Source organism: Squalius cephalus (assembly GCF_949319135.1).
Source record: "Squalius cephalus genome assembly, chromosome: 1".
Classification (NCBI taxonomy): Eukaryota; Metazoa; Chordata; class Actinopteri; order Cypriniformes; family Leuciscidae; genus Squalius; species Squalius cephalus.
In genome coordinates, this window is record NC_137122.1 from 7,546,103 (window position 1) to 7,690,281 (window position 144,179).

Genomic DNA, 144,179 nt, shown 5'->3' on the forward strand with positions numbered 1-144,179 from the left:
TATACTCATAAAACTCACAATAGTGTGTAAAATGTTTCAACACACTTCTGTGTAAGAGGAATAACACATTAGTTGAGTTGCAGGAAACACAAAATGTGTAGTCGATATATAAACACAGAGATGTGTTAAGAAACGACACAGGATGTGTGTTAAATTCTACACAACATGTGTTGTCCCTGAGCACACACACTACATGTGTTAAAACTGACACAACGTGTTTTTTTGTGTGTTTTTTAACACATCTCTTTTTACAGAGTAGACAGAAAGAAAGGACAGCCCTTGAGAAAGTCCAGTGATTAAATGATCAACAAAATAGACATTGGGTGAGATGAAAGAAGCTGCAAACATGCGAGAATTTACATTTAGGATAAGTCCAAACAGATTTGTTGAAATTATTACATCATTAAAGGAAATGATGGACAGGCCTCTTATATCTAATGGAGCATCTACAGATTCAGTCCCATGGACAGCGGCTGGAGCTTTAGCCAGTGACAGACTAATCTGGTGTTGAATACAGAGATGAATGAAGCAGATTTAGCTGAAAATGATCTGTGGTGTTCGTATCAGTGGCTAAAGTCTGCCATCATAGCCAGATAAAGCTCTAGTTCTTCCCTGTGCTCTGGGAAAACTTGACTGAGGATAGCTCTGTAAATACCCAAAACAATTCAATAAGAGAGAAAGTTTTCAGGAAGACCACAGCCATGTCTCCACAGTTATCAGATGTGTTATTATGTGTGGAGACACAGTAACAGCAGCAGCTGGAATGAAACATTTCCTGGAAACCAGCGCTGGAACTGGAGAGGTGATGATGAAACGCTGAAGGAGGAAAAGATGCGGCAGTGCAAATCCATTCACTCAATTATATTAACTTGACTGCTTCATATCCACTGTAAGAGAGTCATTAAAATCATTTGTGTTGCAGTTACATCAGAATCAGCTCTTCCTCATCCTCTGGTCAGCTGGAGAACCCAAAGCTAGAGCTGATGTGCTCTAACAAGTTTCTATAACTCGTTCATTTGGACAATCAGTGTGAAATTAATCTGATGAACTCTTGTGACACTGAACAGAGAATTATACAAACATGAACTGTGATTGCCCACTGGTCTTGTTAACAGTTTTGTATTTTCAACTTTTATAAACCTAGTGCTGCCTGATGAAGGTCGTGAGGCCGAAACGTTGCTAATACAGTACAATTTTTATACTCATTTGCAAGTACTTATAGTGTGCCTTGTTTTTTATAAACCTTGTTCTAACACAGTCCAGTAGAATTGCACTGCATTTCTGTTTTAAAGCATGTGTTCTTGTATAGCCTTCGTTAATCATCAACACAAATCTTTCTGCAAGTAATCGCACAGATTTTCTCATGTGTCAAAGTCACACTGTGTGTTTGTGTCCCGTTGACTTTAGTTCTGTTGTTCAGACACACACTGGGCAGAAGTGGAAGTTCAAAGGTCATCAGTGAGAGTTTAAGGGCAGCATTAGAGATTATTTTCATGAGATATATTTTAGTAATGTCTAAGTAATGAATTTGAGTAAAGACTGAAATACTGTCAGCAAATGAAAATCTGCTATGGATCATTTCAGTTTTATCATTTCAATTCATTTCAAGTCAAAACTATATTTTTCATAATACGAGGTCTGTATTAAACAAGTGTAAAAGGACACTGGACAAGGTCAGTAAATTCATGATGTGTCCTCAGTGATGTGGACATTATTGAGTGAAGTAGTAATTTTGATATAAATCAGATCGACGGCTCTGGGATGTTTAATTTGCCGTTTATTTCTCACACTTTCCTCCAACCGTTTGATCATCAGCACTGAGCTTTAGCAAACACATTCATATATGCCCTTCAATCATAAATCAACAATCTATCATTAATATTCGTATCACAGATCTTTTTCAGTTCATGATGGAGATGAAGCTGTTTTGATTAGTAATAAACTCTAATATTCATCAAGCATTTTGAGCTTTTATCATTTAGGCATATGTTCAGAAATATGTTGTGTTGTACACTGTAAAATATTTCCAGACTTTCACAATATTTAACTGTGTTTTTTTACAGTAAAATACTGTTTTAATTGATTTACTGTAAACAATTGTAATTTCACAGTAATGTGGATTCGCTCACTGACTTTTTACTATCTGCTGTGATATGACAGCAAATTACTGTAAAAAAAATAGGCTGTTCAGCTGAGAACGAAGACCCCACCCAGATAGCAAGCACAGTTGGGCCAACGGCTTTTTCTGTATGGGCCAGCCTGAGCCTCGGCTGAAATCAGTTGTAATGGTGTCAGGTCCATACTCGGTGTAGCTGTGTGTACCTTCGACCCGAGTTCGTTTTGTCACAAGCGGGCCACGAAAAAACTGAAAAAAAAAAAGATTTTGGCGGTTAAATCCTGAGGATGATCCAACAGACGCGTCGCAGACCATTTCGTTTCCGAGAGGAATCATTCAGCTGAAAAAAACGGGTAAGTAATTTAATTCATTTATTGTTCTATTGTTTGATGTTTTAATTGAGATGGTTTGCGATGGTAATTAGGCCTTCGTAACATCAGAATACCCATTCGGTCGCGGAGATACGGAGTGTTGATGAAAAGGCCTAACGTTACGGTTTCATTTTAGGATGATTGTGTATTTGTTTTATTAGAAAAACTGCTGAGCTGGATCCAGTGCACTGTAATGTTGGCTAATGAAATTATATTTAGTAGTTATATTCCATTTTGTTTGCTAAAATTTAGTCAGTTATTTCGTCTTTTTCAACGAGTGATTATCGAATCATAGGAGTCGGACTATGCTTTCGGTGCATAGATTTGATTCACTAACATTTCAAAAGAGTCATTTACTTGTGAATCGAACTACTACACTGACCACCACGCTGCTGCATAACACCCGCGGAGACAACTCATTATATGTACAATCTGAAATTAAAAAAGACTTATTTTGTTGTAGCTAACACTTCTGTGGGGAGCTCCGAAACGGGAAAGCGTTATAGATAAGTGCAGCTTATTAATTCTTTGTCTTTTGCTCGACTTTTGTTATTGAATGTTACGTTAACGTCAACGTAATTTGCTTTAGAGCAGGTGCACTTTAGAGTGAAAGAAAAAATGAAAGAGTAGGCTATATATCACTGTATAATGCGATTAAAATGGTTTAACATTTTACTGCAGTGGGGATATATGATGATTATGAGCGAACATACTAACTTAATTCATGTTTATCTGATCGCACTGTTTGGAATCTGACACCAACAGTTTTTGCAGTCTTGGTTACACTTTATAATAAGGTTTTATTTGTTAATATTAGTTTTCAACATTAGTTAACAGAGTAACCATGCGTAATACTTCAAAATGTATTAATCTTAGTTCATTTTCATTTTGACATTTAAAATAAAACAGTATTTGTTAACATTAGCACTGTGAACTACAAGAACAAACATTGAACAGTTGTATTTGTATTAACTAATGTTAACAAATACTGTAACAAATGTATTGGTAATATTAGTTAACACATTAATGTTAACAAATGAGACCTTATTGTAAACTGTTACCGATATTTTGCATATACTGCTGCGTGAACTCTGACAACAACATTTATCAAACCTATGCACATAAAAAACGAATGCTTAAGATTTAATAATGACTTCACAATATGTATTCCTTTATTTAAAAGATGCAGTTCAGAGAAACCCTGACAGCTAATGCTGCTGAAATGGAGGTCGAGGGATCATGGACTGGTGGATCCAGCCGTCTAACTGGCAGTAGATCGAGGAGCAGACACAAGGTAAGTCTTCCTAGTGTTGATCAGGAGGCAGACACACTCTGGCAGTTTAAATCTATATTAAAAACACACCTCTCTAACCTAGCATAAACATAATACATTTATATCATTAAAATCCCTATAATCCTATATAATTCAAAAAGGATTGTTAGGCCGCATAAATTAGCTCAACCAGAACCGGAAACACTTCTCATAACAATGAACAATGGCATTTTTGCTAATGTTAGTCTCTCTGTCTCATTCTTATCCCGAGGTTACTGTTGTCAGCCGGATCTAGTCCGTATCCAGATCAGATGCTGGACCTGCACCCTAAGATGAACACAGTGAGCCCTGAATGTCAGAAGAGACCATGACAACTAGACGAGACCTAGAAACAAACGCCTGTCAAGACCTTGTTGACACAACAGTCATCGGCACAGTCATCGGATCAGATCCACGAGAACCAGACCAGTCCTCCACACAGACCCAACGGCCAACTCCTCTCCCACCAATTGCCAGCGTGATCTTATGAAGGTAAAAGAGTAGCAAAACTCGAGATTAGATGTGAATTTGAGAACTTGTACAATTAATATTTGTACTTGTACACTAAAATTTACACTCACATCTCCAATGTGAAAACTTGTTGAATGTTGAGATCAGCACTTGCAGAAAATAGTCACAAACATGCATTCTGAATTTTAAGCTGCAGATAGTTACAAATGTAAAAGTCATTCACAGAAATACAATGACAGACACAAACTTGTATTCTTTCATTCACATTCGCAGCACAACCTCAATTAAGCACTTCTCAAATCTGCCATTGCAATATCAAATCTTCACACATTGACTTTTGCAACTTTTTTTGCGATATACTGTATTAGATGCGTAACTAACTTTTGCATTTTCAAACTCAGTGGCAGTAAGAGAGATAGGCGCGGCAATTTGAAATGGCAGATTTGAGAAGCTGGAAGTGCCTAATTGAGTGTATACTGGGAATGTGAATGAAAGAGTACAAGTTTGTGTCTGTCATTTTATTTCTGTGAATGACATTTTAACATTTGTGACTATTTATCTGCAGTTTAAAATTCAGCTGGTCCAAAATGCATATTTAGGCTGCATCAAAATAATCCACACGATTCCAGTCGACAAATAAAAGTCTTCTGATCTGAAACGATTGATAATTTTTATAAACAAAACGATAATTATGTAGTTTTTAACTGCAAACGCTCACCTTTTCCATCGCTCTGTGATGTGCACTTGGTCACGTGTCTTGTAATCGCATTACGTTACGCTTTTGCAAGCGTGCATTGCATTTCTTTAATTAAACTATCACTTTTTGAAGTTTAATAATCCTATTTCACTCTATATCATGACTCTTGTTTTTCTGTCCATAACATTAAGACTATTTTTAAAACGCCTTATGTTAAAGGGTGCTCATTCCTGTTCCTGGATATCTGTCGCAGCAACAGGACCAGCACCTCTTACCTAAGGTATTTTGCATGTGCTGTTGTGATCAGCAAATGTGGAAAAACTTAATGGATTATTGAAAAATAATCACTGTAAAATATATTGTGAAGTTAGACTGCTTTTTCAAATTTATAAAAATAAATAGGGAATCTATCAGACTCTGAAATGTAACTTTTTTACTTGTCGTCTTAGGTGCTTCCTGGGCATCAACCTTGATACAGGATCTAAATCCAAAAAGAAGCAGGGTGGCATCGATCAGCAAGTTTGTTCTCTATTACGAAAACTTGTGGATTTTGAATGGATGGCAAAGCAGATTTTGTGCTTTTTTTCCATTTGCTCCAGTCATTGTTGCCTCTCTTCATTTTCACCTGCCATATTGCCACTGAATATTTTGGACTGCCCTTATGGTTGAGACCTTCTACCTGGCTATTGTTTTGGATTTTCCCTGTGTTTATTGGACTGATAATCTCGTTGCCTACTCCTGCCTGCTCTCACACTTAATCTGCCTCATCCTTCTGGGGTCGCTGCCAGTATAAATGAATAAACAGTTTTGTTTTTTGGGTCCTTACCCATTACCTGACCTGTGCACATTCATAAGGTAAAACACACATTCACAAGCCAACATGCATTCAACATACATACACATTCACCTTTACCAGTTCTTGTGTCATTGCATTTGGAAGAATTAGAATTAGAATCTGTGTTCTGAGAATAGTGTCAGTCAAGTTAGAGTTTGGGATGTAGTCCTAACAGCTTAATGCAACATGTTTGTTGTGATATTATTGTATCAATTGTAAAAAATAAAACAATTGAGGAAAGCATTGTTTAATCTTGTTTTTTTTTATTACTACTTTTCTGTGATCACATTGCATTGCTGTATTTAATTGTAACTTTACAGTTAATTACTGGCTACTAATTGCATTACTTTTACAGCCGAAACACAATAAATCACTGTGAAATTACAGTAATAATGTGATATAATTAACTGTGAAATCACTGTACACAAGTGTAATTTTACTATAATTTACATTAAATTTCTTACTGTAAATTACTGTGAAAGTAATGCAATTAGTAGCCAGTAATTTACTGTAAAATCACAGCAGAATTTTTTACAGTGTAGTTAAAATCATGTATGAGGAACTGGATCTTGTCTTTAACTCTTTTCTGGTATATTTTATGATGATATCTGTGATCTGAATCTGAGAGGAGACACAAGAGTCTCATTCTTTATCTGCTTCATTATATGTATTTATCTAAACTCTCAATAGCTTCATGTTTTGAGTATTTTCTCCATTCATGTGGAATCTCACCACTCCCCTCAAATGTTTTACTGTAGTGTTTTTCCAGATCTTTCTGGAATCTGCACACAAACCACTTCCAGTAGTTCAGTTCAGAGAGATCAGGGCTGATGCTCCACTCTGCATAATCTCCTCCTGCTCTTCTGTAGTCTCTATATTTAAACCTTCCATGTGGTGTATTAAATTCCTGATGACTTGCTACTAAACTTGTGCAAATATTAGGACAGAGATTCTGTGTTGAGCTGTAATATGTTCCATTAATTCCCCTCACTCTGTGGAAAGGAGCACTGTGATCTCCATCATGATTTTCTATGGTGTTGGTGCAGACGGCTTTACAGAACGGACACTGAACCCAACAACACTGACAGAAGTGATCAATCAGAAGCTCATCTGGCCTGAGTTTACTGTCCAGCTTTACTGGAAATGTCTCTGTGTTGAATCTACAGCTGATGTTAGTCATTATAGCAGGAAGTTTGTGTCTTATCACATCTTCTAGGAGGCTGAAATCATCAACATCATCATGTTTGACTCCACTGAGGTCTTTTTCAGAGAAGATCAGCTCATCTGAGAGCTTCTGTGTGAAACTCTTCAACCACAAACCAACATCTCCTCTGTTCTCTTCAACATGTTCAGTAGATTCATGTGCTGCTTTCATGATCTTCTGCTGCAGGAGTTTAATGTTCTCCTTCATCTTGGGTAAAACACTGACACTGAACATATCAGTGATGTACTGACTGACTTCATCTCTGATGAATCTCTTGAAGTGATCTCTGGGTTTATGAATGTAGTTCATGTATTTGTTAAAATCCTCCTCTTCTGCCAGTGTCTTCAGGATGTGTTTCTCCAGATTTGATCTGTTTGCATTCAGTGACGGACAGTTTGATCTCATTTCAACAGCCAGATATCTGGCAGTCTTCTTGTAGACGCTCTGCTCAAAGGGCTCTTTCAGTTTCTGACAGATGATCTCACCAAAAATGGCAGCTGATGTTGCTCCATGACAGTATTTCTGGAAAATACTATAGTAATCTTCTCTCAGCAGGATTTGCACCTGCCCACACTGCCAAAAGAACCAAAACCTGGTTCAATGACCATGGTATCACTGTGTAATTACTGTGTGATTTCATGTAATATTCTAATTTTCTGGGATTTTGATTTCGTGGGTTTCATAAGCTGTAAGCCATAATCATCAAAATTATAACAAATAAAGGCTTGAAATATCTCACTTTGCATGTAATGAGATTATATAATATATTAGTTTCACCTGTTAAGTTGAATTCTTGAAATAAATCAACTTTTTGATGATATTCTAATTTTATGACCAGCACCTGTATATTAGGTATCGGGTAATGATTAAAAAAATGTTTGTAAACCTTTAAGAAACCTTTTTAAAACATCTATAACCATTACATAGATAGACGGACCAGATATTCCTAACACTTTGTTAAGAGTTACTAGCTGGTTTATAATACCTTGTTAAATAGTGAATAAACAGTACCAGTAAAACATGTGGGTTATCCTGATACTGTACTTCAAAAAGTAACAGTGTAAAAATTGCCACACAGAATAAAGTAACTGTTCAAGATCCACTACCGTATATCCCGACACTTGCACATTAAGATAAGCTATGAAAAAATCATGTTCCTCTGCCTCTTTCTGGTTAAATAATGTTTATAGATGGGTTACAAAGTATTTATTAAGTAAAAAGACTGACAGTTAAATGACAATTAACTAAAGATTAAATAACTAACAATTTTCCATCTATTAATGATGGTTATTATAAAGTGTTAGCGAAAAGATATGTTAGCATTTCCATATTTTGATATTAGAAGAGAAGGGATGCAGCTGCTTTCACAACTACCAATGCTTAAAAACATCCCAAGCTAATGTTTGATGCACAGAATTTATTGTGTGGTTTTCCTAACCCCCATTTGGTAAATAGATTATCACGGTGGAATAGTAAGTATAGCATGCTATGCCACTTTCATCAAAACCTATTACAAAGCTATAGAAATGTTATACAGATGTATGAACGTCTTCCAGATGTAAGTTTCACTTCAAATAGTCGTGTGCTATCTGATGTGAAACTTACATCTGGAAGACGTATTTTAAAGAGTGTTTGCTCATCTGCAATACGTCTATAGGACGTTTCCTGTCAGATGTCAAATAGACGTTTAGAAGATGTCAGTTTAACATACATTCTAAATCATTACATCTTAAAGACATCTTCTAAACGTCTATTTGACATCTGACAGAAAACGTCCTATAGACGTATTGCAGATGAGCAAACACTCTTTAAAATACGTCTTCCAGATGTAAGTTTCACATCAAATAGTCGTGTGCTATCTGATTCTGGAACAGATCTGCGTCTTCCTTATCCCGTTAAAAATACATATTACAGTATGTAACCATATTCCGTCCGTCCGTTCGAAAAAAAAAAGTTGCACCAACTGTTCGTTACAAGCAGCATTTGCCGTCAGGCAGGTAGCTAACATAAAAATATTTTTGTGCAAGACAAGTAGAGCTATTTTATCCAGTGTAATTGATCACTTACCGCTATCTTGTTTTTTCACATCCTCCTCTTCCTTTCTCTTCTTTCTTTTCTGGCTTCCTGAAGCATAATTCCGCTTCATGACTGCAGAGGAGGTTTTGTATTTTGCCGGCAGCAGAGATCAGTGGTTGGCTGGCTGCTGTCAGCGACTACTGAGAGGGGCATGAGACTCAGGATTCTGAGAAAAAAAAAAAAGAGACTTGAGATCCTGAGATCATGTCGGAGCTGCACATCTGCTGAGATTCACAGGTTTCATTCCCGATGAACACACACACTGATCAAACATCACTTTAAATAAAAGCACCTGCTGATTTACTGATGGAAATAAGCTGCTCTCTATGACTTGGTACAATAAAAACGTCCAAAATATAAAATCAGTTGAACAACATGATATAGATCTTTAATCTCTACACTTACAGTTTATGCAGTGATTTGACATTGTTGGTGCTCCAAAATCTCATTGTACATGTTACATTTGTACCTAAAGAACTTTGCTTCTGATATAATAAACTGAAACCCACATTACAGCACCTCATCAAGTTATTAATCACATTCATCAGTTTTGTTACATCTCACATTTACATTTCATATAACAAACACAAAGAGGCTTTTTATAAGGAAACGTGATACCTCTGTGTCAAAGTTTCATTGAGTTTAGACGTTTCTTTCTTGCCAACATGAAAGTAGGAAGAGGTATTGGCTGGAGTCAGTCACACTACAGAAGTAAAAACCTGTTTCAATCTAGTCTGACAGCAAGTGCAGGTTAAAGTTCAAGATACAGTTTCTATGAGAATAGGCTCTGTCGTGTCTGCTGGAAAGATAACAACACAAGCTTCTGCTGTGTAATCACATCATTCTCTTTACTGAACTTTGAGCTGAGCTCGATCCTCAATACACTGTATGTAGATCACCACTAGAGGGCATAGTTACTCCAAACTAGAGGTTTTCTACATCTCTCAGTGTGAGCTTGTGTGAGGTTCAGGCAGAGGTGTAAAGTCCAGGGGCCAGAAAGTAAAAGTCTGCCATGAATCCACATCTCTGAGTTTACAAGAAGAGATTCAAAACTTCAAAACTGTTTAAATCATGTTTTTTATCACTGCTGAGCACCATTCGTTAGATGTACACTTTTATTACTGAAATGCTGGAAAGTATTTACAAGAGCAATATTTCATCGCAGCTCCACCTCAGCGAACAAAAAATGGGAAAGAGAAGAAAGCGCGTAAAAAATGTAAATGGTTATTATTATTGTGAAAGCAATATATGGTACAAATTTTAAAATATGTGCTAGGCTATTATAGTTTGGATTATTTTTATAATATCCCATGAGTCCTAATAAATGCAATTTTTTACTATTTCTGAATTGCAATTCAGCAGCATCGCCACGGACAGCACCTGGTAACTTCGCCCGTAAGAAAGTATATAGGGGTCATGACATGAGAAACCAAATTTGCCTTGATCTTTTGGAATATAAGAGGTCTTTGTACCATTAAAACGTCCTGCAAGTTTCATTGCTTAAGACATCCTCCCCATTATAAATGAATCATTTATTTAATCAAGCTCTAAATACAGCTCGTTCTGGATCCATGGTATGAAGTGACGTCACGGTACGAAGTGACGTACCAGTCGTTTGCATATGACCGCATCCAGCGTAGACAACTACGCTTCAAGCGCAAGATAACTATGCCTCATTTCATCATCGCATCTGTCACGCGCTTCACATGTGTTCAGTCGACGTGCAGCGAGTGGGTCTGTTTACAAGAAGAATGCGATGTCATGCAGATGTGCTGTTCCTGGCTGTGGACAAACAACATGTTTGAATAATATACGCTGCTGAAAGATCCAGACGTCAGGGGAAGATGGATGCAGTTTATTTTTTGCGGACGTCCCAGTCACGGCAGTGTTAATTTAAGCGTGTGTTCTCCACATTTCAAGGATGAGTGACAGTTGAGAACAATCGCAGTATGATGCTGGCTTTGCCAGAAAACCTTTGTACAAGATAAGGCCGTGTGGACTATTCAGGGCTCAACAACGACGCAAACTGTAAGTAATGTAGGCTATTTAAAACTTTTAAACGTTTTAAAACGTTAATTGCAGTTTAATTCATTATGAATAATCACCGTGTTTTTACTTTAGCCTACTTATTGTTTTCATGACCGTCATGCCCCGTACCCAGATAGCACACGTCTATTTGATGTGATGTTTACATCTGGAAGACGTATTTTCAAGAGTGTTTGCTCATCTGCAATACGTCTATAGGACGTTTCCTGTCAGATGTCAAATAGACGTTTAGAAGATGTCAGTTTAACATACATTCTAAATAATTACATCTTAAAGACATCTTCTAAACGTCTATTTGTTAGGATAGTGTAGATTAAATTTGTTTACATTTCACTGTCCTGTTTTTTTTAGAAAAATCTATTTGTTTAGTCATTCCAAACAAAGTCTGTTTACAAAATAGCTCTCTACTTTTGATTATCGCCCTAAAATCGCCCATTTTGTGTTTAGTTTCGGTTTCGTTTCATTTCGCTGCATTCCGCTGCATTCATTTCGCCTGATAAATTACTACGAAATAAAGTTGCAAACTAAACATTAACGGGACCCCAAAACACATCACAATATTACACTAGTCTGACCTTGTTGCAGTCCAGATCGAAGCTCCTGTCCGTGTTTTGCGTAATGATGATGAAGCCGGAGGAGCTCGACTGAACTCGCTTCACGCGTCGAATCAAAGCACAATAACCCTCCCCTTCTTTCTTCTCCTCCGCCCTCAAACTTGTGCACTGCAAACCACTCACAATATATGGGCAAAATAAGACTTAAAATAACAAAGCAAGACAAAAAAATAATAATAATTAATGAAAATGTTTTTTTATAAGCGATGGAAAATGACTTCATGGTAAATATGGGTTTTATACATACAAGTGTATTTAACCATATTACTGCTTAATTGACTAAAAGAGAAACACTTTGCATTATAAAGTAAAAGAGAACAGAATTGAACTGTTTTTTTTTTTTTTGTGGTTGAATAAGTTAACATATGTTTCAGTTTTAACACATCTTGTGTGTGTGCTCAGGGACAACTCATGTTGTGTCAAATTTTACACAATAGATGTGTAAGTATAAATTATTAAATTATTCAAGCACAACCCCTAATAGATAATTCTGCTTTCCTTTCAGTCGGTCACGATCGACGTCAGGTCGACCATTCAAGCAGATGTAATAATAACGTTAAAATCTTAATGGTTATAGACAGGCCATATAATATATGACCGAAAACTAATAAGTAATATATAATTTATATATACACCTTATTCCTTAATGCGTTTTGAATTATGGGAGGCACTTCCGGTTTGGGGAACTTCCATTCAAAAAGACTGAAACAATTCATTTCAAATCATAAGGTCGCGCTGCACATAAAGCTGATATTCAGTCTGACTCAATGAGCTCTCCGTTTTCTATCATGTTTTATTTAAGAATAACATGAGAATAACGTAACACTTGGTATTTTAACGTCACATGATATAACAAGAATATTGTAATGAAGTGACATTGGATAAATGCATTGTTATGACTGTTGTGTGTGGGGGGGAGGGATTTGAGGGAAGAGTGGGTTGAGATAATGGATTGTTTGCACCTGACGACTGATGAGCGTGAGTTTCAATGGGAAGCAGGGAGATAAAAAGAAGGGCATAGCGAAGGGTGTGGGGCTCTGGGAAGCGGTGTGTTGTTGCTAACGCCGAGCTGCACTCAAGGTTGAGGGGTGGGTGCCGTTCGCATGCTATTTAGGGCTGCCGGCGGCGAAGATAGCTTAGCGGGCTAACCTGTAGATAAGGCCGGGTGTAGGAGTGTGTGGGCGGCACGGCTTCTCAGCAAGGGGTGCTCCGTTTCCGTTATAGTTCGGAGGCCTCCCGAGCGCTGGACTGGTGTTGATCTTCTCCCTCTGCCAACCAGCGCCAAAAGCCTAGACCCCGGGGGAGGGTCTCGAATCCCGGGAAAGTTAAGTGTTAAACTCTCTCTGTGTGTGTGTGTGTGTGTGTGTGTGAGAGAGAGAGTGATTTTAAATCTGGCAGTATAGCCATTTCATGGTTGGGTGGGAGGGTTATGATGAACTGAATGCTCATGTAGTAGCCTGATGGCGTCTTGGGTGTGAAGTTTATGTGCATTGTTAACGTGTGCAGTGTTCTTGTGTGTACTCTAGCTTTTTGCCTATTTATTGCGTGTGCGCTAGCTTTTGTATGGCCTATTTATTGCGGTGTTCTCTGTGTAGCATGCTCCATCAAGGTGTGGTTCGCCCAGGCTGATTAACATTAGTATTTGTGACTTCAAGAGCCCGACCCAGTCTGCCATGTTTGGTAACTGCATGAATTATATTTAATAAAGATTATTGTTTCTACCCCTGTGATATTATTTGCTTTGTAGAGTAGATTTCTCTAGCCTCAACAATTGGTTCAATCCTTCTAGGTTTATTACACTGGTGGCAGCGGTGGGGATTTGCTTAATTTTTGTGAACCCTATAAAAACCTAGATATTGTTGCAAAAATGTCACAGGAGGAGGATAATGTTAGGCTTGACGATGTGGACCGCGCTAGGGATGTGGGACCATTAAGAGCTACTGCGCGGCCAGTGTTTATGCCTGAGACTTTTACTGGTGTAGGTCGAGAGTGGTCTGATTGGTCAGAACAATTTGATCTGGCTGCTGACGTAAATAATTGGGATGAACCCTTAAAGCTTAAATTCATGTCTCTTCTACTCTCTGGGCGTGCAAGAGATATTTATAGTGGTTTGTCCGGTGAGGCTAAAGGAAATTACGCGCTGCTAAAAGCTGCTATGGCCAGATGTTTCGAGCCCTGTGACAGTAGTGATTGGAGTAGGGCAATATTTACAGCTCGCCGTCGTATGCATAATGAGACCGCGAGGGAATTCGGAAATGCCCTACGGCGTCTCGCCATTAAAGCTTACCCTACAGCTGATAATTGCACTCGTGATATGTTGGCAAGAGATCAGTTTCTTACACATTTTGCAACTGGTGACTTCCGTATCAGCCTGCGTAGAGCAAAACCTAATACCCTAGAAGATGCAATTGATCTTGCTGCTGAATTAGAGTTTCTTAGGAATATGGAGCAAACCCATTTGATGTCTGATGCAAAAGTAAGGGGAGTGGTGGAGAATAAATCCAAAAGTGATGAACAAATGCAAGTGATGTTAGGAATGGTGGAGGAATTGAGGCAGGAAGTAAAATCTCTTCGTACAACAGTGAGTAACATTCAACAGTCTATGGCAAACCCCACTCCCACTCAATTTTCGAGGGAACCTGCCCGAGAGCCCAAGAACAGCTTTTCACAAGGGTCCGTAGATCGAGCCAGAGGGGCGGGGGGTGGTTGTTGGGAGTGTGGGTGTACTAGACACCTAAAACGAGACTGCCCATATTCGCAGGGAAACTACCGGGGGCAGGCATTGTAGGCCCACTGCCTGCCCCCCGGCGAGTTGGTACATATGCGGCCTCTGCAAGCAATCAGGGTGGCTCTGGATACATTGGAGCCAAAATAGGTGCGTCAGACTCCCTTCTCTTGGTAGATAGTGGGGCAACATTATCAGTCATACCAAAACAACTTTGGCTTGAAATCACTAAGGGGGGAACAGAACTGTCCGGACATCATGGTGATGTGTCTGCAGCTAATGGAGGGTTGATGGGGATTTTGGGAAAATGGCAAACAGTCTGTCAGTTTGATTCATTGGCATTAATTGCAGAGTTTTTGGTAGCTGATGTGCCGTCCCAGGATATTCTTTTGGGTTTTGACTTTTTGAGTAAATATGGTGTTGTTGTGGATTTTGGTAAAAAGGAGTGCAGAATACTGGGTAAAATGTTTCCTCTGATTGTTCCGGCAGATATTGATAAACCTTGGACTGTGATCGTCTTGGAAGACACTGTAATTCCCCCAAATGTTGTCAAATAATATAATTCAGCCTTCTCATAGTCCATGGGCAGCTCCAGTAGTTTTGGTACGCAAGCGTGACGGCGGTCTCCGTTTTTGTGTGGATTATCACAAGTTAAACGATGTAACCCGGAAGGACGCGTATCCATTGCCACGGATCGATGATGCCCTTGACAGTTTGAATAAAGCTTGCTGGTTCTCCACTCTTGATTTAGCCAGTGGTTACTGGCAGGTGGAGTTGGATCCTAGAGATAAATATAAGACTGCTTTTATCACTCGGCAAGGCCTGTTTGAATTTAATGTCCTCAGTTTTGGTCTTTGTAATAGTCCAAGTACATTTCAGCAACTGATGGATCTGGTGCTGGCAGATCTTCAGTGGACTACCTGTCTGGTGTACTTGGACGATATTATCATATTTGGACGGACATTTCAGGAACATTTAGGCCGTCTGGACGAAGTTTTGATAAAACTACGCCAGGCTAACCTTAAAGTCAAGCCCACTAAGTGTAACTTGTTTGCCACTCAAGTGCAGTATTTGGGACACATTATTTCATCAAAGGGGGTGAAAGCAGATCCCACAAAAGTAGAGGCTGTGCGTCAGTGGCCGGTGCCCAAAAATCAGACAGAGGTCAGGAGCTTTGTGGGTTTAGCCTCGTACTATCGGAGGTTTGTGAAGGGGTTTGCTGAGATTGCTCGTCCCCTGCACCAACTTACATGGCATGCCAAACAGCCTTTGAACAGCTCAAATTGAGTTTAATGTCAGCACCTGTTCTTATATACCCTGATCCCTCCAAAACATTTATTTTAGATACGGATGTTAGCAATGCCGGTATTGGGGCGGTGTTGTCACAAGAAGAGGGGGGGTGTGAACAGGTTATAGCATATGCCAGCAGAGCCCTTACTAAGGAGGAAAGAAAATATGCCACAACCAAGAAGGAGCTGTTAAGTATGATCACGTTCATTAGACATTTTAAACATTACCTGTTGGGTAAGGAATTTGTCCTGCGAACGGATCATAATTCCTTGAGGTGGCTGCATAATTTCCAGGGGTTGGAGGGACAGTTAGCCAGATGGGTGGAGCAGCTGACAAGCTTTCAGTATAAAATTGTTCATCGCCCTGGACGAGGGCATGCTAATGCTGACGCCCTTTCTAGGCTGCCTGCTTACCTGTCCTCTCCAGTGCCCCTGGAGCCAGCCCCACAGCCGCGAGGGGTGCCTGTAATAGCTGCAATACAAAATGTGCCTCCCAATGTAACCCCAGGGTGGGAAGGGGATGAGTTGGCTTGGGCGCAGCGGGAAGATGCCGAGTTACAAAAGATCATTGCTTGAAAAAAAGAGGGAGGGACTTGTTTGCAACCACCGGACGATTTACAAAAGTATGCACCGGTATGGTCCCAGTTACAAATGCAGGGCTCCCGTTTGGTGAGGTTTCCCCCATCGAACTCGGATGCCGCAAACCAGGTACAGGTGGTTATTCCCACTGTTATGGTGTCAGAAGTCTTAAGACAGTTGCATAGTGATGTTACGGGTGGGCACTTGGGAATACAGAAACTACAAGCAAAAGTGAAAGACCGTTTCTATTGGCTGGGCTGGTTTGGGGATGTGCAGCGTTGGTGTCGCGAATGTGTGGATTGTGGGTCTAGAAAAGCTGTGGGGAAACATTGGCGGGCTCCACTCCAATCGGTGGTAGCATCACGGCCATATGAGCGGGTGGCGTTGGACATTTTGGGACCTCTCCCTGAAACCCCCAAGAAAAACAAATATATTGTAGTTATTGGGGATTACTTTTCCAAATGGACGGAGGCGTTCCCTCTTCCGAATCAGGAAGCTGAGACGGTGGCTAAGTTGTTAGTTGAACAGTGGGTGTGCCGCTTCGGAGCCCCCAGGATAATCCATACTGATCAGGGCCGAAATTTTGAATCTAGGTTATTTAAAGAAGTGTGCCAGTTACTGAACATTCATAAGACCAGGACATCACCTTATCATCCTCAATCTGATGGAATGATTGAAAGGTTTAACAGAACACTGGCCTCCATGTTGTCTCTGTTTGTAGATGATAATCAAGCTAACTGGGACATCTTGTTGCCTTATGTAATGATGGCCTATAGAAGCAGCGTTCATTCCAGTACTGGGTTTACACCCTACAAAGTGGTTTTTGGGAAAGAGATAGTCCTTCCTGTGGATGTTATGCTTAACCTGGGTGATGGGGAAAGATTCTCTTCCGCTTCAGAGTATGTGGCTAGATTGTTGGAGACATTGTCTCTTTACAAAAAAATATATTTGTCAGCGACAACTGTTAGCAAAAAAAAAAATATTTTCCAATGTCCCAAAAACAACACACAAAACAACCTTCAAGAGCAAAAAAAGAATAATAAAAACACACAAAAAAAAAAAAGAAAAAATCCCTGTAGCAATCGCCGGGTCACCTGTGTCACGTTTCCAATAGGCAGATTCGCGTCCAGGACCATTCATAAATTGTACAAAAAAGAAAAAAAAAACATAGAATAAACATTCTGTTAATTAGTTAAAAGTTACTAACATCAACAAACTTAAAAGGTACAATAATCAATAAACAATCACAGTAATATAAGCATATCAAAAGTGCGTGCGTGAATGTTTTGCGAGTGCGTGCGTGAATGAATGAGTGGGTGTAATGGCGGCGCACAGGTACTGACCAAGTTTGTTGTTTATGAAGGGATCTAGGGGGTGTTGTTGTCAGGCACCGTTTCGGCGGATTAAGCAGCCCATACTTGTCTTCAGCTTTATTAAAACCAGATGATCAGGATGTGCAACGCAGTGAAGTTGAGTGAACTCCGCGACGCACCAGACATCACTCGCAGGAAACCTCAGCTCACAAGCGGCCGTCTCTCCCCTTCATACGGTAATACTAATCCAAACAATCACTCCCTCAGCTTCAAACCTTCGGATGACGCGCCCTCTCTCAGGTACGAACCCACATTTATATCCTCCTTGCCTCCGCCGTTAATTGAAAAGCGCCTCCCCATACACGCAAAGTGAAAGTAAAAAATAAAAGTAAACAAAACGAAGATGTGGCGTAAAGCTCCTTTTTTTTTTCTTAATCGCCACACCGCTCAATTGTGTTCTTTCTTGCAAGAAAATGATATCTATGAAAAGTTTCAGTCTGGTTTCCGGCCGCACCACAGCACTGAAACTGCGCTCGTTAAAATCACAAATGATTTACTTTTAGCTTCTGACCAAGGCTGTATCTCAATACTAGTTTTACTTGATCTTAGTGCTGCGTTCGATACTATAGATCACACAATACTCTTAGATCGACTACACAATTATACTGGTGTTCAAGGACAAGCATTAAGCTGGTTCAGATCATACTTATCTGACCGCTACCATTTTGTCTATTTAAATGGAGAAAAATCGATCATAACTCCAGTAAACTATGGAGTGCCGCAGGGATCTGTGTTAGGCCCTCTGTTATTCTCAGTATATATGATGCCACTTGGAAATATTATAAGGAAACATGGAATTAGTTTCCATTGTTATGCTGATGACACTCAAATATATATTTCATCACGGCCAGATGAAAACGCTAAATTATCCAAATTGACAGTGTGTTAAAGATATAAAAGATTGGATGACGCGTAATTTTCTTTTATTAAATCCAGACAAAACAGAGGTACTAATCATCGTTTCAAAAAACCGCCCACAAAACCTCTCGCAATACAACTTTAATATAGTAGGATGTCCTGTTACTTTATCCTCTACAGTAAAAGACCTGGGTGTTATACTAGACTGCAACCTGTCTTTCGAAAATCATATTTCATATGTTACAAAAACTGCCTTTTTCCACCTTAGAAACATTGCTAAGCTACGTAATATGCTATCAGTTTCTGATGCAGAAAAGTTAGTTCATGCATTCATGACCTCGAGACTAGATTACTGTAATGCTTTATTAGCCGGTTGTCCTGCATCCTCAATAAACAAGCTACAGTTAGTCCAAAATGCCGCCGCTAGAGTTCTTACTAGATCAAGAAAATTTGATCATATAACACCGATTTTATCATCACTGCATTGGTTGCCTATAAAGTTCCGTATTAATTACAAGGTATTGCTACTGACTTATAAAGCCCTAAACGGCTTAGCTCCAGTCTATTTAACGGATCTTCTATCGCCCTATAATCCATCGCGCACTTTAAGATCACTTAATTCAAGGCTTTTGGTCATACCTATGGCCCCGTTCACACCGCAAGTCTTAATGCTCAATTCAGATTTTTTGCTCAGATCCGATTTTTTGATTGGCTGTTCACATTACCTTTTAAAATGTGACCTATATCTGATTGCAGTGTGAACTGTTTGAGGTTTCAAACTAACCCGCATGCGCAAAAGAACAATAACAATGACATCAGACGCAGCACGAGGTTGCACTAAAGTTCGGAAGGTTATGGAGGAAGTAAGCATATTCGCATTTATTTCAAAATGTTTGTGTAATGGAAGCCGTAACATTAATGAGCAGGTGCTGAGGAGGACAAGAACGAAGAGAGAGAGAGCAACATTTTTGGCTATTTTTGCCTTTTGTGGCTGCAAATTCACTACAGAGGTCGGTGTGGATGCGTAGACGAAGTCAGGAGTGGTGGGAATGTGATGTGAATAGTTTCACTGAGACGCTGTTTTTTGAAAACTTTAGGATGTCAAGGGCAACTTTTGATTATATCTGTCAGCGAAGTATCTCCCCATAATTAGGTCTAACACCTCACTCTCCCTCCATTGACTCGCTCCATCGCTGTTCTCAATATCTAGTCAAGTTTTTAATGTTAGGCTACTGTCTGTGTCTGTTGTGTCTAGGGCTTCGCCGGCGCATAATTGTGACAAATGTCGACGTAGATTGACGTAAAAGTCGCATCAAATCCGCCTTGGTTGTTCACACTGCGGCCGCATTGAAAAAAATCAGATCTGGGTCTGATTCAGGACCACATATGTATGTGGTCTAAATCTGATTTGAAAAAATCAGATCTGGGCTAGATTTGAGTGTTCACACTACCTCTGAAGAAGTCTGACCTGGTCACTTGACCCCAAAAAAATCAGATTTGGGCCACTTTTGCCTGCAGTGTGAACGAGGCCTAGGATATCCAGATCAACCAAAGGAGGGAGAGCATTTTCACATTTAGCTCCAAAACTCTGGAATAGCCTTCCTGATAGTGTTCGTTGCTCAGACTCGCTCTCCCAGTTTAAAACTAGATTAAAGTCGCATCTCTTCAGCCAGGCATTCATATAATATTTTTAATCTTACAGTTCAAATTACAATCCGGCCTCTAATTAATAAACGCCAGAGGAGAACTGGCCCCCGACTGAGCCTGGGTTCTCCCAAGGTTTTTTTTTTCTCCATTGGGTCACCTGATGGAGTTTTAGGACACCATTAGGTCACTTGATGGAGTTTTTCGGTTCCTTGCCACTGTTGCCTTTGGCTTGCTCAGTTGGGGATATTATGGGGATATTTAATTTGATTTTATCAATCAATAAATTCCACTAGAAACAAACCTTGTTGTATTATTTTAATTTAATACTGTGAAGCTGCTTTGATACAATCTGTATTGTGAAAAGCGCTATACAAATATACTTGACTTGACTTGACTTGACTCATGATTATTTTCTTTTGTCCTCTGTGGTCTGTTCTGCCCATTTAATTTACGATCTATGCCATTACAAATTCACTGGAATGCACAAAGAATCTCTCTTTTTTTCTCCACAAATCCTCACGTCTCTTTCCAGGTTTGTTTTCACAGGTAAATACAGTTTACTATCTGTCAAAATCACTTTGAAATGCTGAAGTAAAACATTTTTTTAAGGCAACTTATGTTACATAATACAGATTACCACAGTGATATTTAACCGTCTGATGTTGATGCTTTTACACTTTAAATGTCCTTTTAATGTTCAATGGTTGAAGGATGAGTAGTATAATGTAATTGTATATAGTTCAAAATACATATATTATTGCGTCCATAGAGCTAGTCTTTCACTGATTGTTTACAGCTTAACGGAAGTTACACCCATAATTTATGGGTCATGAATAATGTGGATAGGCTTCTTGATATTTGTCGGGGGCCCCTAATTCCCGGGGGCCCTAATCGGCTGCTTACCTCTCTTATTGGTTAAGTCCACCCCTGCCTGAGAGCCCAATCAATCACCTTTGAGTGTAAACTAACCCATAGAGATTTGTCGCGGTGTTGGGTATAAATACAGAAGCAGACGTACATTTACCTTTGGCTTCAGAGCCGAGCGGTTCGTTTGTTCCTGCTTTCCAGTCTCCAAAGAGTGTCTAAAGAAAACGTGTGTTCTTCAGGAAGAAGAAGTGGTGGCGAGATGAAGCCCCATGAAACATTGAAGCTTTCCAGCCAAGTGGTTCACACTACAACAGTCACAAGCATAGGGCACGTTCTCTTCCTCACCACTAGAGGGCACTAGAGGGCAACATGTTTGTGTATAAATCATGTTATATGGTAGAAGGAGTGAATAGCTGGATCCCAATATGCATACTATCCACCCTAAATAGTATTGACAATTACTAATGTCACATACTATTTAGGATGGATAGTATGCACATTGGGATCCAGCCAATGTGTCATGCAAAAGCTGAAGCATTGCCTTGCCTTGTGCTTGTTGAGAAACATACTGGACATTATGGGACTTTGATGAGGAATTCAGGTAATACTTTATTCTCTCTATTATACTTATATGCATCATCCATCCATGGACATTGATTTGTCTTGAACTCTATCTACATTTTTGTTTGTTGTGATTTGGGGTGAATCATTTGGATGGAAGGTTGAACTGAATTGAATTTTATATGTTTTATTTTTTTACTAAATATAAACTACTGAGATTTTGCATTCAATAAAAGTCTTTGGTTTGTGTTTATGCTTTGTTCAATGGACTATGTTACTGTTTCCTTTTTATAAAAAAAGTTGTAATAATGCTTTTGGGTTTAGTTAAAGTAACACTAAGTAACTTTTCAACCTTAATAATATATTTCCAAAACCCTTGTGATAGTACATCGACTTAAAATAGGTTGAATGACACATCTACCATAGCCTGACGGGGTTTGTATAGTTTTTAATCGTACTTTTAAACTTCGGGGTTCGGGTAGTAACCCGCGAGAACAAAAAGAACTACAAAATTCGACTGCTTTACGGCATAGGCTACCTCACTTCCCCCAACACGTCCTCACACATGCTGTTGGACTTGTAAGTATATTGCTTATATTGTATATCACTCGGACAAGCTTTCATTCGTTGGTGTGAGCTAAAAAGCACCTGGCGTTCTTGTTGATGGATTAGTAGACATCTTCAGAGGCTAGCTGTGCTTGTTCGATGTCCGACGATTTGTAACGCGTTGTGTTTATTCCCCAATCGAACTCGTGTAACTGTCTGTCACACGTTCTACCGTCCACAGCATTACTTGATAGACAAAAATAGGACAAGAATGAGCATCAAACAGAAACAACCCGCTTACGGGTTTTTGTTCGAGGCACACATACAATACAGACTGCCGACAGTTAAACAGGGCGCGCGCAGCTCTTAAAGGGGCCACACCTTATTTCCACTCGTTACAGCTTCTATCCGACTGAACGGGGACCGGTATACAGGGGGGAGGGGATCAGGCCGTGAGTGAAGAGACTGCTCTGCGTGAGTGGTATTTACGACAGCGACTCTAGGGGTCGTTGTTTGACCAAAACGGAAATCCTACATAATGGGGCTTTAAAGTCTGCGTGAACCGGAAGTTGCAAACGACTTTTCTCCAGTGCTGTGACGTATTTCCCAGTGAAAAGGAATATTGAACAGAGGGCAGGGTTTTACTCTAGTGCTCCTCCTCTCCATCTCTCGCTCATTACAGACTAACGATTTGAGGGGAGAGTGGTTAAGCGTTTCCCAACCCAAGCCGTCAAGCATATGTCATCAGGGAAGGTCCTCCAATGCAGAGAGGAGGGGCATTTTCAGATTTTGATTAAAGATTACGAAGCCAAAACATTTTTTTCCGTGTTTTAACTTGCACGGATTAATTGTTCACCACAAGACTAGTAATATGCGCTAACAAAGTAAATAGGGTCCATTTTGATTTCAGTTGGACTTTAAATGTAAAACGGTTATTACACATATCTCAACGTTCATTTCTCGATCTTCATTTGCTCACAATACCACCTGGTGGTCAAAGAGTGTAAAACAACAGATACATTACAGATGACCTGATGTGATCTGTGATACACCGTATTTTGCACCAGTTAAGGTTTAGAAATAACGGTGAAGAAAACATTTATTTCCACATAGACTAATCTATTTATGAGTATAATGTGTAGTTTCTGGTGGTATATAATGGTTGTATAACTGTCAAAATATGTTGCGCCAAGATTTCTGAACCAGTCAGGCCGAAGCAAGGCTTCAAACGTCATCGTCAATCTAAACACAAATGCTGCTAAATAGCACTAAAAGTGGTTCATTGGCTTGTAATCATTGGGGAACCACTTTAAGTGCTGTAGATGAGCTGAACATCGTCACCATTGTTGAGATTCATACGCGGATTATTGATGTTTGTGTGAGTCTGAAAGACCCAGCTTGAAACACTTTATATAATGAATAAAAAAATAAATAAAAAATTCTGACTGTCATTACTTCATAACATAAGGCTGCTATAAATAACTGTTAATATACTCTTAGATCAGACTCTGGATGAGATTAGTGAATAAGGCCACTTGATGATGATTGTATCACCATCAATAATTAACCAACTTTTGCAACTTTTGCCATAACAAACACACAGTTACAGCAGCCAGAGAAAAACTGATATTCATTTTGGCAAGAGCCCAACTAAAGCAAACACTGATCACCATAATGGATAAACTTAATTATTGTCAATAAATTCTCAATAAGAAGGTTCGTATGAAAGAAATAAAGTCAAACTTTTGTTTGGTAGCCGTTGCTGCCAATCATACGTTGCTGCCTTAAAACAGACGAGTTTAGAGATCATTTTACAGAGTTTTGACTACAATTTGAAATAAAAGAAAACAACCTGGGAAAAAAAATCAGTTATTTTCTGTAAATTCCGTTTGTTTGTTTTTTTACAGAGTACAGTGTATTACAGTGAAGATAACGTGGTTCTCAACTTTTTGCCTCCTATAAGAAAATATTCCAGGGCCCCCACAATAGACTCATAGCTAGGGCTGGGCGATAAAACGATAACGATATGTATCGCGATAGACACGTAATCAATATCAATAAAAAAATGCGTTTTTTTCTTCATTGGAAGAAACCAGAGGTTGCAAAGTAAGTTTAGTTGCATGAGCAAAGGCACTCACTCTCTGGTAACCTAGCAACGTAGAGGGTGACCTGCTGACACGCTAACAGCCGGTCATGTGACAGTATGGTTGCGCCATATCGTTGTCTCGAGTTGGATTCTTCAGTAACAGAACCGGCGTGGAGGAGAAGAGATACTGACAAAAAGAGATCTAATCAATTGGTTACTGCATTAATCATTAATTAAATCAAGTTTATCTAAAAACAAATGTTTGGAGACTTTACAGTGTTACCCCCTAGAGCCCTGATTTCTGAATAGAGATAAAGTTTTGGCAGAAATAGAATTCATGACAATACAATATTCTTTAACAGAAATATGACACTTAAATTTCAGACACAGTTCAGTAATACTCAAAAACTGACCATCAGAATTCAACAACTGACTAACTAATAGTACATTGTTTGTAATATACTTATTATTCCAAATACAAAAGGAGTGAGGAGAGAAGTTATGTTTAAAAGCCAAACACCATGTCAAAAAGACCTGCTTGTGAAAATTAGATAAACAAAGAGTTATTTTGTTGATATCAAAACTGAAAAATTCATACCACCAAGTTGATTAATTAAATGGTTCGGGAAAATATTCCACATAGAGCAATTCTTTTTGATGAAACATTTTAGCCAATTTATTTTAAAAGTTCAAACCACCATGATCATACCCACTGCGCATATGTGGCGATAGAGCGGTATGACAGGTAGAAAGATTTACGACTACGCCACCCGGGGAGTTTCGCCCCGGGAAATATGGACAACACTCAGATTATCATCATTAGGTCACTCAGGTTCACTTTCTCTAGTAAAGGTAGGCAGAGACATGGGTATCAAAAATACAAAAGATTTATTACAATTTAATTTATAGCAAAAAAACAAATCACATTAAAAGACAACCATTTCATAAAATAACATCTGGAACTAAGAAAAATATACTGACACAAGGTCAACAAACGACATATACACAAAACATTAATACAGTTGACAAAAAAAAAACACAAATTGACAGGGCTAAGGGTACACCACGGGAGACGCAGTCACTAAGTTTAATTTACCAAAGCACACTCACACACCATAGTGCACTCAGGTCACACCATCAAGCACTTCAACAGTGTCACACGGCAAACACTCGAAGAAACACCACCACCAAAAGAGACCCTCTACCCGTGGGACCCCAGCTCCTGAAAAGAAATAAGAAAATGAATACACAAACTTCAAAATAATAATAATTACAACAAACCACAATTAGAAATGGTCCCAGTATAAGCAAACAAATGATGGTAATAATTTAACAACCACTCACAATTGGTACACAAAGATCTAAACAAACAACAACACACTCAATTTCCATCACGGGTTCACATAGAGCCACTGACGGTTTTGTGCACTGGTTACAGATCCTAATGAGTGTTAGTTCCACATGTAGCAAATGGTAATATTACACCCTCAATAAATAAAATAAAACCAGACAGCAGCAAGAGTAAACGCCACAGGTGTGACCGGAAAGCGGCAAGCCCTTCTCTTTGCAGAAATATATGATGTTCTTGTAATATGGCAGCAAGGAATCAACAAGATTATAATGGCTATTTATAGCATCAGTAGAGAAAATGATCACCCGGACGAGAGGGAAAATCCTGGTCCAAAGACAAAGAAAACACCACTAAAATGTTATGCCTCAACGCTAAATGTTAAACTCAACTCAGTTACATGCGCAATAAACTTACCAAAAGAAGATGATCTAACCACCCATGGGGTTTATCCTTTCGTCGCACAGACGCTCTAAATTTGTGCACTCGGCTGGAGCACAGAGACACTGCACACAGCCCAAAACATCAGTCGATCCCAAACAAAACAGACAATTCGCCCTCCACACCCAATTTGCACATACCTGATTGTAAAGCAAGCACACGAATGCACCCACTAAGACGATGCCACGGACAAGGCAGAGAGAAAAGACAGGCTAAACACAACACAAATAGTCAGTGCCATTGTTACGATCTCTTCTGAGTCGCAACAAAAATAAGGGAGTCACCACACGCCACAGCTAATTGATCAGTGAATTTATTCATTCGTGTAAGACAACACAACATTAAGGATCAGTATAAATGACAATCAGTGTGTCAGTAGTTGTGTGCAAATGTATATCACTCATGAAAAGTAACAGTCCAACCATCCCACGGGAGATGGAGCAAAAGGCGGCGGTGATATCCCATATCCCTCACATCTCTTCAGTTCTTCAAACCGACAAAAGTTCCAATACAGCACAAACGAAACCTGCACGAAATCAGGCCAAGCTCAGCCCGCCGCACGCTCTCATCTCTGTCCCAATCTTTAATAGAGCATCATAATTACGTTCAGGTGTACAACCATACACTTCAGCCAATCATCTGCAATTCAGAGATAACAGGTTAAATCACTGAAACCGTCACAGCCATACACAGAGAAGATAACCATTGCTATATGCTAACCCACCTACCTACAGCCACTGTCAACAACGAATCAGGGGGCGGAGTCGGACGTGACGCATGCCAGGCTACAGCCAACCAGCTCTTAAATAGGGTGGATTACCTGCTGATAGGTGCTCACTAATGTCAATCATCTCATTCATTCGGTTACACATAGACACGTCGAAACGACGTATTTTCTACGTCGTTTTTGCACGTCCAATTTTGCTCCCCTTGAAGGTGCAGACTGTGACGCCAGATGACGTCTTTTTACGACGTCTTCCGCACCTCTAATGTTGATGTCCATCCACAAAAGTTTGTTTATGGGAAGAAGGAAGGAGACGGGGTCGGCTTGCTGTGGATCGTGTGTTTTATTAGATATTGTGCGTCTTTTCCAAAGAATAATCGCACTCAATCAAAACAGCGGCTTCTTTAAGCTTCTCCTCATGAGATGGCACACTCACTTCTTTAGGCTTCTCCTCATGAGACGGCACACACACTTCTTTAGGCTTCTCCTCATGAGACGGCACACACACTTCTTTAGGCTTCTCCTCATGAGACGGCACACACACTTCTTTAGGCTTCTCCTCATGAGACGGCACACACACTTCTTTAGGCTTCTCCTCATGAGACGGCACACACACTTCTTTAGGCTTCTCCTCATGAGACGGCACACACACTTCTTTAGGCTTCTCCTCATGAGACGGCACACACAGTTCTTTAGGCTTCTCCTCATGAGACGGCACACACACTTTTTTAGGCTTCTCCTCATGAGACGGCACACACAGGCTTCTCCTCATGAGATGGCACACACACTTCTTTAGGCTTCTCCTCATGAGACGGCACACACACACGCACGCACACACCTTATTATTCTTGCTTTCCCTGGGAATCGAACTCGTGATCTTAGCGTTACAAGCATAGATATCATATATAAACGCTAGATGTCTTATGTCACTTCCGGCATCATCGTTCGGCCATCTTGTCACAGTGCTCTGTGCATTAAGGTGAGTGAGCAGCACGCACACAAATCCTCTTATCTCGCTGAAATCTTGACGGATTTACAAACGGTTTGGTTTCTTACAAACGTTATTAACGTGGCTATAATTCCGAATGCTTGAACATGTATGTTATAATTTTTCATATGTATGCAGTGTATGTATGCAGTGTCATAACTACATCTCTGACGTTTATAACAAACCAAACCGTTTGAAAATCGGTAGAAAAATGAGCAAGTTATGGTTATTTAAAAGTACATGCACCATTGAAGTAGTGAGCGAGTACACTGTGGCAAGATGGCCGCCACGTGCGGACGTCGACCTCCATTGGCCAGCAGTGCGCACGAGACATCTAGCCTTTATATATGATATCTATGGTTACAAGCGCCAACGCTCCACGGTTTGAGCTACAGTATCACACCTTTGTACGCGTCGACAGTTATCACCTGATGCTGAGACGATCAAATGGAGTTTTTGGAAAATGATCTTAAATAATTATAAATAATCTGTAGGCCTATTCGAATATGTATTAATCATGTTGATAATGCGCGAATGAGGCGTTTAGCGCGGCGCGGACGAGCGAATGAGGCGAATTGAGCGTCTGGCGCGATACGCGCGAGTGATTTGAGGGTGAGAGAGAGTGAGATAATTCTGTTTAGTCCAGAGGATATATCGCGTTTAGGCTAAAAATAGGTTCGCCGCTTATCGCGGTTGGGAAAGAAACTCTTGCAGTACATTTTAAACAAGGAAATAACGATTTGGCATGAAACATGGATGGAACGAATAGGTTCAGTACACAGCAAAATGACATGACAAACTCTTTTTTTTTAAAATGGCGTTTATTGCGTTAAAAAAAAAGTAATAATCATGTAAATTTCCTGCACCTGTCATAGATGTCCAAATGACGTCCAAAAAAATTACCCAGTTCAAAGGTCTAATGTTGAACGTCAATATGACGTCCAAGTTGGGTCATGCTTGGACGTCCAAATAGTGGACCTAGTTTGGACGTCGAATAGATGTCCAGAATTGGTCATGGACCGACGGACCCAAATAGACATGATCTGCACGTCTATCCGACGTCCAATGTTTAGTGGGTATGGATTGCATAATATATTTTTCTTTAAATGATTTTTTTTTTTTTTTTTTAAACAAAATCAAACTTGTCAAACTCTTTGGTAAATGTCCTGGGTACAAATAGAGCTTGGGATATATACGCAGATCTTGATAAACCTTCAGATTTAGACAATGAGACACGACCATAAATGGATAAATCTCTCTGCAACTTTTTGGGGAGCACTTAGTCAGTATTGTGTATCAAATAAAACCAAAGAAGTGTCTTTTAAAATTGCTCACAGAATATATCCTGTGAAAGACACATTAGAGCGTTTTCATCTGGATATTGATTACAATTGTTGTTTTTGTAATTGTGAAAGAGAGTCTATTGTGCACTTATTTTTTGACTTGTCCCTGTTCTTCAATCTTTTGGTATGAGATGTCTCAATTTCTAGGTGTTAAAATGAACTGCAACCTAGTATTAAATTTGTCATCTGTCTTACTTCATACAAATGAATTTGACTTTTCTAAAAGAAAAATGTATGTTATCGATTTGTTTCTATTATTAGGAAAATTTCATATTCATCAAACTAAATGGAGTAACTCAAAACCCAACTTTGCTCATTTTAAAGCAGCCTTTAAAATTTATTTTGAGTCTGTAAAGTTTTTAAAAAATCAAAGCCCAAAGATCTGTATCGCTGCTAAATGAATGTAATATATGTGCGTGATGCACATATTTTTTCTTTTCTTTTCTTTTTTCCAAATTATTGTTGTTTCAAGTTATACTTACCAAATGTGAAAATGTGTAAAAGAAAAGTGTCAAGAACTTGATATCAAATTCTGTCATTTTGAAAATTCAATAATTTAAAAAAAAAAAAGAACCGGCGTGGAGTGGAAAATGAGTGCCGCAGCGATTGTTGATAAAACAGGAAAAGTCAGCTTGTCAGTATATGGCAGTTTTTTGGATTTTATAAATGTCGTCTGCAAATTATGCAAGACCGTCGATGGTTTCTCTATGTTTATATTTAACATTTTGCACTATTTTATTACACTCTATTATGCATTTCTTACATATTCTTTAATTTTGCACCTTAATGTTAAGACATAATTGTTAAGTGTTCATTGTGATTTTAGACTTTGTTTACATTTTAATTATTTCAGTGTTTTCCATGGTTGTGTTGACATTTCTGCCTTTATAACTGAGGAGATTATAATCAGAGGAAGGTTAAGTTTAATTTTTTTTAAACTTAAGGTTATTTTTTTTAATGTAATATAAAAAATATAGGCCTATATACATAAATCTCCTGGTCCTTATTTTAAATAGGTCATAAAAAATATCAATAATTATCGATATCGACCGATATGAAACACTTATATCGTTATACAGTTTGCAGCCATATCGCAGGCTCAGCCAGTGTTAGAGTTTGTGTACTTCCCAGTCCTCCAGTCCTCCTGTCACTGCGTGTTTATCTTTCGCGCAGCGCACCATTACGGACTAGTCCATTTCATTGTGAAAGTAGGGGGTGTATGTGTAGGGACAGATAACCATGAACTGGACATTTTAACTACTTCAACGTTTCAACGTATTTCTTAAGAATATTAATACAATTCACCATGCTTTTGAAGCGTTCGGATGATAAGGGGCTTTTTTTTTTTTTTCGAGTTTGGTTGGGGTACCCCCTACTTTGACCGCTGTTCGGGGGCCCCAAGCAGCCGCCTACCTATGCCTCTGGTCCCAGCGCTGCCTGCAGTCCAACAAGCCTGATAAAAGCAGAGAGCTTTCACTACTGTTTAGACGTCTGGATTTGGACAGAAGACACACACAGAAATCAACACTCAGGTTTGTCTTTATTTCCTTAATATTATCAATTTGATCACTTTCATTTCAACTGTTATGTATTAGGCTACATGTTTTACGGATGTCCTGAAAATAAATAAATAAATAAATACATCTGAAAATAAAAATCTAACATTATGAGAATAAATTAGAATTATTTCGAGATTAAAATCGAAATATTTCGAGAATAAAGTTGAAATATTTAGACTTTATTCTCGAAATGATACGACTTTATTCTCGTAATTGTAGAAAAAAAAAACGGATTTTTTTTTCCGCTGTGGTTCAGGGCTTCCATAGCCTACAATCCGATACTAATTGTAATTATTTTAAATGTATTTATTTTTTTATTATTTGATTATATTAATTCGTTATTTAATGTTTAAAGAGGCGGGAGAGTCGGAAGAAGAACGTGCTTGTCCAGAGTAGATCAGAATTTAAATCTTCACATATCTAATCAGGGACGTGCACAGACATTTTGAGGGGCAGGGGCTCAAGTGAAATAAAGGGCACTTCTCATAATTACGTTTTTTTTTTTTTTTTTTTTTTTAACAAAAACGTATATATATTAACACAACTCTGACTTCCTTTTTAAAAATTAATTAAAAAAAGTTAATTAATTTTAGGCTATCTTCCTCAAACTCACGCAATTGTTTCATTTTTAAAAGATGTCTACAAAATAATCAGTTCACACAGAAACCATGGTCTCCTTAGTATTCACTAGGTTTATAGAGCAGCAAAGGAAACCATTCCACAATGTGCATGTTTTGAACACATTTTCTTTGCTACTAGTTTCAAGTATATATGAAGAGTTCAGATGCAAAAGCCTCTAAGTGCCATCTGAAATTTTCTTCTAAAATGAGCATTTTTTTTCAAGCTCGTATATTTAAGTTCAGTAATTTAACTTAAATGACAATTAATAGGTAATTTTCATTGCCAGTAATGTGAAATAAGTGAACATAAAAGCTTGATAAAAATGATCATTATAGAAGGAATTGCATTTTCATCTGAACTCTTCATATTTAGAATAACCTAAATAACTGCATCAAGCAGAGGAGCGTGTTTTACTAATAATTTGTTTATTTTTTGCACAAGGCACTACATCGTTTTAATTATTTTGGTGTTATCAGAATACATAACACTTTAAAATTAAACTTACCAAAATAATTGAGTAACAATAAAAGCCAATGTCATGTATGTATTTGTGGTTGTATATGGAATACTATTTTATAAAGGTTTAGACTGAGGAAATAAAAAAGTTAAATTACTCATAAATAAAAAGTTAATTTATAAATATTGTTATTTTTAATGTTTAATGTTAACTTATTTCTACTCAGTTTTATTTATTAATGTACCAGATGCAGTTACTCAGATTTACTAAATTGTTTAGAGTGTATCTAATATAGTAGCCTACAGCAAACTGTTGATTTGAGTTGTGCATTCTGGCTGGTGTGATGCTACTGAAAAACAAATTGCGTTCAAATCACGCAGAGACAGAACTTGCATTTATGTGGAGAAATAGCCAAATCAATGTAGGCCCTTGTATTTTTAAAGGTGCTCTAAGTGATGTTGGGTGATGTCACTTCTTGTTGACTTTTAAAGTATTGTCAAACAAAACGGTGGCTAGCTAGACCCTCCCTCCTCCTCATCTGCGCACTAACCCCCCAAACTCCACCCCTAAATCATTCCTGTCGGTTATTGGCTGGAGCAGTTTGTTATGTTTTGTGGTGCAGGTGAGCCCATTTTGTTTCTCTTGCTGTTTGTGGAGCCTGTGTTGTCTACAGAGACCGCGTTTTTTTTACATTGTGTTCAGGGGACAGGCAGCTAGCGGATGGTAAGGAGATGTTTGCTGTATGTGACAAAAAATGTTTTGGCCTAAAAAACGCGCGACATCACTTAGAGCACCTTTAAGTTTATACATTTAAATGTTTTTTTTTTCCTTTTTTATTTTTAATTGGTTTAAATTTTTGTTTAGCTGAGCAACAAACGTAAACGTTGCTCGTATAGTGTCACTAAATTATATGCTGATCTTAACTAATGAATGAACGAAAAAGTACACGGACCCTGTATAGCCTACACTATATATAGCCTATTTGCACGGAATAGCATCAGAAAATAGAACCCGCCGGTTCTTTCTTTCATTTTTTTTTTATTTATTTTTTTATTGAATTTTCAAAATTACAGAATTTGATATCAAGTTCTTGACACTTTTCTTCTACACATTTTCACATTCGGTAAGTATAACTTGAAACATCAATAATATAATATAAACAATATAAAAACCCCAAAAGATAAAGGGCATCACACACACACATATTACATTCATTTAGCAGAGATACAGATCTTTGGGCTTTTTGATTTTTTAAAAACTTTACAGACTCAAAATACATTTTAAAGGCTGCTTTAAAATGAGCAAAGTTATTCAATTCAATTCAATTCAAATTTATTTGTATAGCGCTTTTCACAATACATAGGCCTATTGTTTCAAAGCAGCTTTACAGAAAGTGCATTAAAAAAATGTACATAGAGAAATACAGTTAATTTGATTTAGGGCATAAACATATAGCCAGCGCTAAGTCGTCTCTTCACAGGCGTCGAGTCGTCTCTTCACGGGTGTTGGGGCATCTGTAGTTTCCATGAGAGGCTGGATACAAACTGGAGCTGACGATCTGTATTTACCTCGGGACTAGCGTCCCGAGATAACAACAGAAAATCATATGGGAAATATTTAGCATAGCTGCTGTTCATAATATTAATGCATTCGATCTGATTCAACTGTAGCCTATAAAAGGTAATCATTATGTGAATGCTTGGCTAAAGAGATGCATCTTTAATCTAGTTTTAAACTGGGACAGCGAGTCTGAGCCTCGAACAATACCAGGAAGGCCATTCCAGAGTTTAGGAGCTAAATGTGAAAACGCCCTTCCTCCTTTAGTGGACTTAGATATCCTAGGAATGACCAGCAGCCTCGAATTTAGTGATCTTAAAGAGCGCGATGGATTGTAGGGCGATAGAAGATCCGTTAAATACACTGGAGCTAAACTATTTAGGGCTTTATAAGTCAGTAGTAATACTTTGTAATTGATACAGAACTTTATAGGTAACCAATGTAGAGATGATAGAATTGGTGTTATATCATATTTTCTTGATCTAGTAAGAACTCTAGCGGCGGCATTCTGGACTAACTGTAGCTTGTTTACTAACTGTAACAATGGTAATTAAGTGCTTTTCCTAAAAATAAGAAAGAAATACAGGGTATTAAAACAGTATGAACTACAAATAAAGTCAGTATGTGAGGCTAAATAGTGTTTTAGTCTGAATTAGGTAATATATGTGCTTCCATTTCAGTTCAGCAATCCCTTCACTCGATTGGGATGTTTTCTTTTGTTCTGGGTGGCAAGTGCAGTAACTGTAACATCGGGCATATTTTGTATTAAACACATACTTCATCAGGCTCCGAAAATTCTTCACAAAGAACACAAAGAATGGCCTTCTCAGCTGCAATAGTTGCAACTCTTGCGTCATCAGAACAGTGTGTTCAACGCATCACCGTTTCTGTTTAAAAAACGTTGTGCAACGTTTTGTCGGGGCTGAAAGCAGCCCGGGGCTGAAAGCAGCCCCGCCTCCTATGTTGCTAGGTTACCAGAGAGTGAGTGCCATGTTCATGCAACTAAACTTACTTCGCAACCTCTGGTTTCTTCCAATGAAGAAAAAAAAATGTATAGAACGTTTTATCGAACGCATTTTTTTATTGATATTGATTACGTGTCTATCGCGACACATATCGTTATCGTTTTATCGCCCAGCCCGGCAGTCCTGTATGAGTGGATACTACACAGGCTATTTAACTTGTAAGCAGTTCAAGCAATAGAAGTAAAAAATAACTTGTTCTCATCCGAGGTTTTCAAGTTAAGATAATACAGCAGAGCAGTTTGAGCAAACAGAATCTCATTTAATAAACTGAACTGGAAGAGAACTAATTTCTCCCCAGGGATGAAATAAAAAATGCAACAACTAACAGTCAAAAGGCAGTCATATTGAACTGGGTTACATTGTTCCTATGGAATTTCTTGTTTTTTTCCCCAGAGGAACTAAATCATGTGACCTCAACCTTCTATTGCCTCAGTTAAGGAGGCTTCTGGTGTCGACATTGTTCCCCATATATGGGCATTCTTCTGTCCTTTCCATCTTCTGCGCTTCGGGCCTCTGTGCAAGTGTGTGCGTGTGTATGTGTCTGGAAGTGTATTTGTAGGTTCATAATATCTTTCAAAATTCAAATAATTGCCTGCACTTTCTCAGTTTGTGTAAATCTACTTAGGGTTCAGAGTATTTCTTTTTTTCCCCACATTCATTTCGCATGTCTAGTAGCCTACAGTTATGTGGTTTCGTTTCATTAATACAGTGTAGGCCTATAGCCTACTTTTTTCTTGATTTACCCTGAAAGAATGAAAGTGAAATGTGACAACATGTCCCATTGGTGGAGCACGTTATAAAACGACCATATGACATATTTAAATGTTATCTGTTATCTAATAAAAACAAAAACAAACAAAAAAACTTGTTTTTTCTCATTTTCTCATGGTTTACTTTTGCTATGGTTAAATATATATCCAGTGATATCTTCCAAAGTGTAAAATATTGTGGTGCATCATAAATGTGGAGACATGGAGATAAATGACTTTGAATCTTTATTAACAGGTGCAGAGCGGACAGCGCATCTCGACCTCGTCTCAGCAGACAGACTGACCCCGAACAACACTACTCTGCTCCAGTGCATCAAGAGAAAAGGTAACATATGCAAACCATGCCGCCCTCTACTGGACAACATTGTCTATAGCATCCCATTTACTACACAAAGATGTTTAAATTTTGTCACATTTTTTTTTCTATAAATAGTGTTGATATGGCAACTAGTAAATACACTAAGTGTCATCATTGCTAGCATGTGTGGAAAGTTTTAAACCATGTGTGTTACAACGAGCCCCGTGTTTGTATATGTCCCGCTCACCCCTAATGAAGCTAATTCATATTCACAAAGCACGATTTGCAAATGCATATCCAAATTTGCGTTAAAAATCTGATTCACATATGCAAAACACAATTTACAAATACACAAACACTATTTCTGAATGTTTCTACATCCAGTGTTCATCCAGTGAACTCTTTAATCAAATCACATTTGAGCTTAACAGTCAATCATATTGAGTGTCTCTGCAGTGGCATTATTTATTTTTATTTTATTTGCCTTTTATTTAACCAGATAAAACTTTCTGAGATTAAAAATCTCTATTACAGAAGTGACCTGGGCTGCGTTTCCCAAAAGCATCGTAAGCCTAAGTAGATCGTAAAAACGATCGTATGACTGATCTTAATATTACGGTCTGTTTCCCAAAAGCATCGTATTAATTAGCACTTAAAAATCATCGTAGATCTACGAGTGCTCTGGAGTAATCGTAAATCCCTAAGTGCATCGTAAGAAGTAAAGTCGCTCGCAGAAAATCCTCGTAAGTGCTAAGATCCATCGTTATCTGGAAACGCAGCTGTTTTCAGATAACAATGGATCTTAGCACTTTAGGGAATTTTCTACGAGCGACTTTACGAACATTTGTGTTCATTTCACGTGCGTTTCACAAAAACGGACTTCGCACGATCGCACGCAGCTGTGCTTTAAGTGCTACTTAAGAGTCGCTGTCCGTTTGTCAAGTGCTGAGATGTCACCTTGTAGAATGGTTCGTAATTGTAGCGCACGCTTGTATTTTGAAATCTATAAAAAGCAAAAACCTTCGGGTGGAGACACCAGCAAAATGGCTGAACCAAAAAAACAAAGAAAATACATTTTTCTAAAAGAGGAGATTAATGTCATTTTAGATAAGGTGGAGCTATTCACCTTATTTTCGAACGCGGAAGTAAACATGGGTCCAGTATCCGGTTTTTGTGCGGCACTTCCGTTTCCTCGCTTCCCTGGGCTAACTAACGATATCAATTGCAAAGGATTATGCAGAATTGACAGAAAAATGTTACACATAACGTAACAGATGAATACAACAAAGATCTAAAGCCCCGCCTCACCCAGTTCGGGTACCGGACCTGGTTGAAAACACTCATGCATCTAGCTGGCAGAGTGCCAACTTCGCCGGCGCCTTCAGCACCGCCCTAAACACGGCCGAGCCAGCGCTGGACTAATATATCTATGGAGGTATTTTTGTCATGTCAAATGTATTAATAATGCCATCAGAATGCAACCAAAGCACAGGACAGCAATAAGTAGATGGCTATAAATAATTGTAAATCATACAAAATAAACGCCATGATGACTAGATTTTATACATGGGTTACAATGATTTTGTTTCTCCTTAGAGTTTTTTATTGAGACTTAATAGCCCAGCCACTTTTCTGGTATTGGGTGGTCTTCTGTAGGTCTTGTGTTCACGAAATGAAAAGAACAAACATACGGTCGTTTCGGTGGTTTCTTCAAATGTAAAGCTTTTAACCACAGGCGAAGGGTGCGGTAAAGTAGGTTTTATGTTGGACATTCGTTAGACATTCGCCAAGCAAATTAAGGGACTGTCTCAAAACTGCACACACACACACACACACACACACACACACACACACACACACACACACAAATAAGCATTCCAAGGTGCGAAACCACGCAAAGCATACTAATAAAATGTAAAGATGTGAATTAAGTGGACAACCTATTTTGCGTCAATACTGCCGACGTTGTCTTTGCTGCTATATATTTATGTTTAACATAGGCCTTCCACAACTCTCTCCCCATATGTCGAATATATCACCAATGAGGCTTATCATATGTCACCAAGCAGCAGCAGCGCCGCGTCAGACACGTTTCTGGTGTGCAGAGATATAGAAAACGCCATGCAACAGAAACGCCAAGTAAATCTTTCTTTTGTACCAGTTATGACAACCTCTAACTGCACAAACAATCCCGGTCTTCCTTGAAGCCATAACGATGAGTTAGTTGTTATGAATACTTGTTTGATTAACCGCTACGGTGAGCTCGCCAGTGACCGGAAGTGCCTGACCGGAAGTCTCGCACAAAATACCGTCAACTGGCTGCGTCCGTATTTCCGTTAAAAAATAAGGTGAATACAAACATATTATTTTCAGCAGGTTTAAGGGCACTCAAATAAACAAAAACAAAAAATCTAGGAGGATATTGCTAGGAAACTGACTGCAACTAGGGGCATTAAAAGATCAGGGAAGGAGGTCAGGAAGAAATGGCAAGCTTTGCTAAAAGGAAAATGGCACTGCAGAGGACAACATTAAATAAATGGGCAGTCTGCCCAATGAGTTCCCCCTTCTCACAGCAGAGGAAGAAATGGCCTTGTCAATACTTGGCACAAGTGCTTCGGATGGCATTTGTGGTGGTATATGCATCCATGGAGGAGTAGGGGTAACTCAACCTGAGCCTGAGTCAGGTCCTTCATGCTCAGAGGAACTATCAGTTTGATCTGCCATCTCCTAGTGCTCCTAGTCCTTCGTGCGCTTGCGCGTGCCTCAAAGAAGGACTTACAACAGCTACAAGTGTGTGCACTATTATACTTTATCGACACGAGTGCCTCAAAAAAGGACTTACAATGACTTACAAAGATACATAACAGCTACAAGTGTATATGCACTATTATACTTTATTACATGGCTTGGTTGAATTCCAATGTAGAATGCAGTCTGTTATTTCTTGATAACAGACCGCTGCGAAGTATAACACACCGTTGCCATGAAAAACAGAGCGTTGCTATGGACACGTAACGGACTATTTTCTTTAGCAGAAGCAATACAATCGTTTTTAAATCAATAAACTCCTTTGTAAATCAATATTTTGTGTCAAATTATTTATTATCATGAAAACACATCACAGAGAACGATCAACTCGGTAACCATATTAACCCCTAGTTCATTTTGCTCCGGAATTACTCGTCAAGCTATAGAATAATACCATAATTCCTCCGTTCAATTACGCCTAAGACATCCAGAGTCACACGCAGACCCATAACAAACCACCAGCCGCATAATTGGGAATAACAAGCCTTACCTTAACACAAAATTGACCACAGAGGCCTGAAGTCAGCTTCCTTTGCTGTTCGTCCAGAAATCCAAGAAGTGGATGGGCGATGACCTGCCTTAATCCAAGATATGATAAAGGGCTTTGGGTCGAAACTCTGCAATGGGGGTCCATTAATGTCCAGAAAAAGAAGCGATGAGAGGCTGTTTTCACGCAACCTATTGCGGGTCTTGCTGTCAGTATCATTGACGGCAGAAAAACCCCTCTCACACTCAGCTGAAGTAGCAAGGTATGTTCTACTCACTGTGCAAATCTTTTCCAGCTTTCTGCCTGGTGCTGTGTCCTGTAATTTCCAGTCGCGAAACTCCTCGACCACCTCTCTGGCTGGTTCACCAAGCATTTTAGCAAGTGCACGTACTTCGTTTTCTCCATACAGGATCAAAGCATTCCGATCCTGTGGCCAAAAACGCTTGTCCAGGGGTTTTAGCATTTGTAGGAGGTCTGATTCTGGCATTCGCCTTGTGAGATTGTCGATCACAGATTGATAAAGCTGATTTCGATTAATCTTGCCTGTGCCCTCAACTAGTTGAACATCTTTAAACAGCCCCAGAGACGTGCGCTGTTCGGCCTTCCGTGTGGATTTCCCTCCACTCGCTTTCATTGCTTTCAGTATATCAATACACTGCAGAATGTGGCAACTGGCATCAACTAGAGTGATATCTCTTTGCTGACATTTCAGTGACAGGCCCTGCAGCTCACGGAGAATGTCTTTCATGCAAGCCAAATCAAGTAAAAACCCTGAGTTTGTGAGGTGTTTGTATAGCGCCAGGAATTCCTTCCTCTCTGTGTCGTTGCGAGATGCATCCTCACTTGCAATTTTGAAGTGGCGCGCTAAAGCAGGGTAGTTATTCCAGACCGCCTTTACAGTATTGAAACTACTCGCAACCCATCTGATGTTGAATATCTGTCCAATTCTCAAAATCTGCATATTTAGATCGGCAGCAGCTTCCTCAAGCAATCTCACTTTCTTTGCAGACTGGTGGTACAGAGAATACAGCTTGGCAATGAAAAACTCTAAATGATTACATCCAGAAACCACTTTCAAAGAATCATGGACAGCCAATTCAAGGCGATGGGCCAAGCAATGTATGGACTGGATGTTTGGAAAATCACGCTTAAGCCTTGCAATGACTCCAGTGGATTTGCCAGTGAGAACTGAACGCCATCGTCTGTGGCGATGCTGATGAGGTTTTCCCCTAAAAACTCATCATATAATCCCGCTGTATGAAGGCACTGTTTTAAGCTGTTGTAAATGGACTCCGCATTTGTGCCCTTGTCTAAAAAAACATTTTCTATATCTCCTTTGCCACTCACATCACATCTCACGTATACGATGAGATAGGCACGCCCATGTACTGTGCTTTCGTCAATGGTGATGCTAATTTTTGAATTGAGCTCTCGAATATTTGAAACAAACTTCTTCCGCATTTGCTGTGCAATATGACCTACAATCTCAGCACAGGAGTGATCTGATTTATGCGCAGTTCCCACCTTTGCACCATTAAGCTCCTGAAGCTTCATTAAAGGGGTAAGCTTTCTGTAAGACAGCCTTTCCTTAGCCACCATATAGGCGGACCTGAATGACGTTGCGGTCTCCTCCATTAATTTGGAATTCACCTCAATTACTTTATTTGGCAGAATCGCCTTTTGCTTAGTCAATGCTACTTCAATGGCCCTCTTGTGTGCAATGCTGTCCCTGTGTTTATATATCTTTTTTCGCAACTTGTTCTGAGCAGCGCTGTTTATTTCCCCATTAATCCACTCCTCAGACAAGTGCGTGCCAGGTACCTTTTCAGACAGAAGAAGGTTTTTTGCGTCCCTACAAGCGATGCACCCCAAGCTTCCATCCTTATCAAACAGCCATGTATATCGGCTCTTCCAGTCTCTCCACTGCTGGCTGTTCCAGTTTAACGGGAGAGAGGACTCGGAGCAAGAGGGGTTAGGATCGTGACCGGCCTCTGACGAGCTGTTACCATCTTCAGCCAGAGAGGACTTTATTTCTTCAGCTTCTTGCGTTGTCACCGCGGGCGCGGCGGGATGTCTAACAGTGCTTGCAGCAGGTGAATCGGTCGTGCTGCTATTAACGTCATCACTACACAATTTCTTAATAAAACCAAAATTAATTAAACTGCCTTGTTTTCTTTTTGCCATGGCTATGATGGTATAACTGCAGAATGAATTAAGGACTTCTCGCGCAGATAAATTGCCTCCAACGTTTATTTTTTTCTACAAATCTATGACGTACTAACATATGTGGAATTTGCACCGCAGCGCCCACACACATTGATGCTCATGACAAGAATAGCATGTATAGTAATCTTTATTGAAGTAAATTAGGTTTTAATCGCCGTCATGCATGAATGAATAATATTTTTGCTATTTTACACATAATAATCCATCATGATCACATTACACAACTGAAATTGCATGTCAAAATATATACTTTTTTTCAATCGTCCCTCCTGAGTGGGGCGATTGAAACACAGGGGTGGAACGGATGAAACATAACAGTTTATACGACAACTATTCATCTAATGCTTGTTTTTATGAACAATACCTGACAAGTAACTTATGTACATATTGTTACAAACATATTTTGTAATTTATTTTCATTTAACCTGTTAGCCAGCAATCCCACTTTTGAAAAATCTCCAGAAATGGCATACCCAAACTAAAACAGATACAGTTCATGAACCTTTTGCACTAAAAGCACAAGTATGATCTCATTTGAAAGCTGACACTTGGTTTATTGTAAATTTAGAATTAATTATTGTAATAATGATTTTTTTATATATAAATAGCTTCAAAGTTTTGTAATGTTATTAGAAAATTATTTTTTATAAAATATCTTCATGATATAATATTGAAAAATAATAATATTGGAGTGTGAAGAATCTATGAGAATCTATCAATATTTCTCTAAATGTGCAATGTTTTGTTAAAAGCCCTAAGGGACTTTGTTTGGTCAAGCACTTTCATGACCACCGCACAGGAGTTTTTTTCTGAATGGGAGCGGATGACACTCATAATTCATATTAAAGGTATCGACTCATTTTTTTCATTTCATAACTCCTGTCACAAATTAAGACATAACTGTCACTATAAGTTTCTCAGAATAAAATAGTCAAATACTGAAACTTGAGTCTTATATCTTTATAATGATGCATAGTTGTTTGTCAATGTATAACATTAAATCTATCTGATAGTAACTTTGAACTATTTAAACAAAGATTGATTCAGTGAGTCGGCGTCCTCGTGAAGGATAACAGTAATATTAACCATTTTTGTTCTTTCGCCCAATAAACAATAGGTGATAAGCCTATGCGCATTTTGCGTAATCATTCTAATAGGCTCGACGAAGACAGACAAATCCGTTTACAATTAATTTTCTTACATTTCTTCCTTGAGTCATATTGAGTGTTTGCTAGTTGAGTTATTATGAAGAAAATGAGGTCAACCAGAAGACGATAAATTAAATTTATTGAAGATTGAAGATTGGACAATTGATGATTATTAAAGAGATGTGTTGTGTAATTGAAAATGAATTTGCATTAAAAGAAACAAGTCTAGGAACAGTATATGAATCTATGAACAGTATAGGCTAAATAACTATGTAGTTTTTTTTTTTTTTTTCTTATTCTTATTCTTGGCATTTTCTGTAGGTTCATATGGTTAAATAACTATTAAACATCGAAAACACATCTTATGCATTACAAATGTTTTCATTATTTATTGCAAAACACTTTTTTATTCAATGTTTAAACACATAGTGTGACCACATTAACAGCGGTTTTCCTATGACCAGGTTTAACTGGCAGGAGGCGCTGTTGGGTGAAATACAACCGTCCCGACAGCCCCTCCTGCCAGTTAAACCTGTTAAACCTTAAAAACTCTGATATTACACACTTAAGGGTGTGTTGTAGTACTAATACACCTGCCGTATTATCATTACAATGGCACATAAAACAATAACTTGTCAGTCAAAAAAAAGTACTGCATGAAATAATTTGTGGTTCATCCATCCCGCGTTTCAATCATCCCGGCTCTCCCCTACTTAAAGTTTCTATTTCACTTACAAGACTTTGTGGTTATTTTAGTATGTTAAGAAGCTTACCGATATTGAAATAAGGGTTTATTGAAATAAAGTTAATAATATTCAGAGGCTGCTTAGAGAGATCTAACAATAAACTAACCCAGGGCCCCTCCCGCTTAAATCTATGAGAGAGGGTGCTAAATAAACATATGCATACTGTCACAGGATCAGCTACACATACAGCCACACCATAAACACTAGATCACAATCACCGATTACTGACTTACAGCACCTGCCTCCAATCATCACTTACACCATATCTGCAGTCACCATCCTCAATCCCATCGTCTGGACTCATCTGAACTATAGACACTACCCAGCAAACACAGAACATTGGCACAACGTACCCAACCTTCTAACAACATGGCCAAAAGGTTGCTATAACTAAGTTGTGTGGTGAAGGTTGTTACAGCGTTGACACAATATTGACTTTAAACCACTGTTTATTTTTTCCTTTGATTTGTCTGCTATTTAAGTCTCATCCGTTTCTTTGCTAGATTTTCTCATGTCTGCTTATGCTGGTTAATGTAAGTCACTCCAGGTATAGTCCTGACATATCATAGTAACACTATGCCTTTATTTATTTTACAGAAAAGAGCCATTCGCATTATTTTCAAAGCAGGATATAGAGACCACACAAATCCACTCTTTATTAGGTCAGGATTATTAAAACTTAAAGACAAACTCTATTAGTGATGTTCAAAGCTAGAAGCAAAGCTCTTCCACATGACTTACAAAAGTTATTTGTTTTTACTTCTGAAGATGGAAATCACAGACGGCCGTATGACTTTAAACATCTAATACAGGGTTCCTCAATTGTTTTTTACCAAGGGCCAAATTCTGCCGACAATACAAAGCCAAGGGCCACCGATCAAAATGTTATGACCTTAATGTTTGCTCTTCTGCTATTATTGTTGTTGTTGTTTTGTTAAAAGAGTCACAAATCACAATATAATTATTCTGATTTTATTTATTTTTATTTATTATTTTATTTTTCTCATTAGTCTGTTTTATTCATTTTATTGCATGGTGGATATTAAAAACAAATGAACAAATAACAACTCTGGATCTCCATGTCCGGAAATGTCATCATCCGTGAACAGCTTGTTGGCCTTGTTTGCCAGGTTCCAAGCCACACGTAAGGATGCTGCGGTGGCATTCTCCTGTATGGATGTGGTTTTTTATGAATAACAGCAACTGATTGCTTGTAAGCTGCTACCAATTGTGTTACCTTCTGTTTGCAACTCTCAAAATGTTCAGGAAAATTGCTGTTAAAAATGCAGTGCAATGAGTTGAAATGGCGTTTGATATTATCAGCCTTATGCCTGGTTCAGATTACACGATTGTTTTGTCTGTTACGATAGTCACTGTGTCAGATTACACGATTTTGACTCCTAAAAATCTTGTCATGTTGTGGACAAGAAACATGTCAGACTACACATTGTTTTCCGACCAGTCATCGAGCCGTCTCACTCTCACACCCATTCACTCGCACATATAGGCTACACACGCTCACTCACATACTCACACACGCACTCACACACACTCACGCTCACTCACTCGCACTCACACACGCACATAAGTTACACGCACTCTCTCTCTCTCTCTCTCTCTCTCTCTCTCTCTCTCTCTCACACACACACACACACTCGCGAACACACACTCTCACTCACTCTCCCTCACTCACTCACTCGCGAACACACACTCTCACTCACTCTCCCTCACTCGCGAACACACACTCTCCCTCACTCTCCCACTCACTCGCGAACACACACTCTCACTCACTCTCCCTCAATCACTCACTCGCGCGCCGTAGTCGTGGAGGACCGTTAAAAAATTAAACATGCTAGTCTTGTCCATTCAGATTTGAATCGTCTATTTTCTGTGTCCACTTTTCTTTTCTTAACACTTGCAATATTTTCGATGTGCGCGAATGCTGTCAGATACAGCGTTTGAATTTTAACGCCAGTGACGTGCTTACGCTGATGTTACCATGACAACCTTGAAATAAGCGCGGGCCAAACATTTTTCCCTCACGGGCCGGATGTGGCCCGCGGGCCGCCTATTGAGGAACCCTGATTAATAGCACGAACAAACCTGAAACAAATGTGTTTGTCTGTTGCTGGAGTAACCCATACAGAAATGTAATATATGTCAATATATGTAAATTACATATATAATGTTAGTGCCCATGTATGTCTGCTGCATATATGAGAATATATGCAAAATTCATATATGTAAAACACATATACATATATGAAACATATATTTCAAAATATATCAAAAATGGCCGTTTTCATGTAAGTGCCATATATTTTCCCGTATATGCACATAAATGTGAAATATATGTAAGACGCATATATGTATACACGCATATATGGCGCATATATGTATACACGCATATATGGCGCATATATGTATACACGCATATATGACGCATATATGTATACACGCATATATGACGCATATATGTATACACGCATATATGGCGCATATATGTATACACGCATATATGACGCATATATGTATACACGCATATATGACGCATATATGTATACACGCATATATGTATACATGCATATATGTACTTATTTCTATAGTACATACTTTCACATGTATTAGGGATACAAACCTTATATCTGAATGCCTTGAAATTAAATGCCTATAGTTGGAGATTGTCTATTGTGTGAATACCAAATATAGTATTTTAATACAATAATGCAGTGTTTTCTTTGTCATTTTTGACAAATACATCCACAAAGTACCATAACCATATGCCACAGCTTTAAAAATGCATCAGTATCACATGCATGTACACTGTAAAACTTTTCACTGTAAATTTACAGTTAAATACTGGCAGCTGGGTTGCTATTCACATACTGTATTTTTACAACACTACTACAGTAAACAGCATTTACAGTACTCCACTGTAATTACCAAATACAGCATATACCACATTTTACATTAAACTTGTCGACAGCAATAAATTGTATTTTTACAGGGAATACTGCTTTTATTATTACATAATTAAAATATTATACTTTAAGGTTTCATAAGAGTAGTCACACTAGGAAAAAGAAAACATTTTCTGGGTTTTAAAACATTTATTTAGTTAAATTGCCTTCTGTGAACATGTTGGCTGAATTACTTTTTAAACATAAAATGCAATTTTAACACTTAAACAGGTAACAGTTAGCACTTAATTAAAGGAATAGTTCACCCAAAAATTTAAATTAGCACATGATTTACTCACCCTCAAGTCATCCTAGGTGTATATGACATTATTCTTTCAGACGAATACAATCAGAGTTCTATTAAAAAATGTCCTGGCTCTTCCAAGCTTTATAACGACCATAGTCCATAAAAGTGCAAACGAAATCCCATTCAAAGTCTGCAAGGTTTCGCAGAAGTGAGGACACCTGTAGGCTTACAGTGGTGTTCTTGTTTTGCACAACTTGGCCAGTTTTCTTTGAAGTTACTTGTCCTTTCTTTGTTTTTGATCCACGTTCAGGATTGATGTCAAGAAAGCGTCTAAAAGGCAGAAAAAAACAACAATTAAATATTATTAACTGAGTGTATATATTTTGACAAAGAGAGACAGCACAAAAGCGGTCTAAAACTGAACAACATGAAAAAAATAAAATAAATGCAATGTTGGATGTTGTGAAAAAAAAAATGCAATGTTGGATGTTGTGATCAATAACTGATATTTTTTCTGCCCTGGTAAAATACATCAACTCAATGTGTCTGTTTACATGCACACTGTCAACTAACTAAATTTTTGGAAGTGGGGTTGCCAGATTTAAAGTTTTATTCTACAACTTTTGTCTACTCATCACCCAGCTCATTAACAATATCATGCCCTCATCCGGTGCCATCAGAGTATCAGTGGAAAGGCAGTCTTTAGACTCTCCGTTTATATAGAGCACACACTGCCAGAATCCAGCCCAAACCTTTGTGACAGAAATAATTTAACTTAATTGCAAGCCTTGCAAGTTTATTGCATATATGACAACATGATTTACCAGACTAAATGCATGTTTGCACCCAAAAATTTTAATTCTGTCATTATTACTCACCCTCAAGACTTTTGTTCATCTTCGGGACACAAATGAAGATATTTTTGATGAAATCTGATAGTTTTGTCCTTCCATTGATATCAATATCATTGCAACTGTCAAAGCCCAGAAAAGTGGTAAAAACATTGGTAAATATATAGCTACAGTGGTTCAACCTAAATATTATGAAGCAGGGTTTCTGCACATTTTTTAAAGTCAAATTTAAGGCTTTTTAAGACCTTTTTAAGACCCGAAGAAATCAAAATTAATACCATGCATTAGGGGTGAGCAATATTGACAAAATATGTCTCGATCGATATTTTCAAAGTTTTCTTGATAATAATTAGATAACATTTTACGGATTGTGTTTCTGTGCTTGGTGCCATGGCTTGTTTAGGCCTGTTGACAGCTGACTGACAAAGATATTCATATTCTATGCAGTGGTCAGTTTACAGCAGTGACAGAAATTAACATTTTTTATTAAGGGGTAATATATTTGCCACCTTAAATTGATTTCAAGGGGCATTTTCACCTATATACGGACATCTGTAGATGTTTCAACAAGATATCTTTCACATCTACTGCAGTCAGATTCACCCGTGTTCACTCTGAAGGAATCACTCACATGGCTGGGCACTTGTATGACACATCAAGGATGTTAAAAGGCTAAAAGCAGGTTTAAAAATTGAAGTCAACAGGGTGCAAATTTTAAAAAGAGGATAACACGGTGTAGGCAACACCGATTTTTGTCGTTGTTCTCTGTATTGACAGCACTCCAAATTTACAAAAAAATTAGCTCAATGTTAAAATTGACCAGAGTTCTCCTTTAAGGTTGCACTAGTTACATGGATAATTTAAACAATGTTTTTACTAGCTTTCTGGGCCTTAAAAGTTGCAAAGACGTTGCTGTCTATGGGTGGTTCAGAAACCTCTCAGATTTCATCAAAAATATCTTAATTTGTGTTCTGAAGATGAACGAAGGTCTTACAGGTTTGGAACGACATGAGGGCGAGTAATTAATGACAGAATTTTCACTAATCCTTCAACTGAAAACAACTTGCACCGATATATCTTAAAATATATGACTGCCACTGTTTTATCTCAAGATGCACACCAGTAATGTTTTTTTTTTTTTTTATGATACATTATTATAAAAGCTGCTTAAATACCCTAATTTTATTAAGGCCTAGACCTGGCTTAAGCTAAGCCCTGTATGGAAACCAGGGCCATATTGTTCATACCAGTAGTCAACATAATAAATACTGTCAAGTCAAGGTTAGTGACACAATTCAGTCTAATATATATATATATATATATATATATATATATATATATATATATATATATATATATATATATATGTATGAATTGCAAATATGCCAATGACTAACCTCTGACCAAACTCAAGGTGCTGCCTCTTCCTGGTACTGCAAGCTGAAGTTATAGGAGGAGGCAAACAGCGCTGCCAGGCCAGTGATGAAGAGGCTGTGATCCTTCACACACACCTTGACCTTCCAAACTTAATATCCAGCACTGGTTGCTTAGAGATTGACCTGTAATGGAATAAAAAAGAAAATAAAAAAAAAGAATAAATAAATAATATTAATAATTAAAATAACTACTGTGGGTTCCACTGTGGTTCGATGTAGTTGTCTATTCATAGTTCTATGAATTAAATTTTTCAACTAAAAATTAAAATTGGTTAGAATGCTAAAATGCACTGGCATATAATTTTGTTTGTTTTAAGCATAAACTCACTTAATTTTGACTTATTCTTTCAGAAAACAAGACAATTTTTACGTGTCTAATAAATGCTTCTTCATGTAAGAATTGTAGATATCTGGACTGGAAACAAAATAAAAACACTAATTAAGAAAAACATATTTTGCAGTAGGGTGAGTAAATGATGGCTTTTCATTTTAGGTTTCATCTACCCCTTTAATGTTTACATACCAGGAAATAAGTCGTGGACTTTCTGGCAAATGTAGATTGCTGGACATCAGCCATGCAAATTTCTGAAACAATTTTTAAAAAGGACAGCACAACCTTGATCAACAGAACCCAAAACATAAAACATATTACAAATTAATGAGATTTGCTGAATAATCTCTACTTATCTGCTTGAAGGATAACACCGTCTAACTTCTTTGAATTAGGGAGTAGTTGTAGGACCATGGGATGGCAATCAGGAACAGGCCTACTACATTTGAAAACAGCATTAGGAACATGGATTTTCATGTGCTAGCAAAATTCTGACAACGATTCAAAAGCACGATCACAGAACTGACAGAATTTGACAGCATTTTTTTTTTTTACAACATAGACTATAACTGTAACACTACTTAAAAGCACTTACATTAACAATGGCCATCAGATTACAAAGCCTAAAACGAAAAAAATATCAAATGCACGTCATGCAAATAGCATGGTAAAGGTTGTCTATTATATGAAATGTCGAAGTTAACGTTACTTGGTAAACAGGTGGAACAGAGTCAGTGAATTGCTTGCGCGGCCACGGTAGTAAACCGCGTTCGCAAAATCAAACCAAATACGTGAAAACAATGTAGAAATGCGAACGCAAAAAAAAAAAAAAAACTTATATATTGGCTTACCGTATCACTCAGTTGAACAATTCTCCATCTTCTCAAACTCTAAATCCCACTTATCGTCACGCGCAGGTTAGATTATTCAATGACAAATTCTTCCATCCGTCTTCAGGTAACTTAGCTGCTACCGTTAACGTCGTCCATTTTCTGCTGCGTCACAGGCAACTAATGTTTGAAACACGAACCGAACCGAACCGAACCTCAAAAAAGCTTTAAAATTGCTCACAGATTCGCAGACATTGTTTATCTTGATAACAGGAATGATTATTTGTTCAGTTGAATCCCGCTGACAAAACGAGTTTGCCTGTTGTAGCTGCCTAACGTTACTGTCTGCTCGCATGACGCGTCACATTTGAACTGAATTGAGCGCGAAAGAAATCAATCCCACAATGCAATGCCTTTTCAGTCAGTATGATGGTAACGAATTTATCAGGACGAAAACATAAATGTGCTGTATATTTACAGCTGTTCTGTAAAAGATACAGCTTAATACTGTATTATGGAAATACAGTAGCCTACAATTCTGTAAGAAATTCGTTGTAAATTTACAGTAAAGGGTTACAGTGTATGTTTACATACATTTATTAAATATGTTGAAAACAAATATGTATGTCACATATTTATAATTAATGTTGTCCATATATGCGAGAAACCAATACTATACTGTAATATATGCAGATATATGGTATCATATATGGATGAACTCAAATATTTTCTTCACATGTTTGGACACATACATGTTCATATATGCTGCAGGCATATATTGTGTTCTCAGATAAGTCAAATATATGTATAGATATATGTTGCAGTCATATATTGTGTTCTCAGATAAGTCAAATATATGTATAGATATATGTTGCAGGCATATATTGTGTTCTCAGATAAGTCAAATATATGTATAGATATATGTTGCAGTCATATATTGTGTTCTCAGATAAGTCAAATATATGTATAGATATATGCTGCAGGCATATATTGTGTTCTCAGATAAGTCAAATATATGTATAGATATATGTTGCAGTCATATATTGTGTTCTCAGATAAGTCAAATATATGTATAGATATATGTTGCAGGCATATATTGTGTTCTCAGATAAGTCAAATATATGTATAGATATATGCTGCAGGCATATATTGTGTTCTCAGATAAGTCAAATATATGTATAGATATATGTTGCAGTCATATATTGTGTTCTCAGATAAGACAAATATATGTATAGATATATGTTGCAGTCATATATTGTGTTCTCAGATAAGTGAAATATATGTATAGATATATGTTGCAGTCATATATTGTGTTCTCAGATAAGTCAAATATATGTATAGATATATGTTGCAGTCATATATTGTGTTCTCAGATAAGTCAAATATATGTATAGATATATGTTGCAGTCATATATTGTGTTCTCAGATAAGTCAAATATATGTATAGATATATGTTGCAGGCATATATTGTGTTCTCAGATAAGTCGAATATATGTATAGATATATGTTGCAGTCATATATTGTGTTCTCAGATAAGTCGAATATATGTATAGATATATGTTGCAGTCATATATTGTGTTCTCAGATAAGTCAAATATATGTATAGATATATGTTGAACATATATTGTGTTCTCAGATAAGTCGAATATATGTATAGATATATGTTGCAGGCATATATTGTGTTCTCAGATAAGTCGAATATATGTATAGATATATGTTGCAGTCATATATTGTGTTCTCAGATAAGTCGAATATATGTATAGATATATGTTGCAGTCATATATTGTGTTCTCAGATAAGTCAAATATATGTAGAGATATATGTTGAACATATATTGTGTTCTCAGATAAGTCGAATATATGTATAGATATATGTTGCAGGCATATATTGTGTTCTCAGATAAGTCGAATATATGTATAGATATATGTTGCAGGCATATATTGTGTTCTCAGATAAGTCGAATATATGTATAGATATATGTTGCAGTCATATATTGTGTTCTCAGATAAGTCGAATATATGTATAGATATATGTTGCAGGCATATATTGTGTTCTCAGATAAGTCGAATATATGTATAGATATATGTTGCAGGCATATATTGTGTTCTCAGATAAGTCGAATATATGTATAGATATATGTTGCAGTCATATATTGTGTTCTCAGATAAGTCAAATATATGTATAGATATATGTTGCAGGCATATATTGTGTTCTCATACAAGTCAAATATATGTATAGATATATGTCATGCTATTTAAAATATAAGTACATATATGGCCATATATTACATTTTTGTATGGGAAAAGCTTGGAATTCTCTAAGGAAAGATTTAAAAAGGTGTACAAATATTTTGGAATTTAAAAGGAGTTATAAAAAGAAACAACTTGAATTATATCAAACTGAATTTGGATTTGGACTGTATGTGATCATTGTAAAACGTTTAAACAAATATTAGATATGTTGGAGTTTGGGTGATGGTGGAGGGAACAATGCTAATGACATCTACTATTTATGTTATTTCTGATCATGGAAATGTAAAGGAAAATTCAAATGAATTGTATGTGCCTTGTACAAATAATGCATTTTCATGAAAAGAATAAAAAGAGAAAGAAAAAGAAAAAGAAAGAAAGAGACATGTGAAGCTCCGATTTGCTTTGTTCTCTGCCAACTTTACCTATGCCTGCAGTGCCACCCTCTCTAGTCCCGGGTTGTCCTCCTGGTATTGGACTCATACCTGCTTACTGGTTTCTGGGCTTGCATCTCTCCTCTGGATTTGTTGGTGTTTCCTGGACTGATTCCGGTTACCGACTTTTATTGCCCGGCTTTCGACTAGGCTCTCCTGTTATTTGTTTTACTTAAAATAAATTTGTATATTTAGTTCTTTTTTTCACAAATGTATGACTTTTGGAAGTGTAATTTGATTACCATATGCAGTTTTAATAAAGTTGAATTAGCTAACCTTCTATGTTTTAATAAAGTTGAATTAGCTAACCTTCTATGTCATTTTTACTCTTCAGAGTGCAAACTTGCAGATGTTGATTATAATGAATTTACTGTTACACTGTAAAAAAAATTACATCCGCAAGTCAAAAATTTCAAGTGACCGATAACATCAAAATTTTTCAATTAGTCTGACATATTATTTCTCATTGAGCCAATGTTAACAGACTATTGCAACAAGAATTTCACTTGGGCCAATTGAAAAATTTAGATGCTATCGGTCACTTGAAATATTTGATTTGGGAGGGTTAGAAATTTTTTACAGTGTAGGCCCATAAATAATAATAAGGATAAAAAATATTTAAAAAGTATAATTATCAAACTAATTAAAAATTAACCACAAAAGATAATGGGCCCTATTTTAACGATCTAAGCGCATGGTCTAAAGCGCAGGGCGTAAGTTCACTTAGGTCGGTCCGAATCCACTTTTGCAAGTTTAACGATGGGAAAAATGGTCGGTGCTCCCGGCGCATGGTCTAAAAGGGTTGTCCTTATTCTCTTAATGAGTAATGGGTGTGTTTTGGGATTTACGTTAAACCAATCAGAGTCACAGCTCCCATTCCCTTTAACCCTCTGAGGTCGGCAAACGCGCCCCCGCGTTTTGCTGGACTTTTTTTACATTGTAGCACTTTAAACTTAAATTACTCCGTCATTTATGGTCATACAGAAAAAATAAATATAAAAAAAGAATCTATGATATTTCTACTTTTGTATGTGTCCACTTACAATCAAATCAAAACATTGTGCTTTTGAAAAATAAAGAAAATAAACAGGGTGTGCGTTCTGCCTCTCCGTCGCGGTGAACTTTTTTTTCTTGAGCACGTCTATAAACTGAAACAAAACTCAGCGAATACTTGTCACACATTTATGAGCCATATACCTTTATAAACATTTAAGTGTGTACTTTTAAATGATCGGATTCAAACTGAAAACAAATATTTTCTGTTTAAGTAATTTGTATAAAACCAACAAGATGTCCAGCTTCTCAAACGCTTGCTCATTACAGTTAATTTGGCCACGCCTACTCGCGCAAAAGATATTCACATGCAAATCTCCACATGGAACGCGAACGCGCTCGTTACCTCAAAAACAAAACACTTCATCAGTCTCTGCTTTTCGTCGAGTTTGAAAGACGTGAGCTTACATTGGCTTTACCCCAGAAGAAGAATGCGATTTCAAGACAAGAAAGATAAGGTAAGAAATTCTTACATATTAGTTTGTTATTGTTGCATACATTTCACATTGCAGTTGAACTGTTGCTAGATATATGGTGAATATTATAATATTTAGACCCGTGTTTACTGTTACTGTGTTTGTGGATATCTGCTCAAACGTAGATATGTATATGGTAGGCCTAACCATAATGTTTTATATTTGAGCGCGATCGCGTTTGAATGTATCATATTTTTTATCGCGATCGCGTTTGAATGCATCATATTTTGGAAAAGCAAAACGCTCCAAACGGCTTCATGTTTTACTATTATCTCATTTCATATCATCATAACGAATGGAAACATTTGAAGTAACATGATAATCAATATATTTTTCTCTAGCTTAGTTGTTACTGAAATCTTTTTGAAAATGTATATAGGCTGCTATATTGTTATTATTTTATGCAGCACTGCGCATAGTCTATACCTACAAGGCACAACAAACCTGTGTTCATTATATAATATATTGTTGGAAACATTTGTGTGAGTGTGTGTGTGTATTCTGTGAATTTTAAAAAGCAATTTTAACCAGAAAAATCTCAAATGTATTCCCAAAATCGTGCAGGCCTTTCTCTTGATATCAGTATGTTCACTTTTTTTTTTTTTTTTTTTTTTCAGGGCCCAGATGCCACTGAGTCCTGCTGACTTCAACATTCACAGTACATGTCTCTGTACATGAACATGGTAAAGTGAAAATCAAACACCTTGGAAATGAAAGGTATGTACAATGTTTTTAGGAATGGCACAAAGGTCTCTTTCTTTGGATCATTGTTATCAATAAGTGTTTTTTTTTTTTTTTTGTGTATCTTTGGATTATGTTGTAAATAAATCCAAACAATTTTAAAAGCCATTCTTTTTTTAATCTCCTCATTCTTTGTGCACGGTTGGTCAGAATGATGGGCCCTGATAAGCTCCTAATAGGGCCATTAGGGAGTGTCTTTGTCTTTCTCAGGTGTAAAAAGCCTTACATATTAATGAGATGATCCGCCCCTTCGCATATTGCTTTTTCACACAAAACACGTCGTAAAAATTTTAAATCAATATATTGTCTTCTCTGAATGAGCAGTCAGGGTGATTTTCACATAGTTTTAGAGCAAATATTCTAGGCTACGTCATACAATTTTCAAAAGTCTTGTGAAGAAATAAACAGTATGGGTTTCATGGCCTTATTTCAGTGAGAATTTTTTTTTGTATTTTCACAAACCACGCATAAATGTCATTATCTCAAAACTACAAACTTTTACACACATGCTGTTGATATATTATTGTAGCAGAGTTTGTGCTGAATACAGTGTAATTAGACTTTAGCCATGAAAATGTCACAAGTAACAGAAATAAGCACAAATGTCAGAGCATGTCAGAACACCTCCAGGGCCCAGAAAACAGCTCAGACCCCAGAGGGTTTTTTAAATGCCAGTTGCGCTTGCGCCATGGTGGATTTGCTATTTACATGCCGGAATTTGATAGTGGAAAGACCGAAGCCGTCTCCAGAGCGCAAACGGATCTGCTCGTGCGTGAGGTAAAAGTGCGCAAGCAGAACATCTACGGGACAAGCCGGATTCACCATATCTTTATGTACACAATCTTTTACATTGTATTCCTTTTATTTAATTATTTGGCATGTTTGTGTGCTGCTGTGAGTCCCTGTGTGTTTAATAAGGGAACGCGCGTTGTGGACCCGCCTATAGGCGCACATTACTAACGCGCTCTTTCGATAACAAAAAATAATAATATTGCGCCATTGACTTTAGACCAGGTTTCAGTTGGTTGATGGCTCAGTCTATTTCTGTTGCCTCAAAATAGCAACGCGCCAACAATGCGCCTGAACACACCTCGTTCTCAGACCAGCAGCCCATGGGCGCAAATGCATTTGCTATTTAAACAACTTGGCGCAGGACGTGAAAATGAAAACTGCATCGGGCTGAAACAAGCAAAAAACACTTGCGTCGCGCTGCATTGCACCGGGTGTTAGATAGGGCCCAATATACTAAATGGGGGATATCTATATCTAACAAAAAATCTATGATTGTCATAACGTCATCTCTCAGTTGCTAAATTTCATGCAGCAACGTTGCTACAGCCCTGTCGCGTCTTACAATTCTACGTTGTTACAATGTTGCAAGCACGTAGACAGCGACGTTGCCATAGTAGAAATACAACGTGCCACAGATGTTGTCACTTTTCACATTGTTACTTTTGTAGTTTATGAATTGACCTTTGGCTTTTTTTGTTTGTTTTTTATAGAAATCAAGAGAAGCTAAAGTCCAAGGTGGGATCGTCCCAACAGTAAGTCCAAAAAAAAAGACAGTATTTATATTATTGTACAACTTGAGACATATAAATGGAATATAAATGAAGCACTCAAACTGTTGATTTTTTTTAATTCACTATTATACAAAGAGGATTTTACAACTGCCATTTGACAACATTGTGTGTGTGTGTGTGTGTGTGTGTGTGTGTGTGTGTGTGTGTGTGTGTTTCAGTGTATGATCTCAGGATTGTCCTTCTGGGGAAGAGTGTGTCAGAAAACAACAGAGTGGGAAACTTAATCTTAGGAACAGATGTGTTTGACATTGAAGCTCCTCCAGTTAAAAGGAAGCTCCAGCAGCGCAGCCAGAGAGTCAGAAGAACATTGACGGACAGACGTGTGGCCGTCATCCACAGTCCTCAGCTGCTCCAACCACATCTGTCACTCCGTCACATCACACAGACAGTGAGAGAGTGTGTGAATCTGTCTGATCCAGGACCTCATGTCTTCATCCTCGTTCTGCAGCACAATGACTTCACTGAAGAGGACAGATACAGAGTGAAAACTGTCCTGAAAGAATTCAGCAAAGAAGCGGTTAAACGCACTATAGTGCTCACAACTGATAAAGAGACAATAGGATCAAAGTTAAGTTCTGTGGTCATGAATAATGTGGTCCAACAGTTAATAAAGGAGTGTGGAGAAGGGCATCTGCAGCTTGATGAAAGTAAAACAGAATGGCGTTCGGTGATATTCAACATGATAGATAAGAAACTCAAGGAAAACCTGGAAGAATATCTCACATGTGAGATATATGAAGATGTTAAAGGAACATCAGTGGATGAAGAGCAGAGCAGCTCGGAGGAAGAATATCAGGAGAGTTCTTCCCACAGAGATGACGGAAAACCCGAAGAGAGACAGAAAGAGAAAAGTGATGAAGGTAGTTCAAAGATTTGGTTTGTTTTTGTTTTCAAAATTGTGCTTCTGAGATTATGATCATGAACTACAATTGCAGCTATTTAAAAATACTGCCAGTATTTACTAAGCTTCCAAAAATATTTTAACACACAAACTTCTCTGGGAGGACTTTCAACTTATTGATTGTATCTAGGAAAGTTACTAGTACTGTTTCACAGAAGGTAAATATGAGTGTAGGCTTATATTTATTAAACTCAAACTCAGAACTTAAAAGAACCTGACAAGGAACTAGAATACAAGAATTAATTGAGAAACAGTTAACACTTTGGACCAAACATGGACCGAAAAAAGAAATAAAGCAAAAATGTATTAAAAAAACAGGTCAATGAGAAAGACCCTAAACATTACACTTGTATTGTATTAAAGACGCAGGCAGATATAAAATTAGAAATGCAATGATATGAAATGAGTGTAAACATTGTTTTCTAATGTCTCTTCATTTGTATTTCAGTATCAGCAAATGTCTCTGGAAAACAGAAACTGAACCTGGTGCTGTGTGGAAGTGATGGATCACCTATAGTCTCTGTGTCCAAAATGTTACGAGGGAAAAAAAGAAATCCTTCACGTGAGAGAGCAATCACTGAAGAGTGTGTGAAGAGAGAGGAGAGGATTCATGGGCGTCTGATCAGTCTGGTGGAGCTTCCAGCTCTCGTTCAGCTCTCAGAGGAGGAAGTGATGCGTCAGACTCTCCGCTGTGTGTCTCTCTGTGATCCTGGAGTTCATGTTTTCCTCCTCATAGTTCCTGTTGGTCCACTGTCTGAAGAAAACAGAGCAAAAATAGAGAAGATCCAGAAAATATTTGACTCCAGAGAGCACTTCATGGTGCTTTTCATAACAGATCTCAGTGTTGAAGGACCGGTGACAGAGTTTGTCAAATCCAGCACAGACTCTCAGAGGTTAATCAGTCTCTGTGGAGGTCAGTACAGACTGATGGGGTTAAAGGAGCATGGAAACTCAAGACAGATCCCAGAACTACTGGATTATATTGAGAACATGAAGACTAAACCATATTCACTTCAGATGTATGTGAAAGCCCAAGAGAAAAGAGCCAGACATGAACTGGAGGAGAAACTGAGTGAGAAGGAGGAAAAAATAAAAGAGTTAGAAGAGAAGATTCAGTCAGAGGGTGAGTGGATTTTTTTGTACAAAATTCTGAACACAATTTTTTTTTTACTTTTCTACTACATCTATACTGTAGGCAACAATCCACCTATGATGACAGACGAGATTAAACAGAAAATGTATATACTGCTTAAAAGTTTGCACATTTTCAAGCATTTATTATTTAACCATATTAAAACTGTTACATAAACACATGTATATTATATGTTATTTAAACACATACAGTATAGATAATAAAAAGACACACACACACACACACACATACAGTAAATATATATATTAGTGGTGGGCCGTTATCGGCGTTAACGTGCGACTCTTATCGGGCGATAAAAAAAATATTGTCGTTAATCTATTCTCAAAGTTGGGTTGGGAGCTGGGTCTATACTATGCAAGCTATGATGACTTTCACCTTGATATTTTAGCGCGGATGTACCTGCCGAATTCGGTTCGGTGTTTGGTACGCATTTTCAAACCGAACGGTTCGTTGGATCATTTTTCCTGCCGACCAAAATTTCATTATTTTAAATGTAGGCGCGTTGCACGTGGCAAGCGCGCTCATAATGTAAGAGACGCTGGCGGTACCACAACATTGTCCGACATCAAATGGCAAACGTAATGCAAGCGGAACGAAGCTGCTCGTTATTGTGTGGTTGATGGACCGTTGTTTATCAGTTTGGACCATAGACTGTAAAAAATATGGAAATATGGACTTTCTGAAGAACGGTTTTGAAGCCGTTTATGGGGGGTATGGGCGGCGCCATCTTGGAAAATCTTGGGAAATCCTAACCCCGCCCACCTTCTGGCCAATCCATATATGGGTAAAGGACGCGAGTCCGGTTATTCTGCAAATGGAACAACGCGAGTCACTCAGCTCGCTCTGCTACTCCGGTTATCTCTGTATGTATATTTTAGGCAACAATAAAACGAAATAAGTTATAAAACACCACACTGCCTCTTTTCGTTTTCATTTAAAGAAATCTTAAACATTATAGCCACACAAATGTGGTTCAGGCAACGCATATTGATTATATTCACTGCATATAGACCCTTTTACAGTTGGTAAACATGGTGACGTGTTTGTGTGGGCGGAGCTTAGCTGGAGGCAGAAAGATCTCTCTGGCCGCTTCACTAACGCTAGTTTGCAAGTTTTGTTAGCTTGTTTTTTAACAATGACTGGAGAAAATCCGATTTCGTCTTAATGTGCAAGGTCACTCACTGTCCAGGACCGCGATTGTTATTTGCAAAAGTTAATTTTAACGGACGGAACCAGATGACCGTATACGCTCAGTCAATAGACGATCTGACAGGATTAACGTTAACGCTAACTGTTACCTCCGGTTGAGTGGCCTGACTTCTACACCTACCCGATAGAGAAACCGAGGGTAAAGAGAAACTGAGGGCATATATAAATAAATATATATATATATATATATATATATATATATATATATATATATATATATATATATAGATGACTATAACTATGTGCTGAATGGTCATGTAAAGACTTGTGCGGTACGATCCGCAGTTCTGCCTAGCCAGCGCCCAGAAGACGACAATGTAAAGAGTGACACTACGGTGCAATTTTAATGATATGAATATTTTCTAGAAATAAAAATTCCAGATACAGCATACTCATTTTTCATCGATTCTTGCACTCAACAACACAACAAGATGACATTTAATAATACAAATAATAATTTAAGCTCCTTATTATGTAGCCGAATCTGTGCTGGTTTGTATTGGCCGCCTCCAGTTTTCCGTTTGTTTTGCCTCCAGCTAGCACCGTGACGTAACTGTGACGTCGGCGCAAAAGGGGTCTATAACGTTAGCCTATTTATAACAAAACGAAATATAAAACTAACCCTGCCCATGTGCATTTGTACTAAACAACAGATGTTGCAGTAAACAACATTACAGATCATCTTCGTTGTATTAAAATTTAAAATGACAAAACTCAACCCAGTCTCTTTTTGTTAAATTTCAGTTTTATCAATATTAGCCATTATAAAAGTATAAGTAAAAGGTACAAGAAGCTATACAAATAAAGCAAACAATTCAGTCAAACGTACAAAGTCAGCGCTCTAGTCTAACCATACAACAGTAAAGTTAAATAGCTTATAAAGTTATGAAATTTCACTTCACTTAGCCCTCAGCCAAAACGATTGGGCAGGGAACAAATTATTGATTCACGAGACCAATAATCGCCCGTTAGATACACACAAGACGAATTATATCTCATGTTTAACCACTACAGAGACGCCAGAGTCAGAGGCAAACGTCAGAACGACTAGCCGAGGAAAGGCTGTTCCCGGCGGGGTACATAAGCGCCGAGCGCCCGGTGATTGCCTGCATCTCACAACTTGGATAACATTTTCATAAATCTTTATAAATAAACCACAGATTTGAGCTTTAAACAACTACATTCTCGCCCGAAAAACTACATTTCATGATACAAAAACAGTAGTATTATATTTCAACTGTATATTAAAAAATGGCGCTTCTTATGTTGTCATTCTCCTTGGCGCAGCCTATGCTCGTTATCAGCTGTCAATCAAGCTGTCAATCAAAGTTAACCACGCCCTTATTTGTCATACATTTTATATCTAAATACGATCTAAACTAACGAGTTAGAAAAAAATTCACCCCCCTCACAGTTGTCAGGCACTCTGAACCTATCGAAAAATACAATAAAAGTCCATGGGACCAACCTGTAAAAACATGAATTTATGCTGTGAAAACGGACATTTTAACATGGGGGCTATTGACATTTGCTCCCTTTTGGGACCTGCCCCTAGCGGATTTTCAATGTATTGCAGTTTTTCGCACTTCCGGGTAGGCTTCATTTTTCAGATTAGAATGTTGCCCCTTGGTTTGGACCAAAGCAGCCAAAGCAGCGCGAGCCGATCGTGATCATGCGACACTGTTACTACACAGCGCTAAGAGATCCAGAAAAGAAAGCATTTGAATTCGCCACAGAAGTAATAACATTGCTGCGACATCTAGTGACAAACATTCACATTTCTCCGTTATTAACGGATCAAACAGTGCGTGGAAGCCAGGAAGAAACATTGTGCCATGAATGAACTATCCAGTGTCCACAGATCAGCAACATTCACCATGGATTTACTGTAGTAACACTAACTGCAACCATGGAAGTTTGGCAGGAATAGTAGGCTATAATGCTTTCAAGTAACATAATGTTGGTTTTATTTTGACATTATGAATAAAATTGCTGCCCTCAAATGTTAATCTGAACTAAAAATAGACCTTTGTTTATAACTACTACAATATTAGGCTACATTTCATTTTTTCAAGGAGCTGTTTTGTTTTATATGCTCATAAGAAGAGTCAATTATAGCTCCATCATTACTCAAAAAAATCATACTTTATGATGTTAGTTTTAATAATAATAAAAAAAAATCTCTGGCATTTCTTCACAAGTTCTTTTAAATGTCACTTTGTATTTAAGAAGCACGTGCCCTTTATTTCATTATTTGGGTAGCACACATATTCTGAATGCCTTCGGAAGAATTCAAATGAGCCATTTTAATCTAGATTAATTCCAAGATTACAGTGAAATTAATCTAGATTAAAAAAATTAATCTATGCCCACCACTAATATATATATATATATATATATATATATATATATATGTATGTATATATATATATATATAGAACTACTAAAAATGATTTATTCATCGACCCGGAACCAAGTAAATTTGATAATTTGATTATAATAGTGTAACCCTCTTTCTCTCTCTCTGCTCACTGGTCTCTAGCACCGGCGCTGCTGCTCTGCGTTGTGTTATGTATGTTCGTGGGTGGTGGTAGAAAGCGGGGACTCAGAGGAGTTTGAGATCGTGTCTTGACCATTTATTCCACAGCACATTTCAATGCACATGCCATTCAACAGCAAGCTTGCGCTTCTGATATTATCATACTTTGCATTAGCCACCATGCATTAATCACATTTATAAGGAAAAACAAAACATTTTAACTCTCTACATTACTCTGTATTTAGGTCTTTAGCAAAATATACTGAACTTTAGTGTGATAACAGCAAATATATTTTACATTGCTTTTTTCCACTACCATTAACATGGGCCAGGGGCGTTTCTAGGTTTTAAAAACATCAGGGGCTAAGCCGGAAACATCAGGGGCTGGGGGTGGGTAACAAGATAACATGATTCAATACAGAATATAATGTATATTGTAGGCCTATATGCAGGGGGTAGACTGGTTAAAAAATTCAGCCCTGGCACCGTAGCCACACCAGCCAATATTACCACACAGACACATGCATTCAAATGTGAGGTAGTTAGGGGGGTTCAGGGGCATGCTCCCCCAAGAAAATTTGGATTTCTCGGACCTACATATGTGCATCTTAAGGTGTTTGAAGGCCAACAAAATTGGATAACAATAGCTTTAAAAGCATGACAGTGGGCAGTAGCATAAATTATTAGTCAAGCAGATAACAGATTCTTAAACATGAGAATGAGGATAAATGTTAAAATGAATGATCCACACTACAAAATGGAACTGCAGAATGTTTCTGCTTAATGTTGACAATACACAATCACATATTCCATACAGGAATGGCCTTAAATGAGAAATCTTTCAAGGGTTATTTTGCATAGATGTTACAGTCACCGGCCCACCGGTGGGCCCAAAGCCATTACATATTTAAAACAGTAATATCCTATACTAAACCTAAACTAATCTTGACAAACTATATATCATTTGAAAGCTTACGATCTCTAGTTTTCATATTTGGTGACTGATTTTCAAAATAAATTACAGAGGAGCTGTAATTTATCAATTATAATAAATTGTGCGAGCTATAGTGCACATATGTGTTATTTTATGTTTCTTAGAGGTTGAATTCATATCTCATATATTCAATCTGCCAAACTTCCCATATTACTTCTGAATAGAATGTCTACTTCATAAATTGTATGAAAATTGTGGAAATAATGGTTCAGATCACTCAAACCACATATGGAAATGGAGGTGCCCTTATATGGGCAGTAATGGAGTCTGGTTGTCACCTATTGAAAAAGTTTGGTACTGCGCCCAAACAAAATCTTACTGAAAGCTCATTTTTTGGGATATCAACCTAAAATTTGAAACACAACTTGTTCAGATTTTTGGCTTTTATTTTTTTGCAGTTTTAGAGTTGCCCAGGTTTTAAAAAATATATATATTTTATATAAAATATGAATAATAATTTTTTTTACATTGTACATTTTCATAAACTCAAACTTCTATAACTTTTTTTCTGTTTCCCTTTCTTAATTTATTTCACTTCTACAGAAATCTGCCAAATGTCTTCTTTAAAACAAGACCGATTTTACGTCTATACTCCAAAGCATTCTTTAATTACAACCATTTAAGTTCGAAATGTAATTTTCATGTCTATTCAAAAAAAAAAAGGGGGGTGACACTTAAAGGGTTACATTTCAATCAAACAGCAGTGCAATCTTTTTGTGTCCAGAGGCAAATTTGCAATTTATATATTAGCATTAAAGATTGGTTTCAGCAACTTGTTTCTTTCTTGAGTTAATCAATGTTTTTGGACTAATCGGTTCAATTAAATTTCAATTGTTCACTCATAAAGACAGTCAATTCTCGCCACCTACTGGCTTAATGATGCAAGTTGCGCAAACACAGACAAGAGGAGTTTCTGTAATTAGCAAAGAACATCTTTGCTAAATAGGAATACATTGTAATAATGTTAATCAAGCTGACTAACACACTTACACAAAAATATACAATATAATTTAAAACAAAGACAAGCTCATTATACAAAGGAAATAATATTACAGATCTAGACAAATTGGGTTGCTTATAGTTAAAAGAATGTCATGAACGATCATTTAGGCTAGATGTATTTTTCACATTTTTGGTCACAAAATATATATATTTTTTATGACACGAGTCAGTTTTGATGACACAGTTTTGATGTGCGGCGGTGCTGACTGCGTTATTTATTTATTTTGTTAATTGCTGTGAGATTGTTTGCTGTTGTGCAAATCCTGGAGATATTCTAGGATAGGCTGAAATCACTCACGTGTTGCATCTCTGTGTGTGAGACAGATTTCAACAATCACCAGTCAGAGACAAAGCCAAAGCACATTGAAATAAGGCAACTTATGATTTCGGGGGGATTACATAGGCTATTGTCCGGTTTCATATTTGTCAGTCAACTTTATAAAATAAAAACTTATACTGTAATCTTATATTACTGTAATACTTATATCTTAAAACTATACTGTAGTTAAATACTATGTACACATGTAAGTTCACAGGTATTAGGGCCACTTAATATAAAGTGGGACAGCAGAATACCCATGCTGTATCACTAATGTAGACAAACAATATGAGCATGAGACCAGACAACTGGGATGTTAAAAGCTAATAGTGAAAATCCACAATGAAGAGCATCAGTGACATTGTTTAGTGTATGAGTTTTAAAACAAATGATATGGATTAAAAAACAGCTGCAAACCTACACTATATTAATACATGAATTATTGCATGATTTTCAGGTAAAGCAGGTGAAGCCGGTGATCCGCATTGTTTGAGGATTGTGTTGATCGGAAGGACAGGAAATGGAAAAAGTGCAACAGGAAACACAATTCTGGGAAGAAACGAGTTTGTGAGTAAAGCAAGATCAGATTCAGTGACGACAGATTGTCAGAAGGGAGTTGGTGAAGTTCAAGGTCGATCAGTAGCTGTTGTTGATACTCCAGGTCTCTTTGACACGACACTGTCACATGATCAAGTGGCAGAAGAAATAATGAAATGTGTTTCTCTGTCTTCACCTGGACCTCATGTGTTCATCATTGTGTTGAGTTTGGGAAGATTCACCAAGGAAGAAGAAGCCACTATAGATCTGATAAAGAAGATCTTTGGTCCAAAAGCTGCTCAGTTCAGCATCGTTCTGTTGACTAGAGGAGACGATCTTCAGGGTGAATCTATTGAGGATTATGTGAGTGAAAGTAAGTCTGCTGATCTCAAGAAACTTATCAAAGATTGTGGAAACAGATTCCTGGCTTTCAACAACAGAGAACAACAAGACAAAACTCAAGTGATTCAACTGTTGAACATGATAGAAGAGCTGAAAAATACCAACGAGGGTCGATACTTCACTAACAGCATGTTTGAGGAGGCAGAGATGTCCATTAAAAAGAGAATGGAGGAAATAATGAAAGAGAGAGAGAGAGATATTCAGGCTCAGAGAGAAGAATTACAAGCTAAATATGAGATGGACATGAAAATCATGATGAAGAGACTCGAGGAAGAGAAACAAAGAGCAGATGAGAATAAAATGACAATGGAGAATCAATTCAGAGAAAAAGAGGAAAAACTCAGAAAAGAGTTTGAAGAAAAAGAGAAAACAGAACAAAAGAAACGAGAGATTGAAAACCAGAAACGATCAGAAGAGGAAAAACAGCAAAAAGCTCAATATCATCAAACAATAGAAGACATGAAGAGAGAGATTGAAAATCAAAGAGCACAGTATGAAAAACAGCAAAGAGAAAAAGAAGAAGAAGAAAGAAAGAAAGAAGAGAAATACAGACAAGATCAAGAAAAGATGAAAAATGAGAAAGAGCGTATTATATCAGAGTTACGAATGAAAGAAGAAGAAGAAACTAAAAAGAGAGATCGGGAGGAGAAAAGGAGGAATGAAGAAGAAGAGGAGGAGAGAAAGAGATGGAAAAGAAAATTAAAAGAGGCTAAAAATGACAGAAAAGAGATTCAAGAGGAAATTAAACAACAGCAGAGAGATTGGGAGGATGAAAAGAAACGACAGATGAGAGAACGAGAGGAAGATGAAAGAAAGAGAAAAGAAAGACACAAGGAACAACTGAGAGGAAAACAAGAAGAACTGGAGAAAATGAGAAAGACATTTGAAAAAGAGAGAGAAGAAGAGAGAGAGAAGATAGAGGAGGAGAGGCAAAAACAGAGAAGAGAGAGAGAAGAAAAAGAGAAAGAATATTCAGAGAAGAAACATAATATGGAAATATATTATGAACAGCTGGAGCGAAAGAGAAACGAGGAGTGGAAGAGAAGAAAGCAAGAAGATGAGGAGAATCGAAATAAAGAGAAAATTATATGGGAGGGAAAACTTGTTGCTTTTAAACGAGAGCAAGAAGAAGAGAAAAGAAGGAGAGAAACAGAAGATAATGAGAAAAAAGAAAGAGAAGAGAAAAAGCGAGATGAAATGAAAAATGAATATGAAGAGAAAATGAAAGTCATGATGAAGAAATATGAAGATGAAGCCAGAAAAAAAGCAGAAGAACTGAATGATTTCAAAGAGAGAAAAAGGGAGGAGCTCATAGAGATGCTGGATAAACGTCAGGAACTATGTGAATTACTGGAACAAATCAATGAATACCTGCAAGAAGAGATCGAAAAAAAAAGAAAACAACAATACAAGACAGAAAAAGAAAGAAAAGAGCTACAAGACAAGAAAGAAAAAGAAAGAAAAGAGCTACGACAGAAGTTATCCATTAAAAATGGGGCATGCGTTGGAACTAGCCGGACATGTGTTATTCAATGATTGGTTTCACTGCATAGCAATGATCCATATTCTGATAAACATAAATGTCTTACCGGAATCTTTCGCTCATAATATGCTCATAAGTCATTCTGAATAGACATAACCAACATATATTTAGAAAGCCAACCCTTGAGAGTTTACAGTTCAAGACTCAAAATTAACCAGACTGTTATTAATATTGAGATATATAAGCTCAAACATACAAACAAAAACAACAAATTTTAAGAATATTTTTTAGCTTTTTTTTTTTTTTTTATATTGCCGATTAGCAAACACTCTCTGAGCGACATCGTGTCGATGGAACTTCGTACATCGGGCCGACATCGGCCAGACGTACGTGTGCTATCTGGGATATTTGTTTGTTATTATTCTATTGTTGCGGGCCAAAAGCTAAATGGAAAGGATGTATTACTTTATGTATTAAAGTTCAATAACCGAATAGTTGAAAAAAATTCCGTAAACACGGCGTCGTCTTAAGAAATATCTGCGTACACACGAAACCACTGAAACCGACTGAAAACGGTGTAGTATATATGCCAGACCAGTATGGGGCGCTGTAATTCTGCCACAGAGATACACTATACACGGAGAAGAAGACTTTGAGCATGCGCATAACCTTGCGCGCTGTATACGAACCAAGAAGAAGAAGACAAAGATTATCGCTTTTTGCTCACCACAGTTGCAGAGAAGCAATAGATTTTGCTGTAATAAAGCTAGTAGGCTTAGTAGCTTCTGCAGCACGAATACAATCATATAAGTCCGCCTTTATTGTTGTTGCTGTTACTCGTGACACAGACGACACGTGATGTGATGACATCATCGTTTCACAAAATATACGGATTGGCTGTACACACGAAACCGCAAGGGTTTTCAGATTTATCCACTTTGGGACCCGGTTTCAAAAAATAGCGGTTTCAGTCTCCCAAAACGCCGGATCCGTGTGGACGAAACGCCAATACGATAAAAAATTTATACGTATACAGCGAAACGCGTCTCCGTGTGGACAGGGCCTAAGTTAACATATGTTTCAGTTTTAACACATGTTGTGTGTGTGCTCAGGGACAACACATGTTGTGTCAAATTTTACACAATAGATGTGTAAGTATAAATTATTAAATTATTCAAGCACAACCCCTAATAGATAATTCTGCTTTCCTTTCAGTCGGTCACGATCGACGTCAGGTCGACCATTCAAACAGATAGATAATGGTGATAGATAGGCCATTTAATATATGACAGAAAACAAGTAATATATGATTTATATCCACCTTATTCCTGAGTTTACTGCGTTTTGAATTATGGGAGGCACTTCCGGTTTGGGGAACTTCCATTCAAAAAGACTGAAACAAATCATTTCAAATCATAAAGTTGCCCTACAAATAAAGCTGATCCGTCAGTTTGACTCAATGAGCTCTCCGTTTTCTGTAATGTTTTATTTAAGAATAACATGAGAACAACGAAACACTTGGTATTTTAACGTGACATGATATAACAAGAATATCTACGGCAAGAGCTCTTTTCAGTCGCTGCTTTCTTTTCCTCAAGATTATTTTCTTTTTTCCTTTGTGGTCTGTTCTGCCCATTTCATTTACGATCTATGCCATTAATAATTCACTGGAATGCAGAAGAATCTCTTTTTTTCTCCACAAATCCTCACGTCTCTTTCCAGGTTTGTTTTCACAGGTAAATACAGTTTACTATCTGTCAAAATCACGTTGAAATGCTGAAGTAAAACATTTTTTAAAGCAACTTATGTTATATAATACAGATTACCACAGTGATATTTAACCGTCTGATGTTGATGCTTTTACACTTTAAATGTCCTTTTAATGTTCAATAGTTGAAGGATGAGTAGTAATAAGTAATTGTACACGTTTAAAATACAAATATGTGACCAGTCACGGAAAGTAGGGACACAAGTCGGTTCTGGGGCATTTTGAGTTGTTCACATATTCTGAAAGTGTAGTATTCAAGCTTTCCAACGATGTGTAACACATGGAAATCTAATAATATTTGGAGAAGTTGTGGCCATTTGAAGGTAGGCACTCAAAAAAACTGAAATGGTAGAAATCTGCTTTTAAAGATTGGCAATTTCTCACCCTTCTGGGAATGACAATAGGGCTCATTTACATCTCATTTAGATAAGTCATACCCCCTGTAAAGCTCCCCCGTCTCCCCCTCCCCCCTGAATGTACCAATTCTACAAATTCTCTAAATAAAACATCTCCAGTTAACTGGCAGAGCATTCATTTCGTTCGTTTTTTAAATAAGATACTAGCGCTGAAATGCGTTTTTAAATCAAGTGATCAAAGTGCTCTTTGCCGCTGCGATCAGTGGCGCAGATACAGTGTTTACTCGTGTGGCTCGCGCACACACTGCATTGTCTTCACTCGACGCGCGCTTCAATCCGTTGCGTTGCGGATACTCTCTATTCATTCTGTTGAAATAACAAAATAATTCAAACGTTTGCGTGTCCCTGCTTGATATACAACCACTGATGAACATAATCGATTTGATGAGAGAAAAAAAACTACACGAGAAAAAAAAAAAAAAACTACAACATACAATGGCAGATTCGAACTCTCAACCTCTGACACGGCTGGCGAAAGCTCTACCACTGTACCATTCATATACACGTTAATTATATAGGCGGATCTATGTATTGGCACTGACAACATGTATTAGGCTACATCTCATTAAACGACAAATTAAACCCCATGTAACCTACTATTTAAATCGATTGCTGGACATTGTAATGTTATTGGCGTCCATCTTCATTGAATTTTAAAATCAGATAGAGCCGGCCAGAGCGCTGCATAATAAGTAGCCACGCCGGCTTATTCAGTATGGAAATACACACCGACAATGACACGCCCCTACTGCGTGCTAGAATCTCCGAAAAACAAGCCGATTTCAACATCAAAATGTACGCTTTTAAATATACCAATACTGCTATCTCAAACATGCAGAGGCTGCTTCGTGATCTCAACTAACAGATTCTGCAAAAAACGAAAATCGCTTCTTTCTCATTTTGCTCGAAAGTTGTGCTGCCGACTTGTGTCCCTGGTTTCCGTGACGGGTCACATATTATTACGTCCATAGAGCTTGTCTTTCACTGATTGTTTACAGCTTAACTGAAGTTACACCCATCATTTATGGGGCATATAGGAATAATGTGGATAGGCTTCTTGGTATTTGTCAGGGGCCCCTAATTCCCGGGGGCCCTAAACGGCTGCTTACCTGCTTATTGGCTAAGTCCAACCCTGCCTGAGAGCCCAATCACCTTTGAGTGTAAAATAACCAATAGAGATTTGTCGCGGTGTTGGGTATAAATACAGAAGCAGATGCACATTTACCTTTCACTTCAGAGCCGAGCGGTTCGTTTGTTCCTGCTTTCCAGTCTCCAAAGAGTGTCTAAAGAAAACGTGTGTTCTTCAGGAAGAAGAAGTGGTGGCGAGATGAAGCTCCAAGTGGTTCACACTATAACAGTCACAAGCATAGGGCACATTCTCTTCCTCACCGCTAGAGGGCACTAGAGGGCAACATGTTTGTGTATAAATCATGTTATGGTAAAGGAGTGAATGTATCATGCAAAAGCTGAAGCCTTGCCCTGCCTTGTGCTTGTTGAGAAACATTTGTTTTATGCTCAACTTAAAAAAGGACTTGTTTGTGTTCTGGAGGATCATGGTCCGTGAGACGGAAAATATTAATAAATTCCTTTATACACAAATCTCTTCAACGCATCATCTGACGATCACCTTTATTGTCCATGAACTTTGATATTGAATACAGCATACGGATGAAGACTGACCATTTTCTGGAGGATATACTGGACATTATGGGATTTTGATGAGGAATTCAGATTCTCTCTATTATACTTATATGCATCATCCATGGACATTGATTTGTCTTGAACTCTATCTACATTTTTGTGTGTTGTTGTGATTTGGGGTGAATCATTTGGATGTAGGGTTGAACTGAATTGACTTGCTATGCTTTGTGTGACTGTTTTTTTTTTTTTGTACTAAATATAAACTACTGAGATTTTGCATTCAATGAAAGTCTTTGGTTTGTGTTTATGCTTTGTTAAATGGACTATGTTCTTGCAGTAGGTTTCCTTTTTATAAAAAAAGTTGTATTGATGCTTTTGGGTTTAGTTAAATGTAAAACGGTTATTACACATATCTCAATGTTCATTTCTCGATCTTCATTTGCTCATAATACCACCTGGTGGTCAAAGAGTGTGAAACAACAGATACATTACAGATGACCTGATGTGATCTGTGATACACCGTATTTGCACCAGTTAAGGTTTAGAAATAACAGTGAAGAAAACATTTATTTCCACATAGACTAATCTATTTATATGAGTATAATGTGTCGTTTCTGGTGGTATATAATGGTTGTATAACATAAACTGTGTAATTGGCTTGAAATAAATGGGGCTATCAAATGTGTGTAAATCAATTTGTTGATCATAATAGGCAGAAGTGGCAATATTATTATTCTAAAACTGGAAAGTGCCTGGGTTTAAACCATGGGTTTATGTATCTGTCAAAATGTCGCGCCAAGATTTCTGAACCAGTCAGGCCGAAGCAAGGCTTCAAACGTCATCAACAATCTGTTTTTGTTTGGAAGATGCTTCTGCCAGTCATTGACCATTCCTGTATATCTTTAACAGTTATTGCATTAATGATAATTGATGAACACCATGTGCTGCCAGTTTATTTTTTTTAACTGTATTTTAATGTCATTTTTTAATCATTTCCCAAATAGACTAAGAGAGCCTTTAAAGAATTATACAGGGGTTTAACGGGTTCTTTGTGGCAGCGGTGCTTTATAACGCCTTAAACCCCAAAGAACCACTGAAGAGACGTTGAACATTTTTTGTGTGTGTACAAGTGTCACGAACTGCTCCAAGACATGAAGGTAGAGAATCCAAATGCAGATTTTATTAAGGGGTAATCCAAAGAACAAGCAAGGTCATACACAGGCAGGCAGTCCGAACAAACAAACACACAAACAAACAAAACAGGCAGGGGTCAGAGGCAAAAGAGTAATCCAGGGAACAGGGCAAGAAATCCAAAACCAAGAGACATGAAAACCAGGAGAATGCTCAGAATTGCAGTGTGACACTAAAACAAGACTTTGCAGGGAATGAATGAGTGTACAAGGTATAAATAGGCTGAGACTAACAGGGTAATGAGACACAGGTGAATGCAATCAATGATGAGGAGTCCGGCAGTGAGTTCTGGGAAATGTAGTTTGTGAGAGTGATAATAGTCTAGTGTGGAGTGCCCTCTGGTGGCTCTCATGGGCACTCCAGCTGGTGACCGTTACAACAAGATCATGGAGCATTAGAGATTTTGATCACAGTATTGTGTAATAAACAATATTTTTATGAAATACATTTTAGTAATGTCTAAGTAATGAATTTGAGTAAAGACTGAAAAACTGTCATCGAATGAATATCTGCTATAGATCGTTACAGTTTTATCATTTCAATTCCTAAAGTAAAAATGTAATTTTACAATACGAGTACATATTAAAAAAGTGTAAAATGACACAGTCAGGTCAGTCAATTCATGATGAGTCCTCAGAGATTTTGCTATTAAATCATATAAATTAGATCAACAGGTATGAGATTTATTCCTCACACTTTCCTCTTATCGTCAGCACTGAGCTTTAGCAAACACATTTATACAGGCACTTCAATAATATTTCAACAATCTATCATTAATATCCTTATCACAGATCTTTTTCAGTTCATGATAGAGATAAAGCTGTTTTGATTAGTAATAAACTCTAATATTCATCAAGCATTTTGAGCTTTATCATTTAGGCATATGTTCAGATCATGTATGAGGAACTGAATTGTATTTGATGAAGCTCTGATCTTCTGAGGTGTAGATGAGCTCAGATTCTCACTGATGAATGTCACAGAAACTCATTTCTATCTGTGATCTGAATCTGAGAGGAGACACAAGAGTCTCATTCTTTATCTCCTTCATTACACATATTGTAAACTCTCAATAGCTTCCTGTTTTTCTCCATTCATGTGGTATCTCACCACTCCCCTCAAATGTTTTACTGTAGTGTTTTTCCAGATCTTTCTTAAATCTGCACACAAACCACTTCCAGTAGTTCAGTTCAGAGAGATCAGGGCTGATGCTCCATTTAGCAAACCTTTCTCCTGCTCTTCGCAAATGACTCTGAATTCAAATCTCCCGCTTGCCCTTCACACAGACCCAAACTTGACGACAGATCTGACCAGCTGACCGTTGTGGGCGGGACTAAGCAACGGGAAAGTAATAGAGAGCCTAAGTCCCTCCCCTTCCGGTGGACCACCATGGGACCTTATTTCGGAAAAATATTGTATGGTAGTCTATGGCGAGAGACAACAAATATTTTGATCTCGTTTGAATTGTGCCCTGATTTACACATATGATGTTTGTCAATTTAAAAGATACATTTTAAAGTCAAGAAAGTCGCAGCTTGATGTAAAACTGTTGAGGTATAAGACTGTGAAAATACGTAATTACAAAGACAGACCCAAAAGGCGCACATGCGACGTCATACCTTTGCTCTCAATGAATGAAGCTAACTTTACTGAAGTTAACGTCTGTCATTTTTTCTATAGTCTTACGGTATAATCGTAACGTAACGCCGCCATGCCTGAGTGTTTTGAGCCAGAATACACACATACGAGCAACGGATCTTGTGACGTACATAGTGCGAGACGAGAGATGTAGTTCATTGAGCGATTTTCAGATAAAACTAAACGTTACTCTTCTGTTTTATGACAAACTGCGACTTTCTTGACTTTCATAATTACCTTTTAAATTGACAAACATCATATGTGTAGTTCAGGGCGGAATAAAAAGATAAGTTGTCTCTCGCCATTAACTTCCATTCATATTTTTTCCGAGATAAGGTCCCATGAGCCGGAAGCGGAGGGGCGGGACTTAGGCTCTCTATAGCGGATCATTTGAATCTGCGTCATCGCGCGTGGGCACACACAGTCACACGCACACAAAGCCATGCAAAGTGCAGCAATGCAGTTTTGGAAAAATATTCATAAAAGACATAAAATATACATGAAATTAGGGTGGAATAATACAAATGATGGTCAAAATGAGCATCTATTTACAAGACGAGATTAAAAGACTATAATAATTCAATAGGGCGGTCGATGAATTGTCACACATTTAGTACTGTGGGGGAAGTTGTAATTATCTGATTGGTCAGTTTGAACGTCTCACATTTGGGTTTTAGTCACATGGTCAGGGAAAGGATAAAAGAAGATTGTAACTGTTGCTCTGTCTCTTTTATTCTCTGGCTCTCTTTCTTGGGGCTCTCTCTCTCTCTCTCTCTCTCTCTCTCTTCTCTCTCTCTCTAGTAACATATTACATATATGCTGGGTACAATTAATGGTATAAGTTATTATCATCTACATCATACATCTATTTTGTAACTATTTTAAGTATAACTATAACCATGTTGTCAATAAACCCTTTCAATTACAAATAATGTGTTAACTAGTTTTGATTTGGTATTGACTTGATATATAGTATAATAGGGCTATCTATTGCAATACAGTATTGTCACTCTCTATAGCAACGCTCTCCCATATATTAATCTATTGTAACTGCGCTTATTTCCGTCGTTGGTATAAGTGGCAGTGGGTGGAATATACAAGAAATGTACAGTTTTCTACCATCTTGCTAATAACGTTTCTTTAGTCATACGGCAGTCTTGCAGCTTGAACCACTGCAGGAATCCACCCTTACATTTCCCTTACAAATCGATCTCCTATGTCAATTTGCAAGGCATATTAAAATCTCACAACTTTAAAGAGTTCATACAAACACTGGTTGTCTTTTCTTTACAGATTTTTTAGGATTAGTCCAATTTTCTTTTCGTCCTGTATTTGTGAGGTTTAAATGGATTGCACAAGAATATTATATATATATATATATATATATATATATATATATATATATATATATATATATACATATATACTGTATTTATATTTTTTTTTTACATATGTATATTTATCACATTATACTTCGTATTATACTACCTTTGCATAAAATTACCAAAAAACGAGTTAACGTTGCTTCGCAGATGTTTCTAATACAGCAGCTGTATTAATGGTAAAGTGGACATCATATCACATCATATATTGTTTATCTTATATAGAGATGAGTTGGCCATGAACCTTACACTAATTATCAAAGGTATGAATCCATACCTGAAATTTATGCAAATACATACCCGGATCTGGCAAGAGTTTACACTCAAAACAGTAAATTAGTGCATGATTACAAAAGAAAACAAACATGTTCACTTTCTGATAGATCACATGATTTCAAGGAACACGGATATTATTTAAATATGTCTATATACACAGACTTTGTTTCCTTGTTTATACTGTACATGTCTATATAAAGACCAGCAGATAACATTTGTTTTCCATTTGGACTTCAGGAGACTGAGCGACATCAACACTCAGGTTTGTCTTTTTTGCTTTAGACAGTTTTATCAGTTTGTTTAATTAAACTCAAGCATGGTGTAAAATAGCATGGTGTAAGTTATCTTTTATTTCTTTATGTTTTTAACAGTTCATATACCTTATTTTACCATAACTTGATTTTATGTCATGTAAATTGCCTGTTGATTATTTTAAACATGTGAATACAGCAGAAGAATTCAAGAAAACAAGACACATCTCTTATAGTTCCAGCAGAAGAACACAGTTTGCTGTTTGGAACACACATTTTCTCAGGTTTGACTTTTTTCACATTTACATTTTTGTTATTTCATTTTTTCTAAAAAACATTTAATCATTTCTAATTCATGCGTGATGTGGGAATGTTTTAAATTTTTTTGGCTATTCAGAATGTAGCCTGTCTTTTATGATGTGTGTGTGTGTCTCACGCAGGTTATAGGCAGATTAGTGATTGTAAAATGCTCAATGTGGAGGCGCTGAACGTGCTTTAATGCATTAGACTGTAATGTTGGAGGATACACCTCATCGATGCAGCAAGCAGATTAGCCCAGAACGAGCCCATTTATATAGTGTTGTGTCGTGTTTGAGAAGCTCGTTCAATAAGGATGATTAAAGTGGGATAAAGGACAGTTTTTCCCCCTGTGGATTGCATTAGCTTCTGGAGTAACATACTGGGAATGCCACGAGAACTGTGAGTGTATATAAAGTACAAATTTGCTACGTTATTGCAGCGTTAAGTGCTCAACTGGACTGATCACGTGTGTTTGAGTTTTCTGCACGTGTTGTACGTGAGGTAGAAACCATTGCAGAACCGAAGCACCAGAACCGGAAGTGAAGGGGCGGGGCTTAAACAGTCATAGTTGCACTACCCATAGAGAGCCTAAGTCTCTCCCCTTCCGGTGGACCACCATGGGACCTTATTTCGGAAAAATATTGTATTGTCAATGGCGAGAGACAACAAATATTTTGATCTTGTTTGAATTGTGCCCTGAATTACACATATGATGTTTGTCAATTTAAAATATACATTTTAAAGTCAAGAAAGTCGCAGTTTGATGTAAAACTGTTGAGGTATAAGACTGTGAAAATACGTAATTACAAAGACAGACCCAAAAGGCGCACATGTGACGTCATACCTTTGCTCTCAATGAGATCTCAATGAAGTCTTACGGTATAATCGTAACGTTACGCCGTCATGCCTGAGTGTTTTGTACCAGACTGCACACATACGTACATAGTGCGAGACGAGAGATGTAGTTCATTGAGCGATTTTCAGATAAAACTAAATGTTACTCTTCTGTTTTATGACAAACTGCGACTTTCTTGACTTTCATAATTATCTGTTAAATTGACAAACATCATATGTGTAGTTCAGGGCACAGTTCAGACGGAATAAAAAGATAAGTTGTCTCTCGCCATTGACTACCATACATATTTTTTCCGAAATAAGGTCCCATGAGCCGGAAGCGGAGGGGAGGGACTTAGGCTCTCTATACACACATAATTTTCTATTGTTAAAGCTACACTGTGTAACTTTTTTAGTTGATTCTTAGCAAAAAACACTTAGTTCTTTCAAAAATATATGTGTTCATTAATGTATATATTTGCTTCTTTCAAGTAATAAAGTATTCTCGTAAGTTTATAATCTTCCATTGAAAGTACATACGGGTGAGGGGTTCGAATGCCGGTCGCCATGTTGCCCCTCCATCTTGAAACTACATTAGCCAAAGAGGGACATACCTGTAAATTCAAGCTTCGCCTTTCACGCTTTACACTCAGTGACACAGAGACGAATGCGAGGGGGAGATTACTCGTGACTGCGGCAGATTTGAAAGATTGCTGATGGAGGATCACGCCTATTTTCGAGGACATGTAAGAGTCGCCTAGGAAGCGAAAGAGAGAATTAAAACGTCAACGCGACAGGCAAATCAGCAAGACCAAAGTCAATACTGGAGTAACTTTTCCCAGATGGAAAGAGCTCATGAGGAGCAAATATTTTAAAACAGACGCCGAAGTTGCCTGCTTTCTTCTCGACAGGTAATTCAGCCTATGTGTGTAAATTCAAAGTTTTATAGTTGCTTGTCTAACCATAGCATGGTTGTGCATAACGCCAGAACGACCTCTAGTATAACTTGCGTTACTTTTCCTCACGTCAATGGTGAAAATGTATTGTTTACCTTGTAACATAAATCTGTGCTGCGACGGATCACAGGTGATAGTTTTAAAGACGCAACTGGACGAAGTCGAACTGGAAGCCATGTTAATCTTGGAATAATACGGCCACCGTAGGAGTTAAAACGCCCTTGAAATTGAAAGGAACAGAAACTAATATTCACTGGGTAGTCATATACAATTTCACCGCTAGATGGGGGAAAATATCACACAGTGTAGCTTTAAATATAAGCCGTTTCCACATGGATTTTGATCTGATCTATGTCTACAATATTTAACAACAATACTTTTTTTAATACTTTTAAATAGTTAATTTTCTGTGCATATATGCATAAGATATCATGATGTACAATGAGGATTTTTTTAATTACCATGTTAATGGATAATATAAACATAGTTCATGTTAGTTCATGATACTTTAACCATGTAATTTTGAAAAATATTAATAAACGTGTAAGTAAAATGTCTCCCTAATTGACTGTATTATGTGATAATATTATTTCCTTATATAGCCTATGTTCATGTTGCTGCCCTGGAAAAATTCACTGCATCCACTGTTCGATTAACGCTGGGTTCTTTGAGAAGCTGAACAAGGTTAACTTTCCCTCACAAGCATAACACAGTGGAACATTCAGTGGAAAATGAATATAAATGTTTGTCAGGTCACGAAAACACTGGATCCAATTGCAAATAAAAATAAGGTTTATTTAGAAACAGTAAGAGAACAAGACAAGGCAGGTTGGAGTGAAGTCTCAGGTCGGCAGTGCAGAGACTGCAGTGGGCTGATAACAATCCTAGAAGACCCAAACCGCTGAAGGAAACAACGGCGAGAAGCAAACCCGGGCAAATCGTCCTGTGCTGAGGCACTGAAGGCAGGATAGTACGAAAGAACTGAAACAGGAACTGGATAGATGAACTGGATAGATGAACTGGATAGATGAACTGGATAGATGAACTGGATAGATGAACTGGATAGACAGCGAGACACAGAGAACCAGTAACAACGATCTGACAATGAACATGACAAACACAAGACTACATATAGGATCCATAAACGAGATGCACCTGCCGCTGATCTGATTGCTCGTCATAGGCAATCAGACCAGAACAGTACTGCTTTTGGTCTTAAGTCTAAAGTTGTTCTGCTTTGATACATAATATGTTTGTGTTTGTGTAGGACAGAAGAACTGAAGTGAAATCAGAGCAGCAGAAGTTTCTGTTTATCTGACAGATTACAGACTGTTGACGTGAGTAAATATTCCCCTGTCTTCTGAATGAAATGAAGTCTTGAAATTGAGGAGAATTTTGAAACAAAGTTATTTTTTTCTTTTCCAGAAGCACACTTTTTTTTTTTATCCCGGCCTTGAAGACCTTGTGTTTTAGCTCTACATCTGTCTTAAGATGCGTGAAAACCAAAGCAATCCTAAATCTTCTGGAAGGAATAAAAATGCTTCCAGGAAAGAGGAAGAAAAGGATGTCCCACTAGGTGACATAGTTGAGAATGTATCATCATATTTTAAAAAGTTTTCTCAGTTTAAAAAATATGAAAAAGATATTAAAAAGAAATATAAAAAGTATTATGATGAACCACTGCCTGAATGCTGGCCAGATAAGTTCATCAACAGAGCTTGGAGAAAAACACAAACAATGTACACATTCTCAGGAAGAAGAAAATGCTGGTCTCTTGCTATATTATTCCAGGTGATGAAAAGAAGTCATGGTTATGATGAGAGAGAAAGAGAAGCACAGTCTGATGTGAAGAAGGAGAGACAGCAGTCTGGAGGAGATTCCAGTGCTAATCCTAATAAACCAGTCCATAATCCCAGTGCTAATAAACCTGTCTACATACGCATCCCATTCTCAGAGATGATTAACGGCAAAGAATGCTATAGATCAGATACAGTTGCAGAGGACAATAAAAACAAGACCTCAGAAACAGATGAAAATGACAATGAAAACAAGACCTCAGAAACAGATGAAAAGGACAATGAAAACAAGACCTCAGAAACAGATGAAAATGATATCATTGGAAGCCCTAAGAATAAAGAATATAAATTAATAGACAAAGTTCCTTCACCTACTCAAATACTCCAAAATCAGTTTTACATTACGTTATATAACAATCAAACCAGGAATGCTGCATGGGTGTATGAGATATTGAACAAGAGTACTCTAGCTAATAATATAGCTGAAAATAAAGCTGATAATAAAGTTACTCAGTGTAAATCCTTTAAAAAGGATGAATCAGTTCATGAAGAGTTCCAGGCACCTGATGGAGAGAAACCGTATTCGGGTACGGGATACGACCGAGGTCATCTTGCTGCGGCTGCCAATCACAGATGGTGTCAGCAAGCCTATGAAGACACTTATTTGCTGAGCAACGCTGTACCACAGCAGAGTAACTTTAACTCTGGCATCTGGCTAACGTTGGAGAAACTTTGTCGGAAAATAGCTGAGGAAGACAAAGACTGCAACGTCCATGTGTACACTGGACCACTTTACCTATCAAATGATAGAGAGTCAGCGGGTAATAATGATGAAAATAAAAGCAAAGAGGTGATGAACAAGGTGTGCTATGATGAAAAGAATGCTCCAACGAAAAGAAAAATGCCTAAGGAAAACATTGATGCAAATGAAAGCGAAAAGGTTAATAAGGATATAAATAAAAGCAAAAAGCGTGTGGAATATGAGTTTGTAGGAGGGAAAGCAGTGCCAACTCACTTGTTCAAGGTGATAATTGTGGAGAAAAAGGACGGCGAAGTACTAGCACCAGAATGCTATAAGATACCCAATGAATCGCCCAATCCTATCACTGACGTGGACAATAAGAGATTGAAAACATCGACCATAGATAAATATCGAAGTAAACTGAAAACCTACAAAGAGGCAATTAAAGATATTCAGAGCTTCTCTGGGCTGATCTTCGAAGAAAGCAAAATCAAAGAGGAAATAACGGACGAAACATGGAAAGTGAAATGGAGAAACAAAGACTGGATAGTAGTCAAAGTCAGCGGCTCATACACTGATCACAGTGATCGTGCTGTATTACACTGAACACAGCGAGTCGCGTTTGATCGTCCCTTACGGGTGTGTGTTTGGATGGACTGATCATCTGAAGACGAGAAGAGGGAACGCGTGTTTGACCATACATGTGCAAGTGTCCTTGAAACTTTTCATTGTTATTATTACTACTACTTTTTATACCCCAGTGCCAGAACCCAAGAAAACATCAATTTATTCAAAGAGGATTTAATGAAACAAGACTGGGGCAAAGTGTACGTAGATAACGTGAATGAAGCCTATGATTCATTTTTGACTGTTGTAACATCACTTTATGAAAAAAATTGCCCTGTAGTAAAGAAAGAAGTAAAACCGAAATCTGATGAAAAACCCTGGCTAACTAATGGAATATTAAATGCATGTAAGAAGAAAAATGTATTATATAAAGATTTCTTAAAGAAGAGGACAAAAGAAGCAGAAAATAAATATAAGATATATAAAAACAAACTAACCAGAATCATGAGAAGCAATAAAAAGAATTATTATAGTAAACTACTGGAGGACAACAGAAGCAATATAAGAAACACTTGGAAAGTGCTGAATGAAATTATCAAGAATAAAAAAGGCAAAACAGGAGACACTAACTATTTTCTGACAAGAAACAATATAGAAGTTAAGGACATGACCTTAGCTGCAAATGAATTTAATGATTTTTTTGTTGGAGTTGGTCCAGGTTTGGCTGAGGGGTTTGCAAAGACTGGCAGTATAAATGATGTGCTAAGCAAGAATGTAAATATTAATGAATCTATGTTTGTTAGGGAAACTGATGAAAAAGAAATTATAGAGACTGTTAAAACATTTAAGGGTAAAAAGTCAACTGACTGGAATGGTATTGACATGTTCATCATAAAAAGTATTATTGGTTGTGTTGTTAAACCTCTAATGCATGTATGTAATCAATCTCTGAAAACTGGAGTCTTTCCAGAAAAAATGAAAATGGCAAAAGTGATACCAATATATAAGGCTGGTGAAAAACATACACTTTCAAACTACAGACCTGTTTCACTGCTCTCTCAATTTTCAAAAATATTAGAAAAAATATTCTCTAAAAGGCTCGATAACTTCATTATTAAACATAATATACTGTGTGATCAGCAATATGGTTTCAGGACTAATAGGACAACTTCACATGCACTTATCCAATTTGTGGAAGAAATAACAACAGCAATAGAACAAAAAAAATATGCAGTAGGGATATTCTTGGATCTTAAGAAAGCATTTGATACAGTAGACCACAATTTCTTGATTATGAAATTGCACAACTATGGAATTAGAGGGACTGCACTTTCCTGGTTAAATAGCTATTTACATAATCGACAACAATATGTTGAATTGCAAAACCATATTTCACAGTCAAAGAAAATTACCTGTGGGGTCCCCCAGGGGTCAGTGTTGGGACCATTGTTGTTTAACTTGTATATTAATAATGTATGGGAGGTGTCAAAAACACTGAAAACCATTTTATTTGCTGATGATACTAATTTAATCTGTTCTGGGGAAAATCTGGAGCAACTCTTGGATAAAGTGGAAAATGAATTACAAAAGATGAAGAGCTGGTGTGATGCAAATAAACTAACATTGAACTTAAGTAAAACTAAATTTATAATTTTTGGTAATCGTGCCACAACTTTAAACAAAAAGCTTATGATAAATGATATTGAAATAGAAAGAGTTAAAGAACTGAAATTTCTAGGAGTAATAATCGATGAAAAATTATGTTGGAAGCCACATATACATTATATTAAGGCTAAAATATCCAAATCAATTGCTATATTGTATAAAATCAATTACTTATTAAATCAACAAACATTGTACATGTTGTATTGTTCCTTCATACTTCCATACATTACTTACTGTCTGGAGGTATGGGGAAACACTTACAAAACCAACACTGAACCAATATTTATCCTACAAAAGAGAGCCTTAAGAATTGTAAATAAAACCACCTATAGAGCACCAACTACTCCACTATTTATTAAGTTAAAAGCACTAAAATTCAGAGATATTGTTGACTTCAAAACTGCACAAATTATGTATAAAGTAAATAATCACCAGCTATCGAACAGTATACAAGGGTTGTTTCAAATGAGAGAGAGCAAATATCACTTAAGAGGAATATTTGTATTGAAAAAGAAACTTATAAGAACAAATTCTAAATATCACTGCATCACAAACAAAGGAGTTAATGTATGGAACAGCTGCAGTGAAGAGATGAAATCAAGTTTGACAATGAGTAATTTTAAAAGACTATTTAAACTAAATATATTAAACAAATATGAAAAGGACTTAAGGTGATAGTATAGTATACAGGTTCATTGGTCTATATATTAAGTCTAGTATGGAGAAGTTATTATTTGATTTGATAGATGGCAATGAAGAAGATAGATGAAAAAAAAAAAAATGAAAAAAAAAAGGGAATGTGTGCATATGCATATATGTATGCATCGGTATCTATGTGAATGCATGGGTTTATGTGTATAAGAGGTAGGTAGATGTATACGGTGTATGTAAAGATGTATGTATAAGAGAAGCATCAAATTGTTTTGTATTTAACTAAAGGATAAAGAAAAAAGAAATGGGGTAGGACCTGAAAAGTTTGTTATGAACTTCTTCCTACTCCTTTTGAACATGGGAATTTCTAATTTGAATTATTTACAATAATTTTGGAAGATTGTGCTGAGAAGTACATGACTTTATTTGGCTGTTATTTTAATTTTAATTGTATATATGTATTCATGTTTGTATATTTTTTTATTTTTTTACATGTTCAAATAAACTACTACTAACTAACTACTAACTAACTAACTATAAATGCACAACAAATACCACAGAAAAGCAGCGGTCGTGTGTGTTCAACATGCTCCAATATTGAGTAAAACACATCCCATGTGGAGACATGAAGACAGTGCAAACTGTACAGTTCTGTAAAGTACAGGATACTTTGAAGAAGCTAAAATATAACCGTTTTGATTTATTTCACCTTTTTTAGTTCTTACATAACTCCTATTTTTCCTATTTATAGTTGTTATTCTTAGTCTATAATTCTTAAATGTGGAAAAACATAATGAGTTTCCAAATGTGTATCTGAGTGAACAGCATTCAATGAGAAAATTATAGATATTTGCTCATGTTTCTATCGTATAGTTATCTATTTTTGCAATGATTCGGTATTTGTTTTGCAAGACAATATAAGGAGGTGATGGAGAAAACGTCTCGGTTACTGATGTAACCCTCGTTCCCTGAAGGAGGGAATGGGAGACTTTACGACGAACGTGAGCGACTGAAAGGGAAGCAAATACTGATTTTGTTCTTGTCTTGATATGTCTATTTTACAGTATACATTACATTACAGACATATTGTTTTGGATATTATTTTAGTCATTGATTAACACCTTTTTCTAATGCTTTAATATTTGTTGTTGTTATATTGTATATTTCATGTATGTTTAGTAATGATTTCACAATATTGTTTGTAGACACAATCACAGCAATAAAGTATCTGACACTGACATTGAATTGAAACAAACACTCTCAATCAGATTTAAAACAAAATGATCTATTGTTAAGACCCATTATTGCTTAATACTTTCCTGAGAATATTGTTGGAGTGATTAGACATCAACTGCACTGACCGTGGATCAGATCATGTTTTTAGAGACAGATAAACCTGTGTCCAGCAGATCTGCACTCGAACTCTCACTGATGACCTTTGAACTTCCGCTTCCTAAAGCTAAAAGCTACACCGTTCTCTCAGGTTTCCCTGACCGATTCCTCTTGATGTTTGATATAAAGAGTGTGATTTATTACTGGTTTGTGTGGTGTATTTGTTTTCTTAAAAGTGTTCCATACTATTATATTGTTATATTGAAAATGCTTAATTTCCATTACATTTAAAGTTGCAACCACTTCTATTAAATTTGTTGGTTGCAATTGTGCTATTAATTACTTTAATTAATGAATCCTCCAAATAATTAATGATTGTTTTTCCAACCTTGAAACAGAAATTTAAAAAGGTAGTATACACATACAAACAATAGACAAAAATGTCATCAGTCGTGTACTTGCCCTCTCCGTATGGCAATGAAGGAAGGATAGCTGGCAGAGTGCAAGAGTATCGAATTACATTCGTGTACCGTATGACGAGCGGTTACAAGCGGTTACGAGCGGTACATTTCGTAAACGAGCGGTTTGTGTGAGAAAACGAACAGTATTTATATCATTTATACCTCTTGTACACAGCCACGTCCAAGTGATCTGAGGGCGCGCGTGCTTCCTCGTGTGCGCGTGTTCTGGCTTAGTCTGCGCAAGCGCCGGAAAGTGCCGGACATGATCTCGAATGTGTACAAGAGGTAAAAACGATATAAATACTGTTCGTTTTCTCACACAAACCGCTTGTTTCGTGTCTTAGGCCATCAATGTGTACTTATGATGGGGAATTGTTTCATTTGGACTTCTCTGTGCATGCTCTTTCAGATAGTGACCATAGACCTGCATTATTAAAAAATATGGCATAATTTAATCATTGTACTCTGAAAAAAATATAGAAAAGATGTAATTTATTAAAAGTGCATTATTATATTGGTCTAATTGAAAACCATGTTGTTCAGTTTAACTAAAAGCAAATTGCAGTCCACATAGAAGAATTGAGAATAAACGGACTAACAAAATTCTTCAAAAGTGAAAATTCGAGCTAATTGATTTTGTTTATTGTGAAATTAAGTTGTAAAAAGACAAAAAAATATACATTGACCCACATTAACATTTTAGTTTATGTCTAAAGAAAATATATTGATTAACTATGGTATGGCCTTTATAATAAATCATCTGTTTACATTATACAAAGATTTTTGTTTTTTGGAATATAAATATTTTTATCAAAATCAAAATATAAGATTTGAAGTAAACCAGAAATATAATTTAATATTTTTTTTAAAAAAAGTTGGTCCAAAGTATTATTATTTTTTCTCTGTGAAGGTCAGAAAAAAAAAAAAAGAAAAAAAAAACACACTTCATAACTATATTAACGTATTACATCATTATTTTATTGCTAGACTAATGCCTCGTTTAAAAGGCTAAGCTTTAATGACGCTGGTGCCCTCTGCTGGATATTTAATTTGTTGCACTTTAGGATATACATATTATTTCTGAATCACCTGACTATCATTCCTGTAATTTCTTTGGTTTAGATTGGGAGAACTGAATTAAAAAAAAAGAAATGTGTTCATGCCCAGACATGCAACTATGTTGCTAAATCCCGCAGCAGTTTTGTAGCTGATCTGGTCCAATTTCTAGCAGATTTTTGTTCATACTGTGTGCGTACATCTTAAAAGTAGCCTAAGTAGTTAAATACTCTTTCATGTATATATTGGTAGATTTAGTTGCTGCTACATGACATTTAAGGGATAATAATGTATATTGTACACTTATTACAACAATTTATTTATGTATTTTACCACATAATTACGGGGACATGAATTGAGATTAATGTTTTAAATCTTACATATTTGTAAATTAATTTTGCACAGCGTACAAAACAATCGTCCAGACAAGATGATCACAACAATATTATCGAACTCTGTAAAAAATAAATCAACTCTAATTTAATTTTCAATACAATCAAAAACGGAGACACAAGACGGCAGGTTGTATTTGAATGAAACGAGAGAGCAGTTGTGACACATGGATGTGCGCTGTGTTATAATGCGTTGCTATTGACAACGGTCATTATAAGGAAGGAAATGCCACAGAATATAATCTTGCTTTAAAAAGTGCATAGAGCAGCTGGTTTTATTTGTTGTTTGTTGATTTTCAAATATAAAACTTGTTGAAATGTTTTCAGTGTGAGCATCAGTTATTTTTGAACACTTTCATCTTGTTTTGTTTATTGTTGAACAAAACCATGATAATACTGATAATCACAATAATTTTGGTCACTATTATCATGATATAAAATGTTCATACCGTCCCATCCCTAATCTGACCTGATGTCTTATTTCATATTTTTATTTCAGAGATGTCGGAGATCAGCTCCAGTCCAGATGATCCGGTGATCCGGGTTCTTCTGATAGGCAGGACGGGTTCTGGGAAAAGCTCATCTGGAAACACTTTACTGGGAGAAAATAAGTTTAAAATCCACAAACGTAAGAAAAAACATGAAGTTGAAGTGTGTGAGGGTAAAACACAGATTGGAGAGAAGCAGGTGTGTGTGATTGATTGCCCAGATCTACTGGATCCAGATCTGAATAAAGAGAAGCTGGAGAAGATGAAGGATCAGCTGATCTCGGGATGTTCATCAGGACTCAGTGCAGTTCTGCTCACCGTTCCTCTAGACTAGAGGAACCTGTGGGAAATGAGGAGGAGGTCCTGGATTATATTAAAGGTTTATTAGGTCCTGAAGTTCAGAAGTACATCATAATTCTGTTCACACGAGGAGATGAACTGGAGGATCTGGATCAGACCATTGATGAACATCTACAAGATCATGAGGATCTCAAGCGACTGGTGACTGAATGTGGAGGAAACTTTCACTGTTTCAATAACAAGTGTAAACATGGTGATCAAGTCCCAGAACTACTGCAGAAGATTGAAGGAATGATGATGAAGAACGGAGGGAAATTTATCATGGCCCAAATGAGGAGGAGTGACAGCAAGGGCAATCTCGATATCAACTGTAAGATGATTTGCTGTTGAAAATTAATTCAGTACATGCAAGTTATTCATTGAGTGTGTAAGGCACTTATATTTCTCATGCTTAGAGCATCGTCATATTAACAATACTGAGATTTAATTATGCAGTGCATTGATGTGGTTTGATGTTTCTGTTGTAGTTTCATCAGAAGATCCAGATCAGATTCAGATCAGACTGGTTCTGCTGGGGAAAACTGGATGTGGGAAAAGTGCCACTGGAAACACCATCATCGGCAGAAACCTGTTTAAATCTACAGCCATTTCAGACTCTGTGACGAAACAGTGTCAGTCAGAAATTACAGTGAGTTTTGGTAAAGAGATCTCGGTGGTCGACACTCCTGGACTTTATGATAATAAACTCAGTGAAGATGAGATTAAAACTGAAATAGTGAAATGCATAATGTTATCCTCTCCTGGACCACACGCTTTCATTATCGTCATTAGAGTGGGTCGATTCACTGAGGAGGAGAAAAACACAATACAGCAGCTCAAAGAAGTGTTCGGAGAACAGATACTAAAATACACCATGATCATCTTCACCCATAAAGACCAGTTAGAGAAGGAGAATAAAACCATTGAAGAGTTTCTACAGGAAAGTGATCCAGATCTTCAATCCCTCATACAGAGCTGTGGAAACAGGTTCTTCTGTTTAGATAATGAGTCTGCCAGTTCCCCACAGTTCAAAGATCTGATCGGAAAAATAGAGAAGATGGTGGCAGAAAATGGGGGGACACACTTCACCAATGACACCAAACACATTCAGGAGATTGTGAATCAGAAAATGGTTGGGAAAGTGGAGCATTCAGATTCAGCGGAAGTCAAGTCAAGTCAAGTCAAGTCAAGTCAACTTTATTTATATAGCGCTTTTCACAATACAGATTGTATCAAAGCAGCTTCACAGTATTAAATAAAATAGTACATCAGTGTTAGTTTCTAGTGTAAAACGTCCACGTTTGGTAATGCTGATCAATAGTATTGTTGATTGATTAATTAAATTAAGTATCCCCAACTGAGCAAGCCAAAGGCAACAGTGGCAAGGAACCGAAAAACTCCATCAGGTGACCTAATGGAGAAAAAAAAAACCTTGGGAGAACCCAGGCTCAGTCGGGGGCCAGTTCTCCTCTGGCGCTTATGAACTAGAGACCGGATTTAACTGTAAGATTAAAAATATTATATAAATGCCTGGCTGAAGAGATGCATCTTTAATCTAGTTTTAAACTGGGAGAGCGAGTCTGAGCAACGAACAGTATCAGGAAGGCTATTCCAGAGTTTTGGAGCTAAATGTGAAAATGCTCTCCCTCCTTTGGTTGATCTGGATATCCTAGGTATGACCAAAAGCCTTGAATTTAGTGATCTTAAAGAGCGCGATGGATTATAGGGCGATAGAAGATCCGTTAAATAGACTGGAGCTAAGCCGTTTAGGGCTTTATAAGTCAGTAGCAATACCTTGTAATTAATACGGAACTTTATAGGAAACCAATGCAGTGATGATAAAATCGGTGTTATATGATCATATTTTCTTGATCTAGTAAGAACTCTAGCGGCTGCATTTTGGACTAACTGTAGCTTGTTAATTGAGGATGCAGGACAACCGGCTAATAAAGCATTACATTAATCTAGTCTCGAGGTCATGAATGCATGAACTAACTTTTCTGCATCAGAAACTGATAGCATATTGCGTAGCTTAGCAATGTTTCTAAGGTGGAAAAAGGCTTTTTTTGTAACATATGAAATATGATTTTCAAAAGACAGGTTGCAGTCTAGTATAACACCCAGGTCTTTTACTGTAGCGGATAAAGTAACAGGACATCCTACTATGTTAAGGTTGTATTGTGAGAGGTTTTGTGGGTGGTTTTTTGAACCGATGATTAGTACCTCTGTCTTGTCTGGATTTAATAAAAGAAAATTGCGCGTCATCCAATCTTTTATATCTTTAACACACTCTGTCAATTTGGATAATTTAGCGTTTTCATCCGGCCGTGATGAAATATAGATTTGAGTGTCATCAGCATAACAATGGAAACTAATTCCATGTTTCCTTATAATATTTCCAGGTGGCAGCATATATATTGAGAATAACAGAGGGCCTAACACAGATCCCTGCGGCACTCCATAGTTTACTGGAGTTATGATCGATTTTTCTCCATTTAAATAGACAAAATGGTAGCGGTCAGATAAGTATGATCTGAACCAGCTTAATGCTTGTCCTTGAACACCAGTATAATTTTGTAGTCGATCTAAGAGTATTGTGTGATCTATAGTATCGAACGCAGCACTAAGATCAAGTAAAACTAATATTGAGATACAGCCTTGGTCAGAAGCTAAAAGTAAATCATTTGTGATTTTAACGAGCACAGTTTCAGTGCTATGGTCCGGCCTGAATCCAGACTGAAACTTTTCATAGGTGTCATTTTCTTGCAAGAAAGAGCCCAGTTGGGCAGACACAACTTTTTCTAGTATTTTAGACATAAAAGGAAGATTTGAAATGGGTCTATAATTTGCTAGGTTATTTGGGTCTAATTGTGGTTTCTTAATGAGAGGTTTTATAACTGACAGTTTAAATGTTCTTGGAACATGACCTAAAGATAAAGACGAGTTAATAATATTGAGGAGAGGCTCTTCCACTATCGGTAGCACTTCTTTCAATAGTTTAGTTGGTATGGGATCTAATAAACATGTTGTTGTTTTAGAGGAAGTGATTCAGTGGTTAATGAACCGTTTTTATTAACCGTTAAAATATGAACCGATGTTTTTATTACCTTAGAAAGACATTTCTATCTACATACACCACGGGTCCCCTTACATTGAAATGTTTTCTACAGTAGCCCTAAACGGACAAGCGCGTTTCATCACTATGTTGTTCTTCATGCAAAGAAGCTAGCTAAAATCAGTGAATAAAACACTGACACAATGATGAACAAGTAGCAATAACATATTGTTTTACTGAACAATTAAGTAAACATAATTTCTTCATTTATCTTTGTAAAGTAACCTCATTGCTTACTGGCTACTCCCTGCCGTCTCAGAGGACGACATCTTTTCCTGTCGGCCACCGTAACTTCTGTTGGTTGCAATTCGCAACCTCACCACTAGATGCGGCTAAAATTTACAAAATGCACCTTTAACAGTTCATCTAAAATGACCAAAATGAAGAAAACACTATATTTGATTTTTGGCTAATTATAAAACATGCTGGTGACGTTCTAAATGCTTTTTGCGTAGTTCCTTATACTTGTTTTATGAAATGAAGTTTATTTTGTGGCTTAAAATAATTACATGGTGCTCAGAGACATGTTTGGCTTGGCAAATTCGTTGCTAAAAAAATGTTGAAAAAATTCATGAAATCATTACTACTAAACTGTAACGGAATATTTTGTTCAGGTGACGCTTGTTTATTTGTTAGTATAGCCACGGTGTTAAATAAAAACCTAGGATTGTTTTGGTAACATTCATCATGTTTACTGTGGCAAGCAGGACGAGGCTGACGGCCGCGGGAGAACGGCAAGAGGCCGGTGGTGTCAGTAATGACACCACTACAAGATTCTTAATACGAGTATTAGTAGACTGTTAGGGTAGTTAAAAACTTACTTACATCTGTTATGGAGCATCAAAATCAGATTGGCTCGGACAGGCTGTGCGCCTCTAGAAAGATATTCAGTTTGGGTCCAAGTCTCAGACTTGCTGGAACTAGCATGATAAACCTGACAGTATGTGTTTACACTGACCAGACTGGGAAGTTATGTACTTACTTTGGTGCCCAGTCAAGAGCTTGATTGCCACTGTAAACACAAACAAAATACCTACATTTATCATGTCGTTCCAAACCCATAAGACTCCCGTTCATCCTCAATGCCAAAAATTGAGCGTCAGCGTCAATTCTGGCAGGCCAGGTAGTCAAGACCATAGATATCATATAAAGGCTAGATGTCTCGTCCGCGCTGCTGGCCAATGGAGCTCGACATCCGCACACGGCGGCCATCTTAAGACAGGGTGCTCGCTCACTCATAACATGGTGCATGTACTTTTAAATAACCATAACTTGCTCAATTTTCTACCGATTTTCAAACGGTTTGGTTTGTTATAAACGTCAGAGATGTAGCTATTATACTGCATACATATGAATAATTATGTTCAAAATGTTTAAGCATTCAGAATTATAGCCACGTTAATAACGTTTGTAAGAAACCAAACCGTTTGTAAATCCGTCCAGATTTCAGCGAGATAAGAGGATTTGTGTGCGTGCTGCTCACTCACCTTAATTCACAGAGCCCTGTCCTAAGATGGCCGCCGGTGATGCCGGAAGTGACTCCGCCTTAAGACATCTAGCCTTTATATGATATCTATGGTCAAGACGCTGCTAATGCTGTTTGCTAACAACACTGTCCCATCAGCTGATCTGCTCCAGCTGAGCTGCATTAGCTCGTTAACTCCCCTTGCTGCTCAATGGCCAAAGCTCAAACAAGGCGCCCTATTTAAAGCACATTCAGTCTGCTCATACATGCTTGCTGCTCGCTTCTGCTGCCCGCCACCTCCCCAGCTCCTCCTTATGCATAACGTGGCATTTGCTTTGTCATGTTGCTTGCTCTGTTCACAGGGGGATATTTTAGCTCTCACAGTCCTAAACTGTGTGAGCGTTCCCTAATGCTGCTGCTGCTGTCCTCTGGCTCTCTGCTATTTCATGGTGCTCATGAAAGGTCAGAGGACTCCCTGAACAGAGCCATACCGCCAAATTTCAATTCAGGAACATCAACTTGTTTGCAATCTATTCTATAAAAATTCTTTATTTTTATTGTCTGTGTGTTCTTGACTTAATGGACCTGACAGAACTATATTTTTAATGACACATCAGAGATTTCTGCTATCCACCCAAAACTTTGACGTTCATAAAAACATTGTACAAGTAATCTATAGTATTTGAGCAGTTTAATCCAAGTCTTCAGAAGAGCAGATAATTTCATATATTACAAACAGATTTCATTTACACTGTAAAAGTTAAGCAAAAAAGTTTTTTTTTTTTTTTTGAGTGTTAAAAAAACAAAAAACAGTTTTAGTCTTTCTACTTAATGTTTTAATTCAATGTGTTACGTGCTGTTGCGAAAAACAAGTGTTTACCTTTTTATGTATTTTGTTTTATTAATCATGGGCTTCTGTTGCTCTTCTGAACTACTGAAACTAGTTACTCAAGATTGTCCTCATCTGTCTTGTTATTTGATTAATAAGTGAAAAAAATACATAAATAAATAAATCACAAATCAAACATTAAAATTCAAGAAACCTTGTAATTGGATACCAACAGTACCCATAAAAGCGGTGGAATAAGCAGCCTCAAAATGAGAAGATGGCAACAGTGGGAGAGCTGAAATAAGAAACATCCCTCCTCCTTCTAAAGCAATATATATATTTTGAAAAAAAAAAAACCTCAAACACTCTTGGCCTCTGATTGGTGAGGAGACCACATAGAAAGCTGTAGTGCTGTCAAGATTCGAGTAGTTGAGGTTTCATCAAATCAATTTACGATCCATGATGATTAACCAGAAAAAAACCCAGAAGTGCTGCGACTGTCACACACACATCAGATGGACTTTGTTTTCAGTTTGCACCATTTGTCATTTACATTTATATAGCACTTTTAACAATATAGATTATTTCAAATGAGCTTTACAGTGATAATAGGACATTTTACAGAGATTGTTTTGGCTTTACAGCAGCTCTAGAATAAAGTTATTCTCCAGCTAAAGTTATTACCTTTTTTTGTTATTACCTTGTTACCTAAATGACCTTGTTTGTCTCTTGTATTTACAGTAAGTTCCTGTGTTTCAGTTCTTAGTTTCGTCTAAGAATATGTGTGGTTGTGCTTAACCTGTTTGGATCTATGTTTGCCTTTTGTATTATATATTAAATATGTTTATTTGATGACTTTCAAATTACTATCATTTGATGACTATAAGATGACTTTCATCTTCATCGTCGTGTGCCTATCTACAACCGCTAGTTTTGACAATGAAATTTGAAATCATAATATGTAATGGTACTATTGTGAGGGCAATCTGACCAATCATAACACTGCTTTTTGTCTGAAAAACACACAGGAGAGTTATATGTCAGTGTACTCAAACTTAAAATATGGTGTGCATTGACGTCTTTCTGCGGTTGAAACAACAAACCTTCTGATGTTCATTCATGTTTATTACGTGCTATAACTAGAAGAGATGATCGGTTCACATGCTGCTTAAAGTGAGGTGCTACATACAGTATAAAACCTTATTTCACTTCAATATTAACTGCTCTGTCTTATCTGTCTTATCTGTTGTGTCCTCATTGCTCTACGATGGATTTTTCACTGCGTGAGAACATGATGTTTGGCGTGAGAGCCCCATGGCTTATCAGTGACTACATGTTACTCAGAGCTGCTTCATTAATTATAATAAATGCTGCTCGATCCACACAGTCTCAGTCTCTGCATGTACTGCTTGTTTGGGTTTCCAATAAAGTGCATTCGGGGACGCATATAAAGCGCATATGCATATGTACCGTTTTATTAAAGCAATAAGGTACTCGAGTATTGTGAATAAGTCACAACTGAAGGGTGTTGTTAGGCATGACGTGAAGCGGAGTAACCGGAGTAACGATACAGCACATGCCTCCAGTACCTTATTGTTTTTTTATAAAATGGTTACCACACAATAAAAAATATTTAAGCCAAAAAATATGTATCAATGCATCTTTTATGAAGTAAAATCACTAAAAGCCTTCCTTCCGCTAGAAAAAAATAGTCCCTGACCATAAACAGCAACAGAGTGTTCCTATGCGTCATCTCATGGAGTTCAAATAGAAAAACAGACTAACTGCTCCCATACACTGTGTCATTATTTGTATGTAACATTTCCAGCACATCTACTGATATGTACACAGTGACTAAAAGTGATTTTGCCAAGTTATCAAACAATTTTTTTTTTCCAAGATTCAAGATGGCGCCGATGTGTGTGGCTAGCCGTCTGTCTGGGGGATATGTTGGTGTGTTGTTTTTACTGTGCTTAACTTGTTTTACCAAACAAATCTGTGGACTCTTGTCTTATGACCGGGACCAACTTCTGTCCATCAAGTCAACTTTGAATGATGCGCTGACAGCGGATTGTACAGGAGAGGGCCGTGATCCCCCTCCCTTCCTGGCCAGCGTCCCCAGCTATCTTTGGCACCCGGTATACGACGCGCCACGCAAAAAGCGCCGCCGTAAAAGAGGATGTCGAGGCGGCTTCGCGGTCAAATTGAAGACACTGCGGACACCCCATCTGATGTCCAGGGGATGGATATCATCGTTCCTGCAGGCAGGTGTTCATGGCCGCTTTGTCTCGCGACGCTTCTTGGAGGGACTGTGCGGCTGGATTCAACCGGTGGGGATGAGCTCTCCTGGAGTTCCCCGAAGGTTCGTGCCACCACGCTTAAAGGGGAGAGGTGTGGATCTCAAGAATCTCCGCAGCCTGCGCCATGTGAAATGCCCGGTTAAAGATTTAATACCAACCAAGCTGGCCTTGGCAAATGCCCACTCTGTGGTAAACAAAACTTTCATTTTAAATGATTTTATTATGACAAACGATCTGGACTTCTTCTTCATAACGGAAACCTGGCTTAAGGTAGGAGACTCATTACCGCTGTCTGAACTGTTGCCTGAGGGATATGTATGTATGTATAAATTCTCCTCGCCCGTCTGGTCGCGGGGGAGGACTAATGACTATATACAAAAAATCCACTCAATGCCAATCACTCACGGTCGAACCACCGAAGAGTTTTGAACTACAACTGTTTCAAATCGCAGCTATAAACCCTGTTACGGTGGCTTTAATATACCGGCCCCCAAAACCAAACAAGGCTTTCGTTCAGGAATTCTCTGATCTTTTGAGCACAATGTCTACGAATTATGACTGTTTCTTACTTCTAGTTGATTTTAATGTTCATATTTGTTGTGCAAATGATACCCTCTCAAGTGAATTTCTAAATTTGATAGAGTCGTTTGATTTAATACAATGGGTTAAAAGCCCTACCCATAAACGAGGACACATGTTAGACTTAATTTTAACCCATAACCTGCAAATAGACGATGTAAATATCTGTGAGACTAACTTTTCTGACCATATGCCAATAATCTTCAAGACTTCTACTACCATCAAACCTGTTTCCCAGGAGGACTCTAGGCGTTGGTCAAGGAGACTAAACAGCACCTCTAGCACTGACTTTGCAGCACTATTTAAAACTAAGTGCAATATTTTGATGCTGGAAACCCCGCTTCATCTTTTAAGTGTTGATGAGCATTGGACTGTACTAAACTCAACCTGCATGGATATTTTAGACGTTATTGCTCCGCTCAGACTGACAAGCAATAAAAGAAAAATAAATCCATGGTTAAATGATAACACTCGGGACCTCAGAAAGCAATGTAGGCAGAGTGAGAGGAAATGGAAAAAGAGTAAACTACAAGTCCACTATGACGTTCTTAGAGGCGCTCTATTTAGTTATCAAAAATCTGTAACCAAGGCCAAAAATACTTACTTCTCCAATATAATTAGGGCCAATAGTAATAACTCAAAACTCCTATTTTCTATTATTAACTCTGTAATGCAACCTTTAAATAACATACATCAAAAGCCCTCACTTATTTCCTGTGAGGACTTTCTTAATTTCTTCAGCCAAAAAATTGTTAATCAACGCTCCCAGATTCCTTTGGTAAATACAGATCCATCTAACTATTCTGCCTGCACTGCTAAATGGGGTGCCTTTGAACCTATTACCTTGACAATTTTGGAGGATATTGTACAAAAACTGAAACCAACTTGCTGTGCAAATGACCTGATGCCTAGTCGTTTGTTAAAGCAGACCTTTGACTGTGTAGCACTGAGTTTCGCACATTTGTTTAATAAGAGCCTGTCCAGTGGGACATATCCTCAAGAGTTTAAACATGCTGTGGTGACACCGCTGTTGAAGCGGCCAAACTTGGGCCAGGATGATATGAAAAATTACAGGCCAATCTCTCAGATTTCATTCGTTTCTAAAATTTTTGAAAAAGTTGTGTTGCAGCAACTACTATCATTTCTAAATAAAAATGTAATAGGAGAAATGTTCCAATCAGGGTTTAAAACTGCCCACAGCACAGAGTCGGCGCTACTGAAAGTGTTAAGTGACATCTTTTTGGCCTTAGACAAAGGAGATGATGTTGTTTTAGTGCTGCTTGATCTAAGCGCAGCTTTCGACATGATTGACCATGACATCCTTATTTCCCGTCTCGAACACTCAGTAGGTTTAAAAGGCACAGTTTTGAAATGGTTTCAGTCCTACTTGAGTGGTAGATGTTTTTCAGTTAACTATAATAATAGGACCTCAGGAAAAAAAAACCTTCCGTGGGGGGTCCTGCAAGGGTCTATCCTTTCTCCAATACTATTCTCATTATATTTGCTCCCTTTGGGAAGCATTTTTAGAAAGTATGGAGTGTAATTTCATTGTTACGCCGACGACACGCAAATGTATCTACCACTCAGCTCTACCAGTTCATTCGAGTCACTTTTAGAGTGTTTAAAGGACGTCAAAAACAGGATGGCTAAAAACTTTTTAATGTTAAATGAGGACAAAACAGAGGTTATTATATTTGGCCATCAAAATAAATCCGCAGAAACTATATTAGATTCAAGTCCTCTAGCATCTTACACGAAATCTACAGTCAGAGATTTAGGCTTTTTTATCGACAATAACCTAAAAATGGACAAGCAAATTAATTCTGTGGTTCGGGCTTGTTTTTACAATCTGCGTCTATTAGCTAAAACAAAACCATTTCTATCAAATACAGACTTTTAAAGAGTTATCCACACTTTTATCTTCTCAAGGCTCGACTTTTGTAATTCGTTGTATTGTGGCATCACCGCCGCATCTCTGTCTTGACTGCAATCGGTCCAAAATGCGGCGGTTGAGGCTTTTAATGAGGATAAAGAAATATGAGTCGATCACACCTGCACTGGAGTCTCTAAATTGGCTTCCAGTACAGTACAGAATAAGATACAAAATTTTACTGTTTGTATATAAATCGCTAAATAATCAGGCCCCACCATATTTGGCGAATCTCTTAACTTTGTATACCCCCTCCAGAACACTACGCTCAGAGAATCAGGAACTATTGATAGTGCCTAGAACAAAACGCCTTCATAAGGGTGACCGGGCGTTTGCGGTAACAGGGCCGAGACAGTGGAATGAGCTGCCGCTATCTATCAGGTCTGCAAAATCGCTGTCGATTTTTAAGCATTTGTGTAAATCGCATCTGATGTCGTTAGCCTATAATGAGTAGATGTGAAATTCTATATGTTATTTATTGACTGGTCTAGGTATGTTGTTATTTTTATTCCTCATTGGAATCTGTATGTAAAGCACTTTGGTTCAACTCTGGTTGTGTTTTAATAGTGCTATATAAATAAACAAACAGAAACAGAAACAGAAACAGAAGTTAGACATGATGTTGTTCCTGGAACATGTTGTACTGTAAACAACATATAATAACAGCATTCATTGGTGGACAGGTTTGCTCTCATTGGCTGCTAGGCTGTAACAACATCACTCTGTATACCTTGTCTAACCTCTCGAAAAAGGTGATGTTGTCAAACTTACCTCCGTTTATCTCTGATGAAGCGGTTTAGAGTATTTTAGCTCGTTATGGAAAATTGGTTGGGCAATTAAAATGATTCCTCTCGGTTTGAAAACCCCAGAGTTGAAACACGTCATGTCATTCAGACGTCAGGCTGTTATAATAATAAATGCTGAATTCGCAACGCTTGGTGTGTCTTGTTGAAAATATATGGTCACATTAAAACTAGGGGTGTGAACCTACACTGCTCTCACGGTTCGGTTCAATATGATACCACAATGCATCACCGAAAACCTAATCAGAGATTAAGAGTATTGGGATGGTGGGGTTGATGGATAAGTGTTTGAGTGAATGTCAATGTTGAATGTATGTTAAATGTTGTGGTAAACATGGATACTGTCATGTAAGAAACATTTCAGACTTCAGTCTGACAATAAAGTATAGAGTAAAGTAAAGTATCACGATGCACTGCATCCTCGATTTTCAATTTTACTTCACAAGTGATGTGTGCGTGTTGCCTGTTTGCCTGTTCGGGAAGTGGCAGTGACATTCCAGTTTAAGTTTCAAGGGAGTAAAGCCTGTTTATGCCAATAAGAAAATGAAATTCTGTCAAATCAATTTTGTTTTAAAGAAATGTTCATTTAAAAGCAGTGCTCATTCCTCAGTGTATTATGTGATTAGATGCAGGAACCATGGGCACATATCCAGGCCGGGTCTCAGATTTGCTGAGAGTTAGCCAGCCCGAATTCCAGGCACGATTTGTTGACCGAAAATGCGTGCAAGTCCCTACCCTCTAGAGAGAGACCAAACAAGCAGGAGAACTGTTTCTCTGAAACAGGATTTTTAACTCACTGCCTGCAGGGCTCAAGGGAGGTCTCTGCAGTGCCAGATATAAGTCCCAAGAGGGTAAAGAGCTGGTTCTGTCTCCTTGCTCCCCTCAGTAACCTGACAATCAAGTCGTGCTTCCCACGGATTTGTATCCACTGCATCATAATGTGCGTCAATACAACAACAACATTTTGAGGTGGAGGAGACAGCCCTCGGTCCAACCCATCAGCAGGAAAGAAGCACTGAAGTGATTGAACACCTTCGGGATCTCCACACAGAGAGAAGACTCAATTCAACGAATAGGTTCCACTTCTAAGGGGGAGCGTGCCTCATTTTGAGAGGGTGCTCTCACAGAAGTTTTTTTTTTTTTTACCTAAAACCACGTAAACACATTGCATTTACCCAAATATACAAAATAATGTTCTTTTTAGAACCATCATATGACCCCTTTAACAATACAGACTGTTTCAAAGCAGCTTTACAGTGATAATAGGAAATTATAGTGCACATCGGCCCAATTGGAAAGTGCCAACATTATTAAAACATACTAGAACAGATACTGAGAAATACTTTACAGTGAGCCTATAATGAGCCACGTGAGACATTTTAAATCTATACATAAATGTTAATATAAATAAATATGAATACAGTTTGACAGAGACTTTTTTTCATTGTCGGTTTTTGTACATATTAAAACTGTAACATGTCAATGATCTAATTACATAATCACAGTGAATGCAGTTTTAAAATCAGACTATATATATATGGACATATTATGGTGCTGTATTTATTAAGGTGTATTGGTTGATGAAATTGAGTGTCATTGGTGTTTGTTTTTTTATTATTGATGTTTTGTCCATGTCATATTGCAAGAACAGTATTAAGGCCCGTTCACACCAAGAATGATAACTACAAAGATAACGATAAAGATATAGTTCTTAAAATTGTTCTAAATAAAGAATAGCTGAGTTCACTTCACAGTTTTAATGATAACGGCACAGAGAAACAATATTGTTGGAATTACTTTCAGAACTATTTTCTCCAGCTGATAAACGTGTTTTGGATATTGATGTTGATATTGCTATTCAAAAGAAACCATTATCAAATAAATGTTATTTTGCTTGCTTTTAAGTTAATGCCATATAAAGATGTTTGAATACTGCTTGGAAAGAACCTGCAATACTTGAAACTTGTATTTGACTTCCACTTTTTGAAGAAGAAGAAGAAGAAGAAGAACTGGGCGAGATGGGCAAAAGTTGTGAAAGTTAGTTTCCTGAACTTAATGTTTCTTAACCAACCATGAGGGGGAAGAGAACCTTTTTGAAACCATCAGACAGACGAAGACTACAGTGAAGAAGAGCAAGAGTGCTTGAAGAAGACAACAATGTAAATGACAGAAGAAGGACGGTTTGTATAACTACAAACTGAACCTCAAAAAAGAAGCAGCACAAGTGAGTCTCCGTCACTTCTGAAAGTCTTCAACCTGCGGGCGGGGGAATATTATGAGTGAGCTGATTCAACTGATGCACATCCTTCAAAATGACAATAATGTATAGCTATAGGATATAACAATGACAAATCATGCATTCAGTTAACATCCAACAGTCATCTGCTAATACACAGAGTATGTGTCTTGAGACATCTCAAGATCAAATAAGACATTCATGTTCATTTCCAGTCACAATCCTGCCTCCCACTCTCCCACCCAGACCAATACTGTGTTTGTTTGTTTTAGTTTTTCCTGAAAGTTATGCAATTTACTGGAAAGAGAAAGTAGACATATGATGTCTCAGTAACATGCAGATCCTGATTGGCTGGCATACATCTTACGTCACATGAGTACACATATATAAGCCCACAATGTCGTGGTAAAAGAATACAGCAAAATAATTCAAGAAAACAAGACACATCTCTTATAAACTATCCAGCAGAAAAACTGTTTGCTGTTTGGAACACAGATTTCCTCAGGTTTGACTTTTTCACATTTACATTTACATTTATTTGTTATTTCACTTTTACTAAAACCCATGTAAAATTTTTTATTGATTCATGCACGTTCTGTGAATGTTAGTACTGTTGAACAATCCCAGAACATTTTTTATTTTTTTTGGTTATTAAGAATGTAGCCTGTGTTTTATGTTGTGCATGTGTGTTTCACAGCATGTGTCTTATAGGCAGATTAGTGATTGTAAATTGCTCAATGTGGAAGTGCTGAACGTGCTTTAATGCATTAGACAGTAACATTGGAGGATACACCTCATCTAAGCAGCCCCTCTTGATAATCTCTGTGGTTGGTTAAGAAACATTAAGTTCAAGAACCTAAATTTCAAAACTTTTGCTTATCTCATCATGCTCTACAAAGAAGAGGAAGTCAAATACAGTTGTTTCTACATTATCTCCATTTTAAGAAATGTTCTTTCCAAGCATTATTTAAGCATTGCATTTCAACCCAAGGTCCATACCAGCCTGGTCTCATTGTTAATACGTACGTAATAGTATGTCATTTTCAAAGATAGAAAATGTACTTTATGTACGTTTGTATAGATATGGACGTATGATATGAAACGTATGACCCACATAGCAACATTGTTTCGGCCCAGGTCCGGCACTTGTGGAAAGATGATCTGGCCCGCATGCAGCGTGGAATGACGGCCCTTGGGCGGACCGCTCCTGTTTGCCAGATCTGGGCCACAAGCAGGCCATAGCAATGCCACATGCCAGCCAAGAGCAAAGAAATAAACCAGAACTGGAGCTCATCTGAGCCACAAAACCTGTGTATATTAAATATGGAGTCATCTCAGCCTTAATAAGCCTGTTTAACAAGCAGAATCACTGAAGGAAAGAAGAGGACAGAAAAAGAGACGAGCAGAAACACAAGAACTACAACTGACTTCAGACACAGCCTTAGATGAAATCATATGTTTATGTTTTATACTGCTGTTGTCGCCAGACTGGATGACTTTTCTGATCTTCTCTCATCAATGTTCCTGAGCAACTGAAGAACCTTACAAATTTTTTTTACCATATTCCAAGGTAATTTACATTTACATTTACATTTAATCATTTAGCAGACACTTTTATCTAGATTGACTTACAAATGAGAAGAGCAATATAAGCAATCAAACTAACAGTAGGACATTCAGACTCAGTTACAGTACATGTAGCAACGTTTCTATATATATACTAATTACAAAAAGTTAGGGATATGCGATTTTCAGGTGAAATTTCAGAATGCCCCTAAAATGCAACCTTTGCACGTGAACTTAATTTAGCATTTCTACTTAAATGCCCTACTTTCATGATATAATATCACTGTAGCATGAACTTTTTTAATTTTCTATAAATTTCACACGAAACGAAAGTCGAATATCCCTAACCTTTTGTGAGTGGTGTATATAATAGATATAGAATAGTAAGTGTTAATGGGTCAAGTGTTAACAAAAGAGATGCGTCTTCAGCAGTTTCTTGACAATGGCTAAAACATTAGCAGCTCAGTTTGAGTTAGGCAGGTCATTCCACCAGCTTGGAAAAGTCAAGTGATATTGTGCCTTTTTGGGATGACACCACAAGGCACCGTTCACTTGCAGAATGCAAGCCTCTGGATGGCAAGAGGGTATTTTAAAAGATTTCAAGGGATTAAATGTATTATTCTTGTTTTATAAATTCACTGATTAATTCCTTCATTCATTATTTTCAAATGGTTTGCTATCTAGCAGAACATTCCAAGGACACCAGGGTAAAACTTTATTGTGTAACATTTTTAGTGTGTAAATCTGTACATATTCCTCTTGGAGATTTTGTGAAATACTGTTCTCATTGTCTTTCATCATCCGCCCTCCACTAGATCTACTAGATCATCTGAAGGATTTGACTGAATCAAAATGCTGCTCATCATTGAAGCTCTTCTTCTCATTTTAGCTGCTCTAGGACAGGTAAGCTTGTGTTCTAGTTTGAATATTACAGACATGAATGCTGATGATGTGATCATTATGATTCATGTTTTTTGCAGGATCACAGAGCTGCTGCTGCTGCTGTTGAAGGACAGATATATCCATTAGATATGGCACCGAATTCAGTTGATGATCAATATATGGCCTGTGGAAAAAAAATGGCATATTTGGTGAGGAATAAATATCTAAAGAAGGAAATCAATAACTCAGCTGAATTTGAAAAGGCTTGGCAAGAAGGTGAAATGAATGCCAGAGCGCCAGAAGATAAACTGACAAAGAATCATTCTATTGCCTTGTATGTGTACACTAACCTTAATTCTAGCATATATAGCAATTTTGATACGGCTGTTTATAATGGTAAACAAAACTACAGAAACCGGACATTCAAATGGTATTCACTTCAATTTTTGATAACAGATGCAATACAGATATTGACTAAAAAACAAAAGGAATGCAAGTCAACATATCGTGGTACAAAAGCTGAATTTGATAAGAATGTCACAGGCACAGAGATTCGTTTCGGCTCGTTTGCTTCATCCTCTCTTGATCGTAAAGTAGCACAGGGTTTTGGAACTAAATCTTGTTTTGAAATCAAAACTTGCAACGGTGTTAATGTGATCAAATACTCCAAGTATCCTGAACAGAAAGAGGTGCTGATTCCTCCATATGAGACGTTTAAAGTCACTGCTGTCAAGACAAGACAAGACCAGAAAAATCTCTGGTGTGAGACTGTGTACAAGTTGGAAAGCTCTGGAAAAAGAAGTGAGCTGAATTGTTCAGTGGCTTTCCGGAAATCAACTATATCTAAATGCAGATGCTCAAAGGCAAAGGGCCTTTGCATAATGTATAGAATATCACGGTAAAGCGACTCTGAAACTACAATCTGTATTGTATAAATAAATATCTAAAAGTACTATACATAAAAGTGACAATAATGTCTCCAAGCAATCAGTATGAGGGCTTTTTCTAGGTTGGAACAAAACTGACAGGATAACAATTGAGCGAACTCAATCCCACTGAAGGAGAAATTCACATTAGGCAGAAAATTGGTCAAAATTTGTATTCCCTGTTATTTGATCCCATGATCCTGGCATTACTAAAGCCCTGCTGTACTAAACTAAAGTAATACTTCAAAATGTATGCTGAGTGCTCTAAATTTACATCCTTACATTGTTTACTTCACTTCCACACTTAATTACCCACATTTTTTTTTTTATTCTTCGAAAATAATTTGATTATGTAATTGTGACGTGAATGATTTAAAGATCTGTATTGATTTCTGTTTTTTTTTTTTCTATTACTGTATTATCTTATGTTGTGTGCTGTATTGTCTTCACAAGTAAGTAAGTTAGATATAAGCGAATGATAATGTTTTGTAGCAGTTTCCATTGCTTTTGCTTTGCTTGAATAACATATGTTGAATTTGTGCTAGTCAGATGAAGATTATTCAATAAACACAATAAATGCTCATTTTTATTATAACTTGGTCTCCTGAATCATGCTCTGTCTGCATCAGTTAGTTGGAAAGAGTTAAGCTTGTTCACACTGTATGATTTTGGCCAATATTTGGGCAACTTTTGTGAATCCTAAACGATTCTTTTTATCCAAGGCAAAAATCTCAAGTCTTCCATCACTAGTTTGACATGTTCGCCGAAAGCTGATTAATGACCATTGTGATCAAGTTTTGCCTTCGACGAAATTCTGGCAGTGTCAGAAGTTTTGAGACACAGTCCTGCAGTGTGACTTCTTTGACAAACATCAAATCAAAAACCAATAGGAGCACAGAATCTGAAGACGCAACTTTAATGAGACAACAGCAAAACACCACTTGCTCCACATACACAAAAACTGGTGACAAGTACACACCGACGCGTTGTGGCTTACAAGCCTTCGTCAGGATGGCCACCCTATAATAATACACCCTGACGAAGGCTTGTTAGCCACAACGCGTCAGTGTGTACTTGTCACCAGTTTTTAAATTATAACGCCATGATGAAATTAAAGGCTTTTTAACTTTTTTTTCTTATTATACTTATTATCTTATTATTCTTAATTTATTTATCTTTTTTTACTTAGTATATCAAATTTTAAAACATGCCCTATAGGCGGGGGACTCTGTAAAGTGAGAAGCATGTTAAAACATGTTCATTTGACAGTTTAAAACTTAGTCTTATCTAAAAAATTATCTAAAAAGATAAACTCAAATATTGTTTCAATAAAAGCCATTTCTTTACTGTAGTTGTTAAAAAATGTATAAAGCTCATGAGAATGAACAAACAACACAACAAAGTCAGCAAAAACAATATCAATAAACAAAGCAATAAACACATATCTTATCCTTTAGAGTTGGTTTACAGTATTAGAGGCCATTCACCAAAGTTGCATTGACATTGATATTATATTGTATCTGTACATTTTCTTATTATTCTGCTCTCTTTGCCACTGACAGGCGACAGTACGGAAACATGTTATGAAATTTGGCAGTTATAAGGGCAGTTTCTGAAAAATAATCTAACCAAATTTATTAGTCACTCAAACCCACACACACACACACACAAACACACACAAACACACTGCACAGGTCAAATAGACCTATATTCAGTCTGTCCAATGGTTGATACAACACAGTATCCCACCGGTCACAATTGTGACCGATCATAAAACACACTTTTCCATGAAAATTTCTAAAAATTATGACTGATTGTTTCAAAGGGATACTAATGACACATGATTTGGATATTTTTGTGTCTGGGAAAAATTTGGGATTAAAGCTAGGGTAGGTAATCCTGTTCAGAAAAAAAAAAAACATTCCAAATTTGTTTAAACTGTCTTTATATACCAATACATAATTAAAATGTAAGTACTCTGAAAAAGAAAGTATAAAAATCGAGTGTCTGTAGACCTCTCACGACTGTTGTAAACACAGGTCATTATTTCCATTCACTCCACCCCCTCCCTTCTGGGCTCCTTCCAAAGCCACGCCCCCAAAACACATGAACGCGCGACGCCAAACGCTCAGGCTCAGCTGAAGACGCATTTATTATTTACCTGAGACGAGCGGAGAGGAAGGAGCGCAGTGCATGCAGTGACATCATGTCAGAATCACATGTAATAAAATACCTAACTTTATCACTATGAATATAAACAAATATGATGGCTTTTAGTACTCACTATCAAGCTAGCATATCGATACTGGTAAAGTTTAAAATATATTTTGTTTGATTCGGTAACGAGCTATATATATTTAGGCTATAGGTAACGAGCTATATTTATAAGGCAAAGCTAGGTTGCATTGATACACGTTTTTCCATTACCATCAGTTACACTGTGATGAAGGTGAATTTCGTGTAAGAGTCATAACATATACGGTGTTTTGCATGTAAGAGTTTCCATGATGAAAACATTGTTGACTCTGATGAGGACTAACGTTACACTCCGGTGACAAGTACCGCATCGTCGGTTCGAGGACAGGTCCACTCCGGGGTCGAGGGCGAAGCAGAGGAGGTCGTTCAAGAGTGCGGGCAGGCAGGGGCGCGGGAAGAGGTTTTAGGTTGGGGGTGCTGATTTTTTTTGGGGGGGGGGGTCACCACTTTTGCGTCACCACTTTTGCGTCACCACTTTTGAATAAGAAACAATATCAAGACTATAAAACCGGCTACGGCCCGCGATGCCGTCGCCTCTGAGGATGAAGCGGAAGTGGACGCGCTTCTGGACAGCTGCTCTCTTCTGGCGTCAGACAGCGAAGAGTGGTCCGGTTCACTCCGCTCCGCCTCGTCTTCAAGAGAGTCTGGCAGGACCCATACCGGTGTGGACGCCGAGCTTCTCCGCCTCCTCACGAAGGCAGTCGAGCGCTTAGGCCTCGAGTGGTCCCCGCCTGCGGTGCCTCCACCGAACAGGCTCGATGGATGCTTCCTGCCCAACCGCCGCCAGTCTACATCGTCCAGACCAGCGCCTTTTCTGCCCGAGCTCCACGAGGAACTCTCCAAAGCGTGGAACGCTCCGGTTTCGGCCAGGCTCCGCTCTTCAGCTTCAGCTACTCTCTCCCGAGTGGACAAAGCCGCGGAGAAGGGATACAACGACATCCCTCCGGTCGAACAGGCGGTCACAGGCGGTCGCCCTGCGCGCTCTAAAAGAACGCCTTTTGGTCTGGGCTCAGGGCTCGCGGCGCTCGCTGAGAGCCGCGCACGTGCCCGGGCACCTGAACGACGGCCCGGACAAACTGTCCAGGGACAATGTTCCCCCAGGGGAATAGGCGTTACACAGCCAGACGATACAGACGTTGTAGCTCCGCTTCGGCGAAGCGAAATTGGACCTTTTTGCCACAAGCGAGAACGCTCAGTGCAAAAGGTTCTTTTCGAAGAGCGAGGACGCACTGGCCCAGGCTTGGCCCAGTGTCCCGTTGTACGCTTTCCCCCCGATCTCAATGCTGCCTCAGGTATTAGCGAAGATCAGGGAAACGCGCTGCGCAGTGCTCCTCATAGCCCCGCACTGGGAGAACCAACCCTGGTTCCTGGAGCTGGTGAACATGTCAGACACAGCCCCGTGGCCGATTCCGGTGAGGAGAGACCTTCTCTCTCAAGCCTGAGGGTCAATTCTGCATCCCCATCCAGAGCACTGGTCTCTGCATGCGTGGGTAATCAACGAATATTCGTTGATCTGCCAGAAGGGGTAGTTAACACGATCTCGCAGTCCAGAGCCCCCTCGACGAGGCGGCTCTATGCGTCTAAATGGTCAGTGTTTAATAAATGGTGTACAGGGAAGAGTTTGAACTCTCAGTCCTGTGAGGTTCCACAGGTTCTGAACTTCCTCCAAGAGCTCTTGGACACGGGCAGGTCCCCCTCCACACTCAAGGTATATGTTGCGGCGATTGCTTCATTCGCCGACTCGGCGCTCGGCCGCGCACTTGGAAGAAACAAACTCGTTACCCGTTTCCTGCGAGGCGCCAGGAGGCTGAACCCTCCGCGGCCACCTTCGGTTCCGATATGGGATCTGTCTTTGGTCCTGGAGGCCCTTAAAGCTTTTCCCTTCGAGCCGCTAGACTCTGTGGGTCTCAAATACCTCACTTTCAAAACCGTTTTTCTGCTGGCCCTCGCCTCAGTAAAACGCGTGGGTGACTTACATGCGCTATCAGTTAGCGCGTCGTGTCTCGAGTTTGGACCTAACGACTCGTTAGTCATTCTCAAACCCAGACATGGCTATGTCCCTAAAGTGTTGGGTACTCCTTTCAGAGCACAGGTTATCTCCCTCTCAGCCCTGCCGCCGGCAGCCAGCGAGGTCGATAATAACCTCCTTTGCCCTGTCAGGGCGTTAAGGCTTTATATTACGCGCTCTACAGCCTTCAGGCTCTCAGAGCAGCTCTTTGTTTCGTTTGGTGGGCGCACCAAGGGTCTCGCCGCCTCGAAACAGACGTTATCCAGATGGATAGTGGATGCTATCGCGACAGCATACTTGTCCAAAGACCTGCAGTGCCCTCTGGGCATACGGGCTCATTCCACCAGAGGCGTTGCCTCATCGTGGGCATGGTCCAGTGGGATTTCCATTTATGACATTTGTACGGCAGCAGGCTGGGCCTCCCCGTCTACATTTGTTAGGTTTTATAACCTGGAAGTTCCCGCCCTGCAGGCTAAACTTCTTGCAGTCTAAAATCATGTTCATGCCCTGCTCTTCGCAGGCTGGATATTAGATTTGACTCTTCTGGTCAAGCCGCACTTTCAGGGAAAGCTCTTATATACAGACCGGCTGCGCCGCTCTGTTTCTCCCTATGGGTGCTTATGTACATGTGTTGGCCCGCATTGCTGGCCACCCCTCTCCCCACTCTTCACTCCCCGGGTCCCCTCCCCCTGGAGTTGTGTGTGGATGCATGGCGCGCACGGCGTTGACAAAGGGTTCCCGTAGCGTAAGTTCCTTACGCAATACGAGAGAACCTCTCGTAAGAGAACGATACTTGGTTACTCACGTAACCTCGGTTCTCTCTAGCTCTGCTGTGCCGCCTGCTGCACTGCGTTGACAAATTATGAAAAATTAAGGATAATTTTTTGGCTTCAGTATCTCGAGAAAAGATGACTTTTCCCGTAGCGTAAGTTCCTTACGCAATACTCGTTCCCTCTCTAGAGAGAACCGAGGTTACGTGAGTAACCAAGTATCGATATCTTTATTAGTCCCCAAGGGGGCAATTCAGTTCTACAGCCAACCCATCCAATAAGGTTAAAGTTCAAATTATTAACACACAATAAATATAGAATGTAAAGTTAAAAAAAATGTATACAAAAACAACCACACCCAAATACACACACACAGCACAACACACACATTCACCTGCCAGTGACAGAACAAAGCAATGGAATACAGAGCCATTTTATATAGTTATGAATTATCATTATTATCATTATTATTAGTATTCTTTTAGAATGTGCTGCATATGAAAGGGAGAGACAACAGTTAAGTCAAGAGTTACGATGGATGGGAGTTGATACAATTTCAAAATAAGTATTGTTAGGAAATGGGTCAAGACAATCAAGAATTCATGAATTAATATTTAAATATCTAAATAAAACAGGAATAATAAATAGATTTTTTTTTTTTTTTTTTTTCAAAGCCAAGTATACTCCACACTCCAGATCAGTAGGTGGCTGAAATGCACCATTTATGTTGGTCTGCCAATCCGCCATTAAACACCAGAAGAAGAAAAAGAAAAGTTTCAGCGTCGAGTCTTCTGAGGTGAGGAGAGCAGTTCACGGTATTTCTCACATTTACACAACCACCACACACACTTTATACAGTTTGATTAAGCGACAGGCTCATTTCTGTATTGTTTTCATCGATCACAGCGATACTTGTGCGTCTTTTCTGGCGTCTTCCTTCTGAAATAAACATTTAGTGCAGCAGCAGCGAGCATGAGGAGAATATGTTGAGTTCATTCAGACCTGAGCGATGTTGAGTTCGTTTGTGTGATTGTCTCGATGTTTGGTGTGAGAACTGTTACTGAATGTCGAGTCGAGAGTTAAAGTTTGAGATCTGTGAGAGGAATTGATGTGAATTGATCTCTTACTTTACGTTGAGCCTATAATGAGCCACGTGAGACATTAAATCAACTCTTAAATGTTAATATTATAAATGAATAGCGCTTTACTCTTTGAACAATATTGCTTTGTGATGCTCTTTATTTTTAAACGTTTTATGACCAGTTTCAGCGCACATAAAATGTAATATTTAACAATTTAAGTACTTCGTGATTGTCATAAAATGTAACTATTCAAATGTACATATTATGCTTCTGTAATTATTTATCTGTAGAGCAGTTTAACAGGCTTTTATCATGTATCCTGACTCAAATAATGTGTTTCTAACAGCAAACACTCAGAATAAAGTGAGATGATCTGCTGATGATCCTGAATGGCTTGTTGAATGAGTGTTGATAGTCTGAGGCTCATCAATATTAACAGATCTGCTGAAAACACTCTTTATTTCATGACAATAGTTCCTTTTTTCACCTCATTTATTATGCTGATGTCTTCAGATCTCCTGTAAATTGACACTTAAAGGAACCGTATGTAGGATTGTGGCCAAAACTGGTACTGCAATCACTTTAAAAATACTGTAGAGCGGTGTATCCCCTCCCCCTACCCCCTGACTCGAGGTTGCCAGATAAGTTGCAGGATTCAGCAGAAACGTAGGCTGCTTCAATGGTCATACAGGTCAACTTGAAGCATGAGTAACTTAGTCCACGATATACTGTACGTGAAGAACGAATGACGAATATTTTTTTCTGAGGTAAAGTTAGGCTTCTGTCTCAATTACGTTTCAAATTGCCATAATGGGCGTGCTAATGTTGTTTTCCTCAGCGTCTCAGCATAATGACAGAGAAACGGGCTCCTATAATGCATTGCTAATGTTAGCATACGTCCATGTGAGCTAATGTTACGTTACTTTGCACGAACATGCATAACTTTGTTCGACTGTCATGAATATATGAAATGTCCATTGACATCAAGTAAAAGTTGGCCAAGCAAGAATAGAGTTGGCCAAGACTAGAGTTAGGGTAGGTTAGAGCAAAGCTGGCAACCCGGATCCCAAAACACTACTGACTTCGTGAGTGGTAGATAGATGGAGGGAGGCGCGTCAGGCCAAAACACAAAATGACAACATCAACATCAGTTGAGGGCTGCAAGTCCACTTTTTAAATGACAATATTCTAGCCATACTACTGTTGTCAGTGATATAAGTATTTGAAATGAACATGATTTCTTAACCCTCTGAGGTCTGAGCTGTTTTCTGGGCCCTGGAGGTGTTCTGACATGCTCTGACATTTCTGGTTATTTCTGTTACTTGTGACATTTTCATGGCTAAAGTCTAATTACACTGTATTCAGCACAAACTGCTACAATAATATATCAGCAGCATGTATGTAAAAGTTTGTAGATTTGAGATAATGACATTTATGCATGGTTTTTGAAAATACAAAAAAAAAATTCTCACTGAAATAAGGCCATGAAACCCATACTGATTATTTCTTCACACGACTTTTGAAAATTGTATGACATAGACTAGAATATTTGCTGCAAAACTATGTGAAAATCACCCTGACTGCTCATTCAGATAAGACAATATATTGTCGTGTTTTGTGTGAAAAAGCTTTATGCTTTTAGAGCTCATTAATATGTAAGCTTTTCACACCTGAGAAAGACAAAGAACCTCCCCTAACGGCCCTATTAGGAGCTATCAGGCCCCTATCATTCTGAGCAACCTTGCACAATACTGTAAATGAGGAGATTTAAAAAAGAATGGCTTTTACATTGTTTGGATATATTTACAACACAACATAATCCAAAGATACACAACAAATGCCAAAAAAGCACTTCAAAGACAGAGACCTTTCCTAAAAACATTGTACATACCTTTCATTTCCAAGATTTTCACTTTACCATGTTCACGTACTGAGACTCATGTGAATGTTGAAGTCCTCAGTGGCATCTGGGCCCTGAAAAAAAAAAGTGAACATACTGATATCAAGAGAAAGGCCTGCACGATTTTGGAAATAAATATTAGATTTTTCTGGTTAAAATTCCTTTTTAAAATTCACAGAATACACACACACACGTTTCCAACGATATATAATATAATGAACACCAGGTTTGTTGTGCCTTGTAGGCATAAGGTATATGCGCAGTGCTGATAAAATAATAATAACAATAAATAACCTATAACAGCCTATAAATCTTCCAAAAGATTTCAGTAACAACTAAGCTAGAGAAAAATACATTGATTATCATGTTACTTTAAATGTTTCAATCCTTTATGATGATATGAAATGAGATAATAAAAACATGAAGCCGTTTGGTGCGTTTTGCTTTCATACAAAATATGATACATTTAAACGCGATCGCTTGCAAAATATGATACATTCAAACGCGATCGCTTGCAAAATATGATACATTCAAACGCGATCACTATTCAAAATATGATACATTCAAACGCGATCACTATTCAAAATATGATACATTCAAACGCGATCACGCTCAAATATAAAACATTATGGTTACCATAAACATATCTATGTTTGAGCAGATTTCCACAAACACAGTAAACACGGGTCTAAATATTATAATATTCCCCATATATCTAGCAACAGTTCAACTGCAACGTGACATTTGCAACAATAACAAACTAGGCTATGTAAGAATTTCTTACCTTACATCTTTCTTGTCTTCAAATCGCGTTCTTCTGAGGTAGCCTAAATCCAATGTAAGCTCAGGCACGTCTTTCAAACTCGACGAAAAGTGAAGTGAAGTGTTTTGGTGTTTTGTTGTTGAGGTAACGAGCGCATTCGCGTTCCATGTGGAGATTTGCATGTGAATATCTTTTGCGTGAGTAGGCGTGGCCAAATTAACTGTAATGAGCAAGCGTTTGAGAAGCTGGACATCTTGTTGGTTTTATACAAATTACTTAAAGAGAGAATATTTGTTTTCGTTTTGAATCTGATTATTTAAAAGTACACACTTAAATGTTTATAAAGGTATATGGCTCATAAATGTGTGACAAGTATTCACTGAGTTTTGTTTCAGTTTATAGACGTGCTCAAGAAAAAAAAGTTCACCGCGACGGAGAGGCAGAACGCACACCCTGTTTATTTTTTTTATTTTACAAATAATTTGTTGAGCAATGTTTTGATTTGATTGTAAGTGGACACATACAAAAGTAGAAATATCACAGATTCTTTTTTTATATTTCTTTTTTCTGTATGACCATAAAGGACGGAGTAATTTAAGTTTATAGTGCTACAATGTGGAGAAAATTGTACCCCCCTCAGAGGGTTAATGTCTAGTGACACATCAGGGCCATTTTATGATTAATTGAAATAGATTTCTTACATACAGCTCCTTTAAAGCTCATTTCATTGGTGTCAGCAGACTGAGGGGATTTGCTGGTTACTATATGTACATTTATTTCTGTGTTTATGATGTTTAACTGTTTTTCTTACCATTATTCATATTTGGAAGAATTTAAATTAGTTATATTCTTTTATTTATTTTTATATACCTGTATTTTAATGAAAAAACAGAATAATGTTAAGATTAGCAATACAAATAATGAATGGATTGTTATTTCTCACAGGGTTATTCGCTTGAGCTTGTGTTTCTGGTGTCCCACTTTCACATGCGAATGAATGGAAGTAAGTGCAAGGAAAAGTCTAGTGTGAACGGCCATTAATAATTCAAAACGTTTTTAGTAAAATAAATATCAATCTCAAAGTTGGTGTCAACATATGGCAACAATGGGATTTGTCCCTGGATTCAGATTCGATAATGTTTTAAAAATGATAATTGGAAGAAAAATGTCCCTCATTCAAGGAAATTTTCAAGTGTCAGTTAGTATAAAAACAAACTCAGTAACTGATATATTTTTCTCCTCCCACAGCAATTCTCCAATAAATGCTGTAAATTCCCATCAGCTACAAGTGAAGACGAGCATCAGAGCATCAGGAAGAGCTGAAATCTGCAAAGACTGAGTTTATTAAAGAGGACAGTGAGAACATGAGTGATCCAGAACCCTGCAGAATGAAACACACTGAAGATCCTGAAGAACAAAGAGGTTGGTGTTTATTCTTCATTCATTCATGATGCTGAGGAACATTCATGTTAGAAACATTCAAGCACTTCATCACATTTAGGTAAACAGTTTAACTATGAAACGGTACAGAATGTTCTTGGTTTCCTCAACAAATGGTCAGTAAAGGGAGGTTTGAGAAATTTTTATATTGATTATCAACATAATATTTTAACTGATAAATAATCAATTTATAAAAAGGCAGCAAATTATCATAATATTTAAAACAGTTGTCTACTTTCTACTATTACTTTAGGGCTCACTTTCATGTCCTTTCAATTTGTATTTCTTTCAGTGTATTATTTTGATGTACTGAATTTTATTTAATACATTTTTATTTCATGTCAGACCCGATGGAAGAGAGCGAGGAGAGAGAAGAACTGAGTGAAGTGAAGGAGGAACATCATGTCAAACCTGGAGAAAAACCTTTGAGTCGTTCAAAGACTAAAAAGACATTTTTAAAGAAAAGAAGAGCCAAGAAATCTTTCACCTGCACTCAGTGTGGAAAGAGTTTCACAAGCAAATATGGTCTTGATGTTCACATGATGATCCACACCGGAGAGAAGCCGTTCTCATGTGATCAGTGTGGAAAGAGATTTGCTGTTAAAAGTACACTGAAGCTACACATGAGAGTTCACACTGGAGAGAAACCGTTTAAGTGTGATAAATGTGGGAAAGATTTCAGTCGATCATCATCCCTTAAATTACACATGATGATCCACACCGGAGAGAAGCCGTTCACATGTGATCAGTGCGGGAAAACATTTATTTGTGTATCAGAGCTAAAGAAACACTTGACAGTTCATACGAAGGAGAAGCCACATTCATGTTCTGTGTGTGGAAAGAGTTTTTCACAGCGTCAAACTTTACATAGACACGAGAAAACGTCTCGGGTTACGTATGTAACCCTTGTTCCCTGAGAAAGGGAACGAGACACTGCGTCGGTGACGACACTAGGGGAACGCCCTTCAGCGTAGCGCGTCTGAATTTATGAATGAAACTCAGTCCAATCCTATTGGCGTTGCGTGATGACGTAGTGTGTGACGGCATATACGGATGTGTACAAAAGCACGCCGGCACACAGAAATGTCAGCTTTTGCTATGAAGCAAGTGCTCCAGGCGGGGTGAGGTGTGGCGAACCGACGCAGTGTCTCGTTCCCTTTCTCAGGGAACAAGGGTTACATACGTAACCCGAGACGTTCCCTTTCGAGGGAACTCGAACTGCGTCGGTGACGACACTAGGGGAACGAGATACCCACTATACCACAACGAACCCCGCTCATCCTAGTGTGAAGCTGTCTTCAGGCACAACTTAGGACGAAAGCACTCGTGCACCGGGTGTAGAGGGAAGGTCCAGACTGTAAAACCTCATGAATGTGTGCGGAGTGGCCCAGCCAGCCGCCTCACATATGTCCTGGATAGGAGTCCCTGAAAGGAGGGCTTTGGAGGACGCCATGCCTCTAGTAGAGTGAGCCCTCACGGCCATAGGTGAAGGCAGATTGCGCACCTGATAGGCCAGGGAAATAGTCTGAACAATCCAGTTGCTGATGGTTTGCTTAGAGGCGGGAAGCCCTTTCTTGGGGGACCCGAAACACACCAGCAACTGGTCCGCCTTCCTCCATTGTGAAGACCTCTGAACATAAATGTCTAATGCTCTGACAGGGCAGAGCAGGTGAAGTCTTCCATCCTCTGCCGTCACATGAGGTGGGGGATGAAACGCCTGCAGAACCGTAGACCTAGCCATATTGGTTGGCACCTTAGGGACATAGCCCAAACTGGGGTGCAGGATGGCCTTGACTCTCCCAGGAGCAAACTCCAGGCACTGAGGAGATACCGAGAGTGCCTGGAGATCTCCCACCCTCTTAAGAGAGGTGATGGCAAGGAGAAAAGCCATCTTGAGAGTCAGGTTCTTGGCCTCAGCCGACTCCAGCGGCTCGAAGGGGGCCTCAGCCAACGCTTCGAGTACCACTGCCAGGTCCCAGGTGGGAACCCTGGTGCGAGTCGCAGGTCTCATCCTCCAGGCTCCCCGTAGGAAGCGTACGACCAGCTGATGCCTCCCCAGAGGCCCGTCACTCAGAGGAGCGTGGAAAGCCGCAATGGCAGCCACATAAACCTTGAGTGTGGATGGGGTAAGTCCAGCAGAAAAGCGGTCATGGAGAAACTCCAGCACTGAAGCCACCGGGCAGTTAACTGGGTCCAATCCACGCTCTCTGCACCAAATGGAAAATACATTCCACTTCAGGCCGTACAACTTCCTCGTGGAGGGAGCTCTGGAACTGAGAATAGTCTCAACTACTCCTGTAGATAGGCCGGCTTCTAGGTACTGTGCCCCCTCAGGGGCCAGACCCACAGTTTCCACAGCTCGGGCCGAGGGTGGAGAACTGAGCCCCCTGCCTGGGACAGCAGGTCCCTCCTCAGAGGGATCTGCCATGGCTGGCCTGCCAGGAGTGATATGATATCCGAGAACCATACTCGGGCCGGCCACAACGGGGCTACTAATAGTAGACTGACACCGTCTCGACGGACCCTCTCCAGAACTCCCGGGAGCAGAGCGATCGGGGGAAAAGCATACAGACGTAGCCTCGGCCACGTCTGTACCATGGCATCCAACCCCAGCGGGGCTGGATGCGTGAGGGAGAACCACAGGGGACAGTGTGTCGTCTCTCGAGACGCAAATAAGTCCACTTCCACCGGGCCGAACCTCTCGCATATCAACTCCACCGTCTCGGGGTGGAGTCTCCATTCCCCGGGCCTCAGCCCCTGCCTCGACAGGACGTCTGCTCCCTGATTCTGGTCCCCCGGGACATACATCGCCCTGAGAGACGATAGTCTCCGCTGGGACCACAGGAGGATCTGATGCGCCAGTCTGCATAGAGGGCGCGACCTCAGACCCCCCTGGCGGTTCAAATAAGACACCACCGACATATTGTCGGTTCTCACAAGGACATGGCGACCGTGGAGGTCTGGCAGGAAGCTCCTCAGAGCCCGGAACACCGCCAACATTTCTAGGCAATTTATGTGCCAAGAGGAATGATGGTCCTGCCAGAGACCTCTCGCAAAGCGGCCGTCCATGACCGCGCCCCAGCCCGTGAGGGAGGCGTCTGTCGAAATCGTAATTCGGCGACATAACGCTCCCAACTTGGGACCTTGGGACAGAAACCAAGGTTTCTTCCACATTGATAGGGAACGAAGGCATCTGCGCGTAACCCTTATCATGCGGAAAGGATTTCCCCTCGGGGAAAACCCCTTGGCTTTCAACCACCACTGCAGGGCTCTCATGTGCAGAAGGCCAGAAGGAATCACGCTGGACGCTGCTGCCATGAGACCCAACACTCTCTGGAAGTGTTTCACTGTGATGGTGTGGCCTAGCTTCACCCTGTTTAGTGTGGTCAATATGGACTTGATACGTGCAGGAGACATTTGTGCCTGCATCGTCGTCGAGTCCCATACCACCCCCAAGAACGTAGTCCGTTGGGCGGGTGTCAACACACTCTTTTTCGTGTTGAGCCTCAACCCCAAGCGCTGAATATGGCCAAGGACGACATCTCGATGCCGAACTGCCAACTCTCGAGACTGGGCCAGGATTAGCCAGTCGTCGATGTAATTCAGCACACGGATGCCCTGGAGCCTCAGCGGGGCCAGAGCTGCATCCATACACTTGGTGAATGTGCGAGGGGAGAGTGCTAGGCCGAATGGAAGAACCCGATATTGGTACGCTTCGCCCCCGAAAGCGAACCTCAGGAACCTCCTGTGACATGGAAGGATGGATATATGGAAGTATGCGTCCTTTAGATCTATCGTGACAAACCAATCCTCGGATTGGATTTGACTCACGATTATGGGAATGGTGAGCATCTTGAACCTGAACCTCCTCAGAGACCGGTTCAAGTGCCTCAGATCTAGAATTGGACGCAACCCTCCATCCTTCTTGGGAACTATGAAGTACCGGCTGTAGAACCCGGACTCCCTGACTGGTGGGGGAACATGTTCTATGGCCCCTTTTGCCAGCAGCGAGTGAACTTCCTGTTCTAACACCAGACCCTGCTCTGGGTGCACTGAAGTCCAGACCACCCCGTTGAATTTTGGTGGGCGGACCTGGAACTGCAGTCTGTACCCAATTCCTACAGTGCGCAGGACCCATGGAGAAATATTCGCGAGGTTTTGCCATGCCTCTGCAAAATTCACCAAGGGAACCAGCCCCTCGGGGCTGGTGTCCAGTGTTTTGTGCAAGTCCTTGACGGCACCCTGAAGCGGAGGAACGGCAGGGAAAGACCGACAACGACTCACGGTGTGCGAACCCAAACGCTGACTGGCTGCAGACCTTTGGGGCAGACAGACCAGCGTGTGCTCGCTGGAAGCTAGCGTGTCCCGAAGCGTCAGAGACGGCGGGATACTGACGCCAGCTTCCTGAGGGCCCAACGAGAGAGGGGACCTCAATCGCTCTCTCTCGGGGGGGGCGGCCCTTCGAGGTCTCATAGTAGTTAGGACCTCTTTCCTTTTGCCTTCTTGGCCTGGAGGACGGTCCTCAGATCCGCCCTCTCAGGAGGCTGTGGGTGAGAGCGCTGTCTAGAGTCCCAAGCTCTTTGAGGGGGACCTCTAGAAGCGACACTCTCCCTCTGGCTTTGGCGGTAGGAGGAGCTCGGTGCAGGCTGAGGCTGCTTCTCCCTAGCAGACCTCCTAGACCTTGATCGACGAGGGAGATATTGCTTGAAAGCTTCACTCTGTTTTTTAGCCTCCTGAAATCTGTCGACGACTGCGTTAACGGCTTCGCCAAACAGACCAGTGGTACAAACAGGCGCATCAAGGAGAAAGGCCCTGTCCTTTTCCTTAATGCCTGATAAATTAAGCCACAGATGCCTCTCCGTGGCTACCAGTGCTGACATGGAGCGGCCGATGGCGCGGGCCGTCTCCTTGGTAACACGGAGAGACAAATCTGTGGCTTTGCGAAGCTCAGCGATATCGTCGACGGTGGGACCCTCGCCCTGGTCTATCTCCCTTAACAGGTCGGCCTGGTACGCCTGCAAAATGGCCATAGTATGCATGCTCGCACCAGCCCGACCTGCCGCCATGTAAGCTCTGCCCACCAAATCAGATGTCGTACGACAGGGTTTGGAGGGCAATGCCGGTGTCTTGAGGGATGACGCAAGGTCGGGTGAGAGGTAACTGGCTAAAGCTTCCTCTACCCGAGGCATCACCCCATAACCGTTTTCTCTAACCCCCACAATGTTGCTGTAATTTAACATTGGAGGGTTAGACAGGCGTGCTGAAAACGGCCTGTTCCAGGATTTACACAACTCATTGTGTAAATCCGGGAAGAACGGAAGAGACCGGCGTGAAGGTTGTGCGCGATGCTGCAGAAAACGTTCATCAAGTTTACTCTTGACTCGCGTTTCCTGTCTTTCCTGTGGCCAACTAATGTTAAGTTTGGCCACAGCACGCGTTACAACCTCCATGAGCTCGTCATAATTAGGTGTAATTTGAGCCGAGTGGTGTGCCTCTTCGAGATCCCCCCCCGCGACGCTGAGCACATCTAATTCCTCGGAATCAGATAGCTGCAGCACCGGGTCTACATCCCGAGCGGGAGAAGCCGCGGGGCGGGCTCCCGAACGGGGGATAGGGGAATCTGAACTTTCAGATGAGGATCGAGAAAATGCCTCGGCAGTCTCGATCCCCTCTGCAAGCTCTCGCTGCGAGCCCCACGATCGAAGCCGCCGCATTGCCTCGGCAGATGCGGGACCTGAACCGCGGGGAGCGCGCATCTGGCCGTCCTCGGAAAACAAAGCCAGGCGGGAACGCAGCACTCTTATAGAAAGAGACTCACAGTGACCGCAAGCAGCCCCCTCGAGGGCTGCCTGGGCGTGCTGCATTCCCAAACATGACACACACATCTCGTGTGTGTCCCCAGCCGTAATGTAGCGCGGGCAGGGAAACACACATTTTTTGAATTGCTCACTTGCCATTATAATGCTTTGCAACAGACAATACAACACCAAATAGAACGAACTTCTCACACACAACACAGAGCGCTTGCTGAATAGCAAAAAGCTGACATTTCTGTGTGCCGGCGTGCTTTTGTACACATCCGTATATGCCGTCACACACTACGTCATCACGCAACGCCAATAGGATTGGACTGAGTTTCATTCATAAATTCAGACGCGCTACGCTGAAGGGCGTTCCCCTAGTGTCGTCACCGACGCAGTTCGAGTTCCCTCGAAAGGGAACACACACTGGTGTAAAAGAGTACATGTGCTTTGAGTGTGAGAAGACTTTTACTACAGCAAATGGTTTAAAACTGCACCAGAGAATTCACACTGGAGAAAAACTTTACAAGTGTTCACACTGTGACAAGAGATTCAGTCAGCCAGCAAATCTGAAAACACATGAGAGGATCCACACTGGAGGGAAACCGTACACGTGTGATCAGTGTGGACAGAGTTTTGCTGTTATAAGTACACTGAAGCTACACATGAGAGTTCACACTGGAGAGAAACCGTTTAAGTGTGATAAATGTGGGAAAGATTTCAGTCGATCTTCACACCTTAAAGGACACATGAGGATCCACACCGGAGAGAAGCCGTTCACATGTGATCAATGCGGCAAAACTTTTGTCTGTGCATCAAACCTGAAGATACACCTGACAGTTCATACGAATGAGAAGCCGCATTCATGTTCTGTGTGTGGAAAGAGTTTTTCACAGCGGCAATATTTACATAAACATGAGAAAACTCACACTGGTGTGAGAGAGTACATGTGCTTTGAGTGTGAGAAGACTTTTACTACAGCGGGCAGTTTAAAACAGCACCAGAGAATACACACTGGAGAAAAACCTTACAAGTGTTCACACTGTGACAAGAGATTCAGTCAGTCATCACTTTTGAAATCACATGAGAGGATCCACACTGGAGAAAAACCTTACAAGTGTGCACACTGTGACAAGAGATTCAGTCACTCATCACATCTGAAATCACATGAGAGGATCCACACTAGTGTAACGACAGTGTGAATCAAACACAAATGAAGCTTCCAGGTGTTTTGTTCAAACATAACTCAACACAGGACTCAACATTCCAGAACTCAAATCACCAATCCAGAGCCATAAAATCAGGCGCCAGCCAGTCTACGCAAACCAACGAAAACCCCCCCAGCTAAGAACTTTATGGCCATGCAGGCTTCGAGGGAGGGAGAGAGGGAGGAAGGGAGGGAGGGAGAGAGGGAGGAAGGGAGGGAGGGAGAGAGGGAGGAAGGGAGGGAGGGAGGGAGGGAGGGAGGGAGGGATAATAATCAATCAGTCCAGTACCTGAGCCCTGACATGTATCAGTCTGTTAAAGGGATAGTTCACCCAAAAATGAAAATTCTGTCATCATATACTCACCCTCAAGTTGTTCCAAACCTGTATGAGTTTCTTTGTTCTGCTGAACACAAAGGTAGATATTTGGAAGAATGTTTGTAATCAACAGATCTCGGTCACCATTGACTACCATAGTATATTTTTTCCTACTATGGAAGTCAATGGTGACTGAGATCTGTTGATTACAAACATTCTTCCAAATATCTTTCTTTGTGTTCAGCAGAACAAAGAAACTCATACAGGTTTGGAACAACTTGAGGGTGAGTATATGATGACAGAATTTTCATTTTTGGGTGAACTAACCCTTTAATGTTTTCAAGTTCAACAGGTGTAATACTTTTATCCACTACTCCAATTGTACTAGCTATATGTATTATATGTAATGAAATGGATTCTAATCTGTTATTGCACACCATGTTCTTGTTATTATAACAATTGTTGAAAAATATAATCTTGTAAATAAACCATGTATAATTCTGTCTTCTCAATGGCATTTAATCTTTTATTTTATATTATACAACAGTCAGAACTCACAAAGACCACACTCATAACAATAGTCAAAATGTAATCTTGTCTCATACAACAGTATTGATATAACAGCAATATCACACAGCCCACTTTCAAGAGTGCCTGGATCATTTCATTACATTACACATGTGAGTTTGTAACTTGCTGTCCCAGTATTTCTGGAAGTATACCATTTCTAAAAAAGCACTCAACTTTAGGGATGACATCAACCCAAAGTTCAAGATCGGGCAAAATCCTTTCAACAAAAATGTCATTGTGGTTCCACACAACAAAATCACAGTACTCCGCGTCTACAATATGAAGCTGTCCCTGAACTTGGTAGTAGTAGTCATGAGTCCGGTCCAGCATGACATCATCCCCATCATTGATGAGGCAGAAGCCCTTTTCCCCAGCACACAAGCGCAGATTGGCTTCATCTTGGTGAGAGTGTGGACACTAAAATCACAGTGAGAAGGACATGTAAACAATAGATTAACAAATATATTTTCTGCATTTTTGCTCAGTTTAGGACTTGAGACACGACTCAGACTCGAGATTTAGGGACTTTACTACAAAAGAGACTGTAATATTACCTTAATCTCGCAGATTCCAGTTCCGTGACAGTCACAAGAGACAATCCCATCAGGGGAGGACCCCATGTATGGCCACTTGGGGTTCAGCCAGAGACCACTGTCCATACAGGAGAAGCCTGCATGCTCCCGACCCATCAGCTTCTCATACACTCCTCTGGCTTGTGCTTCATGTTTGCATCCATAACTGTACACAGTACACATGCAAAACATGAAAAGGAAATGATTACTTAGTATTGGATGTGTAAAGCCAGTTCAATGATTTAAATGCCATTACCCTAACCACTATACTTAGTTCTACTCCTGCATAGCCCTAGTCTTATAACCCTGTAACTAATGTTGACCATTCAGGGCTGTCCATACCATACTCAATCCACTGCGCGTTTTTCTCTTATCAGCTCACGCACCAAAGCAATGTGTTACTATACATCTCATTTAAAATCCTACCAGTAAAATACATTTACTTAATAGACAGTCTTCTTTTTTATCCAAATTATACCCTCTGTTGTCAGTTTCTTTTTCTGGACATAAACACTGTTTACATGCAGCCTTACCTCTGCCTTCCCCTAATTCAAACCCTAAATACCTTGTAGCGGCTGTGGTGAACCTATATGCTTCTGGGTAACATATGGCCTTGATCAAGCTCTTGGATGGTTGCTGGGGGTTGGTCTTAATAGCTTGTTTCAGCCTGGAAGCAGTTATGCGTTTAGCTCTTTGCCTAAACCAAATCCTGCTTGCACTCTGACTTCGAGTTGCCCTCTCTACAGCCTGGACCTGGGACATGATGAGCTCTTCTAGCTGGAATATCTGGCATAGCTGTCCAAGCTCTTTGGGGGGTAGCTGCAGAGTCTCTGGTGTTCTGTATTCGAGAACAGTTTTAGGAAGCATACTGGATTTGGGGATGAATTCTTTGTAGTAAGGCTCCCTAGCCATCAGTGCTGCACTCCTTGGACAATTTTTGCTTAAAGTCTCAAAAAAACTAGCATATGTTTCTGACCCTCTCTTCACTCCGGGGCATGAAAGTGATTTCCCAACCTGGTTTTCAGTTGTCCTGCCATCAATGGAACGGTCAAGCTTTTTTTTTTGGCTTTAGCAGAGGAGAAGTCGATCAGAGCTACTGGAGCAGCAGGAATCTAAAAATAAGTTAACACAAAGAAGTCATTAAGTCCACAATTCTGTAGTCCATAACCATAACATATCTATATGCAGTATAAATCTGGCGTTTATCCTATGGCTGTGAGCAAAACAGGTAAGACTATCATCACAGCATTGAGATGCCAAACTGTGTTTATGTGGGTCTTTGCTGTCTTAGCTTCTCTTTGTCCAACAGGTAAATTGTGACTGACCACATTGTCACAAGCTACACATATTAAGGCAGACTATAGAATAGAAATAATTTAATAATCCCCAGCATTAGGTATGATGGAATATAATGAAAATCCCCTAAAAGAAGACCAGAGCAAAGACATAACCAAGGGGGCACAATACAAACATTAATTTATCATCATATTAAACCTACAGTTACACAGTGTCCAAAAAATAACATTCTCTGTCCACATTTGGTTTGCAGTGAACGTGTCACCTTACCTTTTTTACATGTGATGGCATCAGCCACTTGCACTGCTCTGTTGTGCAGGAAGCTGTATCTCGGATCTTTACCCCAACTTCAATGGAAAAAAGAACTGCCCCTACATGAGAACACGATTCTGATAGTCTGTGAATAGAATACAATATGATTTTTATTTTTTACCTCAAATGCAATCTACACCAGGGGAAAAGTGCAATCTATATCAGCACATTTTGATGATGTGCAATATAGCCTAGACTAGAGCATTAAAATCAGAGGCTAGGAAAAATGCATGTTATTTTCAAATTCTGACAATATAATATTTGATGTAAAAACTATACTGACATTATAAGGGCACCCCAGGCAACATTATACAATAATAAAACAATACAGTTCATGACCCCTTTAAAGCTCTCTCCAGTATGCTAGCAGTGTGTGTGTGTGTGTGTGTGTGTGTGTGTGTGTGTGTGTGTGTGTGTGTGTGTGTGTGTGAGAGAGAGAGAGAGATTTCGTGGTGAACATCCTAGCCTACATAAATTACTTACCCTGCCATGCAATTGCAATGAGCTGCAATGACTTCTCCATCCTCCTTCGCAATAATCCAGGTCTTCAGAGGTGTTTCGCCTGATCTCTGAGAGTGGTTTACCTTGAAACATAAACGATTGTTAGTCTAACGTCGTCGTTAAAATGATTCGCATGTTTGTTAACATTATAGCCGTTACTGCAAGCTAGCATCTTCACACATAAAACAATATAAGAACAAACACTCACCCTGGCGAAGACCAAACGATGATCATCGTGGAGCCGTTTTGTACTGAGGTTGTGGACCCACCCGCTGACAAAAAAGTTGTACGCCTCCAGACTTTTATATGCCTTCATTTGCTGTCTGGTGTAGTACGATGTCTGAAGGACCAGATAGTTGGTAATGTCAACAGCCTCCACTTTTGGCAAATCTTCAAGTTCGACCGAAAACTCACTCATCTTCATGAGGAACGGGTCACGTCCAACATATCTGTTTACTAACTCATTGTATCTATTTCTTGAAACTGGTTCTAAATTCATACAATACGGACTCTCCGCAACGGTTTCCTCCATAGACATATTCTCCATGTTTACTTCCTGCCCTCCATCTGATAGCGCCCCGCCTTCGCGCGTCATAATAATCACGTGACTGAAACCCAGCTATTGTCGATGGACTTATAATCAAACATCATGCAACTACATAATTCTGTTGTTTTTACAATATGTGGGCATGTCTAATATGCTTAGATCCCATATAATTCATGTAATTGTTGTAACTATTAGATGCTTGAATGAAAGTGTGTCGTGCTTCCTATCGCTACGATCGTATGTTCTTAATTCAAAAGATGGCTTGAGTGAAATCTGTGTGAAATGTTCTGTATTCTTATACTAGTAATAATGTCTAAACTGTGGCCTCTTTCCTCTCTGCTAGAGCTTAGAGAGTAAGGAGAGCACAGATAAGCTTGATCTATGATAAGAGATGAAGAGAACGCCACCTCCTAAATAAAGCCAGTGTCTTAATTGGTCAGTTCTCTTAGGATGCTGGACAAACATGTGAGTTTAAAAATCTTAGACCCGAACAAAGTTTGCGCGCTCTCTCGGTGAAAGAATTTAACAAGGTTGAAAAGGTGCGCGAAGGGAGAAGAGAACAGAAAGACAGTAACCATGGAGAAGCGCAGAGACAAAGAACCCAAATCAAGATCTGAAGAACGGGTTCAACAGCTTCATTCAAGCCATCTAACTACTCTCGTCTCAATTTCCTTTCTTTTCTTAGTTTCTTATTTTCCGTTGTGAGTCTCAGTTCTAAGTTAAGTTTTGTCACAAGATTTCGGCCCACGTTTCTTCTGCAAAGCCAGCTTCAACAAAGACTTTCATTCATTCGCCAGCACACCACGTGATTGGCCGCCCCAGACATCTGTTCAAGCACGAGGACATCAACCAACAAACGCCGACAAAAGGGAATCCCTACGCAACACAACACAAGTAACCTCCAGACCAAAAGCTGATCTGGTGTATTGTATTGATTTAATAGCCCGCCTAAGAAGGGTTAAACTAGATGTACCGCATGGCGGTACAAAATATGACCGCCGCTCATGCCTGCACTGGCTTTCCACAAAAATAAATGACGTGGAGCAATTTGGCTGTATTGCATGTTTATGTATATACTAGGGGTGGAACGGTACACAGAAGTCACGGTTCGGTTCATATCTTGGTTCAGACATCACGGTTCGGTACGAGTTCGGTACAATGGAGGGAAAAGCAAAACAAAAATGCAGAAGGCAATTTTTTGTATTGTGCATGTCCCAGGCTGTACCACATAGTGTCATACAGTCTCTCCCCTGAGCTAGCTGCAACAGCCTGCCCTGAAGTGTGTAAAGTAAGATGTAAACAAAATAAGACAATCAGCTATAAAACTGAAAATAAAGCATCTCTTATTTATGTGCAGATGCACGAGCGCAAGGGTGCGCATGGCAAAATGTCGTCATTGCAGTGTGGGCGGTCGCGTGCGTTGGGTGCGCAAGGCCACATTTCGTGTGGCGGTGGGCAGTGCGCGGCTTTTTAGCGCGCACGGCAGTCCGCATCCGAAGACGCACGACTTCGAGCCGAATCTGGCCGAGCATGTACATCTCACAGCACCGGCACCCAGTTCTTGCGTCTAAATTAGTTGCTTACATTAACAAAATGAGCCTACAATAGCAGGCATAAGCCCTTTAAATAAAAATAAATGGCCATGTTTTATAAAAAGGTTCACAAAACTAAATGAAAATGTTTAGAAATTATGTAAGATAACGTTAATTTAGTTGTAGGTTACGTTCTCATATCCATTTTTTTTCTAATGTCACAAGGAATAATCTGGTTGCTTTACACGATTCTTTTATAGTGTGGGTTTGGTGTACTAAGTGTTGTTGTACTAAAATAAACATTCACGAGTGTACCTTACTTCTCACCGCTGATTCCTGATGGTTTAGAGGACAATTACACCGAGTCGCACCCTGTCGTTCCAAAGAATAGTAGCCTAGACCGGCGAGCGCTAAGTATAAATTGCCTCGTCCATTTTGGGAGGCGTGCGCGCGGTCAGCGGAAGCTCGCGCTGCGGAGGCGGGCGAAAGTATAAACAAACCTAGCTTAAGGCAGGGCTACAGATTAGGTGTCCCTAAAGAACCCGCGTATCTAACAGTAGTTCCGCATTACATTAATTAATTTGCACGCGAGTTTTATTTATTTTTATACCGTGTATTCTCCATGTAAATTCATGCACCGAACCGTGACGCCCGTACCGATTCGGTTTGATACGAATACATGTACCGTTCCACCCCTAGTATATAGCTAAAAAAAGTAGTAGTATGTGCATGTCTGTCTGTGTGTGTGTTTGTGTATGTGTGTGTCTGTGTGTGAGTGTGTCTGTGTGTGTATGTATGCGTGCGTACATGTGTGTGCGCGTGTGTGTTTGTGTGTGTGTGTGTGTCTGTGCATGTGGATTTGTATGTGTGTGTATGGGTGTGTGTCTGTGCGTGTGGATGTCAGTGTCTGTGCATGCTTGCGTTTGTTTGTATTCCTGCATGTGTGTGTGTGTGACAGTATCATCCTAAACCAGCAACCCTTCGCTCAACATCACCATCTACAGGCCGATGACTAAATGTGCACATAAATGAATTTATTTTAGACCCCCCCCCCCCCCCCCCCATGGATGAAATTCTACGAAACTTAGCATACCCCCAGAGGATGTCAAGTTAATCATACACATGAAATATGGTGCAGTTCTGAACATCTCAACTGAAGATAGGGGCGATTAAAGCAGAATAATATTGCATTTTCATTCTTTATGGGAGGGGCGCAAATCACAAATGAGTGATTATGGGCTAGGTTGATGTGGGCCCTTAAGACCAACATATCATAAAAATTTATTCATCCTCGGTGCCACGGTTCAGGTAGTTATTTAGGAAAAACTGCATTTTTTGGGGTTTCGGGGGGCCCAGTGCAGGGGAGGAGTGGCCCCCGGGGACCAAACGGAATTTTTCCGTAAAAGTCTCGTGGGGCTACATGCCCACCAAATTTCATGTTCCCCGGTGTTTCGGTGTCCCTGGTATCGTTGACGGAAAATTCACGGGGGGGCCCAGCGCGGGGGGGGAGTGGCCCCCGGGGACCAAACGAAATTTTTCCGTAAAAGTCTAGTGGGTCTACATGGCCACCAAATTTCATGTTCCCCGGTGTTTCGGTGTCCCTGGTATCGTTGACGAAAAATTCACGGGGGCCCCAGCGCGGGGGGGGAGTGGCCCCCGGGGACCAAACGAAATTTTTCCGTAAAAGTCTAGTTGACCAACATCCCATAAAAATGTCTTCATCCTCGGTGCTACGGTTCAGGTAGTTATTTAGGAAAAACTGCATTTTTTGGGTTTGGGGGGGCCCAGCGCGGGGAGGGGGAGTGGCCCCCGGGGACCAAACGAAATTTTTCCGTAAAAGTCTAGTGGGGCTACATGCCCACCAAATTTCATGTTCCCCAGTGCTTCGGTGTCCCTGGTATCGTTGACGGAAAATTTACGGGGGGCCCAGCGCGGGGGGGGGGGAGTGGCCCCCGGGTACCAAACGAAATTTTTCCGTAAAAGTCTAGTGGGGCTACATGCCCACCAAATTTCATGTTCCCCGGTGTTTCGGTGTCCCTGGTATCGTTGACGAAAAATTCACGGGGGCCCCAGCGCGGGGGGGGGGGGAGTGCCCCCCGGGGAGCAAACGAAATTTTTCCGTAAAAGTCTAATAGACCAACATACCATAAAAATTTCTTCATCCTCAGTGCCACGGTTGAGGTAGTTATTTAGGAAAAACTGAATTTTTTGGGTTTGGGGGGGGCCCGGGGGGGGGGGGGCCCTTGGAGGGAGTGGCCCCCGGGGACCAAACAAAATTTTTCCGTAAAAGTCTAGTGGGGCTACATGCCCACCAAATTTCATGTTCCCCGGTGTTTCGGTGTCCCTGGTATTGTTGACGAAAAATTCATGGGGGCCCCAGCGCGGGGGGGAGTGGCCCCCGGGGACCAAACGAAATTTTTCCGTAAAAGTCTAGTGGGGCTACATGCCCACCAAATTTCATGTTCCCCGGTGCTTCGGTGTCCCTGGTATCGTTGACGAAAAATTTACGGGGGGCCCAGCGCGGGGGGGAGTGGCCCCCGGGGACCAAACGAAATTTTTCCGTAAAAGTCTAGTGGGGCTACATGCCCACCAAATTTCATGTTCCCCGGTGCTTCGGTGTCCCTGGTATCGTTGACGAAAAATTCACGGGGGCCCCAGCGCGGGGGAGGAGTGGCCCCCGGGGACCAAACAAAATTTTTCCGTAAAAGTCTAGTAGACCAACATACCATAAAAATTTCTTCATCCTCGGTGCCACGGTTCAGGTAGTTATTTAGGAAAAAATGCATTTTTTGGGTTTGGGGGGGCCCAGCGCGGGGGGGGAGTGGCCCCCGGGGACCAAACAAAATTTTTCCCACCAAATTTCATGTTCCCCGGTGCTTCGGTGTCCCTGGTATCGTTGACGAAAAATTCAGTAAGGTGACGAAAAAAAAAAAAAAAAACTTTGACAATCCCTATATGACCGCTTACGCTAGCGGCGGTCATAATTAATGATTGATGGTTCGTTCAGGTTATGTCTTATAAGTGCATAGAATCTTGGGATTTCATCATCTCAATCTTTCCTCACTCTCTTCCTTTCTGCAACTCGTGTGTGTGCGTGTGTGTTTGTGTTAGATATTAGTTTTAGTCTGTGTTAGAATAATCAATAAAGTCTTGTATTTTTAAAGAGAAGTGTTACTTGTGTTATGTGCTTACAAAATTAATGTCTTAAACTGCTGATCTAAGTTACCTTGTTAACTATAGTGTTTCACTATAGTTTGGATATTTATATCCGTTGAAGAATTACAGCCAGTTCAAATGAACCGCGAACGAGTCATTTGCTCGGTTGTAATAAGTGATTCTTTCGAATTCCCTATAAATTAATTAATAATCCCTTTGAGCTAAATTGACCAGTCAGAATCACTCTATTAACGCTACAGGGACATAAGATTGAATATCTTGCCTTCAACACCTGACCCAGCTGTGCTGCATGTCATGTGGTTTTCAATCAATTCACACCAATTTCTCTCTCGTCTTTGCAGAGAATTATAAACAAGCTAAAAACCCACTGGCTCCTCTCTTGATGTAATTCCTCCTCGCCTTGTTAAACATGTGAAAACCTTTTAGAATTTAATAAATAAATGTCTTGAATCAGGAACTGTACCTGATAATTTAAAACACGATTATTTAGCTAAGCCAAAATTGTGGAATATTCTGCCGGTTAGTTGTCACGTTTTGGGTTTGTTCATGTCATGTTTCCATGTCTGCCATGTGCATCTTCTGTATTGCATGTGCAAATTATGATACACTAATACAAAGGAAAACATTTGTATTCACAAAAATGTCTCTATTTGTACAAATTGCTTCACATTCATTCAATTTTGAATTTTGCACACACAAGTTGAAATGCATGGATAAAACATTTCTGCAACATGAATCAAGTTAATTTATAAGTGTGCTTGCACGTGTTAATCATTTTGATACTATAATCATCCCATATTTATCAAATTCAGGAACAATTCTCCACACTCCAGATCAGTAGGTGGCTGAAATGCACCATTTATGTTGGTCTGCCAATCCGCCATTAAACACCAGAAGAAGAAGAGTTTCAGCGTCGAGTTTTCTGAGGTGAGGAGAGCAGTTTGCGGTATTTCTCATATTTACACAACCATCACACACATTTTATACAGTTTGATTAAGCAACAGACTCATTTCTGTATTGTTTTCATCGATCACAGCGATACTTGTGCGTCTTTTCTGGCGTCTTCCTTCTGAAATAAACATTTAGTACAGCAGCAGCGAGCATGAGGGGAATAGCCTATGTTGAGTTCATTCAGACCTGAGCGATGTTGTGTTCGTTTGTGTGATTGTCTCGATGTTTGTGTGAGAACTGTTACTGAATGTCGAGTCAAGAGGTAAAGTTTGAGATCTGTGAGGGGAATTGATGTGAATTGATCTCTTACTTTACGTTGAGCCTACAATGAGCCACGTGAGACATTAAATCAACTCTTAAATGTTAATATTATAAATGAATAGCGCTTTACTCTTTGAACAATATTGCTTTGTGATGCTCTTTATTTTTAAACGTTTTATGATCAGTTTCAGCGCACACAAAATGTAATATTTTAAGAATTTAAGTACTTCGTGATTGTCATAAAATGTAACTATTCAAATGTGCATTATGCTTCTTTAATTGTTTATCTGTAGAGCAGTTTTACAGGCTTTTGTCATCCTGACTCAAATAATGTGTTTCTAACAGCAAACACTCAGAATAAAGTGAGATGATCTGCTGATGATCCTGAATGGCTTGTTGAATGAGTGTTGATAGTCTGAGGCTCATCAATATTAACAGATCTGCTGAAAACACTCTTTATTTCATGACAATAGTTCCTGTTTTCACCTCATTTATTAGATCTCATGTAAATTGTCATCAGTGAAGCTCCTCCCACTGCAATTCTCCAATAAATGCTGTAAATTCCCATCAGCTACAAGTGAAGACGAGCATCAGAGCATCAGGAAGAGCTGAAATCTGCAAAGACTGAGTTTATTAAAGAGGACAGTGAGAACATGAGTGATCCAGAACCCTGCAGAATGAAACACACTGAAGATCCTGAAGAACAAAGAGGTTGGTGTTTATTCTTCATTCATTCATGATGCTGAAGAACATTCATGTTAGAAACATTCAAGCACTTTATCACATTTAGATAAACAGTTACACTATTTATTTATTGTTTATTTAACAGGGACAAATGCATTGAACGTTGATGTATAAAGAATACAAGTAGATGCCATGCATACAGGTTTATAGTCATGACTAATTTGCAAACCCTGTCCCTGCTTTCACCGCTTGTAAAATTAAAACAAATTACAGAATATTGAATTTAAAAGATTATAACTATTAAAATACATACAATAAATACATCCTATACATGCAATAAGATATGGGCTTAAATAGATGTAGAAATCTAGACACATTTAACAATACAAAAACAGGAAACTTTATGTTAGTATGCGTTGTGTTGTATCCTGTACAGTCAGTGTTCACACAATTGTTTCAGTTTCAGCCATTGCTGTAAATGTGCATTAAAAACCTTGAGCTTTGTTAATGTTTTCCACAATTTTATGCCATACTGAAAATGATGTCTGACCAAATGTTGTTCTACGTTTTGCGGCTGTACAGTTTCCACTTATTGTGCCTCTAGTTCTTATTCCGCTCTTTTGTTTCACTACTAGTTGACAGAATATTTCTGGTGCAAGGTTGTTCACACACTTAAAAAGTAGGTTTAGAAATGAATAATTTACAAAATTGTCAAAACTCTAAACATTATGCTTCCTTAGAATGAGGCAATGGTGCCATCTTACAGGTTTCTGGTCCATTACTTTTAAGGCCATCCTTAAAAATATTCTTGTTTGCCGTAACCCGACCGACCCTGTCAATTTAGGTCCGACCCAATTAATTATTTTTTTTCCCTTTTAGTCCGACCGACTTGCTGATTGTAAACTTGCGTTAAGACCGACCGATTTTTTTTTATTCTTCCAACAACTAATACAAATGCAATAAAATGATATTAATTATATTTTATTGTGAATAAATAGGCCTACATACAAACGTAGGCTACGCTCTTTCTTTTAAATAAAAACCCGTGGCGTCACATCTATGATCATATGGGCTGTGTAGGCTGTATGCGAAATGAAAGCGAAATCGCAAAACTCAGATCCACGAAAAATATGTTTTAGTAATTCTATGAATTACACATGCAGCGCAAACCAAAAGTAGGCTAATATATCCACCGGATGAAGAGGGATCGGCTCTCCACTGAACATAATAGCCTATATTCATTTTATTTTATTTTTCGTGTTCGCATCGCATTTATGAGGAAGAAACAATGTTACGGACGTGACCGCTCTGAAAGCGGCAATTAAAACTTCACAGAGATCTCAAACATGCATTTAAAACACCAAATATTAAGAATGGGCATATCAAGCAAAATAATATTCGATGATTGATTGAAAATTTTATCTCTCCCCCCACATGCTCACCGGCAACGCTCCGACAGTAAATTTCTCTGTAGGCTACTGTAGGCTAGGCCTATGTGTTGTAGCCCGCAGTCATTAAAAAACGATTTAGTTTCATATTCATGTTTAATTAAAATAATATATATTTTTTAAATTTCATGTTGATTATATGAAAAGTGAAAAACATGAATAAGATAAGATGATCCCGAAAATATCGGAAGACAAATGGAGTCGGCAGACATGATTTTGACCACTTCATTAAGTTTGTTTTTGTAGAAAGTCTGTCTTTAAAGTGAATTTCGTTTTGTATTAATTGTATCTTAATTTTAATAAATGTTTCATCAACCAATTTCCTGTATTTAATAAATAAGAGGTAGGCTAAATAAGGCAATATAATCAGGACACGTAGTCGCCGGCGCGTGAACTGGAGCTGGTCTCTTAAATGAACCGAAACTCAGCGTATACTTGCCTCACAGACCTGAGACATATAGGTCTATAGCCTATATAAAAAGCATGAAATGTACACTTTTAAACAAAATAATTCAAACCGAAAGAAAACAGACTGCTTATGTAATGAAATGTGCATTTCTCTCTGGTGCGTTCACTACTGCGAAGATCGCGTCAGCATCGTCAACTTCATCTTTGACACAGAAAACACTTGTTTATTAACAAACAATTGAAATGCCTCCTTGATATATTTGACATACTAATTAGGGCTGGGCGATATGGACCAAAAGTCATATCCCGATATATTTAGGCTGAATATCGATATACGATATATATCGCGATATTTTTTTCCCTTTACTTAACATGAATTGTAAGAATATGACTAATAGTAAAGAATAGTACTAATAAATAAAAATAGGCCTATGCAAAAGATATTAAATAGTAGCAGTCCCAAACTAGTTTTTGTTAATACAATGTTGGTATGAGCCACTACAGTCATTTAAAAATATAAAAAAACAACACAAAGAAAAATAGTGGCATTTTGGGGTTAATATGGAAACGACAGTTGCCATGGTGAATACACAATATTAACAATAACTGTTAATGAAACATGGAAACTGCTCCTGGTGAATAGAATGAAAATCATATCTGCATTACTTTTATTTCGTGTAATTTACAACGTAACGGCGTTGCATGCTCGTAGTTTCTTTTGCACTTGATCAGTGAGGCAATACACAGCGCGCGCGCCGCCGCATTTGCGCGTGCAATTGAGTGTGCGCTCCGAGCACAGGATAACGGCTGACAGGACAAGAAAGTCCGTTTTTCTGAGGTGAAAGACTTTATTTCAGCGTACACTTATGTCACTGCCTGGTAGTTCCTATTGTGCTGGGTTTTCTGAAGTAGTCATGATTCGCCTCTCGTAACATGCTCTAACACGCACTCAAAGTGGAAAAGGAGGAGCGGAGATGCGGGGAGCAGAGCGCAAATTTGAACTATATCGATATATGCGATATGGTCTAATTTCATATCGCATTTAAAAATATATCGATATATTTTTTATATCGATATATCGCCCAGCCCTAATACTAATAATCATTACTTTTCCCAGTTCTGACAGCTTTTAGGCGCGTTATTGCGCACCCGTTACATGAATATAATATTACCGCTATAATATTATTCTTTGGTGTTCAGTTTACAGGTTTTCTAATTGTTATTTAATATATATCGGCACGAAGTTCTGGAAAACTGTCAGTGAAGTCCCGATTTTTAAGGATGGCCTAATGCCTGTTTATATAATGACCTGACGGGTGTAATTGTTGTTTGATTGGCTTGAATCAGTTGAACTGTTTGCCATATTGATGGCGTTGGAATGGACATGTTAGTGAGAAGGAAATCTTAATATGTAGTGACTCTGTGGCAGCTCTTATAAGCATGAAGACAGGTGTAACTAAAAGTCATCTAGACATTTTGTATGAAGTGTTATTTGTGAACTCAAGACTCGTTAGACAGGGGAAAAATGACATATTTCTGTGGCTCCCTGCACACTCTGGAATTCAGGGAAATGAGAAAGCGGATAAGGTGGCAAAAGAAGCAGTTAAAAAAGGAGATTAGAGGGGAAAGGTGTGGAGAAGTATAAAGCAACAATGGCAACAGAGCTGGGATAATGCAATAAAAGGGAGACATTTACATTAAATTCAAAGCAAAGTAGGTATATCAAGAAGTAGGGGAACAAAGAGGAAAGAGCAGGTGATAACAAGCAGACTGAGAATTGGGCATAGAAATCTTAACGGTACACTGTTAATTATAGGAAAACATCCTACAGGAATGTGTGAGCATTGTCAGGAAGCTGAAAGAGTAGAACATATTCTTACAACATGCAGGAAATTTGCACAGGAAAGAAGAGAAATGATAACACAGTTAAAAAAAATAGGACGGGTAGAAAATACATTGAAAAGTTTATTGGGGTATGGAGAGAGTGCGGAGGGTAGGAAATGGTTATTTGTTTTTTTGAGGATAACTGGATTAGATAGGCGGATTTAGTATGAATGAAAAAAAAAAAAAGGATAAATAAAACCGAAAGGTGGCAGTAATGCAACTCATAGGATGCCAGCTGCTGTAAAAATCCAAAAAAGAAGAAGAAGAAGAAGAAGGTTTCGTTTTGAGTTAGTAGTGAGAGTGACCACGGGCAGCACATCGTAGATATTTCTGAAGTGCATAGTTGTCTTCTGTGTTGTTATCTGTGCATGTGTACGTTCAGAGACATGTAAGTACCCTGGTCTTAATGTTTACATATACAGTGCTATGCATAAGTTTAGACACCCATGCTAAAGTTGACTAAAAAGAGGAATAAAAAATCATCCTTTGGAAATTGAACTTAATGCCTTAATTTAAAAAAATTAAGGACACCAATTTTCTTTGTGAATAAATAATTTATCTGTCAGAATATAAAGAAATTCCAACACGAAGTGGCTTTTTCTCTCCGTCCTTTATTTAGGTAGTGAATGAATAAAACAAAAAGAAAGAAAGAAAACCAGCACTGGGAAGCTCAGAAAAATAGCTCAGCTTCCAGTATTCTGAACAAAGAATATATACTGAAAATGTATAGGGAGTATCACAATCTTAACCAATGAAAAGATCCATGATATCATATCAGATATACATACTTATATAACAGTCCTATAAATGGTAAATATCCGGTAAAGTTTCCTTCTGAGCCTTGTGGTCCGAAAGCTTTTCTATACCATTTATGGAAAAGAACGAGACCCCTTCTCCTTCAAAATCTAAGGGTCCTCTCTAATGTAAAACAGGTGTTGCCTTACATACATACAAAAGGAATTTGCAAGCAAAGCCTTTTCACTGTATAAGACAGAGCCTTTTTTATGGACAAAGCTGAGATAGAGAAAATACATTTCTAACAGTATCGTAAATAAATAAATGTTCTTCCTTAAAATACAGGGTGCATAAGTTTGGACACCCTTATGTTAAATTCCCATAGATGCAGGCAGATTTTTATTTTTAAAGGCCAGTTACTTCATGGATCCAGGATACTATGCATCCTGATAAAGTTCCCTTGGCCTTTGGAATTAAAATAGCCCCACATCATCACATAGCCTTCACCGTACCTCGAGATTGGCATGGAGTACTTTCCATAAGATCATCTCTCAATGCAAATCAAACTAGCTATTAGGCTAACTGAAATAAAACCATGCCAATCTCTAGGTTTTTTAAATTAAGGCATTAAGTTCAGTTTCCAAAAGATGATTTTTTTATTCCTCTTTTTAGTCAACTTTAGTATGGGTGTCTAAACTTATGCATAGCACTGTATGTGTATTTTGGTGCCTTAGGTTTTTTATGAGTGTTGTCTATTCTGGGATACTCAGTTGAAATGCAGTATGTTAGCATAAAGTTCGCTAGCATTATGCTAATACCTAGTATAGTGTTACACTACTAGTGTGTTTATGTGTGGACTCACCTGACATTGTATAGTTATTAGCTAATGTGTGTTATCTGGTATATTATTTGGTTATATAAGCAGCTTAAGTTACTTAAAGGGAAAGTTGTAGTAATTAGGCTACCATTTACTAGCTTTACTTATTGCATCATACTATATACTCACGAAGACAGACAATCATCTGCTGCTGTCAATAAATCAATTGAAGAGCATTAGAGCATTCGATTGCATTCTTACCGATGCACCAGTGGTCACATATACTCAACTAGCTACAGTTACAGTCCTAGCTATCAATTCACCATTACAGACATAAGTGGTTGTTTCACCAGTGTTTGATTAAAATGATTTAAAAATCTAAATGTTATTAAAGTAACAACATGTAACTTTTCAACCTTCATAATATATTTCCAAGACCCTTGTGATAGTACATCGACTTACAATAGGTTGAATGAGACGTCTGCCAGAGCCTGACGGGGTCTGTATCGCTTTTACTGGCACTATGTAACTTCGGGGAGCGGGTAGTAACCAGCGCTCAAAAAGAACTACAAAATTCGACTGCTTTACGGCATACGTCACTCCGCCCACCACTTCCTCAAATTCGGCTGTGATAGGCCAACCAACGCGTTTGTTTTCGTGTGTCTGTTTTCGTCATGGCTGAAGCAGCAGCGAAACGTAAGAAGTCCAAAGTTTTGTCGGAGTAGAGTCGGAAGAGGAAAAGGGAGAGTGATAAACTGAAAGGCAGGACGAGGATCAATATTGGTCGAGCGTTTGCTCGCTGGCGTGAGCTTATGGAGGAGGAGTGTTACCAGACCGATGCTGACTTGGCCGTCATGCTGTTGAACTAGTAAGTAAATTGCTTGCATACTATCTTTAGTTTTTCTAATCTGTTGTCTGCCTGGCTACGGAAACTATCTGGTCCTCCATTTATCTTCATGAATCAGCTAGTAGATGAGCGAATTATCAATCTAGTAGCTAGTAAACACTAACATGCTAGTTTTAGATGGTTAGGATGCTATCGCTATCATTCTCGTTCAGATTTGAGCATTGCAATCGACATGCAAATCGCAAATGTTTGAGTTAAAATGTTTAGTCTACTAAACATGTAGAAATTATTAAAGGAGGAAGATTAATAATATTATCATTGCCCATATGAAAAAAACCTGCATGCTTCATATACAGTAACCGTAAATCATTTTACGACAGCGGTAATGGACAATTCCGCTTCCAACCTGTAGGGCGACCGCAGAGGAAAAGTTCCATGTTGTCGCTTTAAGCTGTAATTTTAATAGATATATAATATTAAACTAATTTTAAATGCATAGCAATGATTTATTAAAGGAAAGGATACTGCTAAATGTTTTACTTTGAGCCTATGATGAGCCACATGAGACATTAAATCAATACTAATAAATATGAATAGTGTTTTACTCTTGGAACAATAGTGCTTTGTGGTGATCTTTATCTGATCATTTTCAGTTTCTGCGCATATAAAATGTTATTAATATAATTGAGAAAACCACTTTTATGATCCCAGACTAAGGTTAACCTACAATTTAAATTTCTGGATTGTTTTGAAATAAAGTTTTTAAAGAGTAATATAAAGTAATGTTTATTTCAGTGAATTTATTTTTTCAGATTACATGATTTGTCAGTGTATTTTACAGTTCTTTAAAGTAGGTAATGCAGAATAGGTGTTCATATTTCACTCTCTTAGTGTTCATGGTGTAACTCTGTGTCGGTGTTGCGAGAGGCAACACTCTTGAAAGTGTCGAACTAACATTTTGAGGGTTGTTCCCATATTTACACATTTAAAGTGTTGAAATTATGTACATTGGTGTTGATTTCCGGATTTCAAATTTACTGTGTAGTGATTAATGTAGTTATTATAAGATCAAACTATATATTTAGATTGATTTGGACATTATGCTGCTGTAATCTGTAGTGGTTGAGGAAGATGAGTGTCATTGTTTTGTTATTGATGTTTTATCCATGTTGTAGTTTGAGAAATAAGAGTATTGTCTTTCAGTGGAGCAGTTTAACAGGCTTTTATCATGTATCCTGACTCAAATAATGTGTTTCTAACAGCAAACACTCAGAATAAAGTGAGATGATCTGCTGATGAGCCTGAATGGCTTGTTGAATGAGTGTTGATAGTCTGAGGCTCATCAATATTAACTGATCTGCTGAAAACACTCTTTATTTCATGACAATAGTTCCTGTTTTCACCTCATTTATTATGCTGATGTCTTCAGATCTCCTGTAAATGGACACTTAAAGCTCATTTCATTGGTGTCAGCAGACTGAGGGGATTTGTTGGCTACTAATGTACATTTATTTCTGTGTTTATGATGTTTAACTGTTTTCTAACCATTATTCATATTTGGAAGAATTTAAATTAGTTATATTCTTTTATTTATTTCTAGATACCTGCATTTTAATGAAGAAACAGAATAATGTTAGGATTAGCAATACAAATAATGAATGGATTGTTATTTCTCACAGGGTTATTCGCTTGAGCTTGTGTTTCTGGTGTCCCACTTTCACATGCGTATGAATGGAAGTCAGTGCAAGGAAAAGTCTAGTGTGAACGGCCATTAATAATTCAAAACGTTTTTGGTAAAATCAATATGAATCTCAAAGTTGGTGTCAAAATATGGCAACAATGGGATTTGTCCCTGGATTCAGATTTGATAATGTTTTAAAAAATAATTGGAAGAAAAATATCCCTCGTTCAAGGAAATTTTCAAGTGTCAGTTAGTATAAAAACAAACTCAGTAACTGATATATTTTTGATTTAGTGAAAGCTCCTCCCACACCAATTGCATCATCAACGAAGCTCCTCCCACATCAGTCACATGGTCAGTGAAGCTCCTCCCACATCAGTCACATGGTCAGTGAAGCTCCTCACACATCAATTCTCCAATAAATGCTGTAAATTCCCATCAGCTACAAGTGAAGACGAGCATCAGAGCATCAGGAAGAGCTGAAATCTGCAAAGACTGAGTTTATTAAAGAGGACAGTGAGAACATGAGTGATCCAGAACCCTGCAGAATGAAACACACTGAAGATCCTGAAGAACAAAGAGGTTGGTGTTTATTCTTCATTCATTCATGATGCTGAAGAACATTCATGTTAGAAACATTCAAGCACTTCATCACATTTAGGTAAACAGTTTAACTATGAAATGGTACAGAATGTTGTGGGTTTTCTTCAACAAATGGTCAGTAAAGGGAGGTTTGAGAAATTTTTATATTGATTATCAACATACTATTTTAACTGATAAATAATCAATTTATAAAAAGGCAGCAAATTAGCATAATATTTAAAACAGTTGTCTACTTTCTACTATTACTTTAGGGCTCACTTTCATGTCCTTTCAATTTGTATTTCTTTCAGTGTATTATTTTGATGTACTGAATTGTATTTAATACATTTTTCTTTCATGTCAGACCTGATGGAAGAGAAGGAGAGTGGAGAACTGAGTGAAGTGAAGGAGGAGAGAAGAACTGAGTGAAGTGAAGGAGGAGAGTGAAGAACTGAGTGAAGTGGAGGAGGAGAGAGAAGAACTGAGTGAAGTGGAGGAGGAGAGAGAAGAACTGAGTGAAGAGGAGGAGGAGAGAGAAGAACTGAGTGAAGTGGAGGAGGAGAGTGAAGAACTGAGTGAAGTGAAGGAGGAGAGTGAAGAACTCAGTGAAGTGAAGGAGGAGAGAGAAGAACTGAGTGAAGTGGAGGAGGAGAGTGAAGACCTGAGTGAAGTGAAGGAGGAGAGAGAAGAACCGAGTGAAGTGAAGGAGGAGAGTGAAGAACTGAGTGAAGTGGAGGAGGAGAGAGAAGAACTGAGTGAAGTGGAGGAGGAGAGAGAAGAACTGAGTGAAGTGGAGGAGGAGAGTGAAGAACTGAGTGAAGAGGAGGAGGAGAGTGAAGAACTGAGTGAAGTGGAGGAGGAGAGTGAAGAACTGAGTGAAGAGATCGAGGAGATTGAAGAACTGAGTGAAGTGAAGGAGGAGAGTGAAGAACTGAGTGAAGTGAAGGAGGAACATCATGTCCAACCTGGAGGAAAACCTCTGAGTCGCTCAAAGACTAAAAAGACATTTTTAAAGAAAAGAAGAGACAAGAAATCTTTCACCTGCACTCAGTGTGGAAAGAGTTTCACAAGCAAATATGGTCTTGATGTTCACATGATGATCCACACTGGAGAGAAACCGTTTAACCCTCTGGAGTCTGAGGTGTTTTCTGGGCCCTGGAGGTGTTCTGACATGCTCTGACATTTGTGCTTTTTTCAGTTATTTATAAACATGTTAATGGCAAAGGTGTAAATTCACTCTATATAGCACAAACAGGGCTACCAAAATATGTGATCACCATGCATGTATATTTTTTTATTTTTAAGAGAATAATGCTTATGCGTGGTTATTGAAAAAAATAAAAATGAAAGTTGCTGAAATAAGACCACAAAACTCATAATAAATATGCATGAATAAGACTTTTGACGAATGGATGTTCTTCCTTCGAGTTCTGGCTTCAAAATTATGTGAAAATAGTCTTGCTTTATCGTTCACATAAAACCATACATTGATTTAAATTGATGTAAAACAGGTTTTGCTTGGAAAGCCAATATGCGAGTGGGCGTGAACGAGGAGTGGTTTACACCTTGGAATGTCCAATGTCCCACCCACTCTGCATAATGATGAGCCATTCACACAGGTGTGACAACTGACTGAGCCACAATGCAAGGACAAAAGATTTATTTAGAAGAAGACTTATATTGACCATTTAAGATTTTGCTTACATCTATCTTGTAAATATGTTTTGCTATTTTATTAAAAAGGTTACAATTACAACAATAATTACAATTTCAACAATATTTCAAGTGTACTCTTTCTTTGTAAAAAAAAAAAAAGATTATAAGCCTACATTTTATCTATGTATTCATTACTTTGAATATAGCCAACATTGGAACGGCTAACATCTTAGTTGATGACTTTATTTTTGACAAAAATAGTAGGCTATTTTATATATAGAAATTGCTAAACAAAAGCTTATTTGACGAGGCAGTATATTCTACAGTAAAAACTGTACCCAAATCTACTAAACAAAATGTTGTCTTTCATATTTCGCCTGACTGTAACGTTGTTTTCATGAAATATTAGTGCATATTGTTAATTTGCCGTTTAATACGTTGCTTATACAAATAGCCTACATTTTATTTCAACATATTTCAGTCGATTTTTACTCATCTCAGTCTAGCAATACAGTTTGCTAAAACAACATCATTCATTCACAAACTCGATATAAATTTAACTTCTGGCAAAGATGAAGTTGATGATAGGCTTTTGACTCGCGATCTTCGCAGTGAACGCACCGGAGAAATGCACATTTATTAGGCTACATAGTTTTTTTGTTTTGGATGGTTTTGTTTAGAACCAGCTTTCTGTAAATATATTTCGATTTTTTTTAGACATGTGAGGCGAGTATACTACGGGTTCATGATGATCTCCAGTTCAGACCTTATGTTGTGATTGCCTATATTTACTTTAAATACAGGAAATTTGTTAATGAAAAAATTATTAAAATTAAGATACAATTGATACAAAACGAAATTCGTTTTAAATAAAGGATTTGTACTTTCTGTTTTGAGGTCTCTGTGAATGTTTGAAAGTCTTTTAGTGCTTAGAGCGCTCGCCTCCATAATGGAGAACTCTCATGTAATATTGTTTTTTTCCTCATAAATGCGAACACGAAAAATAAAAGACAAAATACTTTTAAGTAAAACTTACTCCGAAATTGTGTCCTCGGCGGAATTCGCTCTTCAAAATGCTGCCGTTCGTCTGTTACAATCTTCCTCTGAGGAAACAACCCGGTATCCTGCATTCTTCCTCGCAGTCCAGAATCATCTGAAGTGCGTTTTTACCGGAGAAACGAGCCATACTCAAAACGCGATGAACCCAGTAAGCCTCATGAAGAAACTGTTTTTATGGCATTGATCGGGGGGCGTATGCGATGCATACTAGATCGCCTAACTATTTAACATGTGAATATCGCCGGGTGCGGGGCGGGCGCAGCTGATTTAGAGATAATGAGGGGAGAAGGAAAAACAGTACCTCTCCTTGCTTTCAGACAGATTACATGAGTTGAAAACATTTGTTTTTTATATAAATTACTTCATTTAAAAGAGGAGATTTCAAGCTTCATAAAGACATATCTCACGTGTCTTTGTGAGAAGTATTCGCTGAGTTATGATTCATTTTCGGACGCGTTTCAGAATGGTCTTCACGGACAGAGAGAAGGCAGAACTCGCATCACGTTTATTTTTCTTTATTTGTCGAAAAGCACAACACTTTGTTTTTATTGTGAGTATACACAAAAATAATACACATTTAACAGAATCGATTGATGTATGAAACTTGCTTGTAATATCAAAGTCAACAGAGCAAAATTAATTTATTTTGAACTGAACTGAAAAAAAGCGAGCTGGTATCGCCGGCGATACCGCCGACCTCAGGGGGTTAAGTGTGATCAATGTGGGAAAGATTTCAGTCGATCATCATCCCTTAATCTTCACATGAGGATCCACACTGGAGAGAAGCCGTTCTCATGTGATCAGTGTGGCAAAACATTTATCTGTGTATCAGAGCTAAGGAAACACCTGACAGTTCATACGAAGGAGAAGCCGCATTCATGTTCTGTGTGTGGAAAGAGTTTTTCACTGCTGCCAACTTTACATAGACATGAGAAAACTCACACTGGTGTGAGAGAGTACATGTGCTTTGAGTGTGAGAAGACTTTTACTACAGCGGGCAGTTTAAAACTGCACCAGAGAATTCACACTGGAGAAAAACCTTACAAGTGTTCACACTGTGACAAGAGATTCAATCAGCCAGCAAATCTGAAAACACGAGAGGATCCACACTGGAGAAAATCCTTACAAGTGTTCACACTGTGACAAGAGATTCAGTAACTCATCACATCTGAAATCACATGAGAGGATCCACACTGGTGTAACGACTGAGTGCGAATCAAACACAAATGAAGCTTCCAGGTGTTTTGTTCAAACATAACTCCACACAGGACTCAACATTCCAGGACTCAAATCACCAATCCAGAGCCATAAAATCAGGCGCCAGCCAGTCTATGCTAACCAACGAAAACCCCCAGCTAAGAACTTTATGGCCATGCAGGCTTCAAAGAGATGAGCCCAACTAAAGGAAGAACTTGTCAATGTTAGATTGGTTCCAAAGACTGATTGGTTCAGAGATGGCTAAAGCTCGGTGCTCGATCAAGATAACAGCAGAGAAGCTGCTGGACTCCACACAGACACAAAACAGACCCCAGTCTCCTTAAGGAGACCTATGAATGACCCAGTGTTGAAATCACTTCAAACCAAAGAGACTGAGACTTTGACTCTGGGATAAAATTATCCCAGAACAATTGTCGATGGACTTATAATCAAACATCATGCAACTACATAATTCTGTTGTTTTTACAATATGTGTGCATGTCTAATATGCTTAGATCCCATATAATTCATGTAATTGTTGTAACTATTAGATGCTTGAATGAAAGTGTGTCGTGCTTCCTATCGGTACGATCGTATGT

At 38.6% G+C, this 144,179-nt stretch overlaps 4 protein-coding genes, 1 long non-coding RNA gene and 1 pseudogene across 8 annotated transcripts; 4 read left to right on the forward strand and 2 right to left on the reverse strand.

The window, feature by feature from the left end:
• The first annotated feature begins 10,630 nt into the window (after positions 1-10,630).
• Positions 10,631-71,056, forward strand: LOC307155908 (GTPase IMAP family member 8-like). Its single transcript, XM_079866891.1, has 7 exons — positions 10,631-11,110; positions 30,473-30,649; positions 35,342-35,431; positions 55,930-55,971; positions 56,169-56,870; positions 57,360-58,034; positions 64,585-71,056. Coding segments are annotated over exons 4-7 (3,396 nt in total). The 5' UTR covers positions 10,631-11,110; positions 30,473-30,649; positions 35,342-35,431; positions 55,930-55,970; the 3' UTR covers positions 66,603-71,056.
• LOC307157249 lies at positions 45,906-48,887 on the reverse strand. The gene is made up of 3 exons (XR_013820911.1): positions 48,837-48,887; positions 46,905-46,999; positions 45,906-46,356 (listed from the first exon to the last, which is right to left on the reverse strand). It is a non-coding gene; the product is annotated as an uncharacterized lncRNA (long non-coding RNA).
• Positions 71,057-75,086: 4,030 nt separating the features above from the next.
• On the forward strand, positions 75,087-81,371 carry LOC307166490 (uncharacterized protein). 3 transcript variants are annotated; one of them, XM_079884891.1, is made up of 4 exons: positions 75,087-75,120; positions 75,309-75,393; positions 78,467-78,536; positions 78,625-81,342. In XM_079884891.1, exon 4 carries the CDS (start codon positions 78,691-78,693, stop codon positions 80,341-80,343), a length of 1,653 nt encoding a protein of 550 aa, XP_079741017.1. In that variant the 5' UTR covers positions 75,087-75,120; positions 75,309-75,393; positions 78,467-78,536; positions 78,625-78,690; the 3' UTR covers positions 80,344-81,342. The 3 variants fall into 3 exon arrangements, with proteins under 3 accessions (XP_079741017.1, XP_079741018.1, XP_079741019.1); XM_079884892.1 differs by having other exon boundaries at positions 75,094-75,194; positions 78,625-81,371; XM_079884893.1 differs by lacking the exons at positions 75,087-75,120; positions 75,309-75,393 and having other exon boundaries at positions 77,047-78,536.
• A 4,991-nt stretch (positions 81,372-86,362) lies between these two features.
• On the forward strand, positions 86,363-90,094 carry LOC307166702 (GTPase IMAP family member 8-like; annotated as a pseudogene). Its single transcript, XR_013824043.1, has 3 exons — positions 86,363-87,019; positions 87,177-87,858; positions 90,025-90,094. The product of XR_013824043.1 is annotated as a GTPase IMAP family member 8-like (transcript).
• A 3,910-nt stretch (positions 90,095-94,004) lies between these two features.
• Positions 94,005-103,906, forward strand: LOC307166709 (GPI-linked NAD(P)(+)--arginine ADP-ribosyltransferase 1-like; the record flags this gene model as incomplete). The annotated part of the gene is made up of 2 exons (XM_079885229.1): positions 94,005-94,586; positions 102,492-103,906. The coding sequence occupies 2 exons, from the start codon at positions 94,005-94,007 to the stop codon at positions 103,293-103,295; spliced, it is 1,386 nt and encodes a 461-aa protein (XP_079741355.1). The 3' UTR covers positions 103,296-103,906.
• Positions 103,907-120,012: 16,106 nt separating this feature from the next.
• Positions 120,013-124,712, reverse strand: LOC307166711 (uncharacterized protein; the record flags this gene model as incomplete). The annotated part of the gene is made up of 7 exons (XM_079885246.1): positions 124,322-124,712; positions 124,096-124,196; positions 123,571-123,697; positions 123,019-123,116; positions 121,987-122,170; positions 121,698-121,849; positions 120,013-120,076 (listed from the first exon to the last, which is right to left on the reverse strand). The coding sequence occupies exons 1-7, from the start codon at positions 124,706-124,708 to the stop codon at positions 120,013-120,015; spliced, it is 1,113 nt and encodes a 370-aa protein (XP_079741372.1). The 5' UTR covers positions 124,709-124,712.
• Between the last annotated feature and the right edge of the window lie 19,467 nt (positions 124,713-144,179).

Bases quoted from the DNA above. Each gene is read 5' to 3' on its own strand.
- LOC307166490 (XM_079884891.1), top strand. From the start codon at position 78,691: ATGCGTGAAAACCAAAGCAATCCTAAATCTTCTGGAAGGAATAAAAAT.
- LOC307155908 (XM_079866891.1), top strand. The intron at 56,871-57,359 runs GTAGTTCAAAGA...TTTGTATTTCAG, and splicing joins GAAAGAGAAAAGTGATGAAG to TATCAGCAAATGTCTCTGGA. The intron at 58,035-64,584 runs GTGAGTGGATTT...CATGATTTTCAG, and splicing joins AGAGAAGATTCAGTCAGAGG to GTAAAGCAGGTGAAGCCGGT.